The sequence below is a fragment of the Bubalus kerabau genome, chromosome 6 (assembly GCF_029407905.1).
Source record: "Bubalus kerabau isolate K-KA32 ecotype Philippines breed swamp buffalo chromosome 6, PCC_UOA_SB_1v2, whole genome shotgun sequence".
Taxonomy (NCBI): domain Eukaryota; kingdom Metazoa; phylum Chordata; class Mammalia; order Artiodactyla; family Bovidae; genus Bubalus; species Bubalus kerabau.
Genome location: NC_073629.1, coordinates 121,094,594 through 121,210,153, shown reverse-complemented (window position 1 = coordinate 121,210,153; position 115,560 = coordinate 121,094,594). Strand labels below are relative to the sequence as shown.

At 57.6% G+C, this 115,560-nt stretch overlaps 5 protein-coding genes across 9 annotated transcripts; 2 read left to right on the top strand and 3 right to left on the bottom strand.

Moving 5' to 3' along the window:
• Positions 1 to 5,152: 5,152 nt before the first annotated feature.
• Positions 5,153 to 22,678, bottom strand: ING5 (inhibitor of growth family member 5). The gene is made up of 8 exons (XM_055586656.1): positions 22,565 to 22,678; positions 20,347 to 20,418; positions 14,996 to 15,162; positions 13,632 to 13,743; positions 13,376 to 13,469; positions 10,014 to 10,149; positions 9,826 to 9,887; positions 5,153 to 8,223 (listed from the first exon to the last, which is right to left on the bottom strand). Exons 1-8 carry the CDS (start codon positions 22,599 to 22,601, stop codon positions 8,181 to 8,183), a joined length of 723 nt encoding a protein of 240 aa, XP_055442631.1. The 5' UTR covers positions 22,602 to 22,678; the 3' UTR covers positions 5,153 to 8,180.
• A 7,812-nt stretch (positions 22,679 to 30,490) lies between these two features.
• Positions 30,491 to 39,129, top strand: DTYMK (deoxythymidylate kinase). Its single transcript, XM_055586655.1, has 5 exons — positions 30,491 to 30,672; positions 31,686 to 31,794; positions 35,078 to 35,168; positions 36,518 to 36,715; positions 38,867 to 39,129. Exons 1-5 carry the CDS (start codon positions 30,543 to 30,545, stop codon positions 38,975 to 38,977), a joined length of 639 nt encoding a protein of 212 aa, XP_055442630.1. The 5' UTR covers positions 30,491 to 30,542; the 3' UTR covers positions 38,978 to 39,129.
• Positions 39,130 to 41,300: 2,171 nt separating this feature from the next.
• Positions 41,301 to 57,421, bottom strand: ATG4B (autophagy related 4B cysteine peptidase). Its single transcript, XM_055586654.1, has 13 exons — positions 57,238 to 57,421; positions 50,095 to 50,196; positions 49,895 to 49,966; positions 48,765 to 48,863; positions 48,299 to 48,400; positions 47,725 to 47,797; positions 47,142 to 47,221; positions 44,764 to 44,957; positions 44,398 to 44,476; positions 44,096 to 44,241; positions 43,400 to 43,456; positions 43,048 to 43,141; positions 41,301 to 42,436 (listed from the first exon to the last, which is right to left on the bottom strand). The coding sequence occupies exons 1-13, from the start codon at positions 57,404 to 57,406 to the stop codon at positions 42,363 to 42,365; spliced, it is 1,341 nt and encodes a 446-aa protein (XP_055442629.1). The 5' UTR covers positions 57,407 to 57,421; the 3' UTR covers positions 41,301 to 42,362.
• Positions 57,422 to 57,732: 311 nt separating this feature from the next.
• THAP4 (THAP domain containing 4) lies at positions 57,733 to 92,389 on the top strand. Of its 4 annotated transcripts, none has more exons than XM_055586650.1 (6): positions 57,733 to 57,987; positions 59,911 to 61,094; positions 77,722 to 77,881; positions 78,975 to 79,084; positions 79,740 to 79,843; positions 92,140 to 92,389. In XM_055586650.1, the coding sequence occupies exons 1-6, from the start codon at positions 57,911 to 57,913 to the stop codon at positions 92,257 to 92,259; spliced, it is 1,755 nt and encodes a 584-aa protein (XP_055442625.1). In that variant the 5' UTR covers positions 57,733 to 57,910; the 3' UTR covers positions 92,260 to 92,389. The 4 variants fall into 4 exon arrangements, with proteins under 4 accessions (XP_055442625.1, XP_055442626.1, XP_055442628.1 ...); XM_055586651.1 differs by lacking the exon at positions 57,733 to 57,987 and adding an exon at positions 58,067 to 58,153; XM_055586653.1 differs by lacking the exons at positions 57,733 to 57,987; positions 59,911 to 61,094 and adding an exon at positions 71,549 to 71,668.
• A 7,419-nt stretch (positions 92,390 to 99,808) lies between these two features.
• Positions 99,809 to 111,960, bottom strand: BOK (BCL2 family apoptosis regulator BOK). Of its 2 annotated transcripts, none has more exons than XM_055586648.1 (5): positions 111,646 to 111,960; positions 110,888 to 111,139; positions 108,247 to 108,375; positions 101,240 to 101,403; positions 99,809 to 100,502 (listed from the first exon to the last, which is right to left on the bottom strand). In XM_055586648.1, exons 2-5 carry the CDS (start codon positions 111,108 to 111,110, stop codon positions 100,377 to 100,379), a joined length of 642 nt encoding a protein of 213 aa, XP_055442623.1. In that variant the 5' UTR covers positions 111,111 to 111,139; positions 111,646 to 111,960; the 3' UTR covers positions 99,809 to 100,376. The 2 variants fall into 2 exon arrangements, with proteins under 2 accessions (XP_055442623.1, XP_055442624.1); XM_055586649.1 differs by lacking the exon at positions 111,646 to 111,960 and adding an exon at positions 111,267 to 111,366.
• Positions 111,961 to 115,560: the final 3,600 nt, after the last annotated feature.

The following is a 115,560-nucleotide window of genomic DNA, read 5'->3' as shown; positions in this document are numbered from 1 at the left end:
ACTCACTCTCTCAGCTTCGGGGAACGCTGGCACCCAGAGCCCCGGTCCCCTGGCCCCGATTCTGGCAGAAGGGCAGACATCTCTGCGGGTCAGGAATGCACTGCAGGCAGAGCCCGAGGGCGCCCCGAAGCACTTGAGAACCCCAGTGACTCAAGTGAGTGGGCCTAGGATCTGGGCCCAGTGGCGATCCCACTTCAGGAAGGCCCTGACCCGCCCGGCCTCCACGCCCCGGGGGACACAGAGTCCGCCTCTCGGGACTGCGGCCTCCTCCAGCCCCTCCAGTTTGTGCCCGCCCGGTGCCAGTTTGCCACCCACGGCTCCAGGGTATCTGCTCTGTGGGCCCGTTGGGCTCTGCCATCCGGGGCATCAGGCTGGGGGGGCTCCCGGCCTGACAGGTGTTCCCCGCCCCAGCCACCAATCAGCCAGCTCCCAGCCGCCCCCCCCTCCCCGGGGGTGCCTGCCGAGACTGAGCAGCAGGTCTCCGCAGACATCTGAGCCCCAGCTCCGTGGGGCTCCTCTTCCCAGGGCTCCTGGGGCTGAGGTACCAAAGGTGGCCATGCAGCCAGCCAGCCTCCTCCTCCTCTGAATCCCAGTCAGCACGCCTCCTCCAAGCTGTCAAAATCCACAGGCTCAACTTGCTTCCTCCAACTATTGCTACCTCAATGTCCCTTTTTGCTTCTTCAGCCATTGGATCAGTCAGTTCAGTCGCTCAGTCGTGTCCAACTCTTTGCGACTCCATGAATCACAGCACGCCAGGCCTCCCTGTCCATCACCAACTCCCGGAGTTCACTCAGACTCACGTCCATCAAGTCAGTGATGCCATCCAGCCATCTCCTCCTCTGTCGTCCCCTTCTCCTCTTGCCCCCAATCCCTCCCAGCATCAGAGTCTTTTCCAATGAGTCAACTCTTCGCATGAGGTGGCCAAAGTACTGCAGTTTCAGCTTTAGCATCATTCCTTCCAAAGAAATCCCAGGGCTGATCTCCTTCAGAATGGACTGGTTGGATCTCCTTGCAGTCCAAGGGACTCTCAAGAATCTTCTCCAACACCACAGTGCAAAAGCATCAATTCTTCGGTGTTCAGCCTTCTTCACGGTCCAACTCTCACATCCATACATGACCACAGGAAAAACCATAGCCTTGACTAGACGGACCTTTGTTGGTAAAGTAATGTTTCTGCTTTTCAATATGCTATCCAGGTTGGTCATAACTTTCCTTTCAAGGAGTAAGCGTCTTTTAATTTCATGGCTGCAGTCACCATCAGCAGTGATTTTGGAGCCCAAAAAAATAAAGTCTGACACTATTTCCACTGTTTCCCCATCTATTTCCCATGAAGTGATGGGACCAGATGCCATGATCTTCGTTTTCTGAATGTTGAGCTTTAAGCCAACTTTTTCACTCTCCACCTTCACTTTCATCAAGAGGCTTTTTAGTTCCTCTTCACTTTCTGCCATAAGGGTGGTGTCATCTGCATATCTGAGGTTATTGATATTTCTCCTGGCAATCTTGATTCCAGCTTGTGCTTCTTCCAGCCCAGCATTTCTCATGATGTACTTGGCATATAAGTTAAATAAGCAGGGTGACAATATACAGCCTTGACGTACTCCTTTTCTTATTTGGAACCAGTCTGTTGTTCCAAGTCCAGTTCTAACTGTTGCTTCCTGACCTGCATACAAATTTCTCAAGAGGCAGAACCAGGTGGTCTGGTATTCCCATCTCTTTCAGAATTTTCTAGTTTATTGTGATCCACACAGTCAAAGGCTTTAGCATAGTCAATAAAGCAGAAATAGATGTTTTTCTGGTACTCTCTTGCTTTTTCCATGATCCAGCGGATGTTGGCAATTTGATCTCTGGTTCCCCTGCCTTTTCTAAATCCAGCTTGAACATCAGGAAGTTCACGGTTCACATATTGCGGAAGCCTGGCTTGGAGAATTTTGAGCATTACTTTACTAGCATGTGAGATGAGTTCAATTGTGCGGTAGTTTGAGAATTCTTTGGCATTGCCTTTCTTTGGGGTTGGAATGAAAACACCTTTTCCAGTCCTGTGGCCACTGCTGAGTTTTCCACATTTGCTGGCATATTGAGTGCAGCACTTTCACAGCATCATCTTTCAGGATTTGAAATAGCTCAACTGGAATTCTATCACCTCCACTAGCTTTGTTCGTAGTGATGCTTTCTAAGGCCGACTTGACTTCATATTCCAGGATGTCTGGCTCTAGGTCAGTGATCACACCACCATGATTATCTGGGTCATGAAGATTTTTTTGTACAGTTCTTCTGTGTATTCTTGCCATCTCTTCTTAATATCTTCTGCTTCTGTTAGGTCCATACCATTTCTGTCCTTTATCGAGCCCATCTTTGCATGAAATGTTCCATTGGTATCTCTAATTTTCTTGAAGAGATCTCTAGTCTTTCCCATTCTGTTGTTTTCCTCTATTTCTTTGCATTGATCGCTGAGGAAGGCTTTCTTATCTCTTCTTGCTATTCTTTGGAACTCTGCATTCAGATGCTTATATCTTTCCTTTTCTCCTTTGCTTTTTGCTTCTCTTCTGACAGAATGTGGTCCACTGGAGAAGGGAATGGCAAACCACTTCAGTATTCTTGCCTTGAGAACCCCATGAACAGTATGAAAAGGCAAAATGATAGGATACTAAAAGAGGAACTCCCCAGGTCAGTAGGTGCCCAATATGCTACTGGAGATCAGTGGAGAAATAACTCCAGAAAGAATGAAGGGTTGGAGCCAAAGCAAAAAGAATACCCAGCTGTGGATGTGACTGGTGACAGAAGCAAGGTCCGATGCTGTAAAGAGCAATATTGCATAGGAACCTGGAATGTCAGGTCCATGAATCAAGGCAAATTAGAAGTGGTCAAACAAATGGCAAGAGTGAATGTCGACATTCTAGGAATCAGCAAACTAAAATGGACTGGAATGGGTGAATTTAACTCAGATGACCATTATATCTACTACTGCAGGCAGGAATCCCTCAGAAGAAATGGAGTAGCCACCATGGTCAACAAAAGAGTCCGAAATGCAGTACTTGGATGCAATCTCAAAAATGACAGAATGATCTCTGTTCATTTCCAAGGCAAACCATTCAATATCACAGTAATCCAAGTCTATGCCCCAACCAGTAACGCTGAAGAAGCTGAACGGTTCTATGAAGATCTACAAGACCTTTTAGAACTAACACCCAAAAATGATGTCCTTTTCATTATAGGGGACTGGAATGCAAAAGTAGAAAGTCAAGAAACACCTGGAGTAACAGGCAAATTTGGCCTTGGAATAAGGAATGAAGCAGGGCAAAGACTAATAGAGTTTTGCCAAGAAAATGCACTGGTCATAACAAACACCCTCTTCCAACAACACAAGAGAAGACTCTACACATGGACATCACCAGATGGTCAACACCGAAATCAGATTGATTATATTCTTTGCAGCCAAAGATGGAGAAGCTCTATACAGTCAGAAGAAACAAGACCAGGAGCTGACTATGGCTCAGATCATGAACTCATTATTGCCAAATTCAGACTTAAATTGAAGAAAGTAGGGAAAACCACTAGACCATTCAGGTATGACCTAAATCAAATCCCTTATGATTATACAGTGGAAGTGAGAAATAGATTTAAGGGTCTAGATCTGATAGATAGAGTGCCTGATGAACTAACTATGGACTGAGGTTCATGACATTGTACAGGAGACAGGGATCAAGACCATCCCCGTGGAAAAGAAATGCAAAAAAGCAAAATGGCTGTCTGGGGAGGCCTTACAAATAGCTGTGAAAAGAAGAGAAGCGAAAAGCCATTGGATATCCTCCATTAAATGGTTCCAGTACTCACAGTGGTTTCCCTCCACCCTTTGCTGGCTGACATGGTCAGTGGTACCCAGAGCAGAGTTCTCTTCCCACCCTCTGGCCCCCATGTCCTACCGAGGCGGCTCCAGGACACGTCCAGCTCACCAGCTCGAGTCCTCGGTGCGGCAGACAGGAGGGACGTTCTGTGGGACACTAAGATGATGACCCCTGGCCGAGGGCATGACAGAGTGTGTACATGGCCCAAGGCCGGGTTGGGAAGGCGTGCTGCAGGTTCTGCCAAGTAGAACAGAGATCCAGGTGGTCCCTGCAGATTGGCAGAGAGTACAAGCTAGGACTGGATCAACAACCAGCCACCTGCCGCCTGCCAAGAGCGTGTGTTCTGCTCCGGTAAGGATGCCTTATCAGGAACAGCAGCTGCAGCGGGGGTCTCACCACCTCTAGTAAACCTTCTTCCCTAGGACCTGCCTCTTCACAGTGAGTCAGTGGGGGCACGCTAGGACGCACCCTGCCTTTGGGTTAAGCCCCGGAAGGGAGAGAACACTTGAGAGACTTCCCCCTGGCCCTTCCTACCGTGACAGTCCTCACTCCACAGGTCGGCGTGGCCATCCTGCCAGTGGTCAAGTCCATTTATTTGAATGACATAGACACTGGGAAGGTAACCAGAGGGGCCTGGGCAGCCATCCAGACCAATGTCACCATATCACCCGATCGCCACAGGCCTCACTCTGACCACAGACCAGTGGCATCCTGGCCCCTAGGAACCTGCAGCAATGCACCTGAGCTCCCCAACCCCGCAGCAAAGCACCCGGCCTCCTCCTCCTCCCAGGCAGGCAGCCCTGGGGCACGTGGGGGACAGTGCGGGCAGAGGCAGGTCACAGGCCTCCTCCAGAGCCACAGCCTCCCTTCCAGCAAGGACCCAGGTCTGGGAACGGGGCGTCATCTGGAAATGGGTGCCCAGCCACGCTTTCACCGTGGTGACGGAGCTGGCTTTCTGGACGCAGACTGTTAGCACTCGCCAAGGAAATATCCTCAGAGAGGTTTAGTTCCCACAGGGCCCTGGCACCCAAGCAGGTCTAGAAGGCGAAGATTCTGTTTCAGAGGAGACGCCTTATGCCCCTAGGAAGCGACCCCCAGTGCCCTCACTAAGAACACGTCTTTCTCATGAGCTTGGGACCGCCTTCTGATGCCATGAGACAGCTGAGGCCCAGGATCCCACCCGGGCCCCAGCAGGACTCACCCACTCTGCCCACTGCATGCCCCCTTCAAGAGTCCACACGGCATCCGGTCCCAGCTCTCCACAGGACACTGAAGTCTTATTTCCAGAAACAATGCGTTCTCAAATGTTTGTTCCAAAAAATACTTTATTCGTTAAACAATATATCCATCATCTATAACATGATCCAAAAATACAGATATACATCTTTACATTATTTAATAAAAAGATTTACAATATTTTTTTCTTTTACAAAGAGAACATCAATAATAATTCCTTGAAAACACAATGTAACATTCAGGTTAAAGCTGCATCATCTTTTTGGATGAGATGTGGTAAGATGAACACCACAGATACATACTAGCGGGGAGGAAACTTCACAGAACTCTCTCCTGAATGAGAACGCTTTTCTTAGACTTCCCACTTTAAAATTCCTCTCGTCACAGGTAATGAAGACCAACCACACTGTTCACAAAAAGCTGAGGAAAGCCTGAAATGCCAAGTGTCCCAGCCCCGCACAGGGCAGTCCCTGGCTGCGGCCACACGGGGAAGCTGCTCCTTGGACAGTGTTACTGCTCAAAGCAGTCCTGGCCGAGGGCTGCCGGCGACGGGTCAGGAGGCAGGACTGACAGGCGGCCGGCCAGTGTCCCACGCGCCCCCGCAACTGCCCAGGGGCTGCGTCCAGGAGGCTGCCGCCTTGGGGCAGATGGGGGCCGCCCGGCTCAGGTGGCCCTGCCAGCACCAGGATCGTGTCCGCCTGCTCAGGGGCCCAGCCCGTGGCAGGGACAGTCACAGGCCTTGTGTGCCAGCCGTGAGCCCCTCGAGCTCCGCCGCAGAGGCGGGGGCGCGGCTTACCACCTGCTCCTACTACGCAGCGCGTGCTCTCCTGCGGGAAAACGAGCGGATGTTTCAACCATTGCTGACGGACACGAGCAGGACTGGAAACGGACGGCGCCGCTTCTCTGCACAAGAAGCCTCTCCCCTCACAAGCAGACCCCGAGGACCCTGGGGGCCCGCGCCCTCACGGGCTCAGGGATGCTGTGGCGGTGCCTGCCCGCCCCCGGCGCCAGCGCCCGAGACCAGCGAGCGTCTCATCCTGACGGGGGCGGCAGGCGAGGGGCGAGCAGCGCGGGCCGGGGTGCTCCCAACTACAGGGCCTCCGCAGCATCTTCCGCCTTGCGGGCGGCGGCACGGTCAGGAGGCATTCAGCCGGGCCCAAAAACGTTCCAGGGACCCTCTCTCTTCTGCTCGTGTTTTCCATTTTCTCCAAAGCTACGTGCATGTTATTTCAGTGATATTACTGTAACCAGCAAAAGTAAACACTGGAAACATATAAGCACAGAAACTTTCCCAAAAAGGTGCACAGATGGCACGTTACGCGGTGACAAGCAGGGTGACACCAGCCAACTTTAAACGAAAGCTGCCGGCAGGGAAGTCAGTCACCCTCCTGGGGAACGGCTGGGGCGGCGGGCACCCCGCTGAGGCTCAGGACCGCCGTCCACCTGCATCCACAAATCCCCCGTCCCGTGGGAACAGTGGTGTGAATGGGTCGAAGATGAAATGAGCTTATGAGGAATCACCACAAGGGTACTGTACTTACCTATCTTCTCCACAAAAACTGGTAAAGGAGTGAAAAAAAAAACTTTTCCACAATTTACTCCCCTTAATCTTTAAAATCCATGCTAACAAAAACCTAAGTTACTAAACACCAACTCCCCCAGGGTTTCCGGCCGAGGCAGAGGCTGAGGGTGCCAGCGGGCCCTTCCTCAGGAACGCCGCGTGGCCGGGACGAGCCCGGGGCCGAGGGGCAGCCGTGGCCAGACCCTGCACCGGCCCACGGGAGCCCCAGGGGCCACACGCTGCACAGACTGCCCGCCGCCTCCCAGCTCCCTCTGGCAAGGACTGGGTCAGACGCAGGGCGCTTGGATGCAGACCCAGGGTGGCCCCGGTCGCCTGCCGGATGGTAGCTGCCCTGTGGGCAGTGGCCCCACAGGACACAGCCTCTGCGGCTCCTGCTCACTGTCCCCTCTCTCGGAAGAGCACAGGACGGGCGGCCGTCAGGGGGAAGCAGGTGGGTTCCTGTCGATGGCCCTCCTCACAGACAGGACACGCTTTGTCCAGGCCGGGAAGCTGGGCCTCCAGTCTGTCGCAGACCCCGGGCCTGAGGCAGAGCCGCCATGCCCGCCGCCTTCCAAACACACGCCTGGACGGCCTCAGGGGAGAGGGTGCCTGCAGAAGCCACGCAGAGCGTCCACGCCTGGACCACCCACGCTGCGACCAGCACGGCGGGTCCAAGACCATGTGCTGATTGGGGAGGAGAGACACGCGGGCTTCCTCACTTCATGCAGAACTGCTCCTGCGGCACGGGAGGCTCAGAATCACGGCACATAATCGTCACCGCTCAGTCTAAGCGGCTGACCTGCTGTGCAAGTCAGCAGGCCTCAGGTCAGCTCCCGGCAGCCTGGGCTCACTTCATACTCACACAGACCACTGTCTTCACGCTACCACGATAACTCATCTTCACAGCACAGAGTCAGAATTCCCGGAGAAACGGGCCATCGGCCCTTCCGCTGGACCGTCTCTTATCCGTACCGGTCACGGCACCCACAGCCCGTTTGCTAGTGGACACTTGTTTACTCCGGAAAGAAAACCCCTCATGGAGGGAACAGGCAGTTCAAACGCAAAGGCAGTGCACAGCGAGGCAGAAGCCCCGGGGAGAGCTGGCGCTTCCGGGCGCACCCTGGGCTCCCGGCAAGGCTCAGAGATGCCCGCGGTGGCACCGGGGCCTTGGCGAGCCGTCCCAGGAAGCCAGCCAGACGCCAGGGCTCATGGCTCCAAATGCGACGCAACGGCAGCACACCAGCCATGCACCCCACGGAGTCCCGGGGGCACCAGGGTGACCACCGCGCTCAGGGCCTGGGGTCTGTATGAAAGTCACAAGATCGGAGTCACTGTGGCAAGTCCCCTAAGATTGCTTCTCTGTGCAACAGGGCTCAGGTGGCTTCTCGTCTGTTCAAGGAAACATCCAGAATGACAACTGGCCGTTGAGTTATTAAATATCGTTGGAAACAAGGTAGTTTTAAAATAAACGTAAAATATTGCAACATGAACGAGGGAACATGTTAACTCGCTCGTCTTGTCCAGTGTCCTCCCCGGCCTTACTTCTTCTTCCTCCTCTCTTGAACACAGCGGGGACAGAACCTGTGACGAGAAAGGTGCCGTCAGGGGCCCCGGAAGGCAGGAGGCCAGGCCCCACCTCCCGGTCTCCCGGGACAGCGGGACGCTGTGGCCACGGTGCCGGCACGGAGACCCAGATGCAGATGGCGCAACCCTGCCGTGGGGGAAGGTCTGCCCGACGTCTGTGCTGAGGCCAGGGAAGACCCGAGTCAGCGAGCGCAGCGGCGTGCACACACAAGCACTCCTGTCGCCCAAGCTCACCAGCGCTCCCTGTGCGAGGACTGGGACCACACAGGAAGCGAGCACTCGAGGGGGCACGCTGGAGGTGCCAGGCAGCCCCACCAGGCAGGCGCAGACCCCCGCCCTGCCCCAGGGGGCTCACTGGCCCCATGACCCTGTGCACACAGCTTCCCGAGGCCCCTCCTGGGGAACAGCTGAAGCACCTACAATGCGGCCTCCCAAACCCCGGCTCCCAGCACTTGGTCCAGGGCCTGAGCGCAGCCCGCCCACCCCGGGGTTGGAGGCCAGAAGCCTCGCTGCACCGAGGGTCGCAGAGCACAGGCTCAGATGCAAACTCAGGACGCAGACCAGGTGGGAAGCAGCCTGTACTCTGCCCCCTCTGACAGGGAGGCCAAGGGTCAAGCGCCTGGTGGGTGTGCCCCAGCCCCACCCCTACCCCCGCCCCCACCCGGACCCCATCCCACATCCGCCCAGCGTGTCCTGCTCCCTGAACCGCGCCCACACAGTAGGGAACAATCTTCTAGCACCTACCAGCAAAGTCCTGCAAACAACTCAAACCCACCACGTCCAAAATCAAACCCAAGTCGCCCTGCCTGCCTCCTGCCCCAGAGCCAGCCCACACACCCCTTCTTCCCAAAGGGCTCAGCACAGGACCCCACCCCATCCCACACTGAGCCTGCTCCGGGCCGCCAGGTTCCACTGGCTCTGCCTGCCAGGGCCCGGCCGGGTGGACACCACGCGTGGCTCTGAGATGCGCCCATACCCCCTGCCCGGCCGTCCACTGCAGGCAGACGACGCGGACGTCCCTCGAGTGGCCCACGCTCCGTGTGCACACACGGTGGAAGCACGGAGGGCATCACCCCCAGGCCTGTGCTCGGCACAGCCAGCAGGACCAGGCTCTCACACACAGCAGAGCTGCGGCCGCCCACACCTCCCCCAGGACGGAGGCCTCGGCTCCAGGGGCGCCCAGCCCGAGCCTGGCCCTCAGCTGCCATCAGAGCTTCCCCAGGGAGAGTCCTTCATGCCTCGTCTAGACTTACAGTCATCTCTGCCTCCCTCGAGAGCCAGAGCGGCTGCTGTGGGAGGGAGGCCACCTCGCACAAGGTGGGGTCAGGGCGCCAGCAGCCGTCCCCACCCACGGCTCCTCACACCCGGTCCCGCATCCGCGGGTTCCGCCCACCAGGGAGCTCGCGGTACTGCGGTGTTTACCACTGAGAAACAGCTCCGTGGAAGTGGTTCAAACCCACGTGACTCGAGGTCGCAGTCACACAGGGGCGATGACAGCCACAACCTGGGTAAGGCGGGCAGCTCAGCCCCGGGCGCCAGGACGGGCGCGGCCGGCAGGCCCCCCGCCCAGCCCACAAGCAAGGCCGGCGCCATACTGACCATTTTCCTTTGGGCTTCGTGGTCAGGTCCACACAGGCAAAGTGAAACCACTCGATGGGGCACTGCAAGGAGAGGGAGCAGGCGGTCAGTGCCGCCCGCCCGCTGCCCACCCGCCCCGCAGCCCACACTCTAGTCCAGAGGAGGCAGTCAGTGCCACCCGCCCGCCGCCCAGCCCGGCCCGCGCTCACGTCCGGGTTGTCGCAGCCGATCATCTCCCCGTAGGACACCTGATGGCAGAGGCAGTAGGTGGGCTCGTTCGGGTCCACGGGCATGTCCAGCACGTCGGAGGGGTGCACGGACAGGATGGTGTCGGTGAACTCCGACCTGCGGGGCGACAGGCGGGGGCTGGGGACAAACTGGCCCCAAGGGCGCCCATCGAGGGCGCGGCCAAGTGGCGCAGGCCGGTGTGGGGCAGGCGTTCACCACGTGTGCAGAGCAGTCCCCCACCGAGCAGGCCTGCTCCAGCCCCAGCCCTGCCCTAAGGCCGGCGGCACCACCACCCGGCACCACCACCCCTGCGATACCTGAGAGCGCCCCCGCCCACCCGGATCCCGGTGTCCGTGCAGCGCCGCCGCTCCGCCCGCCGCCGACTCCACCGGCACCTTCAGCCCAGAACCGCAGGCGTCCTTGCCCCCAGCCTCCCCTGGGCTCTGCCCCTCGGGAACCAAGCAGCACCAGAGCCACCCCGTTCTCGGGGCCACTACACCTGCTGGCCCCAGGAAGCAGCCCACCACCCTGCACCCGGCGGCTGCCCCCGGGCCCCCCGAGCAGCCCAGCCAGACCAGGGCTGCCCGCACCACTCCCAGGCCCCCACAGCACCCAGGCCACCCCCAAGACCGCTGCCCATGGCACTGCAGCTGCGGAGAGGGAAGGGGCTCGGGGGGAATCGACTCTCGTGGGTTTCAGCCTTCTAAAAAACCCCATGGGCTCAGTGAGTGAAACAGTACTTTCCCATCAGTACAGAAGCAAAACCCTCCCTCCCCTACCCCCAGATAAAAACTACAGGCGTGCTCAGATATTCATCTGCTAAAGAGACAGAGCATCACACGAGGAACCAGCAAAGGGAAAGCTAAGAGGCAGCGGCCGACCAGGCGACGTGAATGCACCAACCGGGTAAACGGAAGGGATCCAGGTCCCCGAGGGACTGACTGCTCGCCCCTTCCTCGGGCACCACGCCCCAGTCAGCTGCACCCCGGCCCCAACATGGCCCACGCCCGCAGGGATGCTCTGAGGCCTCCTCTGTGAGGACTCTGTATCCATCTCTGAGAAGAGACTTCCTCTCCGTAAACATCCGAGAGACGTAGCTCAACCCAGGGCTTTCCAACTGCTTCAAGCCCAGCCGCAGACAGGCCCGCTGGCCAGGGGGCTCTCTCTTGGCCTGCGGGGTCCTGTGCTCGGCCAGGCGGCCACGGGGACGATGCGGTTCAGGAGGGCCACTGGGCCCAGCCTCCTCACCGAGGGCTCCGGCCATGTCGCCCCCAATGGCCCCAGTTCACCCGCTGTGATACGGACAGCGGCCGAGGGAATGCTGAGGGCCCTCAGGGTGCTGGGACCACGGGGCTCACCCAGGCTCTGCGCAGCCAGGCACGTGCCCCCCGGGGAGGCGCCCCTGCACTCGGGAGCCAGAGTCTCGTCCCTCCAAGGGGACTCGTGGAGACAAAGGGACACAAGAGGATGCCCGCCTGATCCCAGTTCCTGAGCAGGAAGGAGCAGGAAGCCCTGCCACCACGGGGGAAGGCAAGCCCGCACACCACCACGTCATGGGTACAGACACGTGAGGGCTGTGGAGGGCGGGGGCAGGCAGCACCTGCTGGGTGCAGCGGAGGCCTCGCTGCCCACAGGACCACTCCGACACTGCAGGACCTGCCCACAGCCACACCCATGGTCCATCTACCGAACCCTGCCACACAGAGGCTGCAGAGCCCAGCCCCTGGACTCCAACCAGCCAGCTTCCCAGGCCCCGTGACCAACCCAGGGAGCAGCAGCAAGAGAGCCTCGCCCGCAGGCGGCAGACAGGCGCTGTGGCTTCCCTGCCTCACCACCTTCCCACCAGCCCCCACCCAGCTCCGTCCACCTACACCGCACGAGGGTGAGCCCTCTGGGAAGCGCAGGCGCTGCCCTCTCCACGACCTGCGTACGCCCGCAAGGTCAGATGAGGAGAAAACCGTGTGCCCTAAGGGACCAAGAACACAGGAGTGGTCACCAGGAGGGCTTTTCTGCTGGGTCAGCGGTAAAGAAGCCACCTGCCAATGCAGCAGACACAGGTTTGATCCCTAGTCGGCACGTTCTTGCCTGGGAAATCCCATGGACAGAAAAGCCTGGCGGGCAGAGTCCACAGGGTTGCAGAGAGTCAGACACGACGTAAGAGGCTAAACACCACCAACCAGGAGGAGCATGTGCAAAAAGCATCAAATGCACAGCAGACCAGGTGTTTAGATGAACAAAGAAGGGCTTTAGATACATGTTACGGAAGAAGCTTAACTAAGACATTCATGTATGGAGACGTTTCAAAACAGAACTAAAATCTGTAAAAAAAAAAAGAGTTAAATCATGTTCTAGAACAAAAATCACAATATGTGAAATTAACAGCTGATCCTTGAACAACATGGGTTTGAACTGTGTGATTCCACCTACGTGTAGATTTTTTTCAGTAAATACATGCTACAGTATTATGTGACCCTTGGATGTGGAACCTCGGATTCAGAAGGATATCAGGTCAGCACACCTGACCCAGGTGAGGGGGGAGGGGCCACTGCACACCTGCTCAGGTGAGGGGGGAGGGGCCACTGCACACCTGCTCAGGTGAGGGGGGAGGGTCCACAGCACACCTGCTCAGGTGAGGGGGGAGGGGCCACAGCACACCTGCTCAGGTGAGGGGGAGGAGCCACAGCACAGCTGCTCAGGTGAGGGGGGAGGGGCCACAGCACACCTGCTCAGGTGAGGGGGGAGGGGCCACAGCACACCTGCTCAGGTGAGGGGGAGGGGCCACAGCACAGCTGCTCAGGTGAGGGGGAGGGGCCACAGCACACCTGCTCAGGTGAGGGGGAGGGGCCACAGCACACCTGCTCAGGTGAGGGGGGAGGGGCCACAGCACAGCTGCTCAGGTGAGGGGGAGGGGCCACAGCACACCTGCTCAGGTGAGGGGGAGGGGCCACAGCACACCTGCTCAGGTGAGGGGGAGGGGCCACAGCACACCTGCTCAGGTGAGGGGCCACAGCACACCTGCTCAGGTGAGGGGGAGGGGCACAGCACACCTGCTCAGGTGAGGGGGAGGGGCACAGCACACCTGCTCAGGTGAGGGGGAGGGGCACAGCACACCTGCTCAGGTGAGGGGGAGGGGCCACAGCACACCTGCTCAGGTGAGGGGGAGGGGCCACAGCACACCTGCTCAGGTGAGGGGGAGGGGCACAGCACACCTGCTCAGGTGAGGGGGAGGGGCACAGCACACCTGCTCAGGTGAGCACGTCTGCAGCCTCAGCAGTGACTGGTGGTGTCATCCTCAGCAAACACCAACGTTCTCTGGGGAAAAAGAAAAAAAAGCACCTCTCACCCTCCTTTATGCTTCTTCTTCTTTGGGGTGTCATCTTCTGAGGTCCTCCTGCCGCGACCCCTGGAGCCCCTCTTTTCTTTCTGACCTCGACCTTCTGAAACAAGAAAGACCCCAACTTTGTTCACAGAATTCCTGAGGCAGGACAAGGTTTACCCATATAAAGTATTTACCGTGATATCCCTAACATACTTATCAGACAAAATTCTTCAAAACTCCACGGTTAATAGTAACAAAATGAAGAAAAATTAAGACTTGCTTTTTAGCCCCCGTCCTCCAGTGCTCTCGAAGTCGCTGCCCTCCAGCTTGTCCTTCAGGTCCGCCTCAAAGCGAGCCAGGTCTGCATCCAGCCTCCGGATGTGCTTGTCCACCTGCATGGAAGGACACTCACAATCCGCGTGGCTCTCAGGGCGAAACGCCCTGGGAATCACAAACGTTCCCAGCGTCAGCCAGAGACTGCTGTCTGCCCTAGGCTGAGTCCTGAATTAACGAAGCTCTGCTAGAACAAGGCCCACTATTTCCTAGTTGATGCAAAGGTCTTTTTTCCCCACATATGACCCATCAACAGAATAAAGCCTGCTGCTGCTAAGTCGCTTCAGTTGTGTCCGACTCTATGAGACCTCATGAACTGCAGCCCACCATGAACTGCATCTCCCCTGTCCCTGGGATTTTCCAGGCAAGAGTACTGGAGTGGGGTACCATTGCCTTCTCCAAGAATAAAGCCTACTGGGGAGAAAACCTTGAAGGGATGAGAAACAGCTGTGAGACGTGGAGTAAGGGCTGAGGACACTAGATACCGAATCTTAACGTAAAATGTGAAGCGTGCACAGGTCCTTAAGGAGAAAACGACTTAAGTTCTAGGTTCAGGATGGAGCTGGAAGGAAGGAGAAAGAGGTGGGACATCACCCGTCACCCGTGACCACACAGGATAACAAGGGAGGGGACACTCCTGCTGAGCAGCTGCAGGGTCATCACAAGAAAAGCGCCTGCTGGCAGTGACGGCCACCCATCGCCCCCTGTGGCAGCTTCCCAAGCGGGAACCACACGGCCCCGTCAGAGTGAACCAGAGTCCTCAGCTTCATTACACATCAGAGAGAAAACAGGAGTACCTTAAGGATGCTGATCGCACCTAACTCTCAGGAAGACAGGCTGCTTACTCAAAGGACTTACTGCTTTAGAGCATCAAAACCCCAAACATAAGCATTAAGCTCTCCTTCGAGAGGCTTCTTTCTCAAACACAACCGAATTTGGGCTTTAATAAATCACTATTTCTTTCTATTGGGAGGTGAGGATGGGGCACCTCAGACAGAACCCCATGTGTGCCACTTCATGAGCCTCAAGTGAGGCAGACCTGAGAGGGAGGTCGCCAGAGCAAGCCCTGGGGTCTCACCTAAAGCTGATAAAAACAAACAGCAAAAAAATACACACACACACGTAACTGAACCAGCCGAAAGGTCGCAGAGCACGAGACTACACCAACGCTCCCGGGAGGAGGCCCCTCCACGGCGCGCCTTCGCGAGCCACATCGCTCCGCCCCAGCCTGGCCTCTGCCTGCCCTGCCGCTCTGGGCAGTGTTCCCCGCCGCGTGGGGCGCAGCGTGTGCCTGGGGCAGCCCGCACTCACCATCTCGTAGGTCTGCATGGCCAGCTGCACCTTGTCGTCACTGTACTCCTTGCACTTGTTGTAGGCGCTCTGGATCTTCTGCAGGTGCTCCACTCGCTGGTCGGAGGAAAGAGTCTTCACGGTGGAGATGTACTCTGCAGCCAGGATGTCAATCTCAGCTTTCTTGTCTGAGAGAGAAACGGTTGAAGAGCTATTTCCCGCGTGTGATCCAGGACAAGCTCACCAGACCGGCAACCAATAAAGCCTGACGATGACAAGTTCCAGCAAAGAAGTGGTTGGCTCGAACTGGCCACCTGTGGTGGCAAGGGGAACAGCCTTCCCAGACACTGTGGATCAGGGCCACGGGCAGACACCCCGACCAGGGCAGGGTGCCCAGGACAACCCAGTGTATCCTGCTACCCAGGAAGGGCTCACTGTGCCTCCCTGGGCTCTCAAGAGTCCCTGTTTGAATAAATGATGTGCTCACCTCACCTGTGAGCATGCTACTGTCAGGGACATACCCTAAAGATTTGGAGGCCAGGATACACACGGGAAAACGGCCATAACTACAGATAACAGGAAACAACTCAAACGTCCAATCTAGGATAAAACAGATTAATAAGCTGCAGTCCATTCACAGAACAGAGCGCTGCTGCTGCTGCTAAGTAGCTTCAGTTGTGTCCGACTCTGTGCAACCCCATAGATGGCAGCCCACCAGGCTCCTCTGTCCCTGGGACTCTCCAGACAAGAATACTGGAGTGGGATGCCATTTCCTTCTCCAATGCATACAAGTGAAAAGTGAAAGTGAAGGTGCTCAGTCGTGCCCGACTCTCAGCGCTGCCCAGCAGTAAAAAGACACCGGCCAATCCCACCAACCAAGAAAGGCATGAAAAGCAGGAAAACACACACAATGTGATGATTCCATGGTCGTTAAGGGTGGAGACAGACGCACACGTTAATGCTTCAGTGTAGAGACGAAAAGACCATCCTTGCAGGTGATAACTCAGGGTGCACTCCTCAGGGGAAGAGGGCCTGCTCAGGAGTCTCACAGGCCGTGGGCACCAGGGGCTCTATTTCTCCATCTGGGGAAAGGGTCTCTGGGTATTATTTGCTAAGCAATTTATAAATGTTTAAACCACTTCAGTATTCTTGCCTTGAGAACCCCATGAACAGGAAAAGGCAAAAAGATAGGACACTGAAAGATGAACTCCCCAGGTCGGTAGGTGCCCAATATGCTGCTGGAGATCAGTGGGAAAATAACTCCAGAAAGAATGAAGGGATGGAGCCAAGGCAAAAATAACACCCAGTTGTGGATGTGACTGGTGATGGAAGCATGGTCCGATGCTGTAAAGAGTAATATTGCACAGGAACCTGGAATGTTAGGTCCATGAATCAAGGCAAATTGGAAGTGGTCAACCAGGAGATGGCAAGAGTGAGTATCGACATTCTAGGAATCAGCGAAATAAAATGGACTGGAATGGGTGAATTTAACTCAGATGACCATTATATCTACTACTGCGGGCAAGAATCCCTTAGAAGAAATGGAGTAGCCATCATAGTCAACAAAAGAGTCTGAAATGCAGTACTTGGATGCAATCTCAAAAACGACAGAATGATCTCTGTTCATTTCCAAGGCAAACCATTCAATATCACAATAATCCAAGTCTATGCCCCAACCAGTAACACTGAAGAAGCTGAAGTTGAACGATTCTATGAAGACCTACAAGACCTCCTAGAACTAACACCCAAAAAAGATGTCCTTTTCATTACAGGGGACTGGAATGCAAAAGTTGAAAGTCAAGAAACACCTGGAGTAACAGGCAAATTTGGCTTTGGAATACGAAATGAAGCAGGGCAAAGGCTAATAGAGTTTTGCCAAGAGAACGCACTGGTCATAGCAAACACCCTCTTCCAACAACACAAGAGAAGGCTCTACACATGGACATCACCAGATGGTCAACACCAAAATCAGACTAATTATATTCTTTGCCGCCAAAGATGGAGAAGCTCTGTATAGTCAGCAAAAACAAGACCGGGAGCTGACTGCAGTTCAGATCATGAACTCCTTACTGCAAAATTCAGACTTAAATTGAAGAAAGTGGGGAAAACCACTAGACCATTCAGGTATGACCTAAATCAAATCCCTTATGATTATACAGTGGAAGTGAGAAATAGATTTAAGGGCCTAGATCTGATAGACAGAGTGCCTGATGAACTATGGACTGAGGTTTGTGACATTGTACAGCAGACAGGGAACAAGACCATCCCCATGGAAAAGAAATGCAAAAAAGCAAAATGGCTGTCTGAGGAGGCCTTACAAATAGCTGTGAAAAGAAGAGAAGCAAAAAATAAAGGAGAAAAGGAAAGATTTGAATGCAGAGTTCCTTTGAAAAGCAAGGAGAGATAAGAAAGCCTTCCTCAGAGATCAATGCAAAGAAATAGAGGAAAACAACAGGATGGGAAAGACTAGAGATCTCTTCAAGAAAATTAGAGATACCAAGGGAACACTTCATGCAATGATGGGCTCAATAAAGGGTAAAGATGGGCTCAATAAAGGACAAAAATGGTATGGATCTAATAGAAGCAGAAGATATTAAGAGATGGCAAGAATACACAGAAGAACTGTACAAAAAAGATCTTCACAACCCAGATAATCATGATGCTGTGATCACTCACCTAGAGCCACACATCCTGGAATGTGAAGTCAAGTGGGCCGTAGGAAGCACCACTACAAACAAAGCTAGTGGAGGTGATGGAATTCCAGTTGAGCTATTTCAAATCCTAAGATGCCATTAAACTGCTGCACTCAATATGCCAGCAAATTTGGAAAACTCAGCAGTGGCCACAGGACTGGAAAAGTCCATTTTCATTCCAATCCCAAAGAAAGGCAATGCCAAAGAATGCTCAAACTACCACACAATTGCACTCATCTCACATACTAGTAAAGTAATGCTCAGAATTCTCCAAGCCAGGCTTCAGCAATATGTGAACCATGAACTTCCAGATGTTCAAGCTGGATTTGGAAAAGACAGAGGAACCAGAGATCAAATTGCCAACATCTGCTGGATCATGGAAAAAGCAAGAGAGTTCCAGAAAAACACCTATTTCTGCTTTACTGACTATGCCAAAGTCTTTGACTGTGTGGATCACAATAAACTGTGGAAAATTCTGAAAGAGATGGGAATACCAGACCACCTGATCTGCCTCTTGAGAAACCTATATGCAGGTCAGGAAACAACAGTTAGAACTGGACTTGGAACAACAGACTGGTTCCAAATAGGAAGAGGAGTACATCAAGGCTGTATATTATCACCCTGCTTATTTAACTTGTATGCAGAGTACATCATGAGAAACGCTGGGCTGGATGAAGCACAAGCTGGAATCAAGATTGCCGGGAGAAATATCAATAACCTCAGATATGCAGATGACACCACCCTTATGGCAGAAAGTGAAGAAGAACTAAAGAGCCTCTTGATGAAAGTGAAAGAGGAGACTGAAGAGGTTGGCTTAAAGTTCAACATTCAGAAAACTAACATCATGGTGTCTGGTCCCATCACTTCATGGCAAATAGATGGAGAAACAGTGGCAGACTTTATTTTTTGGGGCTGCAAAATCATTGTGGATGGTGACTGCAGCCATGAAATTAAAAGACGCTTACTCCTTGGAAGGAAAGTTATGACCAACCTAGACAGCATGTTAAAGAGCAGAGATATTACTTCGCCAACAAAGGTCCGTCTAGTCAAGGCTATGGTTTTTTCTGTGGTCATGTATGGATGTGAGAGTTGGACTATAAAGAAAGCTGAGCACAGAAGAACTGATGCTTCTGAACTGTGGTGTTGGAGAAGACTCTTGAGAGTCCCTTGGACTGCAAGGAGATCCAACAAGTCCACCCTAAAGGAGATCAGTCCTGAGTGTTCATTGGAAGGACTGATGTTGAAGCTGAAACTCCAGTACTTTGGCCACCTGATGTGAAGAGCTGACTCATTGGAAAAGTCCCTGATGCTGCGAAAGATTGAAGGTGGGAGTAGAAGGGGATGACAGAGGATGAGATGGTTGGATGGCATCACCGACTTGATGGGCATGAGTCTGAGTAAATTCCGGCAGTTGGTGATGGACAGGGAGGCCTGGCGTGCTGCAGTCCATGGGGTCGCAAAGAGTCTTAACATGATTGAGTGACTGAGCTGAAATGAACGCTTATTTCTGAATGTAAGTGGTCTATCTCACAATAAAAGAAGTCTCTGTATTCACTAGTCAAAAGGCTGTACCTCAGTCAAAAACCAGTTATTCCAATCTCACAAAGTATGTGCCCAACAGGATGTGTGAAAAAAGTGTCCATGCCCAAGCACATCATCAAATGTAAAACCTCACAGATAAAGAGAAAAGTGGAAATAAAGATCACATCTTCAAAGCATCAGGAATGCAAACGACAGTGGCCGTCTCAGTAGCCACGCGGAAGCTGGGAGACGACGCAGAAGCACCTGCTGCGCTCTGGGGGAAATGCCTGTCAATCTGGGATTCTATACCCAGCCAAGTACTCGCTGCTGTAGTTTCAGACACGCAACATTATTCACCTTCCTCTCTACCCTTTTCCCAGAAGCTCCCAGAGAAAAGGCTCCCCTGAAACAAAGGGGCAAATCAAGACGTAGCACGCTTAGCAACCTAGCAAACAGGGCTCCGCACGGAGGAGCAGCAAATGGAAGAAGGCCTGAGGCAAGGCCTGGGGCAAGACCCGCCGGTGAGCTGCGGCGGCCCCATGTGGGGCACACAGAGGCCTGGCAGGTGCCTGGCGCAGCGCACCGGGAATGTGGGAGACAAGCCGAGCAGCAGAGCAGGGAGGGACGCCAAGAGAAAGTCAGGTCAGACAGGGCACATGCGCACAGCAGATGGTCCGCTACCAACACAGCGGCCCTGACGCACACAGCATCAGTACAACGTGAAGCCTGGCCCACAACACCCAGGACATGGTGGGAAGGAGCTGTGCGCACATGAGCTGGCTGGGCGCAACCAGAGACGTCAATCTTCACTTTCTGTAATAATTGAACAGCTAAAGTCTAAAACCAAAAGGAAATAAAGTAAGAAATGCAGCAAAAATGAGCTGCTTAGAAATACGGAGTTACATACCAAAAGATCCAAGAGCGCTGTATAAACTATACACACAGAGCGTGAAAAGAGAAAGTCTCTTAAAGAGAAGGTAACACACACTTTAACTGCAAGGAGTGGACGAGGGTTATAACGAAGAAACGTAGGAGCACCAGGGACTCCGCCTGATTGCACAGACCCAGCACTCTCTCTGAGACATGACCCCACGCCCGCAGCACCACCCCCAGGGCCCTGCCTTGGGGAGCTGCTCTCCCCACCCTGGCTGCACCCACCTTCCGTCCTCTGGTCCAGCTCTCGCATCAGCTGGAAGTTCCTCTGAAGCTCACAGGGAAGGTTCTCGATACCTGAAATACAGACACAGCAGGACAAAAACTCACCTTCCAAGCTCCACACCTCAAGGCTACAAGGGATAAGCCCACTCCAGCTTCTGTTTCTTAGGGTTCGGAAACAAGACGAATCAGGGTATCTTTTTCCAGGGACGTGCTCTGAACACTGAACACACCCTGGTACAGGCTGACGTGCTTGAGCGCCGGTCAGAAACTCAAGAAGTCAGTGTCAAACAGAGGACAGAGGGCGCCCACGCGACCTTCCCACCCCAGACCCCAGGCCACTCCTCCCTTGCAGACACCCCGTCCCAGCAAATAAGCCCAAACCCCGGGGTGCTTCTCCAACTTGACTCTGAACTTGGGGCACCGGAAAGTGCCAACCGGGGCTGCGTGGGGGAACATGATACAAAGATGGAGCTGCCCAACACAGAGGCACTGGCCACACGGGGCGACTGAGCACCTGAAATGGGGCCAGTACCACAGAAGGACTGAGTTTCCCATTTTACGAGAGGTTATTTAAAATCAAACAGACCAGGAGGGACAGCACAGTGAGAACCCTGCACCACACTGGTCTGCTATCCCCACTGCCAGGCTCCTGGTCCAGGCCAAGCCCGCCCCCTTCCTGCAGCCAGGATGGGCCCCTCTCATCAAACAAAGTTGCTGCTTAAGCCCCAGGGCTCCCCGGCTCAGCAGACAGCAAGCGGACCCCTCAGAGCCTCTCTGTGGGACCCCCCCAGGCTTCGTACAGCAGCAGTACCCCTGCACTCTCAGATGTGCCAGGCTCCTTCATGACCTTTAAACTCCAGTGAACGCTTAAAAACTCCACCTGCCCCATCTGATGGCGTGTCCCAGGAAAATTCCTGGTCCACAGCAGGTGCTTAGGGAGTGAGCAGGGGTTTCTGTCCCCAAGCCTTCACACGGGTGCCCCGCAAAGGCCAGGAATCATATTCATTGGACTCTCCTCGTGGGACCCACCAGAAAGCACCAGGAAAGAGGAGGGTAAGCCGCAGGGCACCCCCGCCCCCCCCCCCCCGGGAACCTGGGTGCTCTCTGCTCTCCCACCCAGGACCTGTGTTCAGGCTGGGCCAGGACTGGGTGATCCCTGTGGATCACCACAGTCTTCTCCAGAGCAGAGGTTCAATCCCTACTCTCAACAACCTCACGTGGGAGTCTGGGGGCTGTGAAAATCCCCAGTACAGCACAGTGCTCTAGAGCCATGGGGCCCAACATCCACCAGCTCCCCCCTCCACAGGCCATGCCCCAGCGGAGGCCAGACTGGAGTCAGAACGAAGGACTCCAACGTGGGATCGCCGCTCTCAAGCAAGAGACCGTAACAAGCTACCGTGGCTTCCGCAGGCAGCATCACATGCTCTGTGAAATGTGGAGGAAAAAAGCCATCTGCTCAGGAGTTCTCCAGAGAGGACAACATGTGCAACGCGTCGGGACATCTGGCCACGACGATGACCCCTGCCTTGAACCCCTTAACCCAGGCCAGTAAGTAGCGCCCCCAGTCCCTGGGCACGGACCGGTACCCTCAGTGACCCTCTGCGCCTGCATGCCTTGCAGATGCACGAACTGAGGTCTGGAAGTGAGGCACAAGCTAGATCACAGCACAAGCAGGCACAGAACCCAGAACCCCGAGGCCCTGGGGCCCCCAAACCCGACCCAGAGTCCCAGGCGATTGGGACTCAACCATTGGTGGGCCAGTCCCGCCCCCAAGGCGGGCAGGGCTCGGAGGGGCGGGGCCTGGCCAGAGGGGGCGGGCCCGACAGGGAAGTGAGCGGAGCCCAGCCGATAAGGGGCGGGGCCCCGCACAGGAGGCCGGGTTCAAGGGCGGGGAGGGCGGGGCCTGCAGGCAGGTGGGCGTGGCCGTCGGCAAGGCAGGGCCGGGCCGCCCGGGCCCCGCCCCGCGGCGCCGGCCCCGCCCCGCCGTGACGCACCTGGAATTGGCGCGGCAGTGCCGGCGGTGCCCCGCGCCGCCCGCCCCGCGCCCCTCCCTCGCCGCCCCGCCCGCCCCGCGCGCCCCCGCCGCCCCCGCCGCCACCCGGCCGCCCCGCCGCCCCCGCGTGCCCCGGGGCCCGCGCGCGGAGCCCGGCGCTCGGGGAAGCGCGGCAGGGGCGGCGGGGCGCGGGCGGCGGGCCGGGGCGGTGCGCGGGGCGCTTACTGTCCAGGTAGTGCTCCAAGTACATGGCGGTCGCCATCTTCGTCCGCGGCCGCGCTCCGGGTCTGCGCGGGCGGTGGCGCCGCGAGGGCCGGGGGCGGGGCCGTCTAGTCACTATTAATGAGCCGCGCGCGCTGATTGGGCGCCGGCCGGGCGGGGCCCCCGCCTCGGCTTCCGGCCGGGCCGCGCGCGACCTCGCGCGGGGGCTGGGCGGGCTGGGCGGCCCTGGCGGGCGGGCGGGCCGGGTGCTCGGCCGAGGGCCCGGGAGCGCGCCTAGCGCCTGGAGGGGCGACTTCCGGGGCCCGCGGGCCCGGAGCCTGCGATTCCCCGGGCTGCCTGGCGGGGGCCGGCGTTCTAAACCCCAGGCGGACATGTAAAAGGGGGAACGAGTTCACTGTTTGCCAGCTTTACCTGCATTATACAAACTCAGGCTGTAGGGAAATGTACAGCTTCCCCACTCCCGGAGGCGCGGGCCTGCGACCGTCTTGCTCACCCTTCGATCCAAGTGATACCAGTGTCTGTGCAACCATCCCCGCTCCATTTAATGCTTGGTGTGAAAATTCACACGCACGCTCCCGTGCACTGTTGCACACCACCCCTATTTTATTGTTTCGAGTAGATAAGTGTTTTTATTAATAGAGTTTATTTTTAGAGCAGTTTTTGGGTCTCAGAAAAATTGACAGGAAAATACAAGAGTTCTTATACACCCCTTCCACGCATACACAGTTTTCCTTATGAACATTTTCCATGGCTGGGGCACATTTATTACAATTGATGAAACAGTATTGATACATTATTATTAAGGTTTCCCTGCTAGCTCTGGTAAAGAACCCACCTGCAAATGCAGAAGACTCCGCCTCGATCCCTGGGTCGAGAAGATCCCCTGGAAAAGGAAATGGCAACCCACTCCAGTATTCTTGCCATGGGACGTCCCATGGACAGAGGAGCCTGGCTGGCTACACTACATAGGGTCACGAAGGAGTCGGACGCAACTTAGCGACTAAACAACGACAAAAAGAAGTCCGTGGTTTACATTAGGCTTCATTCTGTGTTGGACGTTTATGTTACGTGGCACCCATTACAGTGTCAAATGTAATAGTTGCTCTGCCCTAAGAATCAGCTGCTTCTCCGTTCTCCCTACTGGGGGACCCCTGGCAAACACTAAGCCTTTCACTGTCTCTAGCTCTGCCTTTCTCAGAATGTCATATAGTTGAAATCGTAGAATGTGTAGCCCTTTCAGATTGGCTTCTTTCACCTAGTAACATGCATTTTAAGTTTCCTCCATTCCTTTTCGTGACCCGACAGCTTCTTCCATTAAAAAAAAAAGTATTCATTTGACTGCGTCAAGTATTGCAGTACTTGGAATCTTCATTGCATCATGTGGGATCTTTCCTTGTGGTGCACAGACTCTAGTTGTGTCTCTTGGGCTCAGTACTTGCAGGAAGCAGACTTTGTTGTTCCACAGCAGGTGGGAATCTTACTTCCAATTAGGAATAAAGCTCCTATAACCATGTTCAGGTTTTTGGGTCCACACACTTCAATTCCTTTGGATAAATACCAAGAACTGTAATTGCTGGATCAGACTGTAATGTTTAGCCTTGTAAGAAACTGCCAAACGGTCTTCCACAAAGGGCTGTACCACTTTGTATTCCTACCAGCAATGGATGAGAGTTCCTGTGGCTGCACATCTTCGCCAGCATTTTGTGTCATTAGTGTTTTGGTTTTGGGCCATGAAAAAGACGTGCAGCGGTATCTCCTTTTATTTCCAATTCTGGAAAGCCTGGTGTGCTGCAGTCCATGGGGTCACAGAGAGTTGGACATGATTTAGCGACTGAACAATGACATGCGGTGTTGGGAACCTTTTCACATGCATATTGCCACCTGTATGTCTCTGGTGAGGCGTCTGTTCAGATTTTCTGCCCAGTTTTTAAAATTGAGCTGTTGGGTTTCTTAACTGGTGAGTCATACTATCCACTTTTCTACCATTTACATTTTTAACTTAATATGCTTCGCAAATTCTGGCCTGAAGTCGCTCAGTCGTGTCTGACTCTTTGCGACCCCGTGAACCGCAGCGCGCCAGGCCTCCCTGTCTGTCACCAACTCCCGGAGTCCACCCAGACTCATGTGAGCTGAGTCGGCGATGCCATCCAGCCATCTCACGTCTTACTCAGTTTGATGTCATCCTGGTTACTAGCCGTGTTTCATTGGGTCACTATACCTACTTTAACAGGCGCCTTACAGAGGAACACTGTTTTGATGGTTTCCTGTTTCTCATTACCATAAATGTTCTGGTGAATATTTTTCATACAGTTGTTTGTATCTGTCCTGGTTATCTACTGCTACATAATATACCTGTAAACTTAGTCGTCTAAAAGAAACATTTTATTGGAGCTCACAACTTTTATAGTCAGGCGTCCCAGCAAGGCTCAGTTGGGTTATTGTTTTGTTCTGTGCAATATGATAGAGATCTCCAGAGCGGCTAGAAGGTGGCATTCAACTGGTATCTGCACCAGAGCACCTAGGGTGCGGCCTGTCCAGCCCAGAGCTTCTACAGAGTTCTGAGAGGCCCTGGTGGAAGCTGCCCGACTCTGTGACCTCACCTGGGTCATCCCAAGACGACACCTCACCACATTCTGTTGGTCAAGTGAGTCCCTGGGGCCAACCCAGACTCCAGGGGAGGGGACCTCTCAATGGGAGGAGCAGCACTGTTGTGGTGGTATTAATCAGCACATCGTCTTATTAGTTCTTTAAGATTAATGCTCAGAAATTGTGTTGCTGGCTCAGAGGGCATGTTGTAAGTGCTGGTATTTCTAAACGCACTGGCCGAGGGGACAGTTAGACTGACACTCAACCGAGAATGTGTCTAGCACAGTGAGCCCTAGATTTCACCAGGCTGTGTTATCTTTGCTTAACATGATATGGGGGGGGGGGGGGGGGGAAGCTCGGTGTTTGTGTCTCTGACTTTAAGTGCGGCTAAGCAGATTTTCACAGTTTGTTGGCTGTTTGTAGTCATTCTCTCACGGTACGTTCTTCACCGTCATCTGTGGAGAAACAAAGGGTAGTAGCCTTCACATACCAAAGACACAAACAATCTGTCTTCTTTCATTCACATAAGAAGACTTGATGAATTCTCTTACACAGACCATTTTGCTGTTTAGTCGCTAAGTCATGTCTGACTCCTTTGCGACCCCACGGACTATAGCCCGCCAGGCTCCTCTGCCGGTGAGATTTCCCAGGCAAGGATACTGGAGTGGGCTGCCATTTCATTCTCCAGGGGATCCTCCCAACCCAGGAATTTAAACCCACATCTTCTGCACTGGCAGGCAGATTCTTTACCACTAAGCCACCAGGGAAGCCCAAAGACCATTTTAGAAACTGCAAAGATGAGCGGTGATTCTCTATTGTCGACTGAAGAAAAAAACTGCACAACCTAAACATTAAGAATTAAGTTTCATCTGGAGGACTGAGAGACTGCTTCGAGGAGGCAAGGAAGGAACCAGGGTATATGAGAGTTTTTGAGCAAAAACCACGTAGTCAAAACATCAAAAGAGTACTATTGATTAACCAGACATCGCGAGTCGATTTAACGCTTTTCTCGGTATGGGAAGATGCAAGCGTGGGCTCCTTGGACTCACTCCTCTGGTGTGCGCCTTAATTCTCTGGGGCCAGGATCCTGCTTCTCAGGGGCAGCTGCAGCTGCTGCTGGCTTGACGGTTGCCACATCCTTTGTTGACTGATATGGCAGGCAGCATTTTTCATCCCTGCTTTTTATTTCTATGTGCTCTGGATAAATCTTTGATAACAGATTTCATACTTAGGACTACTGACATTCAGCCCAGTAGGCCTGTGCTGGGGGCGGGGGGGGTGGCAGAGGTGCTCTCCTGTGCTTGTCGAGGGCGAGCAGCAGCACCCCGGGCCTCTCACACTCGATGCTGTCAGACCTGCACCCCAAGTCGTGATGGTCAGAATGTCCCCCAGCTGAGAGCCGGTGCTTGAGGGTAAGGCTAAGCTACTCTAGCAGAGAAACCCACCCAAACTCAGTAGCGCAGAGAAGATGGAACTTTACTTCTTCTGGAACAGTCCAGGAGGCAGGCAGCCATGTTCCACGGGGTCACTCGGAGACCTGGACTCCTCCCAGTGTGGCATCTGCCCCCAAAGGGCCTTGCCATTGTCTCCCCAGTGAAGACTGGAAACGTGAAGACAGGACTGGGGGCGAGGCAGAGGCACAGTCTGCCGTGTGAAGGAGACAACCACGGCTGCTCACAGCTCCCGGGCAGGAACTTAGCCACCGGGCCATGTCTACATGCGGGCAAGGCTGGGAGGTGGCGTCCCACAGGGCAGTGGTGTGCCCAGCACATCTCGTTCTTCTGCAAGTACGTGAGTGCTGCAGACTGAATATCCCCCCTCAGAATTCACAGGCTGAATCCCTGAACCTGCAGTGTGACTGTGTTTGAGCGATAATTGAGGAAGACAAACCAGACCTGTCCACATTTGTGCAGCGGCAGGCTGTGTGAGGACCCAGTGAGAATGGTCATCCGCATGCAACCCAGAGGGAGACATCAGCCCTCTTGACACCTTGAACTTGGACCTCCAGAACTGTGAAGAAAATGTGCTGTTTAAGCTACCCAGTTTGTGGCATTTTGTTCTTGCAACCCAGCTGAGACAGGGAGAGGTTTTGATGGATAGCAGTAAAGACTGAGCGATTCCTGGGATGGAAGGCGCATCACCAAGCAACAGGCACAGTCAGGGCTCTAGGGCCTCTGCTGCTGCTGCTGCTGCTAAGTCTCTTCAGTCGTGTCCAACTCTGTGCGACCCCAGAGACGGCAGCCCACCAGGCTCCCCCGTCCCTGGGATTCTCCAGGCAAGAACACTGGAGTGGGTTGCCATGTCCTTCTCCAGTGCATGAAAGTGAAAAGTGAAAGTGAAGTCGCTCAGTCGTGTCCCACTCTTAGCGACCCCATGGACTGCGGCCCACCAGGCTCCTCCGTCCATGGAATTTTTCCAGGCAAGAGTACTGGCCTCTACTTAATGGAACGTCTCAAACCCACAAAAGCAGAGAGAACCTAACAGACTCCATGTGCCCATGGGCCAGTTTCAGCAATTACCAACTTCCCTTCACCCGCCTCCATGCACATGCAGGCCCAGCACCCTAGCCAGGATCTCCTGCACAAAGCAGATGCGCTTTGCCCACCCGTCAGGCCTCCCTGGTGGACTCGCACTGCTCAGGGAAGACCGTGCTAAAAATCTGCCACGAGACTTAACTGTCAGTGAAGCAGGGCAGAGGAGCTGGACACACAGATGCCGAGGCTCTCTCACTCCTGTGAGGGGCACGAGGCCACGACCGGATGCGTGGCGGTGCCGCAGTCACCCTGTGGCTGAGGGGCGAGCTGAGGGAGCTGCTGAGGTGCCCACCCAGCATCCGAGATCACTAGCAGCAGAAAGCGTTCTTGGCTGCCTAACTCTGGACTCTGTGTTACGTGAGATAACTAGACATCCCAATGATTTAGGCCCGTGAAGCTGGCATTCCAGCTGTTGGTGGGTGTTCAGCCACTGAGTGCTGCTTCTTTTAGCTAAGTAAGAAATTTCACTGTACGTTTGCTAGTATTTCCTGCTATTAAAAGGGCATCCACGGCTCCCCAGCATGCAGGGGCAGACCAGCCAGGCTGCCCCCATTTCCATGGGTGACCAGGAAGGCTGAGCTCTCACAAGCTGAGGTACTGCCGGTGTTCCTGCCTGTCAGCCTGGTGAGTTCATCCTGCTGATGTGGTATAAAGCTGTCCAACCTCAGGAGGGTGTCTAAGCCCATCATCCTTTTGAAGGCAAGATGTAAGTTTCAGAACAAGTTAATCTAAGGCAATATTGTGCTGTTAGCCTATCAGCGACCTTTTGCAGATTGTACTGCAGTAACAAAAGACCCCAAAGTCGCGGTGGACTCGGCTCAAAATTGTTTATTTCTAGCTGGTGCTCCCTGTCAGCGGCACTGGTGTAGCTTGGCTGTGTTCATTCCAGAATCCAGGCTGAAAAAGCAGCCATAATTGTGCAACTGCAGTTCTCAGACTGGGGACTGGAAGAGGCGGGTGGTGACCTGCACATCAGCTTTCTTCCTGAAAGTCGGCTCCGGTTACTTTACAAGCTCAACATGAAGGACGAAAGCCAATAATTGGGAATAACGGAATCTATCAGAGTACATCATGAGACACGCTGGACTGGAAGAAACACAAGCTGGAATCAAGATTGCCGGGAGAAATATCAATAACCTCAGATATGCAGATGACACCACCCTTATGGCAGAAAGTGAAGACGAACTAAAAAGCCTCTTGATGAAAGCGAAAGTGGAGAGTGAAAAAGTTGGCTTAAAGCTCAACATTCAGAAAACGAAGATCATGGCATCTGGTCCCACCACTTCATGGGAAATAGATGGGGAAACAGTGGAAACAGTGTCAGACTTTATTTTTCTGGGCTCCAAAATCACTGCAGATGGTGACTGCAGCCATGAAATTAAAAGACGCTTACTCCTTGGAAGGAAAGTTATGACCACCCTAGATACCATAGTCAAAAGCAGAGACGTTACTTTGCCAACAAAGGTTCTTCTAGTCAAGGCTATGGTTTTTCCTGTGGTCATGTACGGATGGGAGAGTTGGACTGTGAAGAAGGCTGAGCGCCGAAGAATTGATGCTTTTGAACTGTCGTGTTGGAGAAGACTCTTGAGAGTGCGTCGGACTGCAAGGAGATCCAACCAGTCCATTCTGAAGGAGATCAGCCCTGGGATTTCTTTGGAAGGAATGATGCTAAAGCTGAAACTCCAGTACTTCGGCCACCTCATGCAAAGAGTTGACTCATTGGAAAAGACTCTGATGCTGGGAGGGATTGGGGGCAGGAGAAGGGGACGACAGAGGATGAGATGGCTGGATAGCATCACTGACTCGATGGACGTTGAGTCTGAGTGAACTCCGGGAGTTGGTGATGGACAGGGAGGCCTGGCGTGCTGCGATTCATGGGGTCGCAAAGAGTCGGACACGACTGAGCGACTGATCTGATCTGATCTGATCTGACCACCTTCCAGGATCCACAACCCCATCAAGCAAGGGCCCATCAGGAAAACGGAAAGCTACTTCAGGGGTTTTGGGTCACAGCGAAATCAGGGGCTTGTACAAGTGAGGTGGGGGTTGCCACGACCTCAGCCCCAACACTGAGGTGGACCGTCTGCAGCTCGCGGGGGTCTGCGGCTGCCCCCAGCCCCCTCGGCCGCCTCTCGTCCGGGGAGCTGGCGCTTCTCGAGGACTCCCTGGAGAGCAGCCCTAAAGTCCACGGCCACATTTCTGGCCGTCTCCAGAGTTCCGCGCGGCCAACTAGAGCGTGCGAGTAAGTTCTGGGAAATGCGGCTCCCAACACTTAACGGGACTGACGCTGCTGTCCGCACCAAACTCCTAGGTTGAGGTCGTAACGCCCGTGAGGGTGCCTGGGGACGAGCCGTCGGAGGCCACGAAGCCCTGAAGACAGGCCCCCTAGACGGGAAGGCAGTGTTCGCGCCCATAGGACGACAGCCGCCACCCTGACGGAGCGCTTCCGGGAGCCGAGCCGAGCCGCTCGCTCTCAAGATTCCAGCCGTCGAGGAGTGGGCAACAGGCAGGCCCCAAGGCTGCAGCCCCGTGCTTTCGCAGGAAGAGCGGATGCCTGCACCAAAGACGGCGGCCCGCGAGGGACACTGCGCACCGACATTCTGGCCCGGAAGAGGCGGTGCGACAGAGGCACTCCCGGATCAGTCGCCCCGCTTCCGCTGTACTAGTCCCAGCCAATCCGGCCACGCCGGCCCGTGTGAGCCAATCCCGGTGCGCGCCGTGCACGCCGGCCCACGTGAGCCAATCCCGGCGCGCGCCGCGGACGCCGGCCCGCGTGAACCAATCCCCGTGCGCGCCGCGGACGACCACAGCCAATACGCAGTGCGGGAGGTCCGGGGCAGGGGTGGCGGGAAGGCGCCGCGATGGCGGGCCGGCGCGGCGCGCTCATTGTGCTGGAGGGCGTGGACCGCGCGGGGAAAAGCACCCAGAGCCGCAAGCTGGTGGACGCACTGTGCGCCGAGGGGCACCGCGCCGAGCTGCTGCGCTTCCCCGGTGGGCGCGGCGGGCCGGGCGAGCGCGGGGTTCCGGGGGGCCGGGGATGGGGACGCGACCCGGGGCCTCTGCAGGCCCCGAGGGTGGGAAGCGAAGGCCTCGTGGGCCGGGCCCGCCCTCGTAGGTCCGCGGGTCAGGGCGCAGGGGCCGGGCCCTTGTGGCCCCTGAGCCTCGGCCGGACGCGTCTGTGGTTATTAACGCGCGGCTGACGTGCAGGCAATCAGGTCCTGTGTTTAGTAAGTCTCAACACGTGTACAGCCCAGAATGCGTCTTCATAGCCAGAGTAATGACTGTCACTCCCAGAAGTTTCCTGGTGCTGCTTTGTAACCCAAGTCTCCGTTTTGTTTTGGGGTTCCTCCGCCCGCCCGCCCTTGAGTGTTTACTTTCTGAGTGGTTTTGCGTCATATTTTTAAGTTTTAATGTAAAACAGTGGTCTTGAAAACGCTTTTAAGAATATCATCAATACTTAGGTATTCAAGAGAAGTTCAGGTTTTACAAACCAGAGGTGGCAGCGGTGGAGGGAAAATGCTTCCTTGAATATTTATCGTTTTAATCTTTAAGCGAGACAGTCTGCAAATCTTATACAGTTGACCCTTTGAATGACGTAGGTATGAGCCGCTCGGGTCCACACAGACACCTTTTTTCAATAAACACGCAGGACTCTGCAGTCCTGGGTTGGTGGGCTGCAGGGACGGAAAACCTCGGATACTAAGAGCCAGCTGCACCGCTTAAAGGTCCTTTTAGTGTCAAGGCAGATCCTGGAACCAGCGCCCCTTGATTGGCTCTGCCTCTGATTGCTGCTTCCTACCTGAGCTCCTTCCTCCTAAAGCTTTGTTCAGCCCAGTGTCTGCACGCTGCTGCGCTTCCTCGGGTAAAGGTGTGAGCCTGTCCAAAGTTGCAGTAAAATAAACTTCAAAGTTGGACGGGTCGGGGCCAGAAGTTCTGCACAAACTGTTCTTAATGTCCATGACGAGCCTGATCTCATTTTCTGTGTTTTTTCTCTCTTGTTTTAGAAAGATCAACTGAAATTGGCAAGCTGCTCAGCTCCTACTTGGAGAAGAAAAGTGAGGTGGAGGATCACTCGGTGCACCTTCTCTTCTCCGCGAACCGCTGGGAGCACGTGTAAACACCTTGGCCCCGCCACCCTCCCTGCTCTGTACTTCCCCCGCGACTCAGTGGGCTCTTGTTTCTGAGAGGCTGAGAGTCAGGCTGGAGGCTGTGCCTTTACACATTCTTCATTCACATTTCCCCAGAGCTCTAGTTAATCCCCCCACCCCCCTCCTTTTGTGACGTTAGGTCGTTTCAGGCGCACAGAAGAGCTGATGGAGACGTACAGAGCATCCCCAGCTCGTCCCCCCACCCGGAGTCTCTCTTATTTATGTCTTGGATGAACCAGTTTTACGAGTCACTAAGTGAGACTGACAGTTGATCCTGGGGTCTGCCCTCTCCCGCCCCCTCTGTCTTACATCGCCTTGGTGGGATCCCTCTGTACCCAGCACAGCTGATGACAGAGCCAGGCGCTCCTGTTCCCGTCTGCACACGTGTGTGTCAGTAACACGTATGTCACGGGAGGTGTTCTAACAAATAAACAGGGTCCTTGGCGGGCAGACCACCTCATGGCGTGCTTCCTAACTGCCTCGCTGTCTGCGTTCCGCTCTCCTCTCAGCTCCTGTGGCCTGCTGTCCGGAAAGGCTGCTCTGCTGTGGATGGGGCGATTCCTGCGGGTGGGCACGCAAGGGGCTGTGCCTGGCGCCCTCCCACGAGCAGGCTGGCACCGCTCCCTCTGGCCTTGGCTGAGCCAGGGTCTTGTCTGGAAAGGCCTACCCCTTCCACGTGTTAGAGGAAAAGCAGGCCAGGTTTATTTGTTTTTAATTTTCTTTTTGGTTGCACTCAGGCTTGTAGGATCTTAGTTCCCCAACCAGGGATTGAACCTGTGCCCTCTAGGTGGAATCGCAGAGTCTTAACCATCTTGCTTCATTGGGATCACCAGGGAAGTCCCAGTGAGGCCATATTTATAATCTTTAGCACATCTAGGGTTTCTTGATCTGGGTGTTCTGATTTATGCTTTTTGTGTGTTAGTAGAAAATAACGTCAGATCAGTTCACAATGAGGGACAGGACCGCTCCCCTCCTCAGCCCCGGCCTTGCCCAGGCGTGCCGGCCTGTATACCCTGGCCCGTTTGTTCTGCCACAAGTCCCCTTCAGGTCACCCCAGCCACTCCCATCAGATCAGTTTTTCTGACCCATGGAAGCCCTTGGTTGACAGGTTGGATTCTGGGTCGCTGTCTGGCACCGTCGTCCGCCAGCTGTGTGACCTTGGTCTTGCTCAGCATCTCAGCTGGAGCTTCCTGGGCAATGTCGTAGGCAGAGTGCCTCTCGCCTGCGGTGCTGTGTTCTGGTACCGCCTCCACTTCCTCCCTGTCTGTCAGAACCTGCCGGTGCTCCAGGGCCGTCCAAGGATTTATTCCTAGAAGTAAGCGTTCTGTCTTGCTTTCTGCAGCAGCTCAGCAGCACCTTCCCGAGCCTCCCCTTTAGCAATGTGTGGTCACATCTGTTCTACCCCTTACTCTCTTTTCAAAGTTCGCAGGCTGTTAGTGAAATACTGGGTTTATGTTTCTTCCCCGAGTGGATTTGGGTTTGCATTTTTGGCGCAGTACACAGAAGTGACGTGGGTCCTCTCGAGAGCAGGATGTCCCCTGCGAGCCCACTGAGGTGTCCCTGCAGTCCCCCCGAGCCCTCGGGGCTGCCGGCCCCGCCCTCCCACTCGGCGGCTTCCTCCCGTTGAGAATCCTGTGTAAAACCCCGTCAACCTGACCGCTGGGCTGGCCGTGGCACTGGTGGTGAAGAATCCTTCCGCCACTGCAGGAGACATGAGAGACTCAGGTTCGATCCCTGGGTCAGGAGGACCCCCTGGAGAAGGAAATGGCAATCCACTGCGGTATTCTTGCCGGGAGAATCCCATGAACAGAGGAGCCTGGTGGGCTGCAGTCCCTGGGGTCACAGAGTCGGCCACGACTGAAGTGACGCAGCAGCCCTGTCTGAGGCGGTTAGTGTTTTTCTGACGCCTGCGTCCCTCCGGCATGGGCCAGCTGGATTCCGTGTGGAGCCTTCCTGCTCCTGCCTGCCGTCTGCCGTCAGCAAAGGCTCGGGGGCGGCCTCTGCTGCTCCTTGTTTGCTGCTCCGTTTGTTCAGACGCGGCCTGCAGGAGCCCTTCAGGCTGGCTCCTCCGTCCCTCTGACGGTTCTGGTGCTCGCGCCTTCCGCGGTAGCTGAGACCCGCTGCCTTCCTCTTGGTGGGAGAGGTGTTGAGCAGCTGACCTCTGCTCAGGGGCGCACGCTCACATGGTGCACGACTGTCGGATGCCTGCTGTCCCGCCCGGCACCTCGGGCTCTGCTGGGCTCTGCTGGCTTGCTGCGTCCAGGACGCCGTGGGGTGGTTTCAGGGCCGCTGCCGCGTCTGCATTCAGCCTGGAGGGTGGCTGCCGCTCAGTGGTTGGAGCAGGACACAGGGCTGTGTGCACGCGTCCCAGACGCGCTTTCCCTCTTGCTGTGTGTTCCCTTGGGATCCGAGTAGGTTCCTTTCACTTTGTGTATAGTTTGGGTTTTTGCTCCCCATTGTTGATCTCAGTTTTTCATAAGACACGAAACGGCTCCAACAGTCAGAGCCGTGCAGAAAGCTCCCTGCTGCCCGCTGTGGGTGCACAGCGCCCTTGGTTTCCGAGGTCAGCGGGCGCCTGTTGCCTCGGGCACCGTCCGCTAGCTGGAGGCCGCATCTGCTTGCTCTGCTCGGCCTGGCCGGTGACACGTCGGGGGCGCCCTGCCTGCAGGCTCTGGAGGTTGTGAGTGTCAGCAGTGTGCACTCAGGAGCGATGGTGCAGTAAGGAGCCCTCTCCCTGTTAGCAGCACCTCCAGCCCGTCTCCTCTGGCACGGGTCATCAGCGGGCCGTGCTGCTGGCAAGAGGCAGCCTTTGTACCCGTCTTCCTGAGACCCCGGGCCCCCCGTGGAGGGCGTCCTCGGCCCCCTCTCAGGAGGAAGCACAGGCATCTGTCGTCCCCTCCTGGCCGCGCCCACCCTTCCCTCCCCTTGTTCCGGCTTCTCCCTTCCTGGCAGGGCCTGGCCCCCTGTGCCCGACGGCTGAGTTGCCCCTGGGCCTCTGCCAGCACCAGCTGTGTTCACACCCCTGGTGGACTTGCCTTTCTGTGCCTGGTGTTGCTGGGCTGTCCATGTGGCCTCTTGGGGGAGAGATCAGAGCTTTGGGGAGTGAAAGCCCGGCTACACTCTGCCTGGGTGCAGCCCTGTCCTCACGTTGCTTTCTGAGCTGCTCTGTGTCTGCAGGACACTTTGAGCCTGAGTCTCAGGAGCTGTGAAGCTGGGACCAGGGCTCACAGGCATTCCCTCTCTCATAGGCCGTTAATGAAGGAGAAGTTGAGCCAGGGCGTCACCCTGGTCGTGGACAGATACGCTTTCTCCGGGGTAGCCTTCACCAGCGCCAAGGAGGTGAGTGCCACTCGGCCCGCGTGTAGTTTGCGCCGTGTGGACTCAGCAGTCCTCATGGGCTCCGTGTCAGCACCCCAGGGCTCTATGGTCCCGTTCTCCCGGTCACCTGAACAGGACGAGCAGCCTCTGTAAGTGCGGGTTGTCCCCGCAGACACGGCTGCAGTTCTGACTCGGCTGAAACATTTCACATCAGTCACGCAGGGGTCGGTGGGCAGACCCGTTTCATCCAGTGCCTTGTCCTCAGGAGAGACGGTGAGAGTATATGGGGTGCTGTTCTCCTGAGCCCCCGTTCCAGGGAGCTGCTGTTTCACAGGTACAATGGCCCGTGTGACCACACGGCCCTTTGTCTTACCTTTTATTGAGGATGTTCAGACAGACCCCAGCAGAGAAAGGGCGCCTCCAGCATCAGCACCTGCCTCAGCGCGCTCCTCTCCGTGACCCACCAGACACAGCATCAGCCGCCGTGAGCGTCTTGGTGCACGTCCCCAGGGGCGCTTTCCAGACCCTCGTCCCAACCCCGGCGAGTGGGCAGCCATCCCCCAAAGTCCTTCAGTCCGTGCTCAGGGGTCCCGGCGCCCAGATGCTGTTTGTTCACCTTAGATTTTTATGATTAGGTTGAACCAGAGTTGGGCTAATTAAAGTCCATTCTTCAAATGTCCCTTGACACTCTTAATATGTAGGTTTCTGTCTCTCTTTCCTTCTATTTAAACATTTGTTGATGTTCGCAAGGCTCCTGTCCAGAGGCACACTGTGCCAGATTGTCTTATAACAGTCTTTGATCGTGGTTAATTCACAAAAGGTTGCAGAATGCTGACCCTTTAATTCTGCCTGTCTTCCGGCACAAGCAGCTGGGTCCTCCTTTAGGAGAATCCTCCCGAGGTACCAGCCCCTCGGCTCCGTCTGTGAACGTCACACAGGCTTGGGAAGGGTGGACAGCTGCCCTCGTCCTGTGCTCGGGGCTCTGAGCCCACAGATGGCTTCTAACCCTCAGGCTTCGGTGTGGCCCCGGGTCACACGTATCCTGGGTTTTCCTCCAGAATGGAAACACTGCTCATAGAATTAGGGTGAAGGAGAGCAGACGTGCCGCAGAGGGCACGTGGGGCCCTGGCGAGGGTCTCCTCCTCTCCTCAGGGCGGGGGCCGCGTGGCTGGAGGGTGTGGGGCCGTGGGCCCTGGGCGCCCCGTGGACGGAACCAAGAGAGAAACCACACGCAGCCTAAAGGGCGCCCGCTGTCACATGAGAATTCTCCCCACACATCCCAGCTCCCTCTCCCCCTTCTTGGTGAATCTGGAACCAGAAACGAGACCGCGTTACGCTGGCTCCCTCTCAGGGTGGTTCTTTGTCCCCAGAATTTCTCCCTGGACTGGTGTAAGCAGCCGGACGTGGGCCTCCCCAAGCCCGACCTGGTCGTCTTCCTGCAGCTGCAGCTCGCAGAGGCCGCGGCGCGGGGCGAGTTTGGCCGCGAGCGCTACGAGAGTGGCCCCTTCCAGCAGCGCGCCCTGCAGCGCTTCCAGCAGCTCCTGGCAGACCCGAGTCTGCCCTGGAAGGTGAGTGCCGCCTGGGCCCTGGAGCTGGTGCAGGAGGGGCCGCTCCAAGGCCAGGGCAGGGGAGTTGGGGCCGCGGTGCGGCAGCTCCTGCGTGCCTGGGTCCAACAAGGGACCTCCCAGGCTCTCGGCATGGTTCCAGCCCTGGGCCGCGCGGGCCTGGGGCCTCTCCTGTCGCCCTAGCTGCCACCTCAGGCATGGTCCCCATGACCTCAGGACACTTCCCGGCCCCGCCCATCTCCAGCCTCCCTGCAGCCAGTGTCCATGGCTGCAACGGGCCGCACACCTGCCAGTTGGGCTCACGCGTCTCCCTGCCCTGCTGAGTGGTGTGGCCAGGGCTCCCCGTTCAGGTTTAAAGCACACCCCTGACCTTGCCGTGTGTCTCGGGGTGCTCAGGGCTGGAGGGAAGGGCGTAGTTTTCCCCAGGCAGAGGCTGCAGTGTGGGGCCTCAACTGTGATGCTTCTATCAGCTACTGAATGCCAGAGTTCTCTATTTTTCTGGTTTTCTTCATTTTCGCTTTTTTTTTTTTAATTTGTTCTCACAATTTTTTTATTTTTGCCATGCCCTGCGGCATGTGGGATATTAGTTCCCCGAGCAGGGGTGGAACTCAGCCCCTTGGAACAGACGTGCAGAGCCTTAACCACCAGACCACCAGGGAACTCCCGCTCTGGTATTCTTTTTTAAGTACTTGTACGTGGTGCAGATTATCCATGATTTATACTGCGTTTCAGCACCTGCTGAGACCCAGACAGGAAACCACAGCATCAGGAGCTGGGGAGGGAGAGGTCAGTGGCTGCCTTTCTGCCAAGCTGTCCTCTCAGCTGGGCTCCCAGAGCTCTAGGAGCTTCGCTGATGCTCCTCGTAGGGCAGGTCCCCTCGTAGAGTCTCAGCTTCTGTTGATCTGAAAGCTTACTTCGGTATTTTTCACACACATCTTTAAAGCAGTAACAGACTTAGAGAAAACCCTTCCGGGAACCGCTTGACGATAAGTTTCAGTACCTGACGCCGTCCTGTGTGGGCCTGGGCTGTTCACACGGGACCTCTCCCGTGGCCCGGATGCCGGGTCCTCCCTACTGACCTGTGTGACCACGGACATGGTGCCCAGCTTGTTGCTGGTCTCCTGTCTCTGAGAGTCTCAGCTCGGTGTTTCTGAAGCCCACGGGTTCCTCGTCGCTGAGCCTCGGCTTGCTTCGTGGTTGGGGTCAGGTTATCGCCTTTGCTGGGTGGTCGCTGCCGGGTCACGGGGCGCGCACCTTCAGCACCTCTGTTCCAGCCGTGCTCCCCTCCACTTCGGCCAGGTGGTTCACGGTGATGTCCTCTGCGTTCCAGCCGTGCTCCCCCACCTCGGCCAGGTGGTTCACGGTGATGTCCCTCTGCGTTCCTCTGAGGAGGGGTTTTGGGTCCACGTGAAACCACACGGCCCGCAGGCTGGCGTGCAGGGCTCCCTCCCCAGCACATGCCTTCCCAGCTGTCCGAGGCCCACATTGCCCGGGTCTGGCCTCCGGGAGGCCCCTTCACGTTGGGGCCCTTTCCAGTTCCGCATGTTACGGTCTTGGGGCTCATCCTGGGCCTCCCCGGCCCAGTGTCTGCAGTGACCCCGGCTCCACCCTGTGGCAAGGCCATGGGGCGCCACACACGAGGTCACGCGGGAGGCCTCAGGCCGGCGTGCGGTTGCCGTCGTCTGAGGGCCTCTGTTCCTGGGGCTCTTCCAGAGCGTGCTGCCCCGCGGCTGCCGAGAGGCTCTTGGCGCCCCCAGGGCTGAGCCTTGGCAAAGGAGGGGTCCCGGGCATGCCCGCCTTGTGTGCCCAGTACGTGGCCCTCTCTCAGGCGGAGAGCGGTTCCTCACGGGCTGGCTTCCTGGTGACCAAGGGTCCCGTGCTGTTCACCTGGGCGGCAGGGTCTCAGGAGTGGGGCTGCAGGTGGGGAGGAGCGGACGCGGACCTGCCTGGGGCTCCGGGCGGTCCAGTCGCAGCATGGAGGGGGTGGCTGCCCTCACCAAGTCCGCCGCTGGCACCAGGGTGCCACGGGGTACCACGGAGCGCGGGGCAGCTCGGGCCCCTGGTGAGGCTGGGGGGTGAGGAGCCGAAGCCGTGCCCTCTGGCCTAGCCCATGCACTGAGAACGTTAACACCTTGTGTCTCCCGCCCCGCACAGATGGTCAACGCCTCCAGAAGCATCGAGGACGTCCACCGGGAGATCCGCGCGCTGTCTGAGGACGCCATCCAGGCTGCCGCACACAGGCCCCTGGGGCAGCTGTGGGCGTAGGAGGCTGGCCCCCTGTGCCCCAGAGACGCTTGTAATCACTGTGCTTTCCTCGCCGAGGTCTCACAGCTGCTTCCAGAGGTCCTATCGGGGCCGCTGAAACCCTCAGCGTGTCCTCAGGCATCATCAATCAATAAAGACAGATGGAGACGGCAGTGGCAGCTGGGGGCCCCTGTGCTGTCGGCCTGGCCTGGCCGCACCTGGGCTGAGTGCCAGCCCCGTGTCTTAGTTTGCGGGGCCCGGCCCGGCTGTGTCAGGGCAGCATCTGTCTCATCTGAATGCATCTGGCACATGCTAGTCATTCTGTTGAGATGGGAGACGCAGCTGTATAACCCTCTGCATCCCATCCCACAGTTACTCCAGGACAAGCCCTGCAGTGGGAGGCGGGCAGGGTCCCTGTCTACAGGGCGCCCCGGGGCTCAGCGCTTTCAGGGTGTGGGCCGGAGACTGGGTCCCAAGCAGAACGAGACCATGTGACAGATCCAGGGGCTGGAGCTGGGGGAAGGCCCACGTGCCCCCTGCGTGGCGGAGGTGCCCAGGCCCTGCTCCTGCACAACAGGGGCGCCCCCCTCCAGCCCAGCTGCACAGAGGAGGCTGCCCGCCCATGGGGTTGGGCAGGAGGGGCAGCCCAGCCCTCGGGGAAGGACGGAGGGGCCCGGGTCCCTGCACCTGGACGGCCATGTGGCTGCTTCACAGGGCCCCGCCGCAGGCGCTGGGCCAGCCTCGGGTGCGTCCAGCCAGCCAGCAGCACATGCTTGAGGTCAGGGCAGCAGCAGTTAGGAGCCACACGTGGAGCTGGACCATTGTGTTCAAGAGTCCTGAGGGCATCCACAGGGATGGTGGGCGACCCCTGACCTGCCTTCTGACCTTTCACACAAGAGGCCACATGCTGGGGGGAGAAAACACAGCGTGGGCAGGGGTCCTGAGGGCTTGCCGACAGGGAGGCCACAGGCCTGGGTGGGAGGCCCCTGATGAGGAGCCCACTGGCCCAGGTTAGGACAAGGCCCCGCAGTCCCTGGAGGCAGAAGGGTCTGGTCAGGGGAGATGATGCTGTGTGTGGTGTGTGTGCATGTGGGCTGTTGGGCCAGGGGTGTGGGAGCTGGACAAGGGAAGTAGCCAGGGCCCTGGGGACAGCACTGCTGACCTCTGACCTCCAGGGTCCTAAGAGGAGCCTCAGCCGGAGTGTAGAGGCTCCAGAAGCCAAACAGGCTGCTTCTAGAAGCCAGGCCTCGGGCTCTGGCCGCAGCACTTCCTGTCTGGCCCTGGTCCCCGTGAACCCGCCACGGCAGGGAGTAGAAGGGCTCAGCGTAGCTCCAGCACTCCCACCAGGACCTCCTGGGCATGGCAAGTGGCCTTGCTCAGTCCTTCCTGGTGACTCACTTGGGGGTGACCAGCTGAGGCATTAGGCACCCAAAAGGGTGCTGTTGAGGGAACTGCCAAATGCCCAGCACCATGGCTACTCCACACCCTTAAGGGAGCAACAGAGTGACCTCCTTGCATGTCTTGCTTTAAACACAAACCACATGAGGGAAAGGGTGCTCAGCCGCTTCAGTCATGTCCAACTCTGCGACCCTGTGGGCCTGCAGCCCACCAGGCTCCTCTATCCATGGGATCCTCCAGGCAAGAATGCTGCAGAGGCTTGCCATGCCCTCCAGGGGATCTTCCCGACCCAGGGATGGAACCTGTTTTTCCTGCATTGTAGACGGATTCTTTACCCCTGAGCCACTGGGTGGTTTTTCCAGTAGTCGTGCATAGATGTGAGTTGGACCGTAAAGAAGGCTGACCGCTGAAGAATTAATGCTTTTAAAATTGTGGTGTTGGAGAAGACTCTTGAGAGTCCCCTGGACTGCAAGCAGATCCAACCGGTTCTGAATATTCACTGGAAGGACCGATGCTGATGTTGCAGCTCCAATACTTGGGCCACCAGGTGCAAAGAACTAACTGGAACAAAGACCTTGATGCTGAGAAAGACTGAAGACAAAAGGAGAAGAGGGTGACGGAATGAGATGCTTGGATGGCATCAGTGACTCAACGGACATGAATCTGAGGAAACTGGGAGATGCTGAAGGGAGGGAAGCCTGGCGTGCTGCAGTCCACGGGGTCACAGTCAGACACAACTGAGCAACTGAACCAACACAAGGCAAGAACCAGCACCGCGCAGAGCAGGTCCATGCAGAGGGCACCACCGGCCCAGGCCTGGGAACCATGAGCTCGCCGTGCGTGCCCACCAGGTCCTTCCCAGGAGCCCTTACAAACAGAAAATACCGTCCTTGTTCTCACCACATCCAATTACAACTCCAGGAAAATCAAGACACAGACAAATTCTGTTTTCTATTGAAACTTATTATTTGCAGTAAAGAACCGCAAACTAGACGACTAAGAGTGGATACTCTTCAATAAGCCTTTCCCAACACACGAGACAGCCCCCTCTGGTCAGTGGTCCCCCATCAGGCACCCCTGCTGCCAGCTGAGCACGGAGACCCTGCGCGCTAGCAGCAGGGGGAACAGAGACCCCCAGCTCTGCCTGAGGGACAGAAGAGGGGAGAAGACGCAAGGGAGACGAAATAACTTAGGTGGACAACACCTGAGGGGCAGGGTGCCTGCTGCCCCCCGGGTGGTGGGCAGTTGGGGGCTCCTGGGAGGGAGGCCGCCCTCACCTGAGCTCCCAGCCGGTCTGCACTCCCGGGTGGGACACAGGCTGTCGGTGGCGCCTGAACACAGGCTGAGAGGAGGCAGGCAGCCCCAGGTCAGCGTGAGCAGGTCCGGGGTGCCCCCGCAGTGAGGGGCAACACGCCCGCCTCACGCCACAAGCAGAAGGCTTGACCCTTGGGCCCCAAACCATCTGAAGCTGTGCCAACCGGGAGGGAGGCCCTGATGAGGGGTGAGGTGGGGGGTGCTCCGGGGTCGGCAAGCCCCCCACCCTGCGGGAAGCAGGCGAGACAAGCAAGCAGCAGCACGGGGCCTGTGGCCTTCCCAAGGCTCTGGTCGGGTGGCACTGCTGTCTGGCACGGCGCACAGCGACATCTTTGGACCTGACTGCCCGCCCCCACGCCTCTCCTCCCAATGCGGGACGCCCGCCATGGTCCTTGGCCCCTTTTCCCACGGCACCCTGCAGACTGCGTCTTCAGAGCCTGTCTAGGGACACGCCCAGTGGCAGCCATGTCCTTCATGGAGCTTCAGACAGGGTTTTAATTCCAAGGTGAGCGGCCGGGCCAGGAGGGCACAGGGTGCCGGGCAGGGCTGGCAGTGCGGCAGGAGCACGCGCCCGGGGCTTCCATCACGCGGAGGCGGCTGGGCTGGGGCGCTGGGCGGCGGGCAGCAGGTGGACGAGACGCGGCGGCCAAACGCCCCTGCAGGGCCAGTGAGACCGTCCCCACCTGCAGGACTCTCAGAGGGACAGGATCTCAAAGTCTTCGTCTTCTGAGTCAAAGAATCTTTCCAGTCGCTCCGCGTCAGAAGAATCTAGAAAAAACGAGACAAAACCTCGGTAGACGCAGGCATGGGTCACTAAGTCTAGGGGGTGGGGCTGAAGGTCAAGTGCCTGAGGGCGCACAGGCCTCACCCTACATCCCACCCGCATGCCCTGTGAGGAGCACGTCCTGCCCGGTGCCCGACTGTCAGGGCAGCCTGAATGTAGATGGGGGTCGGGGCACCCCAGACTGACCAGCTGGGGCACCCTGCTCCTGACGGGGTCCAAACAGGCAGCAGAGCCCAGCCCTGAGACTCAGGGACGAGGGCCCCTACCGGAGGGCACCCAGCCACAGCAGGCGGGCCCCCTCTGCACAAGCTGCACTCATACTGGGAAGGCGCCCCCAGAACGACGGGCTGTGGGGACCGAGCCCCAGCGGCTGCTTCACTGCAGGAGGCCTAGCCTGTCCCGGCTCCCAGGAGCCCGGGGAGGGGGCATGAAGTGGACAGGCACAGTGTGCCCCCTGGGGGCCCCTCACAAAACCCCAGGGAGCTGCGCCTGGGGCTCAGGCCACAGGTCAGCAGAACAGGCCCTGGGGAGGCAGGGGAGGGCAGCATCAGGCAGACCACACCCCAGCACGAGACCCTGGGGCCTCTGGACTCACCTAAGGACAAGTTGAGGACGTCGGGACAGGCCAGGTGGGAAGGCTGCTGCTCCACCAGCTCAAACATGGGCAGGGCGCCTCCCAGCAGCGACAGCTGTCGGCAGACTGCGCGTCAGGCCACGGCGCAGGGAGGCCACGCGGAGGCGGGACCCACCGGGCGGGCGGCCTTCCCAGGCGACCCCAGGGATGGGGATCCCAGGGGGTCTGCGACCACAGCAAGCATGACGGGGCATCCGGGGGCAGGCAGGGCACGCGCAGCCCCACACAGGGCGGGGCAGCTGAGCGGGGGGTGGACCCCAGACCCCCGACCACCCTCCAACCCACACCCCACGGGTCGGGAGGCACCACCAACCTTTCTCACTTGCTGACACCAGTCGTTAAAGTCATCCTCAGTCTTACAGAAGAACCCCTGCAACCAACACCCGCCATAAGCGGGGCTACCCGGCCCGCGGGCCCTCAGGTGCACCCTGGACATGCCGGGCCTGTCTTGCTGTCCAGCCGCGGTGCCGCCGCCGCCCCCCCCCCTCCCCCAGCCCAGACGGTCTCAGACCCGGCCTTGTTCTGACGAGCTCACAGGCGGGCTCCTGCGAGACCCCGGCCGACGCCCCCCGGGGCCAAGGGCCTCTGGCAGTGACCCAGAGCCCCTGGCAGTGCGTCTGGGGTCGCCCCTTCTCAGGACCGAATGCCTCGTGTCCACGGCTTGGGTGGCCAGTATGTTGTTCTGATTTCTAGGGGTCCCTGGCCTCCCGCAAACGTATTCTGAGCCAAACCAACCTTTCCCGCCTTGCCGTCAGAAGAGCGTGAACAAGGAGGTGCATTGTTAGGGCCCACCCGGCAGACACAGCAGCTCAGAAACTGAGCACGAAGCGCGCGGGGTGGGGAGCCCGCGGAGGGGCCGCGGCGAGGGGGGGGGCCGGGGCCGCTCTGCGCGCTTCTGGGCTCCGAACCGCCTGACGTCACGCTAAGCGCACGACGGTGAAATTACGGGGGCGGGGCCTCCCTCCTGCAGCAGCAGGACCGAGCCGATGGCGGGGCGCGGGGGACGCACCACGGCAATGGACGGGTCGAGCTCCGTGATGCTCATCCTGCCCGGCGGGTGCTGGCAATGGAAGCTCTCGTCCGGGATCGGGCAGCGGTCAGCGGCCGCCACGGCTGGCTGCGTGGTGTGGGGGTCCAGGTAGATGAGCTCCTCCCCTGGGTGGGCGCCGGGCGTCAGCGAGGGCAGGGCGGCCCCACTGCAGCCCCCAAAGCCACGCCGGCCTGGCGGAGGCGGCTTCGTGTCCAGTGGAGGGGCGGGGGGGCACCCTGAAGACCACCCACTTCCTTCAACCGCAGCAGACCCCCGCTCACCAACGTAGCCGATGAAGTAGTGGGCGCTGTTGGGCTTCCCTCCGATCACGCCCAGGGACTGGGGCATCCGGAAGCAGTGCTGCAGGGGGCAGGGCTGTGAGCAGGGGCTCCCTGCGGGGCTGTGAGCACAGCCTCACGGAGCGCGGCTCCCGACCCTGAGGCGCAGGTCCTTCGGGGGAGCCCCAGGCAGGGCGAAGGAGACAGCAGGGCAGCAAGCAGCTGCACACGGGGTCGGCCCAGCTGCAGGTGGGGTGGGCAGCTGTGGGGAGGAGCCGGCATGACCCGGGGGGGCAGAGAGGGGACAGCGGGGGGCTCCAGGAAGCAGCGGCCCCGGCCGCAGGAGGGGAGATGCCGGCACAGACCCACCTTGAGCGTGCCCGCGTAGGCCGCGTTGACGTCTGCCAGCCCCAGGCGCAGCGGGATGAGCAGCACCAAGGGTCTCCAGGGTGCCGCGCGCCCGCCGCCCTCGGCCCCTGCCGGAAAGCCGTTGCAATGCCGCTCTGAGTCTGCGGGGAAGGCCTCGGCCCCTGCACAGGGAGGGCCGCTCCTGCATAACCTCCCTGCAAGAAGCAAACTGTTCTCAGGGGCTGAACGGGAGGAGGCGTGAGTCCACCGCCAACACACAGCTGTGAACAGTCCAGTGGGTCAAGCACAGCTCAGACCCGGAAACCGAGCCCAAGGTAACCCTGCCGCTACAGGGACAGACAGAGTGCGCGTCTCCTCCGTGTGCCCAGCTGGGAACTTTCACTGTGAAATACAGCGTACACACAAACCAGTGCGAGCGCCACTCGTGCGCCTCGGAAGCCACCAGCCAGGCGGACGCAGCACTGACCGCAGGCCCGGGGCCCCTCAGCAAGGGCAGCATCAAGCGGAAACGCTTCTCTCTTTTCCTCTAAGCACGCCCGCTAATCCCTCAGGGAACAGGTTTACTCCCGAGTTCAGTGCAGGAGACCCTCCAGCAGCCACAGGCACCCCAGGCACCCAGCCGTGGCTCCTGGACACCCTTCCCCACCAAGGGTGAGAGAATGCCAGGAGGGGGCGCTACGACAGCACACGCCTGGGCAGTCAGGAGCCGGCCAAGTCTGGGACGGCGAGTCACGACCCAAAGGGAAAACACCTTAAATTAAAAAAAACACCCATGAATCTACTTGCTCACACAGTGCCAACAGACACCCAACATAGGGATGTATGCACTGGAGAGTCAGGCCCTACTGGGTACCTCTTCAGAGCCCATCAAACACCCTCTTGAGTCCACTCGCTAATCAGAAGGCGTCAGGGGTGCGTCCTGAGCAGGTGCCCCCAAACCCTCAGACGTTCCTGAGTGAGGAGCACCATGCAGCCGTCCCCGGTTGTTACTGGGGGCTCTGGAGAGCCCTGAGGAAGGGCTGGATGCAGGCGCCCGTCCACGCTGCTCCAGGGAGGGGCGTGTTCAGTCGCCAGCAGACGACGACCTGGACCCGCGGGCCTGTTAGTGCCGCCCCATAAACGCTGAAAGGACTTCAGGCGTCTCTCCCGTTGGCTGCCTGAGTCCTGTCCTTGGGTACGCCCGTGCTCTCGTGAGTAAAGTGCTCCTGAGTCTCCCAGCTGCTCCAGCAAAGTCACGGACCCGAGGACAGGGTCATGGAGCCCCCAGCCAGTCCATCGGAAGCACAAGTCCACCACCTGGACTCGCCCTGGGGTCTTCAGTAGGGGGGGGGGGGTGTGTGTGTCGGGGGTTTCTGCAGGCCTGCAGACGGGCTCAGAACTGAGCTGAACTGCAGCATGCCCAGCGGGTGTCGCGGAACTGCTGGGCTGGGAAAACCCACACACAGGAGTCGGCATCAGGCTCTCCCCTCCTGATTTCCAAACACAGATTTCTGGGCTTCTCCTTACCCCTGACACAGCTGCTGGTAACGTGCACACTGCCGCAGACAGCCAGCTCTAAAAGGTAGGCGTTCTACCTCACCTCCTTTTAAAACACTTTCTCTATATGCGTCTTTATTAACGCCGCACTTCTGAAGGTCCTTCCGTCACTGTTACTGGCCCTCCCAGGCTCCTGGACTTCACTTCATTCCCTCACTGCTCACTGTGCCGTCACCAGCACTAAAGCTGTACACTCTTCCCTGAGTTTTGTACACGTCAGCTTCTGACACGTAACCTTTAAGCTTGACTTTTTCAACCCAAAAGCTGAGACAGAAAGCTTGACGTTTCTAGGCAGTTCAGATCCTGTCCTTTTTCCCTGCCTGCTCCGCATTAGCTCACGCTACCGCCCCGTGGACGCAGCTGCCCTGCTGCGCCATCTCTCAACTTTATCTGAGTTCTGCTTTGCCGACCAAGAGGCCCTTCTGTGAGGAGGACACCTTCCTGCTGGCGCGGGGTCCACCCACACCTGGCCCAAGACAGGAGCAGCTTGCGCACCCCACACGGCCCGCCCCACACCCTCTGACAGGTCCCTGCCTGTGGGTTCCAGCCCCATTTACACTGTCAGCGTGTCTGAAGTCTGCTCTTCCCTCAGTGACGACAGTCAGACCACGTCTTTGCCTCCAGACCTTGTGAACCCAGGTGCTCCTCGGAATTCTAAACCTCTCACAGCGTCTGGGGGCCAGGAAGACGCAGTGGCATTCCTCATGGGGCATCAGAGCGCACGCAGGCCCAGCACATGGGCACCGAAAACTCCACCCCAGACGCAGAAGCAGGGCGCCCAGCGCCCTCCTGCCCTGCCCGATGCCGTGCGAGGGCCCTCAGCCCGGAGCCCACTCACTTACTGATATCCGCCATCACCACTGTGTTGTCCATTGCCACGTGCACAGCCAGGGCGCTCCAGGTGTCGAAGACAGCCAGCTTCCTACCGGGGAGGGGAGGACACCCCGATGACCTCCCCGGCTCGAGCCTCCTGGCCTCTGCCAGCTGCAGCTGTGCAGGGGAGGTCGCGCAAGGACCCGTTCAGGGAGCCACTTCCCAATCAGGCCAGCACACGGGCACGAGTCAGAAGCCCAGCCCAGGCCTTGCCCAGCCTGAGGCAGCCCGGCCACCCCAATCAACCCAGCCTGTGCCCCCGACACGCCGAGCTAACAGCACAGTGGGAGGCGCCGTGCTGGGTGGGCACCTGTGGTGGAGGAGTCATGGCCCGAGAGAAGGGGGCTCTGTCTAATCTGGGGGCTCTGCAGGGGCTCCCAGGACCCAGGTGGACACACCCTCACTAAAAACAGATTCTGACTCCTAAGACCACTCGGCACGGTGACCTCTGAGGACCCTTCTGAGGGTCCTGAAAAGGCCCAGAGAGCGAGAGACCCCTCATTTCCTTCAGCAGCAGAGACCCGGGCGAGTCTGAGCACCCCAGGCACATACTTGAGGACTTGGGCGACAGTGTTGGGCCCGTACCACTGGCCAATGGACTTGCCCTCGCCGACTCCCATTTGTGCTGCAGGAAACAGCTGGTTAGAGACCCTCACCCCATCGCGTCCCAAAACGCCTCCCACTCCCCGTCCCAGAGGCCGTGCGGGCCGTGTGGCCCGGGAACGCTGGCCGGGAAGCCTGCCTCACGGGAGCTCCTGCCTGGCGCCAGGATGCGCCACCGCCGCCCGCAGGGACACCCTTCTCTTCAAGGTGCACCCCCCTCGGACCCCAACCCTAGCCCCTTCAGGGGAGCGGACTGAGGCGGAGCTCAGGTCGGTGAGCACAGAGCTCCGCCCCCTGCACGTGGGCGGAGGCAGGACGCGACAAGCTGGCCAAGACTGCGCGGCGTCTGGACAGGCAGTGCCGCCGTCGCGGGGCGCTGAGGAGCAGCCTGCGAGGCCTGCAAGCTGCTGTCCACCAACGCCAGGCTGACAGCACGTGAGCTCGGGCAGAGAACCGCACAGAATCCCAGCTCTCACAACAGAGGTGCCCTCGAGGCCCACGCCCGACGTGCCGCGCCCCCCACCTATCTGGTGGATGGAGTAGCAGCTGTCCTTCCTGTCCAGGAACGCCTGCAGGACGCTGCAGTAGCTGTCCGGCTGCCTCTTCCGCTGCGTCCACCTCCAGTCTATGGGGGACAGACACACAAGTTCAGTTTCCCCAAACACAGGCAAGAAGCCGCCGTGGTCATAAAGCTCTCACAACGCAGGTGGTGCCCACACTTCCCGAGAAACTCCCCCAGCGGGAGAACCGCATTCTTCAGGGTTTCAAACATACACACGCCAACACATCAAAGCAGACGCACACAGAAACGGAGACTGCCTCAGTGCTTTAGAAACGACTTCTGAAACACAAACGCTTACAAGCGTCGTCAGAGCCGCTTTCTTTAATCCACGGAAACTTCTCGGTCGTTACAAAGAAAACCCCAAAGCCCCGGAGTGCACGGCGATGCCCCCTGCCCCCCGAGAACGCGCTGACTCGCAGAGACTCACCGCGGCCCAGGTGCCGGCACACCAGGGCCTGGGCGAAGATCATCTGTCCGCACCTCAGCATGCAGCCCCAGCCCGTGTCCGAGGTGGGGCCAGTGCCCCCTGCCGTGGAGGGGGAGAGAGGCGCGCACGTCAGACCCAGGCCGGGCCCCCGCGGCTCACCGCGCCCGCCGAGGGAAGTGCCCTCACTCCCCTCGGTAGGGGACAATGTGTGAACAAGTCTCAGAGAAACAGAACGCCTAGACACACGCGAAGAGACCTCAGCCTCAAGAGTGATGCAAAGTGGGAGCGGCGTCCCCAGGTGTGCGACAGGCCCCGGGGCTCCCAGACGCACAGCGGACACAGCCTGCCGCGGAGGGCGGGCTCAGAGCGGGCCGAGCGCCTGCAGCCGCAATCGCGGCAGCACGCGGATCGCCCCACCGCGCACGGTGGTCTCGTGCTGCGGTCAGCGGCACAGACCATGGCTGGGAGAGCCTCCGAGCACCCCCGATGGCCGCTCACGCAGGCTGCCACCAGCTACCCTTCCCTAGGGCTCAGACAGCGCCGCCCGCCTAGTGGCTCCAGCCCCATCGGGGCCCAGCAGGAGCAAGAGAGGGCCTGAGGTGTCTGACAAGCCTGCGGCAGGACGCAGCCCCGGGACAGGGAGGCGACCCGGCTCCCGAGCTCTGGGGACAGACGGCAGCCCCCTGAGGAGGGAGCTGATGGAGACTGGCCTCCAGGGACACAGCGAGGAGCCCCGCCTTGCCCTTCAGGGCCTACAACCAAGAGCGGGACCCGCCAGGGCAGCTGAGGGGTGCGACCAGGGCTTCCCAGCGCCCAACCCATAGCGCCGCCAGCTCCAACCCGGGCCCAGCGCGGAGGCTCGGGGCCTCCAGGAGCAGAGGCGGCCTCGGCACCAAGAGGGGCCACGCGCTTCCTGCCGCGCTCCGCTCTGCACTGCCAACAGCAGGCGTGGCTCATCACCAGGCCCCAGGGAGCAAGCGTGGCTCACTGTCGAAAGCGTCCCCGGGGCGGCAGGACCAGCCCCGAGCTCTGCAGCCAGAAGGCTGCCTGAGGGCGACACCAGGGACAAGCCCTGGCGCTGAGCTCTGTGCTTCCTGCTCAAAGCACTCGCTGCAGCAGGCGGTACTCACCGATGGCCGGGAAGTTCTTTCTGTACGTGAACCAGAGTCTCGATGCCACATCGGCCAAGATCTCGTCCTTTTCTAGAGGGTGAGAGAAGGAACACGCACACACGGCAGTAAGCGCCCAGGCCTGTGTCTCGGGAAGTCACAGACAACTCACCACCATGCCGCTTTCTGCAGGAGAGGAGGGCAGCTCGGCGGGGCCATACCTGTGAGGACACTGTACTTCCTCCCCAGGATCCAGACAGGCTCCGAGGTCTCAGGGAAATCCTCAAACTCAGCGAATCGGAGCGTGTCGTAGGTCAGGGTAGCTATGGAAACCAAAGACACACTCTGATGGCCGTTTCCTGATTTTATAAACAAGGATCAGAGATCATGCACAGCGTCTCTGTACAGAGAGCCCACGTGGAGTTCGGGGTCTCTGCACGGCCACCACATGAAGAAGGGGGTGCTTGGCGCTGGGCAGCAGGGGCCAGGCCCAGGCACAAAGGGGTGGGAGGAGTGGCCCGCACAGCAGACGGGCCACCTGCAGTGCACGGGGCGCGGGTTTGATGCCCGGGCCAGGAAGATCCCCTGGAGAAGGCATGGCTACCCACTCTGGCGTTCCCGCATGGAGAACTCCACAGACACAGGGAACTGGCGCCTACAGTCCCCGAGGCCACAAAGAGTCGGACGTGACCGAGCGACTAACACATCAAGCCCCTAACTGTTTCAGACTCGAACCTAAAAGACAAACAGACGGGCCCAGACCTCCATCTCTGCACGTGGGGCTGGTCTGGACAGCACACGAGGCGGAGCAGGAGCAGTCTGGCCAGGCCACCCAACCCGGCACGGTGCCACTCCAGACAGCAGCGTGGGGCCCCGGGGCTGCGGGCGCCCTGGAACCCGGGGTGCACCCTCCACTTCCCGCGGAGCTGCGTATGCACCGTGTCCACCTGCGGCCCATCTCGTGGCTTCAGAGAAGCCGGAGCCCCGCGGACACCCTCCCTCTGCCCTGGGCTCCCAACACAGCAGCTCATCCACCGCCCACGGGGCGAGGCCCATGGGGCATCCTGGGCACCCCGCTCCCGGCTGCCGCCTCACCAGCTCCAACAGCGCCCCCACCCCGTCCACATGCACCTCCACTCAGCTCTCCGGAAAATCAAAGACATGGAATGAGCTTCTCCCACACTTGATTTTATTTTTCAATAACAGCCCTACCTTTTGGTAAACAACAATTTACTAAAACAAACAATCCAAAGCCCACAAAACGTAAAGCATCAGCTGCAGCCTCGTGCCTCCTTGCAGAAGCCGTCTGTGCCAACTCACCTGCGTTTCTTTGTCCGGAGTCCTGGCGCCTCACAGCGTCCTGCCCACACCCCCAGCCCCAGGAAAGGCGGGCAGAGGGGCGCAGGTCCCTGTGGGGCACCCACGGCTGGGGGTGCCCAGGCACACAGTCAGCCTCTGGGTGGGGAAAGCTCCTCACCCATCACCCAGAACACGTCCCTGCAGCACAGCTGGGACGCAGCCCTGAGCCCTTCCTGAGAAGGGTTCACGAGAGGCCCGCAGACAAAGGGCTCCAAGGTTGGCGTGCGTCACCAACATCAAGGACAGAGGCACGCGCTCTACCAGCCCTGAAGGGCTTCACTGCTGCTCAGCCAACCTGCGCTCCCAGGGCTGCGGCCAGCGCTCGTGACGCCACACGCCGGCAGCAAGAGAGGCCGTGTGCTCAGCGCACCAGGAACCCCCAACGCCAGAGCCAGCTCTGCCTCCTGCCCATCGCCCGAAACCCCATGGGCACAGAGGGGCCCTGCGCCTCCACAGCAGCTGCCAAGGACCCGGGCGAGGCTGCCCTGCTCTGAGGGCCTGCCTTGTCCGTGTGTCCCCCGCGTCCGCCAGGCTGGCTTGCAATCAAGGATTAATAATTTAACCTCCAAGGTTCTCTCTGGCCCTTTCCACACAGAGTTGTTTGTTTGTGCACGTGATTATAAAAACCTAGCAGGAATGAGCTGCAGTTCTGTCTTCTCAAAGAGAGAACATATCTGCGTCTCTGCCTATGGAAGCCGTCTCCACATCTTCAGAGAACACGGCTGCCTCAGACCTCAAGGCTGACACACCTGTGGACTCACGCCTGCCACGATGACTCCAAGGGTGCGGCGCCAACAGGACCTGTCTGATCTCAGCCCACAGCGCTGCAGGGCAGTGGCGCTCACCCTGCAGGCCCGCAGCCAGAACCCGAGGCAGCCCTGCCTACTAAGCCCTGGAGCACTCTGAGGACAGCGGGGCACGCACACATCAGAGGGCCCTGGGGTGCGCCGGAGACGCCAGCTTCCAGCGAGGTGAGCAAGAAAAGGGGGCGCGGCTGCTCTGAACGCCAGTGACAGCAGCGCCCACGGTGGGCGGGCTCTCACCCGAGAAGGGGCGCACGAGGAAGCAGGCACGGCTCTCAGGGTAAGGCGCCGGCTTTACAGGCAACACAGCCAACTTCAGAGGAAAGGGGAAACACGTGTCCTCCCTGTTAACACGTCACCGAGTCCCCCGCTGTGACTCACAACATTACAGGCTGGGCAGCCTCGCAGTCTTCACTGCCTGAGGTTCCTGAAGGGACCACATGGGCAGAAAGCCGCCAGGGGTCCCGCAGCCCACACCTCCCGCTCCTCCTGGAGGCGGGACCCTTCTGGAGCACAGGTCACGGCTCCTGTGACATGGGCCTAGGACACCCCAGGCCCAGCTCCCCTCTCTGCACCCTGCGGAGCGCCCAGTGGTCTCAGCCCACACCCTTCTCCCCTATGGCAGTTAACTCGCTGGCAAAGCAGGAGCCAAAGAGAGAATGGATCAGCATGTTCAACGAGGCCCTGGTCCTCCCAGGGCGGCGCAGGGAGGGCAGCACACCCATCTCCACAGTCCGAGCTGCGACACCCGGGCCAACGTCCTCCAGAATCAGCCCGGCCACCCAGGTGACCTGACAAGCCCTGGCCCCAAGAACAGGCACGCCCCCGGCGCCAGCATGGAGTCCGCGGACCTGCAGCTGTGGCCAGAGGGGCAGAGCCAAGGGCTTCTCAGCCTGGGGGGTACGGGCCAACCCTCCTGCCCCCGACACCCGCCACAAGCCCCTGGCAACCCCTGACCTGAGGCTCAGCCTCTGCAGTGAAGGAAGGACAGACCTCTCTGAATTCCAGTCACTTCTGCTGTTCAACTTTCTATTGAGATCAGACTCTGGAAACAGAGAACCCACCTGCTGGCCGACACACGACTCACAATTCCGAGCCTCCGTTTGTTCACCCAGGAACGAGGGCAAGCAGCCAACTCTGCCCTCAGGACCCCAGCCCGGCTCTCAGCACCTCTGGGCCCCTCCCCGTGAGCTCAGGCCGTAAGGCGTGTCCAAGGAAACTCAACCGCCCTCTGCGAGCTGAACGCCACTGCTCCTCGTTTTCAGTACTGATTTAGCCCAAATGTGTTCCGTGCGTCTGGAGGGCAGAACACGAGGTCAGCAAAGACTGCAATGGAAACCCCGACACCTTCCATTTTTATATGAACCTTCACAATCACTAAGCCTCATGCAGCCCGATCCACAAGAGGAGTCCATCCTCAGAAGTTCCTACACTGACTCGTCCTCAGACTGACCGGCTCCACCGGCTGAGGACCAGCAGCCTCCACACTCGGCCCGGAGGCCGCCTCGTCTCACAACACAGACCCTCAAGGGGAACCCTGGGATCCTCATCTATGAAGCTCACACACCTCCTGAGCTAAAAGGAGCCTCACTTCCCAAAGAATGCCAGTCTCCAGATGCTCGGGCAGTGACTCTGATTTGAAGAAGACACAGGAGAAGCAAGACATGCACTGTCCTCTTTGAGAAAGGCTTTTAGAAGCATTTTTTTCCACCCAGTCACCTCTCCCTCCCAAGGGTGTCCCTGATCTCACCAGGAAGAGAAAGCAGAAAGTCCACTAATAGGATGGCAATTCTATTTTTAAATGTTTCAATTTAACGCTATTAACATGATTGAAAAATAGCAAACTGTGCTCAATAAACGTAACCAGGTAACTTAGTCTCAATTACACGGTAACCCAACCAGGGAAAAGCACAAAAAATATGCACGATTAGAATTCTTTAGAGCTTAGTGTAATGTACCACACTTCAAAGACGTTTTCCCAAAATGTGTATGTTTCTGAAAGATTATATTTTATAAACACGTGTTATACCTTAATAAACACGTGTTATGTATGGTTTTAGAATAAAACCGAAAGACGGGTCCTCCCTTCTTTTCTTCCACGAAAATGCTTATATTTAAAATAACGAGTTTGCAAGTAGTTTTTTTCAAATCCCAAATCGTTTATATGAAAATGCTGGCACTGGAAGGACTGATGCTGAAGCTCCAGTACTTTGGCCCCTGATGCAAAGAGCCGACTCATTAGAAAAGAGCCTGGTGCTGGAAAGATTGAAGGCAGGAGGAGAGGGGATGACAGAGGATGAGATGGTTGGATGGCATCACCGACTCGATGGACATGACTTTCACCAAGCTCCGGGAGTTGCTGATGGACAGGGAAGCCTGGCTTGATGCAGTCCACGGGGCCACAAAGAGTGGGACACGACTGAGCAACTGAACAACAGTTCTCAATGAGAAAAGGAAGCAAGGGAAGGAGATCAATGGGAGGAAAGAAAAGCTGGAACTTTAGGGGCACCAGGACACTGCCCAGGCCACTTTAGTGAACACACCAGAGAGAAGGGACTCCAGCCAGCCTTCAGTGAGCCTGACCGCCCTCCTCACCCCCTACACGTTACACCAACACGCGGATTTCCATCACACACAAACCCTGCAGCCCGGGAACACCAACAGGACAGGCCCGTGTGCATCCCCAGCAACTCAAGTTCTGCTTCTTCCATCACCAACCACCCGTCAGACACAGGCAAAGCCCAGAGATGAAGCGCCAGACACCAACTCTGTCCTCAAGGAGCCGACAGCATGTCCAGTTCAGTGCCAACCAGAGCGGGCTGTGAGGACAGGCCTGGGGTCTGCCTGCTGCCCGCAGCCCGGCAGCAGCCCTGGGCATCCAGCCCTGCCTCCCCTCCCACTCAGGCCCTTAGAGACCTTGCCCAGACCGGCCCCACACACTTCTACCTCCAGCCCAGGCCTCGGCCCTCAGCTCCAGGCCCGCAGACCCGAGGCCCCTTGGACGATATGACACGGACGTCCAGCAGGCGCCTCACTCTCAGCCCCTGCAAGACCCCCCTCCTAACACCTCCCTAGCAGGCAGAGCTCCCCGGGCCTCCCTGCATCTCCCAGCTCAGGCCACAGACCGCGACATTTCAAACCCCTCCCAACGCGCGGCTGGCCTGCACACTTCCCACCACCACAGTCCTCCTGCCCCGACCTGCAGAGGCACCAGATTTCAACCCCCTCTCCCCACGAGAACCCAGCCCTCCAGGTTCGCGCCTGGCTCACTGTTGCAGCCTCCTGACGGGCCGCCTGCTCCTCTGCAGCAGAGCAGCCAGTGCGAGTCACGTTACTCCTCCTTGAAAAAGCCCCCAAAGCAGCCCCGTCCCACTCACATGCCCACGAGCCAACAAGGCCCATGACCAGACCTTGTCACTGCCCCGCCTTCAGTTCGCTCACTCCCACCCACTGCGCCCGGGCCACTGGTCCTTCCCCCTGCACTGCTTTTGAGTCCCAGTCAAAACTGGCTGCCTCTGTGGTGAGATCTTTCTAGGCCATCCTGGTGATTCCAACTCCCTCCTGCTGGGCCCACAGCACTCTCCCACGAGCCACACTGTGGGTGTCACGTCTAACATGTCAGTCAGGACACACTTTTTATCTATTTCGTTCACTTCTCTAGTCCCAAGAGGTAGAACAATGCCCGACACAAACCCACACTCACTAATAAACACAGCTATTGAACGGATGACTGTAAAAACCACCAGAACTGCATAACGTTTGGCCAGGAAGGCAGAACCTGTAAGGACTCCAGAAATCAGGGCAGGCTGGACATTAATGATCCCAAAGGACGCACAGCATCAGGTCATAAAGAAAACTGACCCACACACCCTAGAGTCACAGACGTTTCTGTCAGCATCAGCAGAGGCCTTCATATGCAAACATCTCTGCTTTGAAGCAGGGATCAGGGTTCCATGAAGGCTCCATCATGTGGCTGCTCTTAACTTGAACAGGAAGGCTTCCACGTTCAAGGTAAAACGACCACCATAAAACTGTGCCTTCCACCCTAACCGAGTCTCTCAAGGGATGGTCTTAGTAAGTAAATAATTCTATCTCTTCCCCCATCCAGGGGCGTAGTCCTTTTTGTTTTAAACAGCTTCACAACACATCTGGCTAACATCGCATTTTGGGAATCACGGCTACCATCTCCTTCTACTACTTAACACGTTGAACTGACAAGATGCCACAAATCACTGAAATATTGGCCATAAAGGTTTATGTCACAGCTTCCAAACTCAGAGTCCAGTAAATGCCCATTGCAGCTGCTGTCCAGGAAGAGAAAAATGAAGCAAAAACAATGTCATCCAGGATGACAGGGGGAATTAAGCCAGAGGAGAGTCTATTCCGTTGGGAGGGTTCTTAACACAGATCACTTCCTACAGATTTTATAAGAGTAACCCTGCTGTGGGATGGAAAAAGAAGGCCTTTCAAGGTGTAAGAATGCTTTCAAGGATACTGGACAAAGATCCCCAAAAACGTGCCAGCAAAAATTAAAGAAGTGTCCGCTCCGCAGCAGAAACACAATGAAAAGAGACGGAAACAGCACACACACACACACACAGATACACATAGACACACGGATGCGCGCACACCCTCCTAACCCAGTCCCCACACACTCTGCATTGCTGTGAAGCTCCCAAGAAGTTGAAACACGATGAGGCGGAGTCAGTCTGTCCTTTCAATCACGGGGAACGCTAGGATCATTTATTGGTTACTGAATTTGAAGAAGAAAACATGTGTGCGTTGTGAGTACTGAAGTATGCCGCTCGACTGCAGCCCAGACACGGAACTTTGTGAGAGCTGAAGTTTCCCCTTCTTAACTCCGGGCGGGGGTGGGGGGGACAAAAGCTTCCCGCCGCCGCGTCAGAGACCGGCTTCGCCGGCCCCGCCGCACCGCCCGGCGCCCCCGCCCGCGCCCCGCGCCGCCCCTGCTCGTCCCGGCCGCCCTCGGGCCCCCTGGAGCGGCCGCCGGGGCGCCAGATACGCCGATCCTGACCGGGCTGTCAGCCCCGCGCCGGCCGCCCAGGGATGCCGCCCGCACCCCGCGCCGCCTCAGGCCCGCGCCCCGCCCCGCGCCGCGCCGGCGAGGCCGCAGCCCAGGCGCCGGCGCGCAGCGGCTCGGCGAGGGCCTCCCCGGCGGACCCGCGCCCCGCCGGCCCTCACCTGCGTCCATCTTCGCTCCAGGGCCGCCGACTGAGCGCGGCGTCGCTCCGACGGCTCCGCAGCGCGACGCGACGGGCCGCCGCCCGGGCCAATCCGGGTCGCGCGGCGCGGGCGCGGGCGGGGCCGGAAGTGCGGGGTAGGAAGTGCGCGGCCGCGGCGCCGCCGCCATCTTGGCGTACGGCGCGCCCGGCGTGGCGGCTTGGGCCCGCGCGTTCGGCCTCCCGGCGGCCTGCGTCGCGCCCCCGGGAATCCCCGCGGCGTCCCGCCGCGGCCGCGGAGGCCGGCGCTAGAGAGCCGCAGGGCGCCGGGGCGGGCGGCGGGCCGGCAGCGCGCGCGCGCCCGCCGGGGCGGCCATCTTGCCGTACGGACGCGCCCCGGGCGCCATGTCGCCGGCGGGCGCCGCAGGCCCGGGGCGCCCCCGCCCACCCCCGGCCCCGCGCGTCTCGGGCGGCGCCCCTCCTGGCGCCGGGGCCCTCGGGCGCGCCGAGAGCCGGGCCGGGCGGCCGGGCGGCGGGCGGCCGGGCGCCGCCATCTTGCCGTACGGCGGGGGCCGCGGGGCCGGCTCCCACGTCCCGCAGCCGTGTCGCCGCGCGCCCTCCCCTCGGGGCGGTCCCGCTCGGGGCTCGGCGCGGCTAGACGAGGGCCGGAGCCTGGCGGCGGCCCGAGGCCCGAGATGGTGATCTGCTGCGCGGCCGCGAACTGCTCCAACCGGCAGGGCAAGGGGGAGAAGCGCGCCGTCTCTTTCCACAGGTAAGCGGGCTCCGCCCGCCGCCGCCGGCCCGCCGCCCGCGCGGCCCGCCGGCCACGCCCCCGCCCGGCCCGGGCCGGCCCGACCCGGCCCGGCCCGGCCCTGCGGGGCGAGCGATGCGGCGCGGCCCGGCCGGACGCTGGGGCGCTCGGGGCGCCGGCCCCGCGAGTGAGTCAGCGCGGCGCTGTGTGACCTTGGCCCGCCGGCGTCTCTGGGCCGGGCGCCTCGGGCCACCGCGGCCCCCGGAGCCCGCGACCCTCAGCCGGTCGTAGGCCGCCGGGTGCCCTGAGCCGCCGGGGCTCGGGCCGCCGCCGCCAGGCTCCGGAGACGGTGCGCGCGGGGGACGCGTTTCCTTGGCGCGGCCGTCTTCTCGCGCCCGCGGTCACTTTGCTGCCGTTTCCGTCGCGGGGAGCCCGCCTGGACCTCTGGATCGGGACGAGGCCGAGCGAACGCACCCCGCGCCCCGGGGACTGACGCGCGCCCGGACTCTGTGTCCTGGAGGCCCTCCGGACGGCCCCGGGTCCCGGGGGGCGCCCGGCCGCGTGCTGCCGGCTCGGCCCGCACCCGCCGGGGCGCCGCTGCTAGTCGTGGCGCCGCGGAGGGTGACCCGGGACAGGGTGGGGGTCGGCCTTGTCGTGGGGGTCGGCCTTGTCTCTGGCCTGGCCCGCTCCGGGAAGGCGCTGGGACTCAGCCCCTTTCAGCGAGTGGTTTTCTGGGACCTCCCTGCCTGCACTATCAGAACGTGAGCAGAAAAACCTCTGCCCGAACAGCCTCCCGCCGCAGACTTTTCTCTTTGCTGTTTCAGGGGGATGTTTGTTTCCAGTACCTGCACGACGGCTGTTTATAGAGTCTCACTGGAAGTTGAAGTTGGTTAGCGCTAAGTCTCAAATCGTCACAGTCTATTAAGATAGTAACAGGTTATTGCAGATGTCAGCTCTCTGCTTTCTCAAGTTCCCTCCAGGGCCAGTAGTTTTCTCACCTGGGAACTGGGGTTGGGGCGAGAGTCTTAGGGTAATGGACTCTCGATGCAATGAGGATATTCAGAAGGTCGGAGTGGTTGGGACTTGCTGAGGAGTTGGTATTCCAGCAGCCCACCCCCCACTCGCCGCCGGGCCTGGTCCCGCGGCGCTCAGGTGGGTTCGATGGCCTCAGGTGTGACGAACAGCCGTCCAGAGAGGCCGCACCACCCCCACACTCGCATGTGCAGTTTCACTCGAGTTTTCTAAATAGAGATCTTGCCTGAATGAAGAAAAAGTTTAAGTATCTTTCGGGGGCTGGTTGCTTTTTAAAGGCAGTGGTGTTACTCCTGGTGGTGGACGTGTGTTGGGAGCGCAGCGCCCCCTCTCAGAGCTGTCTCACACCCTCGGCTCCGTGAGTGAGCCGCAGCTGGGGCACCCTGGGGTGGAGTGCTCTCCTGGCCTCTTGCCCCCATCTCTGTTGGCTGACACCAGACCTGGCTTCTAAATGGAGGGGGGAGGGGGAGGCGGTGCCCATGGGCAGGCATCCTTCCTCCTCTTGGCATCCAGAGTCCGGCATCCCAGCTCACCAGGAGGGCTGGCCTGCTGGGAGCTTCTAGGAACTACTTCCTGGAGCCTTCCTGCTGTCACGATGCTGTCCAGCTTTGTCTCCCAGCACTCTGTGTCCCTGCAGGTTGTTTACCGCAGCCTAGGAGGAGGCATTCGCCTTCACCTCTGATTTGCCCCGTGGACTCTAGCTCCTTAAGGGTAGGCAGTGTGTGTCTCATCTTTCTGTTCCACTGAAAAGTTGCAAGTACAGTGTGTTCCTTAGATCTTTACTAAGTTTGTAAATGGGAAAGTCAGTACAGGTCTGGGTATTTGTAAAAACTGTTGTTCTCCTGTTATAGTTGATAGTATTGGGGGAGGCATTTTAATGATTTTTTTTGTAATTTGTTGTTTGTCCTGCAGATTCCCCCTAAAGGACTCAAAGCGTCTGATGCAGTGGTTGAAGGCTGTTCAGAGGGATAACTGGACCCCCACTAAGTACTCTTTCCTCTGCAGTGAGCACTTCACCAAAGACAGCTTCTCCAAGAGACTGGAGGACCAGCACCGCCTGCTCAAGCCCACGGCCGTGCCGTCCATCTTCCACCTGGCAGAGAAGAAAAGGGGGCCTGGAGGCCATGGCCGCCCCCGGAGAAGGGACACCGGGAAGGCCTCGGCGGGTCTGAGGGCACAGGCGAGTGACCCTGTGGACGGGAAGGCAGCTGCAGGGTCACCGTCGTCGTCAAGTGCAAGCCCGATGGCCAAGCCGGAGCCCCGCAAGCTGAAGCGGGCCACTCCGCAGGGCCGAACCACGGCCAGGGCCGCCCGGGAGACCGCTGGTCAGGAGCGGGAGCGGCAGCCTCTGGAAGGATGCGCAGAGGACGGTCCGGCCTCCGCCGCCACCTCCGGCAGCCAGGGAGAAGCCGGCACAGGGGCCGTGGATGCTGGCGAAGAGGGCGCCACCCCCGCTGACGGCGGCCTGGTGGACAGGAGCGGCGTTTCCGCGGACGACTTCACGCCCCCGGGCTCTGGGGCCTGCAAGTTCATCGGCTCGCTTCACTCCTATAGCTTTTCCTCCAAGCATGCCCGAGAGAGGCCGGCTGTCCCCCGGGAGCCCGTGGAGCGGAAGCGGCTGAGGAGAGATGCCGAGCCTGGCTGCAGCGGGAGCAGCCCCGGGCCGGAGAAGGGGCCGGCGCAGAGCCCTCCGCGCGCCTGCCCCTCGGCGAGCTCGTCGCTCACGGCCACGCCGCAGAAGCCAGCCCAGGGCGCCTCGGCGCCTCCCACCGACGTGACCCCGAAGCCGGCGGCCGAGGCCGTCCAGAGCGAGCACAGCGATGCCAGCCCCATGTCCATCAACGAGGTCATCCTGTCGGCATCGGGCGCCTGCAAGCTCATCGACTCTCTGCACTCCTACTGCTTCTCCTCCCGCCAGAGCAAGAGCCAAGTGTGCTGCCTGCGGGAGCAGGTGGAGAAGAAGAACGGCGAGCTGCGGACCCTGCGCCAGCGGGTCAGCCGCTCGGACAGCCAGGTGCGCGAGCTGCGCCAGAAGCTGGACCAGCTGCGGAGGCTGAGCCTCCCTCACCTGAGCAGCCTGCTGCCCCCTGGTCGCGGTCAGTACCTGAGCCCCGTCCCAGGGGCCCCCGTGCGCTGTCTCCAGGCCCCTCCGGAGGGACGGGAGCCGGGGTGGCAGCTGTAGCTGAGGGCTTTAGGCAGGCGCGGAAGGAGGCGCGGGAGACCCAGGACCGCCGGGAGGGGCCTGGCCAGGGAGGCCCTTCCGCGCACACCGCAGGCAGAGTCCTGGGGGATTGGGTCTGAGTGTAAGTTAAGACAGAACTTAGCCTGCTAGAGAGATGAGAAGAGCGTCTAAATCAGAGGGGGGTCCTTTCTGGTTGCCTTGTGATGACTATCCCAGCCGTTAGGTGGTTTTGAATGTTAATACTAGCCTTAAAATTTCGAAAGCCTATTGAAGAAGAGTACGTTCTAGTAAGAACAATACAGAAATCTGTAGCCCAAGAAACGGTGAAGACTCCACTTTCCCGTTTGGGCTTCCCAGGCGGCTAGACTACTTTCTATGCTTTTGTTTATGTGTCTGTGCCTCCATACAAATAGGCTGGATGTGTATTTCATATGTCAGCACTTACGTCTCTGCTTTCCCTCCTTCGTGTACCCTTGTTTCTTGGAGAATTTGCTCCGAGCGTAGTGTCTCTTGCCCGTTCAGTGTTTGAAGGTGGAAACCATTTTCCTCTCACGTTGTGCATTTAGTCTGAGTCCTGTTTGTCCCCCAGGTTGCCACTAACTGCAGGTGAGGAAAGGCTGAGTGTGACACAGGCTCCTCACGGACTAACCCCCCCCACCGCTGCCCCCCCAGAGCAACAGCCACAAATGAGCAAAACCCAAACCCATCCTGATGCACTGGTCAGAGTTGCACACTGCATTCTCTCCTAGTGTTTTAAAGCGGTTTTGTAGTTTCTCATACCTAGTAACTACTTTCTGGTACTTTTTCTGTTCTTCTTGGTCGAAGGGCCCTAAGTCTGTCACTGTAGACGGTCACAAGTCTTTCCAAGCCGCCTGCATTGATGAAGCCTCTGTTGTTTCTTCTTCTTCATTCTTCCTCATTTCTTTCTGCTCTCTTACATTCATGGCTTTTCGGCTCAGGAGGGCAGTGCTGACTCGGTGAGACAGTGCACGTCTCCCGTCCTGCAGGTGAGGCTGGCCCCTCCTGTCGCTGTGGCTCTGCGCCACACACCTGCCCCCCGCTGCTTTCTGGGCGCTTGGTTTCTAAAGCATTTGTAACTTTAGCCTTGATTCCCTCTTTAACCTGCGTTATTCAGGAGGGTGCCATGGTTTTTCAGGTACATAGCCTGGGGGAAGGGAACTGATTTTTGTTTTATTGTTCAGGGCCAGTGCTTTGGCAACCTTAGAGAATCTTCTGAGGTTTCACGGAGGTCCAGTACAGTCTGTGTGTGACCGCCTCACTGAGCCTCCCCCGTAGGGAGAAGAACTTGTGCTCTCCCCAGGCTGGTTACATGGTTCTTGTTGGCACTGGATCTAGCTTATCTCATTGGTCAGCTGCTCTGTTTCCTAACTTATTGTATCCACTGCTCTGGGTTTCTGAGAAGGGAGGGAGGTCTCTTGCTGCTTCTTGAAACTCTTTCCAGTTTCACCTGCATTTATTAGACATGTGAGTGTGCCTGCCTGTTATCAAACAGAAAAGCCAGTTTTGTCCCATTTAAAGTTTTATTTCTTTATCTCCTTATTTTCAAACTTTTTCTATGCCTTTGTTTTGTAGCTATATTTTAACTCAACCTGAGAGCCATTTTATATAGTAACAATACAGTTACAACTGGGAAGATTGGTAAATTGAAACTTGGGCCTGCTTCTTCACCCTTTAATCTGTTAGGCTTTCCGCGCTGGTGGGTCACTGCCCGCGTTCGTCCTGTCTTTCTGTAAATGCTTGAGTGAGTCGGCTCCCAGCCTCCCTCCCGCCCAGGTGCCAGCCTTGTCTGGTCTGAGCGCCGCATCTGCGTATCCCCATCACACACCCGTAGCTAGATGCGCGCATGCGTCATCACACACCCGTAGCTAGATGCGCGCATGCGTCACCACACACCCGTAGCTAGACCGTATGCGCGTGTCCCCATCACACACCCGCAGCTAGATGCATATATGCGTCGTGCCGGTTACTGTACTCACCACTGTTCATCATCAGCGATTTTGCCCTTTTGGGGGGAAACAGTTAATGATCTGAGGGGACCCGCTCCCGTGACAGTGACATTTTGAGAGGAGTCGAGTTTGAGACGCCCCTCAGGTCTGGAGCCAGAGAGCCAGCACCCAGCCGCTTAAAGTGGCACCCGAGTGTCTGCAGTGTCGGGTAGAAGGTGTTGCAGAAAGCGGGTGCTCAGCTGGGCTGCAGCAGCTCCAACCAGAGTGGAGGAACGATGGCTGCCTTGGCCACATGGGGTCATTGGTGACCAGTCTTCTTGGACTGGTGTGGACAGACCTGGGTGGGGACCTAGTGAAGGGAGGGGGGGCCACTGAGGTTGGCCAGGGACGAGGCTCTAAGAGGGTTAGCCGTGAGGGGCCTGGGGAAAGTGGGCAGCAGCTGGGAGGGAGCCTGGCTCCACAGGGAAGTTTTGAGGAAGAGCCTTGAGGACCGAAAAGAACAGGCTGGGCCTGGGGGAGGGGCTGCAGGAGGCGCTGGGGGAGGGGGGCCTCGGGGGTGGGGCAAGCACCAGGGAGAGGGGTCTGGGGAGGGGAGCCCCAAGGGGGGAGCACCAAGGAGGGGGTCCTGGGGAGGGGAGCATCAGGGACAGTCGGGCCTGGGGAGGGGAGCCCCAAGGGGGGAGCACCAGGAAGGGGAGCCCCGGGGGGGGGCACCAGGGAGGGGGGCCCAGGGAGAGGGGCCTGGGGAGGGGAGCACTGCGAGGGGGGAGCACCAGGAGGGGTAGGGAGGGGAGGGGGGCCCGGGGAGGGGAGCAGGTGCCCCGAGCCCCCACCTGCGAGCTCTCCTGCTGTCCCCCAGACCGGCTGCTCTCCCGACTGTTCATCAGTGCAGGGTTCTTCAGTCATTTTGCAGGGATTCTCTGTTGAAGGGACTGGACTGCGCACGTGTTTATTCAGTCCTTCATCTTCAGCCAGGCCCCCTCTTTTGGGCAGAACACCCATGACAGCAGCCGGGCCACTGGGGCTGCAGTTTCTGGGTCTGGGAAGCTTGCCCCCGAGAAGCTGCTGTTGAGTGGCGTTCCCACAGAACGGGCTCTCTTGCCGAGCCCAGGCTTGCTCTAGGTGTGCGGCCGCACCAGGCGCGTTGCAGGTGTTTCTGTGACCTAGCGAGGACGAGCGTTTTCCCACGCTCATCCTGTCTCTGCCCGGCCCTGACCATGCTGCTCGCACCTTGCTCGCTGGCTGACCTGTGAGTGTCCCCACAGACAGGGATGTCCGCTGTCGAGTGTGACTCAGCTCTGCCCTCAGGTCAGTAATTTAGTACTTGCCGCAAATATATCTGAGTTTTTTTCCTATTCTTTTGTTCCTTATACATACAGTTCTTGAATTAATTTGGAGTTTTAAAAGCTTTTATTATGGAAATCTTGAACATGGACAGATGAAACAGAAAAGTATAATAACCCCGCTGAACCAGCTTCCCACCCCAGCTTCTACGTTTATCAGTATTCTGATAATCTTATTTCATCTGTATTTCTATCTCCTCCCTGCCTTCCATTGATTATGTTCTAATGAGTGAAAATCACTCTATCATGTCTCTTTGCGACCCTGTGGAGTATACAGTCCTGGAATTCTCCAGGCCAGAATACTGGAGTGGGCAGCCTTTACCTTCTCCAGGGGATCGTCCCAACCCAGGGATTGAACACAGGTCTCCCGCATTGCAGGCAGATTCTTTATCAGCTGAGACACCAGGGAAGCCCTATTTTTTAATAGTTTGGGTTTTTGCTTTTAAGGAAAGTTTTAGATTTACAGAAAAATTAACAGACAATACAGGAATTCCCCCCTCCCCGCCATTTCCCTACTGCTAACATCTCACATTTCCACTTGAGCTAGAGGTTCACTCATTACTAGTTATGAGCCCATACTCTGATATGTTGTTATTAACTAAGTCCCATAGGTTACATTCGGAGAAGGCAATGGCACCCCACTCCAGTACTCTTGCCTGGAAAATCCCATGGGCGGAGGAGCCTGGTAGGCTGAAGTCCATGGGGTCGCTAAGAGTCGGATACGACTGAGCGACTTCACTTTCACTTTTCACTTCCATGCATTGGAGAAGGAAATGGCAACCGACTCCAAAGTTCTTGCCTGGAGAATCACAGGGACCCGGGAGCCTGGTGGGCTGCCGTCTATGGGGTTGCACAGAGTCCGACACGACTGAAGTGACTTAGCATAGGTTACATTTAGGTTGACTGTCTTATATTTGAGGTTTTTATTTTTTTAACACTGACAAACTTGTTAACAAAAAAGAATATCTTTCAAAGACACAAATCTCAAGAGGATCTTACTTAAGACCAACTCTGTAGAAGAAAACAAAATATTGGACGGATAGAAATTTTGGAATTTCGGACCATTGAAGGTGAATCTGTGCTCCACAGAAAACACAGTGGGGAAGAGACAGAAAGGCATATTTTAAATGAGTACAAATGCAGGAGCACCCAGCCTTGCCCTGGTGAGGGCCTGGCGGAAGGCGAGCACGGTAGGCCGCTCGGCCAGGGTCCAGGCACGCCCCGGGGATGCTTGGGCAGGTCGGCCCGCGGGACGCCTCCTGCTTGGAGTTTGACGAGCGCATAAGTGTCCTCAGGACAGCGGTGCAGAGTCGTGTCCCCGTGCTGAAGCCCTGCCTGCCTGTTCATGCCGCCCCTCCCAGCCCCTGCAGCCACTATCTTAGGACTGTCTGTAGCTTTGCCTCTTCAGGAGGGTCCCGACTCTGGGAGGGACAGATGCTGTGAACGAGAGCACGCAGCCTCCTCAGGTCGGCTTCTTTCACTCAGCAGTTTGTGTGGAGAGTTCCTCTGTGTCTTTTTATGGCCTGATAGCTCATTTCTTTTTTATCATTGTTGTGCCTTTTTTTGTATTGAGTTAAAATACAAACACCAAAAATTCACCGTAACAGCGTGTGAGCCTTCAGTGCAGTGGCGTTAGACCCACGCACGCCGCCACACAGCTGTCGCGGCCATGCTGCGACTCAGTGAACCTGAGACCCTGTCCTGTTAGTAACTCTCCTTCTCCCCTCGCCCAGACGTCAGCAGCCACCGTTCTGCTTTCTGTCTCTGTGATTGTGACTCGTGTACGTGAAGTCACACAGTATTTGTCCATCTATGATTGGCCCGATGTCCACAAAGTACGTCCATATTGCAGCATTCTGCAGAATTGTCTTCCTTCGAAGGCTGAGTAATATTCCACTGTATGGATGGACCACATTTTGTTTATCCAGTCATGCTACAATGGATATTTGGGTTATATTACTTGATTTTAGACTGCTGAACCAGGCTTGCATACTGGAATAAACCCAAGTGATCATGGTATATATTTTCTTTTTACATTGTTAGATGGTATTTGCTCATGTTGAGTTTTGCACCTATGTTGATGAAAGAGATCCATAGTTTTACTTTCTTTTAATAGCTTTGTCTCCTTCTGATAATAGAGTGATTCTGGCTTCATAGAATGATTTAGAAGGTATTCCCTCTGCTTCTTCCTTCCAGAAGAGATTGTAAAGAATACGTAAAATTTTCCTTAAATGTTTGACAGAATTCACTGATATTCTAGAAGGCCGTCTAGGACTGATGCTTTCTGTTCTGGGGGTTATTGATTCAGATATAATAGATATAGGCCTATTCAGATTATTTCTCCTTGTATAAATTTTGGTAGTATTGTTTTTCAAGAAATTGATCCATTTTACCTAAATTATCAAGTTTGTAGGCATAAAGTTGTTCACAGTGTCCTTTAAACAGTTCAGCATCTGCAGGGCTTTAGTGGATGTTCCTCTTTTATTTGTGATATTGGTAATTTCTGTCTTCTCTTTCCTTAGTTAACTAAGCTAGAGTGTTGTAGTTTTATTGATCTTTTTGAAAAAGCCAACCTTTTGTTGATTTTATTTTCCTGTTTTCAGTTTCGTTGGTTTCTGCTCTTATTTTTTTTTTTTTCCTTTTCTTCTGCTTGCTTTGAACTTAACTGCTTTTCCTTTTCTATTTTCCTAAGGTGAAAACTTAGATTATTAATTTCAGTTATTTCTCTTTTTCTAATATATGCATTCAGATTTTGACTTTCTTTATTTTCCTGTTTTCAATTTCGTTGGTTTCTATTCTAATTCCCCCCTCCTTTTCTTCAGCTTAATTGCTTTTCCTTCTGTACTTTGAATTTCCAGTATTTCTTCTTTTCTAATATATGCATTCAGCACTATACATTTCTTTCTAACCACTGCTTTTACTGCATGCCACAAGTTTTGATAAGTTGTAGTTTTGTAGTTTCATTTCCATTTACTTTAAGTGTTCTTTCATTTCTCCTGAGACTTCCTCCTTGACCCACTTTATACTTGGAAGTGTCTTGTTTAATCTCCAGCTGTCTGGTGCTATTTCAGCTCTCTTGCTGCTTCTGATTTCTAGTCGAGTCCCACAGTGCTCTGAGGGCGTCCTTTGTGTGAGCTGTGTTCTGCACACATGTTAGGTCTGTTCTGCGGCCCCAGCATGTGGCCTGTCGTGCTGAGTGTTCCTTGTGAGCCTGAGCTTGAGCGTAATGTATGTTCTACTGATGTTGACTGAAGTAGTGGTTAGTCAGGGTTCTTTTGAGAAATAGAGCCAGTAGGATGTGTGAGAGTACACAGAAACTTATTACAGAAATTGGCTCCCACAATCACGGATGGCAAGCTGGAGAACCCGGAAGGCTGGTGGGGTGATTCAGCCCTTGCTCCAAGGCCTGGGATGGGGTGGAGAAGTCCTGGTCCACCTGGAGGCCCCGGTGCAAGCAAAGCGAGTCTGCCCCTCTCCACCTCTCTGCTCTGTGAGGCCCTTAGTGCCCCCCGCGTGCGAGGGCCGCAGGCTTACGGCGCCCCGTTCAGACGCGGACTTGCTCCTGGAAGCCATAGAACCCCTGAAACAGCGTCCCACCAGCTGGTTCAGCAGCCCCGTACGTAGCCCAGTCAAGCTGACGCCTAAAATGAGCCGGCACAGTGGTCCGTGGTTGGAGAGCTCGTGTGCGCCCTCTGGCTGGCTGCCTGCCGGATCTGCCCGTTCCTGCCATGTGTTGGGGTCTCCACTGCAAGTGTGAGTTTGTGCGTCTCTCCTTGCAGTTGTGTTCGTCTTTGTCTTGTGTTTTGATGCTGTGTTGTTAGGTGGTAAGCATTGAGGGTTATTACGTCTTTTTGGAGAACTGACCCCTAGGTTATTATGTAACAGCGCTGTTGTGTATCCCTGCTGATCTTTCTTGCCCTGATGTCTGCTTCCCAGCTACTCCAGTTGTCTGTAATTCTTGCTAGCGTGATATGGCTTTCTGTCTCCCTTTGCTTGTGGCCTGTCTGCAGGTAAGGTGGGCCTCGCAGGCAGTATACAGCCGGTCATGGTCTCCAGTCTACTCCAGTGGTCTCCATCTTCGGGTGGGTGGTCTTGGGCCACTCAAATGTAAACTGGTCATTGCTCTCCCTGGATTCCTGTCTGTTCCGTTTGTAACTGCTTAGCGTTGGCGTCTTTTGTTTTGTTCCTCGTTTTCAGCCTTCTTTGGTTCCATTTGAGCATTTAACTTGATTTCACGTTCTCTCTTTTCTTAGCGTATCAGTTGTACTCCTTTTTAGTAGTCCTCCACCAGTCCACACCGTGCACTTAACAGCTAATCCGTGTCCACTCTCACACAGCTGTGCTGCTTCCTGGCCGTGCGGGAGCCGTAACAGAGACCCCCAGCGCCGCCTCCCGTCCCTCGGGGACGTGCTGCGTTCCTTCACTTACTGCTGTGCGCGCCCTGTTACTGCCAGAGACTTGAACAAACCTTTGTCCACTATGTCAGTTAAGAAAAAGCAGCATTTTATTGTTAGCTTTATTTATTCCTTTTCCAGTGTTCTTTTCTTTATTTAGATTCAGATTTTCTGATTCAGATTTTCTGACCTGCATCATTTTCTTTCTCTGCAGAACTTTTAACATTTCATGCAGGGCATGTCTGCTGGCAGTAAATTTTCTCAGTTTTTGTTTGAAGTCTTTATTTCTCTTTACTTTTGAGGGATCGTTTCACTGAATGCAGGACTCTACCCCTATGCTGCTTGCATGTCTTCTAAGGAGAAGTTCCTGTAATTCTCAGCGTTTTTACTCTGGAGAGAAGGTTTCTCTCCCTCTGGCCTCTTTCAAGGTTCTCCTTGTCTCTGGTTCTCTGCAGTTTGAGTGTGATACGCCTAGATGTAGATATTGTGGTATTTGTTGTGCTTGGTGTTCTCAGAGTTTCCTGGATCTGCAGTTTGGTGTTTATTGTTAACTTGGAAAAATTCCCAGCTGTTTTTCCTTCACATATTTCTGTTCTTTCTCCCTTCTGTATTCTCATCGTGTGTATGTATCACTTTTTATTGTCACAAATTTCCCTGATACTCTGTTCTCTTTCCCTTCTGCATTTTAGTAGGAGTGTTCTTATGGACAGGTATGCCCGCTCCCTCTTTCCTCAGCCCTGCCATCAGTGCTTTTCAGTCTTTGTCCACATTTCCTCTCTTCTTACATTACGTGTCTGTTCTTACACTTTATCTGCTTTTCCCATTAGAATCCTTAGCATATTAATCACAGTTACTTCAGATCCAAGTCTGAGAATTGCAGAATTTCTGCTCTGTCTCTTCAGACTGTTCTTTCTTGCCTTCTAGCATGCCCAGTAGTTTTTAGAAAGGCGGACACGGTGTCGTCATAAAGCTTGAGGTAGGCAGGTGCTGGGCTTGAAGCATGGTGGTAGCCTGACTAGGGGTTGGTGCCCTGTTGCCTCCTGCAGCTGCTACTCAGTGCTGCAGGCTCTTCTCTTGTCCTGATTTGTTGCCTCCTCCTTGACTCTAAAGACTTTTCATCGAGTCTGTACCTTGGGGCACTTTCCCCTGTAATCCTTTTATTATGCTAGAGCCCTGAGGAGTGGTCTGGGGGAGGAGAAGCATTTATAGTCTTCTGATTGAGTTTCAGCCTTTTAGTGGCTGGTGTTCCCTTCTTGGTTGTGACCTTCACTAGTATTTCTTCCCTTCCTTTCCCCTCCTTGGGTGAGACCAGACAACCAGGGGCCAGGGTGGGGAAGGGCTAAGATGATCTGGGAGGTCTTCTCACCACACCACAGGCCTTTGTTTTGGAGAAAGCTCAGGGCTTGTGGCCAGGGACTCTGGTGATTTCTTTTCCTTTCTTTTCTTTTCTTTCTCCGGTGAGAACCAGGCGGTTCCTGGAAATAAGCCCCAGGGTACTGTGGGGCCCCTGGGACTGCAGCCCGGAGGTGCTCACTCACACCTGTGCACCCGTGGCCTGTGGTCCCGTGCAGGCTGCCTCTGGGGCCCCGCCGGCCTGCCGTCCCCAGAGCTTCTGCTCCAGGGGGGCGGACGTCAGTGGTCCTGTCCCCAGGTTTCTCAGGTCTGGGGGAGACATCTGACCAGGTTTCTCTGATGAATCCAAGGAAAGTCACTGACTGTCAGTGCCATGTGTTTCTTGCAGAGACCAGAGCTGTGACTTCTAAGCTCTTTGTAGAGTGGAAGGTGGGGCCCCTCCTCTGTGTAATTTGGTTCTTGCTGACGGGCAGGAAGACTGCTGGTTTTACGAACAGCCACCTTGACAGATTCTCTTATGAGTTCTAATAGTTTCTCAGTTGAGACTTGGATTAACTGGATAACCAACGATAACGTTTATCTGCAAGTAATAATACTTTGGCCCCTTTTTATTATGTCGTCTGTATTTTATGGAAGATATGCTCTATTTTCTGACATATCCGGTGTTCCCGGGTGTGCATGGGGGCCTTTCCATCTCCTGGGTGATGAAGCGAGGGCCTCGCCCTCATTCCAAAGCAGCGGCCTACCCTGGGTGCCTGTCCGGGGGAGCCAGCCAGACCACCCGTGCTGCATGGGGCCCTCCGCCTGGCACAGCCAGTGCTGCGGGGCTGCCGAGGCTCTCCACCCAGCCTGTGCCCTGGCAGAGAACACTGGTGTCTCTCAAGGCAATAGTGGGGTGGGCAGTACCTCAACGGCACCTGTCCCTAGGTCCCAGTGGACAGGTCTGCTTGTTTCCTGCCCGGGGGGCCGTGGGCCTCTGCTGACACATGTGCCAGGAGATGCAGAAGGCAGCGTGCCAGGAGTTTCCAGAGTGTGCGTTGCAGAAGCAGCTTTCCTGCACACGGGCCGCACGAGCCAGCCTTGCTGCACGGGTCTGTCCCCGCTGGCCAGCAGTGCCGGTCAGAGGGCAGGTCCACTCCTTAGTCTGCCCAGGCGGTTGGCCCCTCTGGCCTGGCTGACTCTCATGAATGCGCCTCAGCCTCCACAGCTCCTCCCAGCTCTCAGGTTTGGTTGTCTCAGTCTCCCTTTGTTCCACTTTGTCCTGAGGAGGCCCCCGTGTTGTGGAACTACAGTTCCCAGAATGCCTCCCGCAGGCTTGGCAGTCACTTCCTGGGAGCTGTTTGCAGCCAGGTGCAGACACTTCCCGTGGTTGGCAGAAACCAACCTTGAAGAACCTTGGCGGCGTCTGGAGTGTAGAAAACTTAGGCATGGGTAAGCCTGCTCTCACTGTCCTAGGTCCAAAAATGAAGATTTAAATTTCTTGGAGAAAATTTAGATTTTTGTTTTTGCATATTGGTTGAGATCTTAATAAAAGTGAAACCAGGGAAACAGCGCATAGAAAGGCCTGTGTGATTCACTTGAAGAGGTTGAAAATGGCCAGTAGGCCAGATCCCTATTTATCATACTTTTCCTTTGTTTGACTTTTGAATTTATTTTCGTTTCTCTAGTGAAGTGTAATTTACATAGAGTAGAATACACAGCTCTTAAGGGTGTCATTGGACGGCGCTGGCATGTGTGGGCTCGTGTCACATGACATTCGGCTTTTAGAAGACTCGTGTTGGTCTTTCTGTCCTGCAACACTTGAGGGAAAACACGGAACGGGACCGTGGCCAAGAGCCGACCACGATTCCAGCGGGGGCAGAGCGGGCGGGCAGCCCGCGGGACCTGCCCAGCCCCGGTGTTGTTCTTGCCTGCATTAAATTCATTGCAGTGAAGAGCCCGTGATGGCAAGCTGAGAGAACTGGGTCTGAAGTGTCTCTCAGGGCAAGCCGGACATGGGAGCCTGTGGTTGTAAGAATGCGCTCCAACGAAGAGTCCCCTGACTGCTAGCAGCGCGGTTCTGCCTTTCCGCTCCCACCGCACACGGCTCCTTCCGGCTCTGAAAGAAGCGCCGGCTTAGCCCCGTCTCCTTGCGCTCCGCCCAGAAGGCGCGCGCCTGCCTTTCCACCGCGCTCAGGGTGGCCCTCTGCTCGGCGGCCGCTGCCTGGGCGGGGGTCCTGCAGCCTCGTGTGCGCTCCTGCCTGCCGGCCCGTGCACGGCGCACGAGGTTGAGTCTCTTGGAGGCCGGGCTCCTGCCCTCAGCAGTCCCCCAGTCCACTCTTGTCCCGAAGCGCCCCAACCCCCGTCCGGGGGCCGGTGAGTGGCCGAGCCCCACGTCTAGTGCTTCTGGCCTGTCCTGGGGGCTGTGTCCACCGTGGCTCCTGTGGCCGCACCGTCCCTGGATGGCGCCATCCGCAGGACGCCAGCTGTGGCATCTCACCGCCACCGTTAAGCTGCGTAGTCTGCAGCCTCGCTTCCCGTGCTCTGATTTTGGCGACTCTTCAGGCTCCTGCCTCCACCTCCCTGGCCCCCACCCCCTGAGCCGGTCAGTCCCTCCTCTTGCCCCGGCTGTGGTTTGCACACCCAGCTCCTTCCCTGCCTGAGCCCCACCAAGTCTTGCGCCAGGTGGGTGGCCTTTGTGCAGACCCAGCCCAGGGCCGAGGTCAGGGAGCAAGAAGGGGGGGCAGGACCGGTGTTAGTGGACCTCCAGACACCCATCACCTTGTCCCACGACCCTGTGGTGTAAACGGCCCAATAGAGGCTGGCCCCAGGCCCCCCAGCCCGACTCTCCTGGGACCAGCTGGGCCCTCCCCTTGCGGACCGGCCGCCCCCATGTCTGACCTCCCCATTTGGGAGCAGCTGGGATCCTGTCCCTTTAGAGCAGGAGTCCTCAGCCTCTCGGATCGAATGCCTGGGGACTGAGGTGGAGCTGACTTAATAATAGAGATAAAGTGCCCGATATACGGGATGCGCCGAGCCATCCTGAAGCCGCCGCCCCGTCCCGGTCTGTGGGAGACCTGTCTTGAGGGGACACACCGTGGGCACCTCTCCACCCGGCTCCTCCCGGCTGACCTCTGTCCCAGGACAGCCCTGCACTCTGCTGCAGTCGCTTATGAAAACCTCTCTTGCCTCCAAGCAAAGGAGACTACAGTGGGGACCCCTCGGGGCATCTTTGATCCGCCTTTGCTCTATGTTCTCCACCGTCCAGGTACTGGGGTTCCAGTGAGTCCCTGGGCCCCCAGGGCGGTGGGGAATCTGAGCAGGCAGACCTCAGCAGCTCCGCAGCCCTGCACTTCCGCGGACCTGCCTCAGCCATTCTCTTACATGCGCCCCAGCAGGTCTCGTGGCTTGTTCCCGCTGCGCTTGACAGGCAAGCGGGCTCACAGGGACGAGGGGCTGCCGGCCTGTTCTGCTTTGGGCGGGCAGCATGTCTCTGTCCGGAACAGTTCCCTGTGCGTCTCCAACAACACTGAACCCTGCTCGCTTGGAAACCCAGCCAAGGCAGCTGCAGTCCCTCGACGCTCTGCGAGCTGTTGGTTCAGGGCTCAGGGGGTCTCTGGTGCCAGCAGCCTCAGGCTCTGGCTGGAAGAGGGAGGGACTGAGAGGCAGAGAAGGCGCCCACACCGTGTCGCGGGCCAAGGCTGTGGGCGTGCGAGGCGCCGCAGGCTGCTCCTCTGGTGTTAGTGTGAGCACGGCTTTAGGAGTCAGGGTGCATTACCCCAAGTCAGCATCTCTGTCCTTAGAACACCAGCTCTGCCTGCAGGGCAGCGGTCCCGGCAGGGACCCAGGTGGCCCTATGCTGCTGGGACACGGGCAGAGGGCTGGGGAGCACCGTCTGCTCTGTCCTGAGGCTCGTCTGCTTCGTGGACGTCTTGCAGCAGTCACAGGGATGAGGCGGAGCTGTGTGCGGGCGAGCCGGCAGCCGGTCCTCTTGTGCCTGCAGCCCCCCTGCCGGATCCGCATGCCTGTCCCGGACGGTTCCAACCAGTGGAGGTGTGGGACCTGTACGTTTCTGTGTCTGGCATCTCTTTCATGATTTGTTTTAAAGAACGTCTGTACTGTTTTAATTTCTAGTCTTGTTGCATTGTGATTGGACGGGGAAGAGAACTCTTTTTAGTTTTTGGAAGTTACAAGTGCTCTCTGACCAGTTAAAAGTCAGTCTTCATGGGTCTTTCAGAGGAACTTCAAGGAGTATTCTCTTGTTTCAAGCTACAAAAGTTCAGTGTATGTCCGTCAGAGCCACCTCATTCATTATATTCTATGTATAATTATTTCTGTTTCATTATTTGGATATTATTTGCTTGGACATGGAGAGACACGTATAGAGATGTCCTTTAGACTCCTTCTGTCACCCTCTGAACGTCTTCAGTAGTGTCTGCTTTATAAATGCTGCTGCTGCGTCTGGGGCCTGAGTGTCCCCAGATGCCTCCACAGCGACCGTGCCCTCGCGTGCTGCGGGGCTGCTTCACGTCCGCTTGTGTGCGCTGGGCTTGGCCTGCCTTCTGCCTTATGTCGGGTCCTGACACCTGATCCCGGCTGCCCGTCTTGGCCCCACCTTCTGATGCCTTTCCAAAGTACTTCAGCTGCATCTCTTGTTGACAGCAGGTGTTGAGGGTCTTGCTTTGAGATTCCGTCTAAGCAGCTGTTTCTTGTAACGCGTGGCCCCGGGTGCGTGGTGCTGGCTCTGTCTCACCGTCTGTGGTGCGCCTGCGCCTCTGCTTTTAAAGCGAGTCTTCCCTGCGGGATCTGGAGGCCGTGGCTCGGGACCGGCGGGCCCGCCCCGCTCCCTGGCAGATGCCCCTCGCACGCGTGCCGAGCCCGGCGCTCGCCCGTCTCCTGCAGCTGCTCTGCTGGCACCTCACGTCTTTCAGTGAAGACTCGTGATGACCTCTCGGCAGAATTCGCGGCACAGCGTCCCCTGAGTGTTGAACGCTGCTTTCCAGTACTATCAGTGGGAACATGGTATGAGTTCCCACCTAATTTAAATTTTCTAAATACGTCAAAAAAGTAAAGGGAAACGAGTGAAGTTAGCCTTGATAAACTATCCAATATTGTATGAAACGTTTGAACATGTAGCCACCAGTACTTCAAGATTGCTGAGGTGGGTGAAGTTCTGTATTTTAGGGTGAGGTTTTGAAATCCCACGGGGGGATCTTGTGCTGGGAATGCGTCTCAGGAGCAGCCACGTTTCACGGGCTCGGTGTTGGGTGTCGCGGGAGGAAGGCCGTGCCCTGTGTGGGTCTGCCCCCCTCTCCCAGGCGCGTTTTCCAGGCCTTCCTCGTGGAGCTTCTTGCTGGCGCTTCCCTCCTCTCTGAAGCCAAGTCACACCATGTCTGCGTGTTCTGTTGGCCTCCCCACACAGGAGGGCATTAGGGGTGTCCGGTCGAGTAGTGTGTTCAGGCCTCGGGGCCGCGTTTCCGCCTCTCTGGGGTGGGTTCCAAGGCAGGAGGGCTGCCGGCCTTGGTTTCCTGCCCTTCCCGCTGCTTCCGTCGCTGCCGCGGGTCCATGTCCTCCTCCAGCTGCTTCCTGCAGCCAAGGGCCTCAGCCCTTCTGCCAGGCCTCAGGGCTCTGCTCAGATGGGAGGCCAGGGCCCTTCCGGGGGCTCGGCCAGCCTTTCCTGGCCCGCCAGCCACCTTCTGTCCCTGAGACACCACCCTGTGAGCTCACTCCCGCATGTGCTCCCGGCACGTGTGCACATCTCCCATCAGCTCGCTGCTGGGTCCCCTCCGTGGACGAGCATCAGCCGCGTCATCCAGAGGAGCGAATGGAGCCATGTGTTGCCAGGAATCAGAGCAGCGGAGTCTGCTGGCCACAAGACCGCCAAGTCCGAAGCTCCTGGTCTTTACTTCCACCAGAGGTTGTGACCGAAGTCCTGATTTCGGTTTTTCTTGCTGTCTAAACATGAGAGCGTTGTCAGTCAGCTCCAGGGTCACCATCCCCAGTTCTAACTTTCCACAGTTGATTTGGAAAGGGAGTCCTGGGGGAGAGGCCAGGCCGGAGGAGGAAGGAATGTGCGCCCCGCACCCCCCAGGCCGCCGGAGGGCCACAGCCTGTCCTCTACCCGCCGGTCCTTGAGCCCGGCCCCTCTGCGCGCCGTCTCCAGCATTCTCAGTCAAGGGAGTCGCTTCTCCACCGCCAGAGCCCTTTGAGCTTCCCCCAGTCATTCTCTCAGACCTCTTTCCAGCAGCAGTCGCAGGCCGTGTGATCTTAGGAGCTGAGGTGCTTCCACAGCACACGCATCCCCGAGGTGTGTACGCTTGAGAGGTGCTTCCACAGCACACGCATCCCTGAGGTGTGTACGCTTGAGAGGTGCTTTCGGAGCACACGCATCCCCGAGGTGTGTACGCTTGAGAGGTGCTTTCGGAGCACACGCGTCCCCGAGGTGTGTACGCCTGGGAGGCGGGTTCCTCTGTGCTGGCGTCTGGGGCTTGTCGACAGAAGCTGCCATTCAGTAGTGTAGCCTGGGGACTCCCTGGGGTCCGGGGGCTAGGACTCCATGCTCCCACCGCTGGGGCCCAGGTTCAACCCCTGATGGGGGGCTGAGATCCCACAGGCCACGTGCTGAGCAGAGAAGAGGTGTGGTTCGTAACGGGCTTGGTGAGGCCCGCCTCCCCTCCCCTTCCCTGTCCTCTGCCATGTGCTGTCTGCCTGAAGACACTCGGTCTGAGGCGTGACCGGGTGTGGGAATCCGGCAGACAGGGAGTCAGACCTCCTGTCCCCATGCCCAGCGGCCCGTGCAGGCCCAGCCCCAGCTTCCCACTGTCTCAGGGAGTCCCACAGGCCAGAGGACCCCGCGAGCCGGTTTCTGGAAAGCTGCTCAGCAGCACCTCCATCCTGACTGTGGGGCCGAATGGGGCAGGGGCGTGGGGCCTGGGCGCCGGGCAGAGTGGTCTGCGCGCCCACCCTCATCTGCACTCCCGTTGCCTACCTGCCCCCTTCTCTCGAGGCCGGCTGTCACCCTCACCCTCAGTGGCAGAACCCTTTGGTGCCCGTGGGTAGCAGTCTCTGCCTGGTGCTGCCGCCGTGGGCCCCGCCTGGTGGGCAGGGTGCGCCCTCCCGTCCCAGGGCCCCTGTCGCGCTGCCCACGTCTCCCCCTGCCTTCGTCCGCAGTGCCGGGCTGCCGTGCGGGGGGTGCTGCCCGGCCCGGGGCTGGCGACACTGCCTCCCCAGCCTCCTTTGAGGCCCTGGGCGCCTGGCCTCCCCGCCACCCGGCCGTCCTCCGCGTCCCGGGAGCTGCAGGCTCCGGAGCTGGTCCAGCAGAACGGGGTCTGCCGCCTTGCTCTCCCCGCCAAGAGAGGACGTTGAGGGTCATCTTGACCGCCAGCAAGGTCAGGCCCTGCGGGTCGAGCTGTGATGACCGGGGCCTGCAGGTACATGGTGTACGATCCATGCCAAGCTGCCCAGGATGGCCAGCAGCAGCCGCTGACGCCCCTCTCTGTCCACAGAGCCCCCCAAGATGAGCCCCGTGGTAGAGCCGCTGTCCTGGATGCTGGGCACCTGGCTGTCAGAGCCGCCGGGAGCCGGGACCTTCCCAACGCTGCAGCCCTTCCGGTACCTGGAGGAGGCACACATCTCGCACGTGGGCCAGCCCATGCTCAACTTCTCGTGAGTGCCCTCCCCGCCCTGCCCAGCCCCGCAGGATGTGTGCCCGCCCCCGGGGACGGGCTGGAGACACTGAGCGCAGTCCCAGCTTCTTATGCAGACGGGAAGCCCACATGGCGCCCTGTGCAGGCCAGCCGCCCAGGCCTGGAGATCGGGCCTGGCTTTCCTGTGGTCCTGCCCCGAGCCGGCCGGGGTCTCAGAGAGGCTGGGGATCACAGGTCTCAAGAGTCTGACCGGGCCTCCTGCCACTCTCGGGGCCGGGGGCAGCTCAGAGCAGGGCGCCTGGGTTGGGGGCACGGGGTGGGGGTAGCTGAGGATGTACTATCTCATACCTTTTCATTTTATTCTCGGCTGCAAGGGTGAGAAGAAAGAATAGCCTGCGTATGAACCAGAAGGTGGAAATGCGGGGTCGAGTAAAACAGAACCACGAGTCACAGTCCTTTAGAGGAACATAGGACTGGCATTCGTTAATCTCCTCTTAACGCTGGTTACTCAGTGACTGCAGTTACAGAAAAGTGGAGAGGGTAGAAAACAGGTGTTCCGGTCAGTGTGATAGTGTGTGCAGGCAGCAGATGTGTTTCTCGGGAGGGGTTGCACTCGCAGGAGGGTGTGTGAGCCGGGCCCCCCGCCCGTCACACGCTGTCAGCACTGGGTTCCCACCCGGCGCTGCTGAGCCCGCGGGCTGTGAGTCGTGAGCAGTGCTCAGGCCGAGGCTCAGCGCTGTGCCCCGTTTCTCACACATGAACCGGTGCGCCCCTGAGCAGCATCCTAGCTCAGAGGCAGGAAGGTGGCGTTGGAGGGATGGACTTGGCGGTGTTGGTGGGGGCTTAGACTGAGGAGTGTGGGAGGTGCTGACGGGCCTGAGGGGGGCACGCCCTGCAGGAGCGCAGGGTCCGGGCAGGCCCCGCAGCGGGAGAGGAGACCGAGTGGGTGGGGGCCGTCCCTGTGCTCCCCCGTGTCTCCGCTGTGTCCTCTCCGTGTCTGTTCCGTGTGGCGCCTCACGTCCACTGGGTGAGGAGAGGGTGGTGTACCGCGCCTGCACGTGCTCTGCTGGGCACCGGGCACCTGGGGCTCCACCTGTCGATTCCCGGTTCAGGTTCAACGCCTTCCACCCAGACACGCACAAGCCCATGCACAGGGAGTGCGGCTTCATCCGCCTGGAGCCCGACACCAACAAGGTGGCCTTCGTCAGCGCCCAGAACACAGGTACACGCCTCCCCAGGCTGCTTCCACTCGCGCCCTGCCGGGGGCCCTGTGGGCACCTTTGGGGTGGGGAGGCGGCAGGGGGTGCTGTGGGAGCCCCTCTGCCGGAGCAGGCTGGTTCCTGGCTCAGTGCTCCCACTCATGTCTGTGCAAGCCCCATGTTTCCCGTGCGGGTGGGCCTCCGGTGGGGGGACCTCGACCGGGAGTGAAAGTCCTGTGTGGAAGTTGGGTTTGCCCCTGGGGAGTTCATCCTAAAGTAGTTCACCAGGGCCGTGAGTTCAGACCCTGCCTGCATCACCCTCACCTCGCTCACTGGCTCAAGTGAGCGCTCGCTTCCTGAAGCTGGTGGACCAGCAGGGCCAGCCGCACTGCCCCGGGTGTTGGCGGCCCGGAAAGTGTGGGGAGGCAGCCAGGGGGTCTCCTCCTCTGGCCGCACATCGCTCCTGTCAGATCTCTCTGGAGCGGGAGTGCAGGGTCACCCCAGAGGTCACCGGCCTCGGCGGTGAGAAGAGCGGTGTCTTCCCTCCTGATGCCTGGGGGTCCTTGCAGGCGAGGGGCCATGGCTGTCTCAGCGGCTGCAACGTTCAGATGCGTTGAACCCTGGGCCGCAGAGGCGGGCGGCTGGTGCAGGCCATGGGGCTGACGTGTTCCCTTGCAGGCATTGTGGAGGTGGAGGAAGGCGAGGTGAACGGGCAGGAGCTGTGCATCGCGTCCCACTCCATCGCCAGGATCTCCTTTGCCAAGGAGCCCCATGTGGAGCAGGTGAGCCGCTGGGCCTGTGGCTCCGACGGGAGCCGGCCTCTCCCTCGCCCGGGGCTGGGCCGTCTCCAGGCACCGCTCTCCTTGTGCTCACACACACTGCGAGGTGATCCCCCGGCCCCTGCTGTGTGTGGTTGGGTGTCTTTAACAGTTACACACCCACCACTTTGCTGGGGACCTGGTCTCCTGCTCCTCAGCCAACACAAGGTGTTTGCAGGATTTCCGGTCTTTTTAATCGGATAAATGGAAGGTAGTGTCTTGTTTCTGTTTTGAACCGTACCTTATGAACCAGGAGGCGTTCTCACACTCGTGCCCTTGTCCTGATGCTCAGCGTTCAGAGCCGTTGCCTCTTTCTCTGTGCGGTTCGTCTCGTGTTGGTTTATGGGGGGTTTTATAACCCCGTGGACGCCGCTCTGTTGTTTGCTCTGTGGGTCTCGCGTCAGCCCGCTGTTTTCTGTGTCCTGTGCACGGGCTGCACGCCTGCCTCTCTCTGTCGTGGCCCCTCAGGGTCTTTCCCTAACACTGTCTGAGTTTGGGTTCTTGCTCAGGAAGGTGTTTTCTGCTCCAAAGTGATAAAAGTTTCCCTTCCGTTTTCTGGTGCTTTTATAGCTTTCCTTTTCGCGTGTGGACTGCCTGTCTCTCTCAGATCTGTGGTTACGTCGTGGGCGCCAGAGACCCCCCGGGTGGCCGAGCACGCCGGCATGGGGATGCCAGCAGGAGGCTTGGACCTTGTTGCGTGTGTTCCAGTAGGCCTTACAGCGTCCTTCACGGAGGCCTCCACAGTGCCCGGGTGAATCCTGAGTGCCCTGTAGCTCGTCATCACCGGCGCTCGGGCCAGGCCGCAAGCGGAGGCTGTGCTGCTGGCTGCCAAGTGGCCTTCCGCTCCCTTGTGGTGTTAATTACACTTCCTGGTGGCTGAGTGTGGCTCATTCAGTCCTCGGGCTCATTTGCCACTTGAATTTTTTGTTTCCTGACGTGAGCATTCAGATCCTTTTCCTTTTTCTCCAGTGGGTTGTTTATCATCTTCAAGGTGTAAGAGCTTGCTGTGTATTCTGGACACAAGTCCTTCATCAGGTAGATGTGTTAAGACTGTGTTCTTGACTTAAGGCTTGTCGTTCCATTTCTTTAACAAATGTGCTACTTTTGATGAAGTTTGTGCCCGGGCGTTCCTCTCACAGGTAGCGTTTCTTGTGGCCTAACACAGGCACGGACTTGCACCGGCATTTTCTTTAAGAATTTTTACAGTGTTCCCTTTTACGTTAAGGTTTTGAGTTCAGAATTTATGTTTTTCTATTGTAAGAGGTAGGGGTCAAGATGCTTTCATTTCTTTTTCCACTTGTTCCAGCACCATTTTTAAAAGATGAGCCTTCTCTCGTTGAGGCGTGTAGATTCACTGAGGGCCCCTCGCCGTGTGTGTGGCTCTCTGCCTGGCGCTGCGCTGAGGGTGTGCGCTTATCTCTGCAAGACCCTGCTTGCCAGCTCTCCACGGGTGTGCCTGGAAGCAGGACTGTGCGGGCATGTGGCTAACTCTGTCTGTGGTGTTCTGAGGGCCCGCTTTACACTTTCCCACTTGGCCTGCACCACTTTACATTCCCGTCAACACTGCCCGGGGGTTCCAGTTTCTCTACATCCTCGTCCACATTCGCTGTTTTCTGGGTTTTGGTATTGACCTTCCTGATGGGTGCGAGGTGGCATCTTGTTGGAGTTTTGATCTGCATCTGCCTGATGATACTGATTAATTTTCACGAATGACAGTTTGGTTTTTCTTCATTGGCTATAAATTGGTACCCAGGAAATCAGTGCCAAATCCAAGGCCATTAAACCTGCCCTGTGGTTTCGTCTAAGAGTTTTACAGTTTTAGCTTTTCAAGGCTGTGATTTATTTTGAGGGTGTTGTATTACTGTTAGGTAAGGGTATGGTTTCATTCTTTCGCATGGGGACATCGAGTTTTCCAGCACCATTTGTTGAAAGGACTGTGCTTTTCCCATTGTATAGTCTTGGCAACCTGATTGAAAATCATTTGCCAGTATAGGCAAGGATTTATTTCTGGGCTGTTGAGACTCTCCCGTTGGTCTGTATGTCTGTCTGTATGCCAGTAAGGCCCTGTTTTGATCACTTTCCTTCCAGGGTTAAGTTCTGAAACCAGGAAGTGTGTGTCCTCCAGCTGTGCTCCTCTTTGTCAGAATCACTTTTGTCTGTCGAGAGGCACTTGAATTTACATGTGAATTTTAGGATAGATCTTTCTACAAACTAATCATTTGTGTTTTGATTTGAATTTTGTCGACTCTGTAGGTCTCTTTGGGTAGTATTTATCATTAATGATATTAAGTCCTCCAATTCATGAACACAGAATGTGTTTCCAATTATTTGTGTCTTCTTTAATTTCTTTCTGGAATATTAATGTAGCTTCCTTACACGTCTTTGACCTCCTTGGTTAACCCCTGTGTTTTCTTTTATGCTCTTGGAAATAGAATTGTTTTCTTAATTTCCTTTTTGGGCTGTTCACTGTTAACCCGCAGAAATGCAGCTGATTTTTGTGTGTTGACTGTATCCTGTTATTTGCTGAATTCACTTACGAGCTAAAGGAAGCCTTAGGATGTCACGTATGGCCCATCTGCAGAATAGTCGTGCCGCTCCCGTGCCCGTGTGGGTCCCTTTTGTGTCTTGCTCGTCGCTCTGGCTGGACTGCAGTGCTGTGCAGCCGCGTAGAGAGGCGGCAGCGGGCGTCCTCGCCGGGTCCTGGTCTCGGGGAGAAGCCGTCCGCCTTTGCAGGCAGCACAGTGCTCCCTGTGGGCCTTTCACGTGCCGCCTTTTACCAGGAAGATGTTCAGTTTTGTCAGATACTTCTTCTGCATCAGTTAGGATGATCATGTGGTCTTTCTCCTTCACTCTATGTGACGTGTCGTATTAATCGATCTTCACGTGTAGAAGCGTCCTTGCTTGCATCCCAGGAATAAACCACACTTGGTTGTGGTGTGTAATGCTTTTACTACTCGGCTGAGTTTCATTTGCTTATTTTGTTGAGGAGTTTTGTCTCAGTGTGCGTAAGGGGTGTTGGTTTGTAGTTTGCTTGTTGTCTGTGTCTGGCTTTGATGTTAGGGCAGTTCTGGCCTCTTAGAATGAGTTAGGAAGTAGTCCCTCCTCTTTATTTTCTTAAAAAGGTTGAGAAAGGTGGATTTATTTTGGCCTGTGCCAGGTCTCATTGTGGCACGGGGGATCTCGGGTCTCGCTTGCAGCGTGCAGGGCCCACATCGCTGACCAGGGACTGAGCCTAGGCCCCTGCACTGGGAGCGCGGGGGCTTTAGCCGCTAGGCCGCCAGGGACACCCCGGTGCCTGTCCTCCACACGTTTAGATCGCTAACCTTTCCCCGCGAGGCCATCAGACCTAGGGCTCTCCTTTGTTACCAGATTTTTATTACTGTTCCATCTCTGTACAAGTTACAGGTCTGTTAAGACTTTTCTCTTTCTTCATGACTCAGTCTTGCGAGGCTTTGTGTTTTTAGGGATTTGTGCGTTTCCTTTAGGTCGCCCGGTTTGCTCACACTGCTCTTTTATAACCCTAGTTTCTGTCAGCTTGGCAGCAGTGTTCCCACTGTAAGCTTTGAGTTTAGCAATTTGAGTCTTTCGTCTGGTTTTCTTTGTCCACTGAGCTAAAGCTGTGTCGTTTTTGTTGATCTTTTTGAAGAACCAGCTTTTGCTCAGTTATTATTCTGTTCTCTAGTTACCTCTGCTCTTATCTTTATTATTTCCTTCCTTCTGTTAGCTGTGGGTGTTGGTGTCTTCTTATTTTTCTAGTCTGTTAAGTTGTAAAGTGAGATTACTGACTGGAGGTCTTTCTTCCTTTTAAAAATGTAAGCACTTTACATATTAGCTTCCTGTTGGCGCTGCTTCTGCTGCATCCCTGGAGTATTGCTGTGTTGTGGTTTGTTTTCAGTCATCTCAAGTATGTTCTGATTTCCCTTTTTTGATTTCTTCTTTGATCCACTGGTTCTTTTGAGTGTTATTTAATTTCCACAGATTTGTTATTTTTCTAGTTTTCCTTCTTATTGATTTCTAATTTTATCCCATTGTAATTAGAGAAGATACTTTGTATGATGTCTGTTACTTTAAATGTATTGAGGGTTTATTTTTCGCTAAACATGTGGTGTGTCCTGAAGCTTCCCTGGTGGCTCAAATGGTAACGAATCTGACTGCAAAGCAGGAGACGCAGGTTCAGTCCCTGGGCCGGGAAGATCCCCTGGAGAAGGGCACGGCTACCCACTCCAGTATGCTTCCCTGGAGAATCCCACGGTCAGAGGAGCCTGGCGGGCTACAGCCCATGGCATCACCAGAGTCGGATGAAACTGAGCGAGCGGCGGCCTCCACGTTTCAGGGTTGCCCTGGAGCAGTGCCCGCGTGCCGTGGGCTGCGCGTCGCGCCGTCGGCAGGGCCGCTGCCCGCCCGTGGCTCCTCCGTTCTGCACCGTGCTGCCGCCCCGTCTGTTTCTCCCTGTGGTCCCGTCGCGTTGCGCTCCGTACACCTTCCTGGTGTTCGAACCCGTTACTGACACGGGCTGTCCATCTTTGTCTCTAGTAGCCCGTTTTACCTGTTTTGTCTGACGCTGGTATAGTCGCTCTTGCTGTCTCTTCATGACTGTTGGCATGACATGTTTTTTCCATCATTTCACTTTAAGCCTCTTGGTGTCTTTGGATCTAATGCTGGTCTCCTGTAGACAGCATGCTTTTATCCATTCTTCCAGTCTCTGTCTTTTGATTGGAGAGTTTAACCATTTACATTTAGAATAACTACTGATAACAGAGGGACTTCACTTCTGTCATTGTGCCGTGTTTTTCTAATACACCTTACGGCCTTTTGTCCTTCATTTCCCACATACTGTCTTCTGTGTCCAGTTGATTTTCTGCATTGAAATGTTTCGATTCCCTTCTCGTCTCCTTTCGTGTATATTCTGTGGCTATCTCCTTTGTGGTTACAGTGGGGGTCGCACGTGACATGCTGTAACTGACCTGAAGTTGCTGCGGTAACTGAGCTTTTGCACCTCACTGCGTGTTCCCTCTACTGACAGCTTTGTCCATCTCTCCAGGTCGTGTCTGCTATCCTTGCGTTTCGCCTGCAGGACCGCGTGTGGTGTTTCTTGCAGGGCCATCTGCTGGGGGAGAAGCCCCTCAGCTCGTGGTCTGAGGACATCCCAATTGCTTCCTCCCTTTGAAGGACAGTTGTATTGAACACAGGGTTCTCGGGTGACAGCATCCTCTTTCAGGACTTGGCCTGTATCAGCTTACTGCCTCTGGCCTCCAGGGTTTCTGACGAGAGCCTGCCGACAGTGTGAGTGAAGATGCCCTGTCTCTGACAAGTCGCTCTTCTCTTGCTTTTTTCGAGACTCTCTGGTTTGGGCCTTAAATTTGATTATAATGTGTGTCTGTGTGTGTCAGAGCTCGTCTTGGTAGGGTTCCCTGAGCTCTCTGCGAGTTTCTATTTATAGGCCCAGCTTGGAGAGGTTGCAGTCCAGCCCCGACCGCCTCAGGAAAGTCCGTGTTGCAGTAAAGCGAGGCACACGGGATTTCTGCTTTCCCGGTGCGCATGGTCACTCTATTACGTGTGTGACAGTATTGTGTCTAAATGTATACGTGTACCTTACTGCTAAAAACGCCACCATCTGACCCTTCAGCAAGTCACAGCCGTGACATCAGGGACCACTCATCACAGACTTCACAGCAAGTAGCAGAATAATGAAAACATTTGAAGTGTAAGAAATACCGAAACGGAAAACATGGACCAAAGTGAGCAAATGTGTTTGGGAAGACGGCGTGAGGTCACTACAGGCCTTCGCTCAGTCAGAGGTGCAGCACCTCCAAGACGGGCGGATCGGTCCACCACATCTTCCTGGGCCTGCCTTCCCTCTGCTCCTGCAGAGCCGCTCCTATCCCGTCTTCCCCAGCCTGCCTTCCCTCTGTTCCTCCAGAGCCGCTCCTGTCCCGTCTTCCCCAGCCTGCCTTCCCTCTGCTCCTCCAGCCGCTCGTGTCCCGTCTTCCTGGGCCTGCCTTCCCTCTGCTCCTGCAGAGCCGCTCCCTGTCCTGTCTTCCTGGGCCTGCCTTCCCTCTGTTCCTCCGGCCACTCCTGTCCTGTCTTCCCCGGCCTGCCTTCCCTCTGCTCCTCCGGCTGCTGCTGTCCCGTCTTCCTGGGCCTGCCTTCCCTCTGCTCCTCCGGCCGCTCCTGTCCCATCCTCCCCAGCCTGCCTTCCCTCTGCTCCTCCAGCCACTCCTGTCCGGCGTTGTGTCTGCTGCTGCGTCTGCCTGCTCAACCACCTCCAAGCCCCTCGGGTGAACTCTTCATGTTATCGTGCTCTTCATCCTCAAAACTTTGTCTTGGTTTCGTTTTCCGTCTCTTTATCAATGTTTTGATTTTGTTCACGCGCTACCTTCTTGAGCTTCCCCACATCTCCCTTCAGTTCTTGGAGATCCTGGCGTGTGTTAGTCGAGCAAGTTCTGTGGTTGCTTTCCCTCCAGATGGGCCGTGCCTCCCTGTTTCTTCATGTGCTCTGCGGCTGTGTTGTTTCTGAACTCTGGGCGTGTGGGTCTGCTTGTGTGGGGACTGGAGACAAGAGCCCCTCTTTGGGGGCCGCTGGGTGCATTACTGATCTTGCTGCCTCTCTGGGCCTCTCGTAAGTGTTGGCGTCTCTGAGCTGACGAGGTACCCACAGGGTGAACTTCAGGTCGGCCCGGGTCTCTCCTGAGGTTCCCACCGTGTGCAGCCGCTGGCTGATTTCCCATTTGTGCCACTGTTTCTGAGCCAGCCTTTGCTGTCTGGCTCCTGACAGGGGCAGGAGGAAATATGAAGCAGGGTGAAGGGGCATCGGCCTGTTAACCCCCCGGAAGCCACTGAAGAGGAGGCCTGACGGCCGCCCGCCTCTGTCTGCACGTCGGAGCCCAGGACTGTACCTGTGCCGTGTTCTCGCCAGGCGTGGGGGTTTCTAGCTGCCATTGCCTCAGTTTCCCGCGGCACTGTGACTGTCTTCCCTCCGCAGCTCCTGTGAGACACGCACAGACTTCTCAGGACCGTTCTGCTCCTGTTCGTCTGTTTCCTCTCTGCCACTCAGTTGCCCGGGTTTCTTCTCTCTCCAGCTGGCTGCTTCTCACGTTTCTGGCTCTGGGCCTTCTTCCTGTTTGCTCCCACTGCCTCTTAGCACTCCCCTGCAGGGGTCACCTGTCCTGTCAGCCTTGGGGGAGGGGGTGGTTACAATCATGAGCTGTCTCCATGGCTGTAAAACAGATTGTGCTCGCCGAACCTGCTGGGGCAAGGCACACCTTCACTGGGTCGGGAGCCCATGTGATGCCAAGATGAGGAGACGCCTCTGCATCTGCAGGCGAGTGGATGACAAGGACGGTGTGTCCTCCACGCGCCACAGAGGAGTGTGACGCGGCCGTGGACAAGAAGGAGGTTCTGCCACGCGCAGCAAGACAGATAAACCTTGAGGATATCGACTAAGTGAAACGTGGAGACCGGTGCTGCATGATTTCATTTAAAGATGAAATCTAAAAAAGGAAACGCACAGAAACAGACAAGAAGGTGGGAGAAGAGGACAGACATCACTCAGTGGATGTGAGCGTCCAGGCGGGAGATGACTCGGCTCTGGGCGTGCGGCGGACAGCACGCCTCCATTCCATTTGTGAAGTTTGCTAAGAGCGTGGACCTTGAATGGCCTCGCCACAGCCAGGAAAGACGTGTTAACTGACCGTGTGGTGGTGAACGTTGGGCCGGATACACGTGTCGAGCGATCACTTTTAAACTTGAACCTGAACAGCGTTACATGTCAGTTTCAGCTCAGTACAGCAGGGGCAGAGCGGGGGAAGGAGCAGGTGTTGGGGCTCGCCAGGGAGAGAAACACTGGAGGCTCGCAGGAGTCCTCCGGCAGCTGGCCCCTGCGTGTGCCAGCAGCTTTCTCCACGGCTCAGCCCCTCACTTATGCCTCACGCGTCGTGTGGGCTGGCCTCCTGGTTTACTTTAGGACCTAGAATAAGATCAAATACACCCTACTCTCTCCCGGCCTGTCCTCCTCCACGTTCTCTCTACTGGACAAGCCCCTGGTGTCATTCAGTCACGAAGTCATATCCAGCTCTTTGCAACCCCATGCACTGCAGCAGGGCAGTCTTCCCTATCCTGCACTGTCTCCCAGAGCATGCTCAAACTCATGTCCACTGAGTCAGCGAGGTTATACCAACATCTCATCCTCTGTCGTCCCCTTCTCCTCCTGCCTTCAGTCTTTCCCAGCATCGGGGTCTTTTCCAGTGAGTCTGCTCTTCCCATCAGGTGGCCAAAGAATCGGAGCTTCAGCATCAGCATCAGTCCTTCCAATACATTCAGGGTTGATTTCCTTTAGGATGGACTGGTTGGATCTCCTTGGAGTCCAAGGGACTCTCAAGAGTCTTCTCCAGCACCACGGTTCAAAAGCCTCAGTTCTTTGGCGCTCAGCCTTCTTTATGGTCCAATGCTCAAGTCTGTATACAACCACTGGGAAAACCATAGCCTTGACTAGACGGACCTTTGTTGGCAAACTGATGTCTCTGCTTTTTAATGCACTGTCTAGGTTTGTCATAGCTTTTCTTCCAAGGAGTAAGTGTCTTTTAATTTTATGGTTGCAGTCACCATCCACAGTGATTTTGAAGCCCAAGAAAATGAACTCTGTCACTGTCTCTACCTTTTCTCCATTGAATGTCAAGTTTAAGCCAGCTTTTTCACTCTCCTCTTTCACCCTCATCAAGAGGCTCTTTGGTTCCTCTTCACTTTCTGCAATTAGAGTGGTATTGTCTGCATATCTGAGGTTGTTATTTCTCCTGGCAATCTGGACTCCACCTTGTGACTCATCCAGTCCAGCATTTTGCATGATGTTAAATAAGCACGATGACAATATACAGCCTTGTCATACCCCTTTTTGAACTGTTTTCATGTCTGGTTCTAAGTATTCTTCTTGACCTGTGTTACAAACAGCGAGAAAAGAAGAGAAGCTAAAAGGAAGGAGAAAGGGAAAGGTACACCCATCTGAATGCAGTTTCAAAGGATAGCAAGGAGAGATAAGAAAGCCTTACGTGAACAATGCAAAGAAATAGAGGAAAACAATAGAATGGGAAAGACCAGAGATCTCTTCAAGAAAATTAGAGATACCAAAGGAACATTTCATGCAAAAATGGGCACAATAAAGGACAGAAATGATAAGGACCTAACAGAAGCAGAAGAGATTACGAAGAGGAGGCAAGAAGATAGAGAAGAACTGTACAAAAAAGATCTTCACGGCCCAGATAACCACAATGGTGTGATCACTCATCTAGAGCCAGACATCCTGGAATGCGAAGTCAAGTGGGCCTTAGGAAGCATCACTATGAACAAAGTTAGTGGAGGTGATGGAATTCCACCTGAGCTATTTCAAATAATAAAAGATGATGCTGTGAAAGTGCTGTACTCAATATGCCGGCAAATTTGGAAAACTCAGCAGTGGCCACAGGACCGGAAAAGGTCAATTTTCATTCTAGTCCCTAAGAAGGGCAATGCCAAAATGTATTCAAATTACCAGACAATTGTGCTCATTTCACATGCTAGCAAAGTAATTCTCAAAATCCTTGAAGCTAAGCTTCAACAGTACGTGAACCAAGAACTTCCAGATGTTCAAGCTGGATTTAGAAAAGGCAGAGGAACCAGTGCTCAAATTGCCAACATTCGCTGGATCAAAGAGAAAGCAAAGGAATTCCAGAAAAGTATCTACTTCTGCTTCATTGACTACGCTAAAGCCTTTGGCTGTGTGGACAGGACATAACAGGAAGAAGGGAAGCCCACTCTGAGAAAGCCTTAAACGCTGGGGAGTTCTGGTGCGAGGCTCGCCTTCGCAGTCGCGTCTCCGGGTCTGCCGTGGAAGCCACGCTCGCTTGGCTGACATGGGCATGCGCGTCGGCGTCGCGGGGACTCTTCCTGCGCCTCTGAGGTTCCCGGGCCTGCTGACCCATCGTCTGCCAGTGGAGTTGAGCTCCCAGCTTCTCTGCAGAAGGATGCCCGCACGGCTCCGAGCACCCTGGAGCCTAAACAAGCTCCGCTTTGAGGCTATAGAGGCAGACAGCTGCTTCCAGCCCTGCCTTGTTTGAAGGAGGTCAGTCTGCAGCCCAGAGGGATCCTCACTCTGAGCGGACACGTGGGGTGACCGCCCGTCGCTGTTGGCGAGCCCAGCACTAGGGCATGAGAGATGTCAGGTACAACTTGCCCCAACTGTAGATTCTCCTGAAGAACTTTCATTTGAAGAGGAAAACAGCACAAGAAATTTCATCCAAGGGGCCACAAAGCCCAGAGGAGCCAAGCAGGTGATCCCTGCGGACCTGATTGGTGGCGGGCCACGTGAGCAGAGCCCCGAGCGTGCTTCCGGGTAGGCAGCCGTCCCTCACCCTCCTCGGTGGGGCCTGGGGGCCCCCCAGGACTGTCTCCCGCTTCCTGCTGCCCGGTGACGGGCTCTGGAGTGAGGTGGCTGCTACTGGGTGTTCACAGCTTTCAGCTGAAGGCCACAGGAGAGGCCACACTCGGGTCACCATCAGTGAAGCGGGCTGTGTCCACGTGGCGTGGCCATAAGCCATTGCAGCAGCGTGGAGACAGGACCGCGGGTGCTGGGCACCCTGCCCCTGCTGAGAAGCCAGACGCTGCCTCAGCCCGTTGGGCAGGCTCTGTGTGACAGATGAGCAGACGTCTCTCCTTTGCCCTGGAAAAGCCTGCAGCACAGGGGCCCACCTGCGTCCCCCTGTGCCCTGGGGTGGCAGCAGGTGTCCAGCGGGAGAGCCAGGGGCGTGTCCCATGGTGCCCATGGGTGTCCAGGGCCCTGGGGCTGATGGATCTGGAATGGGGGCTGCTGTACTGGGTGCAAGGGGGCGATTCTGAGGCCACAGGTGTGGGTCACGCCTGAGCCCCCGTGTCTGCAGCGGCCTGGAGGGGGCTGGGCCTGGACCCCCGACCGTGTGGCCTCCGGCGCTGCCCCTGCTGCCCTCACGCAAACACGAGACCGCACACGGGTCTGACCATGTGTCACAGGGTTCCACGCATCTCTCTATAAAACCTGAAGAACTTCCTCTAATGTTTTCTGTAAGGAAGATGGGGGTCCTCCTGGTGATGAATTCTCTGGATCTTTGTCTGAAAATGTCTGTTTTGCTGTCATCTTTGAAGGGTGTTTTGCAGCCAGAACACCAGGGGGATGGTTGTTTTCATGGCTTTGAGGATGTCCCTCCATTCTGCTCTGGTTCCATCCTTTCCGTGACTTCCCTGAATTGCAGACTTGTGTATGGGAACAGTGCATACCTGAGGCTTTGCTTGAGGTTACCTCCTGCAGCCGGCAGACCCCTGCTTCTCGCGGTTGGGCCAGGAAGGGCAGCTCCTGCTCCCTAGAGACAGAGCTCTTGAAACTGGACCTGCCCGTGTATTTCTGGGTAACTCTGACTCCGAGGTGCAGCCCTGTGGGGGTCCCAACCTGTGCTGCGCAGCCCTGGGACTAGGGTGCCCCTGCCTACTCCCCGGGCTCCAGGTGGCCTCCATGCAGGCCTTGAGGGCAGCTGCTGCAGGCTGTCTTCCCCCACACCCCCTTCTGCCTGAGACCATGGCCTTGCAGCCCAGCTGGTTCTCTGAGGCCTTTAAATGGACTCTCTGAAATCTGGCTTTGCTCTTTTCTCTGCGGAGGGCTGGTGAGTGAAAAGCAGTTGCCTGGCCTGGCCAGCACTCCTGTTCTGATGCTTGGGGGCCCCCAGCCCCACTCGGCACCAGGTAACAACAGCTGGAGGTGCTCTGCGTTTGTTAATGGTCTTTTCCGCCTCCTGCATCGGCAGGCAGGTCTTCACCACTAGCGCCCCCTGGAAGCCCAGTGTTAACAGACCTTGGCGGCAAATGGGTTCCTTTCCAGGGCTTGGTTGCCTCGGGTCTGTGTTCTTGTTGGCGGTCTGGCACTGGTGGAGCGGGTTCCCACCTCCGGCTTCCGTGCCAGCCGTGGAGAGAAGGCAGGAGGGCCTGAAAGGACATCCTGGGGTCAGCGTGTGGCCAGACAGCAGACAGTGCGGTGCTCGCCTCCAGTCTCCCGGGGCAGCAGAGGGCGCAGAATGGGGGTCAGGACGCCCGTCGGGGCTGCCAGCCAAGGGTCTGTTGCCCCCTGGCAGGGCCACTGCCCGGCTCGCGGGCCCCTGACCGCCGAGGTGGGTGCTGGGCCCGCTGCAGGAGCACGTGGCCTGTGCTGGCCCGGCAGCCCTTGTGGAATCTTTGGACGATAAAAACCAAAGTGTTTTTCTTCTGCCCAGATTACCCGAAAATTCAGGCTGAATTCCGAAGGCAAACTTGAACAGACCGTCTCCATGGCAACCACTACGCAGCCCTTGACTCAACATCTGCACGTCACGTACAAGAAGGTGACCCCATGACCCCGGGTGGCGCTGCCTGCCTGGGGAAGGTGTGGGTGTGGCCACAGGTGGGTCACCGTGGGTCACAGGGTGGCCACGTCTCCTGTAACGGCATAGAGATACCAAATAAAAGGCCTTTATTTTTATGGGTGAGCGTTGTCAGCGTCATCGCTTGCGTAGGCTGCATTTCTTTCATCTGCTGGTGATGGATTGCTTCCAGTCTTCCCTAAAGACTGAAAGGGGTGACATTCTCTCATTTTTTCCTGCAGTTTTGACAATATGCTTCCATCATAGCTCAGTCAGTAAAGAATCCGCCTGCAATGCAGGAATCCTCCTGCGATGCAGGAGACCTGGGTTCAATTCCTGGGTATGAAAGATCCCCTGGAAACGGAAATGGCAACTCACTCTAGTATTCTTGCCCGGAAAATCCCATGGACAGAGGAGCTGGTGGGCTACAGTCCATGGGATCGCAAGAATCGGACACAACTTAGCAGCTAAACCACCACCAAAACACTTAGGAGTCTTTGGTGGTTAGTCATAAGCTAAAGACACGGGTCATGTTTAAGAGCTGAGCACGTAAGACCCCCATTTCCTAGTGGACAGAGGACATTCCCAAGGCATGAGGGTGGCTGTGAGCCTAAGCATCGTTAAGTGGATGTGAGCTGATTCTCAGTAATACACATCTTCATTAATTCCTTTGTTCACAGTGGAACTTTCCACACACACACACTGACCCTCAGCCCTTGCCCCGCATCCGCCGGCACGGGCCCCACACCCGTGGTGCGTGTGCTCCCTCCCTTCTCATGGCTGAAGCATCTCACGGTGAATTCCACACAGCGCCATTTGTCTGAAACGCTCCAGCCTGTGTGCAAAAGCAAAAAAAGCCTTTCCCTTCTTCTCAATGGCTCGGTCTCCGCCACGCCCTCCCCCTCCCTGTTTCGCCCTCTTGGAGGGCACGGGGGCACAGCTGGTCTCACCAGGAATGTACGCAGACACTGGGCAGGGCAGCTGTGCCGAGGGCAGAGGTCCACACTGCAGCCACATGGCTGTCACACACTCAGGGCACAGGCGTCGCGGGGGCTGGGGCTGCCACTGCCTGGAGTGCGAGGAGGGGCCACCCAAGTGAGGGTCTGGCCAGCACCCTCCGAGCCAGTCCAGGAACTCCAGGCTGCAGGGGGACCCCCGTGGCCCAGGCCTGTCCTCCAGGCCCCGCACTGGTCCTGCCCCATGGCTGAGCCAGAGCAGCTCCCCCTCCCTTCGCGGAGTCCTGTCCTCCCCAAGCCCCCCCCCATCTGGGGTCCCTCTGATGGGGCTCTGCCGAGGTCATGAACCTGAGGCTCCAGGAGGCCCCATCCTTCAGAGTCCAGGGAAGGTAGCAAGGCTGCCTGTGGGGTCACAGAGTCAGACACAACAGAGTCAGACAGCAAGGCCCCAGGGCCGTTGCGTCCTGCAGGCTGGCGGAGACAGACACCTCCTCCAGAGGGCAGCCACCTCTGCCGTCCACAGGACTGGGGGGCAGGCACAGCCTGATCTTCTGGGCCCCATGGACAGACACCGCACCACACACTCTCTGACATGCCTTGGGAACCAGTTCTCCATGGTCTGGACGTCAGGCCCTGACTTCGGTTTAGGTGGCTGTCACCCTGCCCTTTGGGGGATGTGCCTGTCGCTGACCAGTACCAACCTCCTTATCAAGTTGGGCCACACTGTGATCTGTCTGAACGAGTTTTCTTCCTACTCTCAGTGCCAGTAGGCTGAGGGTTTTCCACATTTCAGGTCTGGTTCTTCTTTGCTGACAGCTCTGTCTTCACATCTTCTTCGCTCTAAGCGTCCGAGAGAAGCAAGGCACGAGCACTTTGCTTGGAAACGCCCAGCCAGACACCCGGGCCACTGTCCACAAGCTCTTCCTTCCTGCAGCCTAGGACACACTGCAGCCGAGCTCTTGACAGAAGTCTCTGTTTCCATCTGAGATCTCATCAGACTGGCCTTTACAGCTGTCCAAGTTAGTAAACGGAAGCCTTGCTAAACTGGAGCCGGGATGGGAATTCCCTAGTGGTCCAATGGTTAGGACTCCGCTGTCACTGCCCAGGTTCTGGGGCCGATCCCTGGGCGGGAAACTAAAATCCCACACGGTGCACAGCATGGCCAAAACACTGTTAATTAAAAAAATGTCCAGTGGGCAGGCCCCCAGGGGGCCTCAGCCAGCCCCACTGGATGTCGCCACAAGGGGGACCACCTGGCCTCCAGCCAGAAGCCGGTCACCACCCGCAGCAGGAAGAGTTTCTCCCTGCCCGGCAACAGCCCAGCCAATGAGAAGCCTCCACGCTTCAGGCCCGGTGCCTCCAGGGGACTGTTTACAGCAGCCCCTCCGACCTCTGTCTCCTGTGAACGAGCTTCTTCTCCTCTTTCCTTCACCACAGTTTCTGACCTGAAACACAATGCTGTGCTGTTCCTGAATAAACCCATTTTGTTGGTAAAAAGTTGGCTGTTTTCTTGTTTCAGGTCATTACATCCACGTTTCTCCCATGTTCTGCTCAGGCCGCTCGGGTATTCTCCGAGAAGGCTGAGGCTTCCTGCACAGCTCTCCTCTCTTCCTGGGTCCCCAGCATCGCCCCAACCGTCCATTCACAGCACTGGACGCTTTCTAGCATCCATCTTCAAACTCTTCCAACCTCTTAAGTTCCGAAGCCACCTCCACATGTTTAGATACTGGGTACATCTCAGTAACAACTTTCTGACGGTCCGTTCAGACTGCTTTAACAAGAATACCACAGACTGGCTGGATTTTAAGCAGCAGGAATTTACTTGTCAGCATCCTGGAGGCCCAGGACCACGGTGCTGGTGACCGGCTGACAAAGGACTTTTCTCCTGGGTGGCTGCCCACTGGACCTCACGTGCAGAAGGGCTGGGCTGGCTCTCTGGGGCCACCCAGGCAGGTACTCGTCCCAGTCAGAAGGTGACTTTAGGACCTAGTCCCCTCCAAAGCCGCACCTTCTCCCATGATGTTGAGGTTAGGACTTCAACATATGAATTTCGGGCAAGACAGACATTCAGACCACAGCTCCAAGGTCAGACCAAGCTCAGCCTGGAGGCTAAGGCCAGAGGCATCTGTATTGCTAGAATGATGCCAAGAGGACCTGGGAGCACCGAAGAAGCCCACTCCCTCCCTCCTACACTGCAGGCTCCTCCCTTCTCACAGCTGGGTGCGGGAGGGGTGGGCAGCCCCAGAGCAGAGCAGACAAGGTGGGGCATGAGAGACAGGCAGATAGCACGCACAGCCCTCTGGTCACCTTCCTCTCTGCACCCGACCCGAGCCGCCGGCAGGCTGGGGAACTGGAGGGCATTCCCAGCCCCCTCGTTCCTCTGACCTGCTTCCTGCAGCCTGAGGGTGGATCACCCTTCCCAAGGGCTGCCCGGCGGCATGCCCATGCAGTGTCCGCCCGCCTCGGGGTTGATGCCACAGCACAGACGTGGCAGCCTGCCCGCTCCATCCTGTTTCACCCCGCCCGCGTGGACCAGCCCCCCAGCAGAGCTGCCCAGGGGCCGTCTCCTAAGCCTGTCCTAACACCTACATTCCGTGGCAGAATCCTCTTAGAAAATCTTCCCTCCATCCAGTTAGGCTCAGGTTCAGTTCCTCTGAAACAGTTCACGCCAGAGCCAGTGGAAACGCTCATGTCTTTCCTCTGATGTCCAGTGTTAGAGCAAGCGTGCAGGGACGCCGGGGCCGGCCCAGGACCAGCCTCCTCACGCCACGCCTCCCTCCACCCCTCCTGCTTCTGCTACAAACCCAGCACTCCTGGTATGTTTGCTGCAATCTCGTCAAGTCCAGTCTTTCTGTGGCAGACAGAGGGGCCCATGTGACCCTACAGTTAGGCGGACGGAGACCCTGATGGCCTCTGTGCCCACTTCCTGCCCCAGCACCTCCCTTCTCTCCAGCAGGGGTGGGAGTGAGAGGCCTGGGCAGGATCGACTCCCTTTACAAAGTTTTCTCAGGCATTTCCACTGAACTATTTGCCATCACACGGCCCTTCACTCCCTAGCGCTTCAGCATGGGATACGTGTATTCTTTAAGAAAAAAAAAAAAAACTGCATCCACACTGATATTTCCCATTCTGATTCTTAGATCATACAATTTCTTACTTACATTCTTCTATCTCACCTCTTTTAAGAAAAAATCTTCTTTATCATTATTTGCTTTCTCCTACAGGATACTTAGGACTTCCTGATGGCTCAGTGGTCAAGAATCCACCAGCCAATGCAGGAGACACAGGAGATCCAGGTTAAATGCCGAGCTGGAAAGATCCCCCACAGAAAGAGAAGGCAACCAGCTCCAGTATTTTTGCTTGAAAAATTCTATGGACAGAAGAGCCTGGCAGGCTATACTCCATAATGTTGCAAAGAGTCAGACACGACTGAGCGACTAGTGCTAAGGACTAGAGCCTGGGGCTGCGGTGCGTGGGTCACAGAGTCGAACACGACTGAGCGAGTAAACCACCGCGGGACACATATGATTAATTCAGAATAGTAATATTGTCAATAAGACTACTAATTGAAGTCAATTTTTTGCTATTGTTTTTACAGCTTTCATACTGAGTATATAATGTTAAAAAATATTATAGTTGGAATAACTAATTTCTCTGGCTGCTTATGTCACCAAATCAGCATACAAACTCATTTATTTCTAAAACTGTTTCTCTGAAGTTAGCTTTGCTTATGCAAAACACGGATGTGACCCTGTTGTCAATCGCGTGAAACAGGGACTTCCCGGGTGGCCAAGGGGCTGGGACTCTGCGCTCCCGGCGCGGAGGGCCTGGGTTCCGTCCCTGGTCAGGGAACTAGACCTCACATGCTGCAAGTGAGAATCCGAATGTTGCGACTAAAGATCCCACACGCCACAAGGAGGATCAAAGCGCAACCACCGCGAGGGCCCAGCACAGCCAGATAGAGAAGTAGGAACAGAAACCCTGTAAATCCAGGTTCGTCTCGCTTCACGTGGGCTCAGAGCCCCCCAGGCCGGCCTGCCACGCTCTATCAGCAGACGCCCTGACGCTGGGCCTCTGGGCTGTTTCAGTCTTTTGCTAATCAGGTATTGTCACAATGTATGTGTCATTTTGGGCCTCTGCCAGTGTGTCTTCAGGACAGATGTCTCCGAGTAGGATTAGCAGTGCGAGGGCGAGCGCACGCAGGGCTGGTCCAGGTGTTGCCCTTCCCGACGGGCACTGCGCGGTTTCGCCTCCCCCGGCAAGTGCGAGGTGCCCTGCCCCCAGCAAGTCTGTGATCAGATCTGGACTCGGCCAACCTGGTAGGTGAGGACTGGGGTCCTGGGGTCCTGGGGCAGTTTGGGTCTGCATTTCAGCTGTCTTTCCTTCTTGACTTTTGAATTATAAATAATCTTCCTGATTTTCAACTACAGCTTTTCATGGAGGTGAAATGCATGGTTACAACATGAAGTTCACTGTTCCACAGCGTCCACACAAGTATGCAGCTGAGCAGCACTTTGTACACTCGCGTGCCTGCAGCTGCCACCTCTGTCTGCTTCCAGGACAGCCTGTCACCCCGGGAAGAAGCCCCATGGCCCCCAGTCACTCCCCCTCTCCACACACCACCCTCTGCTTCCTGCCTCAGGCTGCAGCAGCTTTTGAAAATGTTAAATGTCATAAACACTTTTCCCATCAAGTGTATCGTCTTTTCTTGCTCCTGGATTTTGTTTTGTTGTTTCTTAAGCTCTCGTGTACTGTCTCACGGCGGCCCTTCGTCTCCTCGTTGCAGAGTCTGTCTCCTCTACGGTGAGCGGGGGCTGCTCTTCCCTGCAGGGGCCGGGCTTCTCATTACAGCAGCTTCTTGTTGCGGAGCCTGTGCTCAGCAGCTGCCCCACCGCGGCGTGTGGGATCCTCCCAGACGGGATCAGATCCCTGTCCCCCGTGCCGGCAGGCGGATTCTCGCCCAGTTACCACCAGGGACAGCCGCTTGTTCTCGGATTTTAAATCACATTTAGGAAGGTTTTGCCCACTCCCCAGTTACACAGAAATTCACACATTGCTCCCAGCACTTGCTTCATATTTCACACTTGGCTCTTGGACCCGTTTGTGACTTGTCTCGCCTGGTGTGTTGCCCGGGTTCGATCTGGTCTTTTTCCGTGTGCTGACTGCTCGTCACGTCGCTTGCTGACGACCTCATTTCCTTCACCTCATCGTGGACGTGGTTATCCAGGCTCCAGGGTCTGTCTCTGCGGGCCCCGTGTCCCTGTGCTCACGTGTCTGCATGTGGCCGGGGCCTGGGGGTTCAGGGGCAGACCCAGAGGCAGGGAGGTCCAGACCTTCCTCCTTTCTCTTCTTGGAATGGTTTTCTCGGCTGTTTGTCCTTCCCCTCCTCGTGTGAACTTTATAATTAGCTTTAGATCCAGACAGGGAAACATACTCTAGTACTTTCTTAAGAGGAAGATGCTTTGCTCAATCACATCCCACTCTTTCGTGACCACACGAACTTTAGCCCACCGGGCTCCCCTGTCCGTGGATTCTCCAGGCAAGAATACTGGAGTGGGGTGCCATTTCCTTCTCCAGGGGATCTTCCCGACCCAGGGATCCAGCCCGCGGCTCCTGCTTTGCAGGCAGAGTCCTTACCTTCTGAGCGAACAAGTAGTTTCATAATGATTATGTTAAATTTATAAAGCTACTTACTTGTAGAGAAATGGCTTTATGAGACTGTTTTCTTCTAGAACGAGGGGTTTCCTCTGTCTGACCAAGTCTAAGGTGTCCTTGAGGAAGCTTCAAAGTTTGCCTCACATGGGTTCACATTTCTTCTCCATCTTTCCCTCGCAAAGTCACCTTCTGTGCTGCCAGAAAGGGCGCGTCCCCCCGTATCTTCTGCCCAGCACACCCCCCACAGCCAGTCTCCCCGCGGGGCCTGAAACCTGCTTTTCTGATCCCAGTGACGGGAAGCAGGGCACCGGGGGACCCTTCCTCTCTCCTGCGCCACCACCCAGACTTCCCACCTCGGGCGCCCAAGGGATGCTCTCTCCCCGCGGATGGAGCAGGCAGAGCTGGGAGGTGGTGCTGGGCCCCTGCCCGCTCCCCAGGAAAGGAGCTGAGGAGAGTGGTCCTGGGGGCCTTGGGGCCGGGAGGTGGGCCCCGAGGGGGGCACAGCACTGCCCGTGTGCACAGGAGCTGGCCTCTGGCTCTTCCCGCGGGAGGCGGGCCAGGCGGCCAGTGTGGCCGTCTGCGGCCCCCTGCCTGGTACGGAAAGGGAGCCAGGGCAGAGAGGCCACTTCCAGCCGTGTGCCTGCGGCCGGGCCGCCCCCATCAGGGCCAGGGGCACTGTGGTGGGAGGTCATGGGGAGGCGCAGGCGGGGGGAGGCTGGCCACCGTGAAGGGCAGGGCTGTGTGCACGCGAGGGCCAGTGTGTGCACGCGAGGGCCAGTGTGTGCATGTGCGTGTGCGCGTGGGCCTGGCAAGGTACAGGGCAGTGAGGCGGCCTCCCTGAGGGGCCCCGGGGCGGCCATGCTGATCCATCACGGTGGGGCTGCCACCGTCGGTTGCGGGAGGCGGGTGCAGGCAGGCAGACGGGCACCCTCCACGGCCACTGCACTTTATTGGGGTCAGACACACAGCATCGTCCTCATCCACGGGCTCTCGCGCCCACGGCTCCCTGCCACACAGGGACCCCAACACCCGCGTGGGACACACATTCCCCCAGAAGCCGGTCAGGAGCCGCCACGGCGGCCCCACACTCGGTATGCAGGCTCAGCCAGCCCCACCGCGCCCCCAGCTTCAGCCAAGCCCGAGGCGCCTTCAGGCGGAACATGCACGGCCCCTCCCTCGAGGACCGAGGCCAGCTCCAGTCCTGACGTGGTCCCGACACGGATGGGGCTCCCACTTCCTGCTTCAGGGCCAGGACGCAGCGCAGCCTTCTGGCCCAGGAAGAAGGGGGCGGGCAGGGCTTCGGGGGCAGTGAGGCAGAAGGGTCGGCACTGAAGCCCAGCTCCAGGCCCGGGGAGACCCTCACGCCTCCGTCCAGAGGGCCTGGGCTTTGGAGGAGGGGCTCAGGGCAGGGCCTCCAGCGTCCACTCGGGTGCGGCTCCGAGGGTCTTCCCGGCTGGGGTGGGGCGGAGGGCCCCCTGGGCTCCTGCCTGAGCCGGCATCTCATCTCTCCGGCAACAGCATGAAGAAGGCTGCCTTCAGGAAGCGGCCAAAGCTGCAGAGCGCGGCCACCAGCCAGTGAGAGCGCAGGCCCGGGTCGGTGCTGACCACGCACTTGAGCACGTCCGTCTGGGAGGGGAGAGGGCACCATCAGGGCACAGGGGGCGCAGTCCCGCCCCACCCGAGGCGGCCGTGCTGCTTGACGGGGTGCCTGCAGTCCAGCTGGACAAAGGCCTGAGGTCGGCCATGAAGAGGCAGGAATCTCCTGAGCAGGGCACTCCCCATGTCCCCTTGCAGACGCCGTGGGGGATGACCCCTTAGAACAGGAGCCCAGCGGGCAGCCACTCCTCACTTCCCTGTTTCTCCCTAGTCCTGCTAAGGAGCCCCGGAGGCTGACCTCTGGCCACACTGGCAGTCAGCGTCCTGGCTGCCCCCGTGCCCAGCCCCTCTGGGCCCGACGACAGGACAGGCAGGGGACAGAGCTGCCCATGTCCCGTCTGCCATGAGTCACCCTGGCAGTCAGACCCTGCCTGCCCCCGCCGCCCAGCCTCCACCGTGGCTCCAACCCCAGCCCAGGGCTGACTGCTGTCCCCACAGCCGGTGGGCTGCACACACCTCTGCCACCACCCACTCTACAAAGAAGGCACCGCTCCCAGCAGCCCCCGGGCCGGGCCAGCACTGGGCAGGTGATGGGGGACCCAGAGACAGAGGTGGGACGTGGCTCTGACCACACAGTGGGCAGGGCAGCAGGCTTAGCTCTGGGGGGCGGGCACGCCCCGGGTCAGCCTTGGGGCAGGGATGCGGCCCCAGCCACGACCGCCTCCCCTCCAGCCCCGTCACCCCCGCTACCCCGCGGTTGCCCTCACCCATCCGCCACGCCTCCGCAGCCAGGTTGCCAGCGTCTTCCGCACAAACTCCCCGAGACAGTCGACGAGGGCATGCACCAGGGCGGGCTGGGCCTGCCGCACACAGTCCACGGCCAGCCCCGCGGCCACCGAGTACAGGGACACAACTTTGCCCCACGTGATGCCTGCAGGAAGAGAGAGGGATGCTGGGCACCAAGGGCCACCAAGACCCCGCTTAAGGCCAGCCCGCAGCGTCACCTGACAGGGCTGAGCCTCCTGGAGCCACGCGCCCACCACCCCGAAGGTGACCGGGGTCAGCACCCAGGGCTAGCCTTGACCACCAGCTCCCAGTCAGACAGGGAGCTAGGTCACCTGGTCGCCGTGCAAGTCCCAGCCACCATCTGCTCAAGTCAGCTCCGCCAGCCCCGTGGGCCATTCTTAGATGTCCTAAGCTTCTGTTCCACACCTGCACACCAGGGCCAGAGCCTGGCGACAACCCAGCCCACCTCTGCTGGAGTAAGCGATGGAGTAGAAAAGCGGTTTGGCAAAGAGGGACCTGAGCGGGTCGAGGGGGCTCCGGGACCTGGCGCTGGAGGCACTGAACAGCAAGCAGCTTCAGGCTGCACCTGCCCCAGCCTGGCTGTCCCTGGAACAGAGCGGGGCGCTCGCCATGGAAAGAAGCTGAGGCCCAGCAGGAAAGGCCATCCCCAGGCACCAAGCTGCTGAGGGCAGAACTAAGACGGAGCCTCCCTGGGGGAAGGACAGACGTGTGACAACCTAGGGACGAACGCCTGTCAGTCATAAAAAGCTCCTTAACACATAAAGAGATTCTGTACATCAAGGGAAAAAAAAGGATCCCCTTGAGATGGGAATGGCTACCCACTCCAGTATTCTTATCTGGGAAATCCAAACAGAGGAGGCTGGCGGTCTACAGACCATGGGGTCCCACAGAGTCAGACACGACGGGGCAGCTAACACTTTCACTTTCAACACTTTCTAAAGAAATAGGAACACAAATGATGAATAGTGGATTCACAAAATAAAAAATACTAATAATACAATAGACGTAATCAATAAAGCAGAAGTAGACGTTTTTCTGAAACTCTCTTGCTTTTTCGATGATCCAGCAGATGTTGGCAATTTGATCTCTGGTTCCTCTACCTTTTCTAAATCCAGCTTGAACATCTGGAAGTTCACGGTTCACATACTGTTGAAGCCTGGCTTGGAGAATTTTGAGCATTACTTTGCTAGTGTGTGAGATGAGTGTAATTGTTCGGTAGTTTGAACATCCTTTGGCATTGCCTTTCTTTGGGATTGGAATGAAAACTGACCTTTTCCAGTCCTGTGGCCACTGAGAAATCTATATGCAGGTCAAGAAGCAACAGTTAGAACTGCACATGGAACAACAGACTGGTTCCAAATTGGGAAAGGAGTACGTCAAGGCTGCATATTGTCACCTTGCTTATTTAACTTACATGCAGAGTACATCATGTGAAATGCAGGACTGGATGAAGAACAAGATTGCTGGGAGAAATACCAATAACCTCAGCTATACAGATGACACCACCCTTATGGCAGAAAGCAAAGAACTAAAGAGGCTCTTGATGAAAGTGAAAGAGGAGAGTGAAAAAGTTGGGTTAAAATTCAGCTTTCAGAAAACTAAGATCATGGCATCTGGTCCCATCACTTCATGACAAATAGATGGGGAAACAGTGAGAGACTTTATTTTCTTGGGCTCCAAAATCACAGAAGATGGTGACTGCAGCCATGAAATTAAGACACTTGCTCCTTGGAAGAAAAGCTATGACCAGCCTAGACAGCATATTAAAAAGCAGAGACATTACTTTGCCAACTAAGGTCCATCTAGTCAAAGCTATTGTTTTTCCAGCAGTCATGTATGGATGTGAAAGGTGAACTATAAAGAAAGCTGACTGCCAAAGAATTGATGCTTTTCAACTGTGGTGTTGGAGAAGACTCTTGAGAGTCCCTTGAACTGCAAGGAGATCAAACCAGTCAATCCTAAAGGAAATCAGTCCTGAATATTCATTGGAGGGACTGATACTGAAGCTGAAGCTCCAATACTTTGGCAACTTAATGGAAAGAGCTGACTCATTGGAAAAGACCCTGATCCTGGGAAAGATTGAAGGTGGGAGGAGAAGGGGACGATAGAGGATGAGATGGTTGGATGGCATCACCGGCTTAATGGACATGAGTTTGAGCAAGCTCCGGGAGCTGGTGATGGACTGGAAGGCCTGGCGTGCTGCAGTCCACGGAGTTGCAGAGAGTTGGACACAACTGAGCAACTGAACTGAACTGAATACACTAGACATGTGAAAAATGCTTACCCTCACTGATAAGTCAAAGAAGCGTCAATTAAAACAAGATGTAAAGGATAGTCTATCAGGTTGAAAATTCAAAGTGGCAGTATGCGGATCCAGGTAACCGTGCAGACTGGTCCCTGTGACGGGAAAGACAGCTGAGGGCACCTGGCATTACTGGTGAGAGGACACCCCCTGGGGGCCGGGCCCTGGTCTGGCAGGAACAGCACAGGTGGGGAAAGCAGGCCCTGGGCCCCCATTCCCGGGGACGGTCAGTCACAGGAGCGCAAGTCAACGCAAATGAACGCTTGTTCACAGTCACCAAGAGGTGGAAATGGCAAGACAGGGAGATTCGGGAGTGGAAGAGCACGAGGTGGGCCACCTGCACAACAGAAGGTCATCTGGCCTCCAGAGGCAGGAGCTCTGACGGGGCCAGGACCAGGCCTGCTGAAACAACACGTCCCTGAAGGATGCAGACTCGAGTGTGAGTCCATTCCTGACGCGGCGGGGCCGGCAGGGCCGTGGAGACGGGAGGCAGGGCGGTGGGCCCCGGGGCTGGCAGTGACTGCTCAGCGGGCCTGGGCGGCAGGGACTGCGCAGCCCTGCGGGTGGACCGACGCCGCCGAATCGCACCCTAGACGCTTAACCGGGGCTTCCCTCAGGCTTCAGTGACCCAGACGCCGAGCTCCCAGTGCAGGCCCAGGTGTCGGGGAGCCCGACCACACGCACCCCATGGTGACGTCAAACAATGAATCAAACGGTTAATCAGATACCACGTGAATTTCACCTCAATTCAACGCAAATGTAAAAATCCCATGAACCAGGCCCACCTGGTGTTTTGACTCCCACCCCCTTCAAAGCAGGTCCACGTCTGAAGCCCCCGAGCCGGCCCCTGGCCCCCGGGACCCCCTCCTGCCACCGGCCTTGGGCCCACTCCGCCAGCCTCAGTGCCGCCCACAGGACTGCCCACCCTCAGGGCTCTGCTCACAGGCCCCCTCCAAGGGGCACCCAGGCCACGGGGGCGCCATGTCCTGGGGATGGTGCCATCACGCCATGCTCCCCGTTCACCAGCTGCTCATGGTGCGCCAGCCCTGGTGGGCCCCCTGCACTCGGCGCCCCAGGTGGACATGTGGGCTCCACATGACTGCCACGTTGGACCTGGAGAGAAAAGCTCTGGTCTGGGAGCTGCCAGCAGGCTGGTCTCCCGCGTGGGTCTTGGGTATGCCCTATTTTCTCTGAGCTCTTAGCGTTATTTTTTATGGAGATACGGTCTCACTACCGGGCTTCCCTGGTGGCTCGGGTGGTAAAGAACCAGCCAGCCACGTGGGAGAGCTGGGTTGCATCCCTGGGTCGGGAAGATCCCCTGGAGGAGGGCATGGCAACTGCCTCCAGCATTCTTGCCTAAAGAACACCATGGACAGAGGAGCCTGGCGGGCTGCAGTCCACCGGGTCGCAAAGAGCTGGACACGACCGAGCAACTAAGCACACAGCAGTCTCACTGCCATCAGTTCATCCTTCTGAAGTGTGAGATCCAAAAATTTTAAAAAGAAGACCCAGATGGGACTTCCCTGGTGGTCCAATGGTCAAGACTGCACTTTCAGCTCAAAAATAAAAAAAGTGAGATCCAGTGTTCTTAGCGTGTTGACAATGTTCCACAACCACCTCCACTGCTAAATTCCAGGCATTTTTACTCCAAGTCCCTGTCCCCATGAGAACCGTGTCCCCATCACCCCAGCTCCTGGCAATCTCTCCTCTCCTCGTCTCTGTGGATGACCTGGACATTTCACGTTAATCAAATCACACAGTAGGTCCCATTTTGTTTCCGACTCGTCACGGAGCAAAACATTTTCCAGGTTCCTCGTATCATCCTGCGCATCACCACCGCGTGCCTTGTCACGGCGGAGCAAGGCTCCATCGCGTGGGCCGACCACCAGTCAGGAGACGAACCTGGGTGGGGTCCCTCCGCTGCTGGCGGAGGGTCTGAAGGTCCATGGATAAGCCCTCGTGTGGACATGTGGCTTCCCTTCTCGGGGGCGAACCCCAGGGCATGGAGCTGCGGGCTCAGGTGGGGACGCCATCAGAGTCACCCCACTGAAGACAATGACAGGAGGTCCACCGTGGCGGCTCACCTCGAGGCCTGCCTCCACCCCCAGGGGTTGCAAGCTGGAGTCTCGTGGCTGGACGTGCATTTCCCTGGTGACTGACGAAGGTCAGCGACTTCTCACAGACATCTCGGAAGAGACGACTATTTAGATTCCTTTGCTCATGTTTAAATGAGGCTGCCTTTTTAGCACAGATTTCTGAGAGTACTTTATCTCATGTTTTTTGATCTTTCCATGGTAAAATATTTTCTTCTTGTAATGAGAAGTAAAAAAATGAAAATACTTGCCAACTTTATGTTTTCCCACAAAAGGGAACCGAGAAGCCCCTTCACCCAAGACGCAGCGGGAGTGTCACCCCGCCGCTGCGTGTGGGGGGCTCGGCAGCATCAGGGTGCCGGCACGTGGCGGGCACCCAAGCCTACCCTGCAGTCCTGGAGCCGCCCACCCCACCGGCCACAGCCACAGAGGAGGGGGCTGCCCAGGAGGGTGAAGGGGACGCGGGTCCAGCCCCGGGGACAGCGGGCCAGGCCCCGCTGCGGGGACAGGCCGTAGGAGTTCTGCGGTCCAGAGAGGTCGAGAAAGCGCCTGCAACGCACACAGCGACGAGGGGGCAGGCGGGCGAGGGGGCTGCCGCGAGGAGGGGGCGGAGCCGGCTGGGGGCGGAGCCCGGCCCGGGGTGGGTGGGCCGGCAGCTGGGGAGCTTGGGCCCAGGGCCGTGGGGTACAGCCCCAGCGGTTTCAGACTGAGCTCCACGCGCTCCATCCCCAGGACACACCTCCCTCCCGGCCTCCGGGGCCCTCCTGGAGCCCCACAGCCCTTCTGGGCTCGTCTCTGGTCGCCAGCCCTAAGCGGGCTGGGCAGGCAGGGCTGGACGCTCCGGCCGGCCCCCCACCCTCCCGCCACTGCCCTGGGCCCCATACCCCGCCCTCCCGGCCGCATTCCCAGAAATGACCCTTCCTTTTAAAGCCAGCCCTCGGCTCATAAACCAGCTGCCCGCCCGACAGCTCGGAGACACACACAGGCGGAGACACACACAGGCGGCTACCCACACACCAACGTCAGGCTGGGACGGGCCCGGGGGGTGGTGGGGGAGCCCAGCGTGGCGGACAGCTCCGGGTGCCCACCGTGCCCCTTCCTGCCTGGCCCCTCTAACTGCCTTCTCCACCAGGCCAGCCTGGATGCCCCCGAGCCCCACCCGGGGGAGGGCTGTCAGGCCCTCCAGGGCACCCTGATCTCTCCCCACCCCTCGGGGTCCTGCCCCTGGTGACCGCTGCACGGAGAGCCGCACTGACCCTGTGGAGGCTGGCCCGCAGCTGGCGGTCCCGTGTCCCGCACCTTCAACGCTGGCCTGCCCGCCAGGGGTCGGGAGGCCTCCTCAGAGGGGGACACAGGGAGGCAACAGCCCGAGGGTGGGGTCAGCAGACGGGGCCTCTGACAGGCCTGCAGCCCCTCCATCTGGCCCTCTGTCTTCAGTGGGTGAGTGGAGGGTCCCCCTCGGGGCAGGGATGGTGGTCCGGGCTCCTCTGCCCCGAAGCCCTCCAGTGCTCAGCACGCCTCGGCTGAGAAAAGGCGGGGCGAGCACCAGGTCACAGCGCCAGTCAGCCACGGGCTCGAGGCCTCTGCGCTGCCTGGGGCCCTCCTCTGCAGCAGGCTGTGCCCCCAGAGCCCCAGGGGGAAGGGGGCCCTCCCCACTCCCAATGCTGCCTGGCCACTCACACCTGTCCTCCAGCTGGGATGCAGCCCCGAGCACTCAGCTGTGGGCCCGCATGGACCCCTCCCCGAGGCCGGGACCACCATCCATGCCTCAGGGTCCCCGGCCAATGCAGCTCCGGGCGCTGGGGGGCACGCCGGTTCGGCCAAGGAGAAGGTGCTGTCCCGGGAGGGGCTCTGCTCCTGGACGCCCAGCAACGCCTGGCGCCTGCCCCGTACCAGAACCCAGGACCGAGACAGGTGCACCGAGCTGGGCACCCGCTCACAGGTGGGCCACAGGGAGCCCACGGGCTCCCCAGGAGGGGACGTGGGAATGGGAGGGGCCTGGGGACGAGTCCGGGGGTCTCCTGTGAGCTTAGAGGCAGGTGTGTGGACAGGAGCAGCAGGAGGTGCCCTCAGGTGAGGAAGTGAGAGAAGGAGGTGACAGGGATAGACGTTGCCCGCCGCCGGGGCCCAGAGAGAGGCTCTGGGAAACCCACGGGGCTATGGGCCAGCCAGATGACCCAGGTGAGGCACCCCCCACTGCAGAGCACCACTCCCGTGGGGGGCCGGCTGGCAACGTGCCTCTGCCCAGCAGACTCCGGTGTAGCAACCCCACAACTTTTCAGGTTCCAGGAGCCTGGCAGCGCCCACTCCAGCTGCCAGGGAGTGGGCACCGCACTGCAAGAAGCCCAGGCGAGCAGCAGCACCAGCTGGTGGCCCCTGACACACACCGCCAGCCAGGACTTCCGGCCAGGGCAGCCCCAGAACCCCACGAGGGGCCCATCGCCCTCGGACCCAGCCCACCCGTGCTGCAGCCCCAGACAAGCCCACCTGTGCTGCAGCCCCGGCCCCGACAACTCCCAGGCCCCAGGCCCCGCTGGCACTGTGGGTCCCCGGCCTAGACACGAAGCCTCACCTGCAGAAAAGATCTGGGTCGCCACAGCCAGGAAGGCGTCGGTCACCACGGTCTCCGACTGCAGGGAGAGGTTCAGCTGGCGGGCCACGTTGCGGTAGACACTGGGCCGGATCAGCTCCAGCTCGTCCGCTGCGCGGGACCAGGGGTGGGTCAGAGGGGTCCCACGGGCCGGGGGGCCAGCCCACAGCCACAGAGGGGGCCCTGACCCCAGCCTGATCCCTGACCTCCGACCTGTCCCATGCCCACCCACTTGACACCACCCCCAGGGTCCCCAGGGACAAGGCCAGGGAGGTGCGGTAGTCACCCCAGACCGGCCTGTGGGCTGCCCCTCTGACAAGTCAGCCACGCCCCCTCCTCCCCAGGGCAGAGCCGGCTGGGCCGGTGCAGCGGGAATCCCGGGCGTGCCTGCTCGGTGACTCACAGCACACAGCAAGCTGCCCGGGCAGGCGGCCAGCCCCAACGTGGGCAGGGTGGGGGCCAGCGACCCCACACAGGTGGGGAGCCCACGGCTGCCTCGGGGAGGGGCAGCCTTGCCAGGCCCAGCGTCATTCAGGAAACCAGAGACCAAGCCACTGCCCGGAGGCGGCAGGCCTGGGCTCCTGGTGCCCAGCGGGGATGCCCATCAGTGGAGGAACGCCCTCACAGGGCCCCGTCTACACCATGTCCGCAGGGACGCGCCGGAACCCCTCACGGCCCACGCACTGGGTGTCCCCCAGCCCGGCCGCTTCTCCAGCCAAAGCAAACAGGGAAATGCTTCCCACTGGAGGTCCCGGTGATAAGGGCGCCACGTCGGCCCTGGGGCCAGCTGCACTCCGTCCAATTCAGGAAAATCTGAAGCCAGAGCGGGACTGAGGCTGGTGGAGCCATGGGGGCGGTGGCATGGAAACTCCCAGGGCGGGCCTGGCCAGCCATTCCCACGCACAGACCCGGGGGGCGACTGGGGACTGGCCCCAAGAGACCAGCCGCGGGGGCGCACCCCCCGCCCCTTCCTGTTTGCTGCTTCCTCGTCTGTGCCGGGGAGGGGCTGGGGGTGCTGGGGGTGGGGGACGGCTCCAGGCCGTGACAAGAGGCGGGGGGCTCACGTAGAGCAGCTCACAAGGGCCGCACATTGGGGGTCCAAGCTACCTCCCTCCGGGGTCCCCTCAGCCACCTGGCAGACGCTGAGCCCAGGGACTGGCCGTGAAAGCAGCTTGGGGAGGGCCCTGAGGCCTGGCCCTGCGGAGGGCCAGCGTGGGGCACTTGGCTGGACTCTGCTCCCCCAGTCCAGGCCGGAAGCATCCCAGGCTCCCTGGATCCGAGGTCACAGTTTGGGAGGGACAGTGATTAGCGGAGCCCACAGCGGGGCTTTCCAGACAAGTTCAAACAACAGGGACCCTGGCCTGAGGCCCTGTTCCAGGCAAGGCTGGGGAGCTGGGGGCCAGCAGGGCCGCAGGGCAGGCCAGGACAAAGGAAGGACTTCCTTCTGGCCACTCCAGGAGCCTCTCAGCAGCCCGAGATACCGAATTCTCCAGGGCCCTCTGGAACGTTCAGCCCAGGCTTGTCCCTACAGCCCAGCTGGAAGAAATGGTTTGGGCCCTGGCCTCAGGGGAGCACAGGCACTCTGGACCTTTGGCTGAAACCTCAAACCCCACATGCTCCCCTCCCCCAAGACCCAGGTGGGACACCACCCTCCTGCAGCTCTCAGCTGCACACCACGCCAACACTCCTGGGCAGACCAGGTCTACACAGCCTTGCCCCCAGGGTCCACAGAACACAAGGGCCAGCCTGAGAAGAGGCGGGCATCCCCTTCCACGGGGTGCTCCCTCCAACCCAGGGTTCTGGGCCAGTCTCTCAACCCACTCTATCTGGAGAGCCACCCAGTCGGGGCGTGTGCCCCCACGCCCCCCTGAGTGCACACTCCCCGCGTGGAAGGTCACGCCGGGCCGTGTAGAACTGGGCAACCTTCGTCCCCGTGGCGAGATGGGTTGAATGAGTCAGCTGAGAGGGTGCCTCCCTCTCCGCGGTCCTTGGAGAAGATGGAGACAGTTAAGCCCGAGGACCCCGGAATCAACCCCCCACCAACGTCTACACAGCAAGCTGTGCAGGCGGGGTTCGCCGCTACCCAGCCTCACAGTTTCTGGTCTCCCGGGCACTAATTTCCGCAGGAGCCCGGGGAGGCCTCCAAACCCAGAGAAAAGAGCAGCCCACGCAGGACTGCAGCCAGTAACTGTGAGGACCTATTTTCCAAAACAAACATCAGGATACGTGGTCCGACAAAGGATTTTTGTGCCCAGCTGAGTACAAGGGTCACTCTGGAAATTTAGCCACGAAAACATCATTCCTCCTGGAGTTTTCTATTCTTTATGGCCAGGATGTGTGCAATCTGGGCTCAGCAGGCAGACAGTAGGTCTGGCGGGTGCACAGGCCAGCTGACGGGGGAGCTAGGAGAGGTGGGTGCTGGAGGGAACCCCGCCCGCCTTGCGCGATAGATCCCTCAGGGCACCAGGACCAGTCCCCTCCCTGCCCCGGAGGGAAGACAGAAGCCCGGCTACCCGGTGGGCTGCCAGTGCAAGGCAGCTGTACCCGAGCCGCTGCGTGTCCGCCCGACCGGCTGGAAGGGGCAGCCTGGGGACCCCGCCGGCCGGCCGGGGCCCACACTCACCCAGGCGCAGCAGCACGGCGCACACCTCCGCCAGGCGGCCGCCGGGGACCGGCGCGGCGCGCTCGGGCGCGCTCCAGGAGAGGCCAGCGCGCAGCAGTCGCGCGTGCACGAACTCGCGGCCGAGAGCCTTGGCCTGGGCCACCAGCTCCTTGTCGGTGGGCGAGCGGTCAAAGGCGTCCATGATCTCGGCGGCGAAGACCGAGGAGCGCCGCAGCACCTCCATGGCGGGGACGAGGGCGGGGGGCGCCGCACCTGCGGGCAGACGGCGCTCAGACGGGCCCGCCCTGTCGCCCCGGCCGGGCTGCGAAGGGGAAGGCCGGCCGCGCGGAGGGCGGGCAGCGGGGCGCGGGGAGGGGGCGCGGCGCGCGCCGGGGCGCACCGGGAGGCCGGGCGGGGCTGGGCTCCGGGGCAGGGCTCCGGCCGGCCGGCTGCGGGTGACCGCTCCGGTTGGTGCTCCAGATCTTTAAAACGCGGAGTCACATTCTTTCAGATGCCAAGCTCAACCACAAGGAGCCTCGCGGCCGCCGAGGGTAGGAGGGACCGCGGCGAAATGGCGATTTGCTCCGGGGCCGCCGCACCCGCGCGCGAAGACTAGTGCGCGGGCGACGGAGGCGTGGGCATGGCCCGACCTGCGCCCGGCCGGCGGCCGCCGGGACCCCGGCCCGGCCCCGCGTCCTGGGCCGCCCGCCTCCGCGCCTCGCGATCCTCGGTGCCTGTCCCCGGCCTCGCCGTCCCCATGGCTCCGCCCGCCCGCTCACCTCTCCCGCCGCATGTCTCGGGCGCGGGGGCCGGGGACGACTGCTGGCTTCAGGACCTGCGGGCCGCCGCCCCCGCCGCTCGAGATCCTTCCATTCAAACCGGCGAGGCCGCACGCCCCGCCCCGGTGCCCGCCCAGTCTACGCCGAGCCGGCTGGGGCGCCGAGTGCGCGGGGCCTCGGGCCCTCCCGGGGCTCTGGCGGCGTCGTCGGGGGCGAGGGGAGCTCGGGCAGCACTGCGCGACTCTCCGCCGGCTGGAGGCGAGGCTTGGGGCTTTGCCTTCTAAGGGAAAGGCAACCCCGGGGCGGAGCCGCGGCCGGAGCTTCCCCGCCGCCTCCCCGCTTAAGGAGGACCGGGTTAGTTCCCAGGGCGCGCTCTGGGAGGGCCTGGGGGCGGGAGTTGTCCCCGCCTGGCCCGGTGAGCAGGACCTAGCGCGGGCCCTAGCCGCGTGGGCTCACACCCGGCTTCATCAGCTTATTGATTTCTAGAGGTTCTTTGTATGTTCTGGGTGCTGTGTCCCTGGCCTTACACATGGCTGGACATTGTATCGATAGATGCATATTTGTGTGTGCTTTGTGCTGAAGTTATCGCCATTATCTTCTGCTATCTTTGGCATTGCTGTGTTGAACAGTTTTCTCCATGACATTCAATTTATCACTTTTCTCACCTTCAGTGATTTTCCATTAGGACATTCTCACCTGTTGTAGAAGCTCAATTGTTTTAGCATTCACATTTATTTCTGTGATGGATTGCAGGTTAATTCCTGTGAATCTTGTGGTAGGGGTCAGAGCTCGTCTTTCCATATGGGTGTCCAGTGGACCGTCGTTGTTTATTGCAAAGACCATGCTCTTCCCACTGATCTGGAGAACAGTCCACATTATAAACCAAGCAACTGTATATGTGAGGCTCTGTTCTGGGTGCTCTTCTGTCCCACTGTTCCATTTCTCTCTCTCTTGGTATGTGGGTTCTTATTTCCCAGGTCAGGGATAGGGATCGAACCCACACTGTGGAAGAGTGGTTTTAGCCAGTGGACAGCCAGGGACAGCCCTGCTTCTCTGTCCGTAAGTCTGCATCCCACAGTCAAACAACAACAGGGAGAACCCGCCTGCCTGAATTCACGTGTGTGCAACACGGCACCCGCATCTGTGAACGTGTGTTCTTTCCCTGTGTGCATAGGATGTGAAACGAAATAGATCATGTCCTGGGCCAGGACGTGTCAACAAATTTCAGAGGATTGAAATTATACAAGTGTGTCCTGTCTGAAATAAATGAAAACTCAAAAACAGGAAAACTACCAGAAAGCCTCCAAGGACTTGGAATTGAATATCACACTTCTAAATCATCAATGAGCCAAATAGTAAATCACAGGAAAAGTTGTAGAATAATTTAAAATGAACAGTAGTGAAAATATTGCACATTAAATGCTGTGGAAGGCAGATAAAGCAGTCCTTTGAGGAAAATGTATAGCTTTAGAAAAAAGTTTGAAAGTTAATGCTCTAAGCTGCAACTCAAGAAGCTAGAAAAAGAACAACAAATTAAACTCAAAAGCGAGAGGAAATAAAAATAAAAGCAGAAATTGGTGGGAGAAAAGCAAAAGTCAGGGAAAATCAATCAAGCCAAAAGTTGGTACTTTGAAGAGAATGCAATGGATAAACCCCTGGTAATAATGGATTAAAAAAGGAAACACAAATGCCAATGTCAGGAATGAAAAAGAGAACATAACCACAGATATAGCAAACATTAAAAAGGTAAGAGGCTTCCCTGAGGATCCGCTGGTTGAAACTCTGTGCTCCCAATGCGGGGTGCCGCAGCTCGATCGCTGGTCAAGAAACTAGATCACATGTGCTGCAGCCAAGACCCGGCACAGCCAAATCATTTTTCAAAGGGAATGAGAGGGTAGTGTGAGCAACTTTATGAAAGTAATTTGAAATGTAAATGAAATAATTTACCAAAACTGACACTAGAAGCCATAGAAAATTCTGGATAGTCCTATAACAATTAAATAAATTTAATTCACAATTTAAAACTCCCCACAAAGTAACTTCTAGGTTCAGATGGTTTCATTGAGGAATTTCTCTACAGTTGAAGAAATATCACTGACCTTGTGCAAACCTATATAAATAATAGAAAACGAGAGAACCTTTCCCATCTCATTTTGTGAGGCCATTGATACTGACACCCGCTAGGAAGGCACTGAACTTCTGTCTGCCTTGGCCTCCCCATCTGTAGAGTAGAGAAAATAATAATACCTACACTGTGTGGACGGAGTCAGTTAATCCACGTATGAAAGAACTTGTCATATAGTGACGGCTCAGGAAATCAGCCCTGAATGCATGGGAAGGACTGTGCTGAAGCTGAAGCTCCACTCCTTTGGCTGCCGAGCTGACTCATTTGAAAAGACCCGGATGCTGGGAACGACTGAAGGCAGGAGGAGAAGGGGACGACAGAGGATGAGATGGCTGGATGGCATCACTGACTCAATGGACATGAGTTTGAGTAAGCTCCGGGAGATAGTGGAAGACAGGGAAGCCTGGTGTACTGAAGTCCATGGGGTCAAAGAGTCGGACATGACTGAGTGACTGAGTACATAGTGAGATTTGGGATTACCTGTATTTTATAGATGAAAATACGGAAGCTCAGAGCAGGAAGGGGACTTGCCAAGGCACCAGTGCAGGACTGAGCATAGCCGGACCATTATCCCCCGGCTGATGGACTGGACCTTTGACCGGGAGGAGCCAGTGCCTCCCCCAGCATGTGGCCTCGGGCAGCTTCCTGCTCTACTCAAAGTAGTTTCCTCCTGCCAGAAATGGGATTCTGAGGAGGGCCGCAGGCCCTGACCCGGGAGCCGTGGGCACGCCTGTGCAGCACGGCCCCTTCAGGACGGGGCCACGTGCCCGGGGATGGAGGAGCCCAACCCTGAGCGTCTTCACGCATCCTCGAACCCTGAGACTTAAACAATCACAGAAGTGGGAGGCGTCAACCCCCTTGAGACTTAAAGGATCACAGAAGTGGGAGGCGTCAGCCCCCCGGACTCTGACAGGGTCACCCCCACCCCACTGCCCAGATCCAGCCCTCACCCCCGGAGGCCACTGAGAGCCTTGCAGGGGACACGCAGGGTTGTGGGGTCAGAGTGGGCTGACTCTTCAGGGGTCTCCTCTCGTGCCTCTGCGGCCCCCACCCACCCCAGGCACGAAAAGGTGGGAGCCGCAGCCTGGCTCCTGTGCAGCTCCTGGTGTGCTGGGGGTCCCGCTGCTGATGCTGGGGGGCCGGAACCCCCACTGTCCCCTCCACAGAGCTGTGTGGGCACGGAGCGGGCCCTGCTGCTGAGGACGCTGCCTGGGGGGCGTCAGTCCCGCTCTCTGAGGGGCTGGAGGGGCTGACATTGATGGGGCTGCCCCTTGGGGCTGGGGCACGGGCAGCCCCTCCAGGCTTTGGGCTCGGGGGCGGGGGTGCCTGGGGGCATCAGCACCACTGGCTGAGAACCATCCAGGGCCAGCCCCACCCCGTCTGTTTTCCACCTGAAGCTCACTCTTCACGGGGAATCAGAGCCCAGGCCAGAGGGTTTTGTATAAGCTTGGAGGAGAGCGAGATAAACAGTGTGGGAGCCTGCAGCATACAGGGCAGAATGGCCAAGGGAGGGGTCCACGTGCCCGGCTTTCCAGTGCCCCCTGCCGTGTGCAGGGGGAGCTGGCAGGGTGGGCTCCAGGGCGGTGTGGCCTCCTGCCCCGGGCCCCCTGAACCAGCCACGCCGTGCCTGCCCCCTTCGGCAGCACCCTGGGGTAGTTGTAAGGTGAAGCCGTTTGTCTACTGTGTGACGGGCGCCCTGTTCTGTGATGCGCTTGCAGGCCCCCAGCAGCCTGTGGGGCCCAGTACCTTCCCCTCAGTCGCCCTTCTGAGCCTCAGGACTGCTCCCAGTA

What these genes read in the sequence shown, in the direction of transcription:
- ING5 (XM_055586656.1), bottom strand. Translation starts at nt 22,601, where the DNA reads ATGGCGACCGCCATGTACTTGGAGCACTACCTGGACA. An exon ending in CCATGCAGACCTACGAGATG is followed by an intron (nt 13,744 to 14,995) that starts GTGAGTGCGGGC and finishes CCTTCCATGCAG; the next exon opens with GTGGACAAGCACATCCGGAG. An exon ending in AAGAAGAAGCATAAAGGAGG is followed by an intron (nt 10,150 to 13,375) that starts GTGAGAGGTGCT and finishes GTCGCCCCGCAG; the next exon opens with GTCGGAGTTCACCGACACCA.
- DTYMK (XM_055586655.1), top strand. Translation starts at nt 30,543, where the DNA reads ATGGCGGGCCGGCGCGGCGCGCTCATTGTGCTGGAGGGCGTGGACCGC. An exon ending in CGAGCTGCTGCGCTTCCCCG is followed by an intron (nt 30,673 to 31,685) that starts GTGGGCGCGGCG and finishes CTCTTGTTTTAG; the next exon opens with AAAGATCAACTGAAATTGGC. An exon ending in CCTTCACCAGCGCCAAGGAG is followed by an intron (nt 35,169 to 36,517) that starts GTGAGTGCCACT and finishes CTTTGTCCCCAG; the next exon opens with AATTTCTCCCTGGACTGGTG.
- ATG4B (XM_055586654.1), bottom strand. Translation starts at nt 57,406, where the DNA reads ATGGCGGCGGCGCCGCGGCCGCGCACTTCCTACCCCGCACTTCCGGCC. An exon ending in AAAGAACTTCCCGGCCATCG is followed by an intron (nt 48,864 to 49,894) that starts GTGAGTACCGCC and finishes CCTCCACGGCAG; the next exon opens with GGGGCACTGGCCCCACCTCG. An exon ending in AGTGGTGATGGCGGATATCA is followed by an intron (nt 44,958 to 47,141) that starts GTAAGTGAGTGG and finishes TGCTTCTTGCAG; the next exon opens with GGAGGTTATGCAGGAGCGGC.
- THAP4 (XM_055586650.1), top strand. Translation starts at nt 57,911, where the DNA reads ATGGTGATCTGCTGCGCGGCCGCGAACTGCTCCAACCGGCAGGGCAAG. An exon ending in CGCGCCGTCTCTTTCCACAG is followed by an intron (nt 57,988 to 59,910) that starts GTAAGCGGGCTC and finishes TTTGTCCTGCAG; the next exon opens with ATTCCCCCTAAAGGACTCAA. An exon ending in CAGCCCATGCTCAACTTCTC is followed by an intron (nt 77,882 to 78,974) that starts GTGAGTGCCCTC and finishes TTCCCGGTTCAG; the next exon opens with GTTCAACGCCTTCCACCCAG.
- BOK (XM_055586648.1), bottom strand. Translation starts at nt 111,110, where the DNA reads ATGGAGGTGCTGCGGCGCTCCTCGGTCTTCGCCGCCGAGATCATGGAC. An exon ending in CGCCGTGCTGCTGCGCCTGG is followed by an intron (nt 108,376 to 110,887) that starts GTGAGTGTGGGC and finishes GGTCCCGCGCAG; the next exon opens with CGGACGAGCTGGAGCTGATC. An exon ending in GACCCAGATCTTTTCTGCAG is followed by an intron (nt 101,404 to 108,246) that starts GTGAGGCTTCGT and finishes CTCTTCCTGCAG; the next exon opens with GCATCACGTGGGGCAAAGTT.